The sequence below is a fragment of the Paramormyrops kingsleyae genome, chromosome 2 (genome assembly GCF_048594095.1).
Source record: "Paramormyrops kingsleyae isolate MSU_618 chromosome 2, PKINGS_0.4, whole genome shotgun sequence".
In the NCBI taxonomy this organism is placed as follows: Eukaryota; Metazoa; Chordata; class Actinopteri; order Osteoglossiformes; family Mormyridae; genus Paramormyrops; species Paramormyrops kingsleyae.
The window spans coordinates 11106220-11250021 of record NC_132798.1 but is presented as its reverse complement, the minus strand read 5'-3'; the positions used below and the strand labels follow the sequence as shown (position 1 = coordinate 11250021).

The 143802-nt window shown below is 42.1% G+C and overlaps 9 protein-coding genes and 1 long non-coding RNA gene across 28 annotated transcripts in view; 5 read left to right on the top strand and 5 right to left on the bottom strand.

The window, feature by feature from the left end:
- LOC111839374 (N-acylethanolamine-hydrolyzing acid amidase-like) overlaps nt 1-4962 on the top strand; it is a 10720-nt gene extending 5758 nt beyond the window's left edge. Inside the window, exons 6-11 of the mRNA XM_023803222.2 lie at nt 2312-2484; nt 3647-3709; nt 3787-3853; nt 3993-4021; nt 4200-4266; nt 4628-4962. Of these exons, the coding sequence (XP_023658990.1) occupies nt 2312-2484; nt 3647-3709; nt 3787-3853; nt 3993-4021; nt 4200-4266; nt 4628-4645 (417 nt within the window). The 3' untranslated portion in view covers nt 4646-4962. The remainder of the gene's footprint in view (nt 1-2311; nt 2485-3646; nt 3710-3786; nt 3854-3992; nt 4022-4199; nt 4267-4627) is intronic.
- A 10006-nt stretch (nt 4963-14968) lies between these two features.
- gsdf (gonadal somatic cell derived factor) lies at nt 14969-23408 on the bottom strand. 2 transcript variants are annotated; one of them, XM_023803181.2, is made up of 6 exons: nt 23090-23408; nt 21742-21902; nt 21497-21598; nt 20980-21116; nt 18015-19951; nt 14969-16377 (listed from the first exon to the last, which is right to left on the bottom strand). In XM_023803181.2, exons 1-5 carry the CDS (start codon nt 23221-23223, stop codon nt 19832-19834), a joined length of 654 nt encoding a protein of 217 aa, XP_023658949.1. In that variant the 5' UTR covers nt 23224-23408; the 3' UTR covers nt 14969-16377; nt 18015-19831. The 2 variants fall into 2 exon arrangements, with proteins under 2 accessions (XP_023658949.1, XP_023658948.1); XM_023803180.2 differs by having other exon boundaries at nt 18040-19951.
- Nucleotides 23409-27920: 4512 nt separating this feature from the next.
- ppef2a (protein phosphatase with EF-hand domain 2a) lies at nt 27921-43444 on the bottom strand. The gene is given in 14 exon segments (XM_072709219.1): nt 27921-28435; nt 28749-28836; nt 29173-29336; nt 29810-29916; nt 30565-30707; nt 30941-31126; nt 31363-31695; nt 31830-31979; nt 33219-33255; nt 33350-33516; nt 34852-35058; nt 42683-42863; nt 42946-43130; nt 43310-43444. Coding segments are annotated over 14 exon segments (2598 nt in total).
- A 940-nt stretch (nt 43445-44384) lies between these two features.
- LOC111839351 (N-acylethanolamine-hydrolyzing acid amidase-like) lies at nt 44385-53021 on the top strand. Its single transcript, XM_023803182.2, has 11 exons — nt 44385-44642; nt 44974-45141; nt 45327-45453; nt 45622-45712; nt 45794-45870; nt 49547-49719; nt 50752-50814; nt 50891-50957; nt 51098-51126; nt 52112-52178; nt 52549-53021. The coding sequence occupies exons 1-11, from the start codon at nt 44470-44472 to the stop codon at nt 52720-52722; spliced, it is 1209 nt and encodes a 402-aa protein (XP_023658950.1). The 5' UTR covers nt 44385-44469; the 3' UTR covers nt 52723-53021.
- Nucleotides 46328-56263, bottom strand: LOC111839352 (uncharacterized). The gene is made up of 2 exons (XR_002837079.2): nt 55961-56263; nt 46328-46610 (listed from the first exon to the last, which is right to left on the bottom strand). It is a non-coding gene; the product is annotated as an uncharacterized lncRNA (long non-coding RNA).
- A 2381-nt stretch (nt 56264-58644) lies between these two features.
- scarb2a (scavenger receptor class B, member 2a) lies at nt 58645-79206 on the bottom strand. Of its 2 annotated transcripts, XM_023803264.2 has the most exons (13): nt 78134-79202; nt 70382-70539; nt 69440-69587; nt 69098-69292; nt 67923-68014; nt 67198-67317; nt 65943-66121; nt 65233-65351; nt 64623-64696; nt 64453-64504; nt 63922-64074; nt 61890-61937; nt 58645-61558 (listed from the first exon to the last, which is right to left on the bottom strand). In XM_023803264.2, the coding sequence occupies exons 1-13, from the start codon at nt 78254-78256 to the stop codon at nt 61418-61420; spliced, it is 1602 nt and encodes a 533-aa protein (XP_023659032.1). In that variant the 5' UTR covers nt 78257-79202; the 3' UTR covers nt 58645-61417. The 2 variants fall into 2 exon arrangements, with proteins under 2 accessions (XP_023659032.1, XP_023659033.1); XM_023803265.2 differs by lacking the exon at nt 61890-61937 and having other exon boundaries at nt 78134-79206.
- An 18513-nt stretch (nt 79207-97719) lies between these two features.
- Nucleotides 97720-108234, top strand: LOC111839427 (uncharacterized). 3 transcript variants are annotated; one of them, XM_023803343.1, is made up of 8 exons: nt 97720-97864; nt 99049-99424; nt 99638-99780; nt 101363-101552; nt 102770-102964; nt 106698-106775; nt 107005-107082; nt 107472-108234. In XM_023803343.1, the coding sequence occupies exons 1-8, from the start codon at nt 97818-97820 to the stop codon at nt 107550-107552; spliced, it is 1188 nt and encodes a 395-aa protein (XP_023659111.1). In that variant the 5' UTR covers nt 97720-97817; the 3' UTR covers nt 107553-108234. The 3 variants fall into 3 exon arrangements, with proteins under 3 accessions (XP_023659111.1, XP_023659113.1, XP_023659112.1); XM_023803345.1 differs by lacking the exons at nt 107005-107082; nt 107472-108234 and adding an exon at nt 106870-106971; XM_023803344.1 differs by lacking the exons at nt 107005-107082; nt 107472-108234 and adding an exon at nt 106855-106971.
- LOC111839426 (uncharacterized) lies at nt 107585-111903 on the top strand. Its single transcript, XM_023803342.2, has 3 exons — nt 107585-107649; nt 108669-109031; nt 110018-111903. The coding sequence occupies exons 2-3, from the start codon at nt 108794-108796 to the stop codon at nt 111145-111147; spliced, it is 1368 nt and encodes a 455-aa protein (XP_023659110.1). The 5' UTR covers nt 107585-107649; nt 108669-108793; the 3' UTR covers nt 111148-111903.
- An 80-nt stretch (nt 111904-111983) lies between these two features.
- LOC111839424 (coiled-coil domain-containing protein 158) lies at nt 111984-124446 on the bottom strand. 14 transcript variants are annotated; one of them, XM_072705556.1, is made up of 20 exons: nt 124355-124441; nt 122562-122609; nt 122143-122185; nt 121710-121840; nt 120832-120944; nt 120333-120442; nt 119485-119722; nt 118724-118800; nt 117646-117745; nt 117268-117387; nt 116768-117175; nt 116162-116339; nt 115866-116018; nt 114677-114789; nt 114409-114552; nt 113886-113978; nt 113606-113719; nt 113360-113496; nt 113155-113216; nt 111984-112993 (listed from the first exon to the last, which is right to left on the bottom strand). In XM_072705556.1, exons 1-20 carry the CDS (start codon nt 124374-124376, stop codon nt 112830-112832), a joined length of 2568 nt encoding a protein of 855 aa, XP_072561657.1. In that variant the 5' UTR covers nt 124377-124441; the 3' UTR covers nt 111984-112829. The 14 variants fall into 14 exon arrangements, with proteins under 14 accessions (XP_072561657.1, XP_072561642.1, XP_072561647.1 ...); XM_072705541.1 differs by lacking the exon at nt 124355-124441 and adding an exon at nt 123433-123606 and having other exon boundaries at nt 116162-116333; XM_072705546.1 differs by lacking the exon at nt 124355-124441 and adding an exon at nt 123433-123606 and having other exon boundaries at nt 116162-116330.
- Nucleotides 124447-128558: 4112 nt separating this feature from the next.
- Nucleotides 128559-133356, top strand: ccng2 (cyclin G2). 2 transcript variants are annotated; one of them, XM_023803350.2, is made up of 8 exons: nt 128559-128809; nt 130036-130171; nt 130369-130506; nt 130846-131096; nt 131441-131519; nt 131612-131710; nt 131836-132038; nt 132370-133356. In XM_023803350.2, exons 2-8 carry the CDS (start codon nt 130037-130039, stop codon nt 132473-132475), a joined length of 1011 nt encoding a protein of 336 aa, XP_023659118.1. In that variant the 5' UTR covers nt 128559-128809; nt 130036; the 3' UTR covers nt 132476-133356. The 2 variants fall into 2 exon arrangements, with proteins under 2 accessions (XP_023659118.1, XP_072561629.1); XM_072705528.1 differs by lacking the exon at nt 128559-128809 and adding an exon at nt 129182-129507.
- Nucleotides 133357-143802: the final 10446 nt, after the last annotated feature.

Genomic DNA, 143802 nt, shown 5'->3' with positions numbered 1-143802 from the left:
CTGGGGCATGATCACACATTTCATCACACTTAATTCATGGCAAATAAATTATTTCTTATATATTTGTTTTGCCATTACACTCATCTTTATTTTAATATATATTGTAAATATGTCAGATTTTTGTTAAGTTTGAAATTTGACATCAAAGTATAGACATTGCAAAATGCAGTTTGGAACACTTGCAGAAACATTATAAAAGTACATAGTAAGCAATGCTGGCAGTTTGTTTTGATCCCAGATATCTGATCACCAAAGTCTTGGCTACATGAAGATGACTAAATGGTGTAGATGCAACATTAATTTGGATAAATAAATAAGAAAAACCTAACTCATGTAACTATTTCTGGCTCCTTTCATTGAATATGTAGCAACTTTCATGTGTATGAATGAGCCATTGTCACCTGGCCACGTCCCCAACCCCCTTTTATGGCGCTGAAGGGGATGTATCTGGATCGCGTTTCACCGTTGCGCTGTTAATCAAATTACCATGCGAATGCGATTTGAATACGCGCTAGTGCGGCTATTTAGAATGTGAATAGCGATCTTCGGGTGAGAGCGGTACTACACGCCCCCGATGCAGGTAAAACAAAGTAAGATGACATGGTTTACTTTTTTGCCGATTTAACCTAATTAAAAAAACTTTAATACTTCCGACAATGGACGTTTTGAAAAGAAGACAGATTACGGATTTAGCCAGCGTTTTTTTCATGATTATACATTAAGATTTCAGCGAGATATTTATAAACTGAAATAGACGCGAAAAGTACGCGATGTCGTCGACGACATACTCGACCCCAAAGAGTTAAAAGCATATAACTAAGATCGGTGGATCTCATGGGAATATGGTCGATTTCTGATCCCCTCAAATTAACGTGATCGAGGCCGATCGATCGGTGCGCCGATCGATCGGTGCACCCCTAGTCCAAACACTGATCCGAATTTGACCACTGACACTGAGTACTGTTATTCGTCCCTTGAACATGATACTGATTAGTTAATTAAGACTTAAACATATCAACACCATTCCACACAAGCCAATATCATATTCATGTTGCAATGTTGCTGCACGCCCGCCTTGAGCACCTGTAATTCCAGAGACTTCCGTTTCCACTCCGTCCTGTTCATGAGAATGTGTGTAATCATTAAATCATGCAGAATGTCTGGTGGGTTTAACTACTTTATTTTTCAAAGTAGCTGTGTCATCCAGATATCAACTAACTACTGTGTTAAAGTTGCTTTTGATTTTAACATTTGTACTAGAAATTAAGTTTGTATTACTTATCACATTAATAAGTGTTACCAAATTATTCCAATTTAGGTGCAGTATCGCAATAATCTTTTTCATCAGTCATAGATGGAGGCTCACTTGCAAAGGTGATTAGAAAATGGTCAGAGAAGGACAGATACATAATGAATATCAACTCTGTGGGTGATAATCAAGTCCATCGTATGACTTATTGTCTGTGTGGAGTTTGCACGCTCTCCCTGTGTTAGCGTGGGTTTTCACCGGGGGCTACAGGTTCCTCCCACAGTCCAAAAGTGTGCAGGATAGGTTGATTGGTAAGTCTAAACTGGCCCTGTTTTAGTGTGAGTGTGTGTGTGAGTGTGTGTGTGTGAGTGTGTGTACCCTGTGGTGTATTGGCGGCTGCCCAGGGTTGGTTCCGGCCTGCGCCCATTGTTCCTGGGTTAGGCTCCAGGCCCCCCCGCGACCCCATTTGGGATTAAGCGGTTACAGAAAATGGATGGATGGATGACTGTGCACATGAATGGGTGCTGTTACATGCTGGTACTAACCAACAGATTCAAGCAGAGATAACAGAGTTTTGCCCTACAGTATATCCATATATATGTTAAAAACACTAAGTGTCCAACTCCGGTCCTGGAGAGTTACTATCCAGTAAGTTTTCTATCCTACCTGGCTTCTGATAAGCCACACCTGCTCCTGGTAATTATAGAATTATTGTGGCTCAACAGAAGCCAGGTAGGATAGAAAACCTACTGGTTAGTAGCTCTCCAGGACTGGAGTTGGAGACCCCTGCCTTATAGTTTCTAGTTCAATTTTAATTCACAGGTCTGATTCAGTGTCTAGCACCATATCCATATTAAGAAGTGATTCGATTCTAAGAGAGTGAACATTCAACAATGAGCTTTTTATGTTTGGTTTCTCTTGAATCTGATTTAACCTTAACAGTGGACGGAGATACCTTAATGAAAGCCCCATTTGCATGAATTGAAGTGACCGTTCACCTGTCATTGCTCTGAGGTAGAGGGTGACCAGTTATGATAAGGGCCTTCTCTGTGTCCCTGTCAGACCCTGGAAGAGGCAGCAAGCTACCAGGATGCCTTGGAGCGCTTGTCCAAGGTGCCCATCATCAGCACCGTCTACTACATCGTGGGCGGTGTGCAGCCAGGGGAGGGCGCAGTGGTGACCAGGGACCGCTCAGGAGCAGCAGACGTGTGGGTGCTTGATCCTCTCCATGGACAGTGAGTGCCCCCCCCCCCCCCTAAACACATAGCAGGCAGTCAAATGTGCCCATCCCTCACCCCCTGAATGACCGTTTCTGTAATAGTGACAATAAAGATCTATCTATCTTATAGCAGTTAAGGTTTCCTACCAGCATTTTGGATGTATCCGAAATTAACTTTGTTTTGGCTGGATCCTATTCCACATGGGTACAAATATACCTTCAAACTAAAAAATTATATAAACCAAATTATATACTGTACAAAATTCATAGGCAGTGGAAGAAAATGTTTAAGGCTATTTATCTTGGTAGTTAGCATGTGTTTGCGCAGGAAAAACACAGTTTAACATTAGAACATATGCAAATTGACACTAACACAATAAAATGAATCTCTTATGTTCTCCGAAAACCTACTGCATAGCTGGAAACTTGATGGATAGATAGATGAACACTCCTTTGGTTTCCAGACATCTTTTCAGTGGCACCTCAGCCATTCCATGTATTCCTTAAATTTCACCACCAGCTCAATTAATTAACTTAATTAGTAAAGTCAAGTCAAAAAACCCATGGGTGTATTGGACAGCTGCAAATGCTGGGGAGTTAGGATAGGTTTACATGGTGGAGCTGGCACACTGACAGACATGATGTCATACTTTTACACCAATCAGAAGGTAATTTAAACACTATTTTCATTGACTGCCTGAGACATTTATAGGAATATTCCCACATATTGGATCTCTCTCTTATTGGTTCCCTGTGCCTTTCAGTTTATGTTCTTTAGCACTGTATTCATTCTTTCTACATATGCTCCTTGGGTTACGTTCTGATAAATCGTAAGGCAAAAATATTGTAAAGCCAAAATGTATTTTAATACAGTATACCTAACCTAACAAACATCATAGCCTAGCCTACCTTAAACATGCTTAGAACATTTACATTTGCCTACAGTTAGGCAGAATCATTAACACAATACTTATTTTATAATTTAGTGTTGAACATCTCATGTAATGTATGGAATAATATACTGAAAGTGAAAAACAGAATGGAATTGGAATCATAAAGTCAGTAACAACGTAACACAGGCCATTGTAACCTGGGGAGCATCTGTATAGCCTCGGGAAATATACTTATTGCACTGCGTAGTCTCACTAAAAGAGTGACGTGATTTTTTTCTACTTCAGGTGGTTCAGGGTAGAGACCAACTATGATCACTGGAATCCTCCACCACATGGAGATGACCGTAGGTGAGGCCAAGTCTCAAAACACTCAGTCATGCTGTTATTTAAAACAGTCATCACTATTTTACCCTTTTTTCCCTCAGAACACCAACCATCAAGGCCTTAAATGCTACTGGTCAAGAGAACATTAATTTGGATTCACTTTTTAAGGTAGGTAGACTAATCCTTGTAAACACAAGCTGTACTGAGGATGCACGAGTCATGTCAAAACCAAAAAAATGTTAAACCTGTTTCACTTGATTGGGAAAAAATGCTTCAGTGCAGCAGCTAAGACTTAATGTTTTGACAGGTTTTGTCAGCAAGTCCAACATGCAATAGGTGAGCAGAAATATTTTTTCTCCTCTCTGTAAAATATCCCTGTATGTTACTATGGAGAGCAGCGCAGTCTGTCATATGCTGCGACAGTGCAGCTTTGAAACGTTGCCTGAAAGTCACAGAGAATAGTGCAGCGTGTCGCTCTGTATTGTTTGTGACTGTGAACAAGTTTTTTTTCTAGGATAACGATTTACACAACAGTGATGAGCGCTGGCACTCCAGAGAAATATCGTACCGTAATGAGAGAGGTAAGGAAGGCTGGATATGCGGCTTTTTTCAGAATGAACTCCAAAGTGCCTCGGATATATTCTGTCTTCTTAAGTCCAGGCTTTTGGCTTTCAGCTTTAGTAGTTAATTTAGATAAAGCAACAATACTTAAAACAACGTTCTTTGTGTATTTTGGGAGGTAACTGACAAACGGGGTAGGATTAGTCTAGGTATTGTTTACTTTAATATTAGGATCAACAACAAATATAAATAATACTTCCATCAATTTTTGCAATGGGACATTAAACTAAGTACACTTTTTAATTTCACAAATCAAAAATTCACACTGTAAAACAATTATAATATTATATGATCAACTAATGTTTCCTTTTCCATTTTTAGAAATGCAACTTGGAGTGAATAGCTGGCCCAGAAGCATAAATACTCAGGAGAACGTTAGTGTTTGAATAGGAATTATGTGCTTGTAAGCAATGAACCCTAAGCAATGAACAATTAACCCTCAGTTGACCAATCAGTATGCCTTTTTGTCTTCTTTCATTTTATTCATGCACATTTTGTTATAGGTTAAGGTTTGTTATAGGTTTAAATCTAGATAAAATCTTAGATCTACATATATGATATCAGTTTTTTAAAGCTTGCAATTAACTCATGGTTTACAACACTCCAAATGCCTATAAAAATAATGTTTTATACTAATAAAATTGATATCGCATGTCCTCCTGTGTGTAATCTGCTTTTTTGCCTTCGTAGTAGCCTGGCACTTGCTCACTATCCATGGTTGGGCAAGAGCTTTGAATAGACAATAGTTCTGACGTCAGTTAAAGGCCGTGCCTTGTGATTGTTTTTCTTTTGTACTGACTCAGACACGCTTCTCTATTCACCACATCTGGTGGTAGAAACAGCGGCTCACCAAAAAAATCTTCCAACTAGGACTTTATTCTGACTATAAAACCAATAAAGAGAATGTAAAAACTCACTGAACTTTAAGCTCTCATCTGGGTTGTTGCACCAAATGTAGTCCTGATGTAGAATCTAAATGACCTTTTGGAAAGCAGTTGTTTCCTGTAGTTTGTAACTCAATGCATGTACGGAATGGTAGCAGGAGTAGGGGTAATACGGTAACTGTATGGCCACGCTTGCGCCGTACCTGTAAAAGGAGAAGAGACTTAGCCTTGTAATTATTACACTATTACAGTAGGGATGGGAAGTCCGACTCAACTGATTCAATTCTTTCGAACTGTCCGTTGTAATGAATCGATTCTAACATCGATTCTATGATTCACTATTTTTTTTGCGCCTGACTGACTCAACGAATCATGGTATCGGATAATAAATCGAACGGTGTCTCAAGGTTACGTTATTTGACTGAAAGATGGCGCTGGTGTTCAACAAAAATGTTCAGCTTAAGTATTCACAATAAATATTATATATATATATATATATATATATATATATATATATATATATAAAGCAGAAAGGGTGTCGATGCTGATGAAAGACATATAGTTCTATTATACAGAAATGCAATAATTTACCGTTGTGATAAATGATGAACAGCTGCGTTTATTTTATTTTATTCCTTTTAACAGCGTAACTGCATTTCCGCAGAAAACGCCGCGAGGGCTCTTGGGATCGATTCACCAAGTCACCTAGTGTCTGAAAACCGTAAGTTCGATTCGTTCATCGAACAGGTTCTCGGGGAGTTGGTGAGACCGTATATCAATAGACTAATACAGCAACCGAGGGGCTGTTCCAAGAAGCGAGCTAACCTCAAAAGCCAGGCTTATTTCGACAATCCCGGCTTAATTTTTCTAAATTCGGTTCCACAAACGAGGCTAACCTGAAGTTCCGCTTATAGTTCCCATATCAACATATGCTCTTGGACAAGCCTGCCGCCCTGCTCCGTGGCAGGTTAGCTGTGAAGCTTAGCTAATTAGCTTGATGAATATGATTGGACAAGCCATGTGATGTCACACAGCACGACATTCTGCGGGGCTGGGATTATTCTGCTGCTGTTCTCTCCCTCTCTCAATCTCTTTCTCCCTCTCTCACACACATTGACCCACCAATATAAAATTATTACAGATTACATGCAGGCGATTCCAATTACTCAGAAAGTATAAAATGACAAGGAGTGCATTGAAGGCTTTTACATAAATAACCATGGCGTGCCCGTTAATTCATAATCCAGTTGATGAAGGAGTGCGGGTCATTCATAGAGCTTTAAGGCAACAGGTTCCACAAGTACTTCGGCCCAGGATAGATCCGTTGAATTTTCCGGATGATTATTTATACGAGCGCTATAGATTTAGTAGACGCAGTATTACATATTTGTGTCAGTTATTGGAACCTTACATTTCTAAGAATACACGTCGCTCTAAAGCACTTACGTGTGTGCTTTACGTTACTTTGCCAGTCGTTCATTTCTGTACAGTGTGGGGGATGCTGAACATTTATTCAACGCTACAGTGTGCCGAGAAATCAGAATGGTTTACGTTGCATTAAAGTCCTTTTTAAATACATTCATTACCTTTCCTGGCCACCGAGGCGTTCTTGGCATTAAGGAAACTTTCTTTGGAATTAATGGTGCTGAATCTTTAAACATCTAGTAATTTACAACACATAAATCATTACCTGTACACAGCAAATACTTCATGGGTTTATAAGGAAGAGACAAATGTTATTCGCTGCAAAATAGTTTCAAGTTCATACGGCTAGCATTTCTGAGCAAATAGAAATCGTTTCCTCATCCTCCTGTGCAGAGTGCGAATTGCCCCTCCGTAATTGGGGGGTACTGCCTTCATAACACTGCTATGACCATTATGGTCCGTCACCGCGTCAATACGAATAGCCACCAGGACCAATGTTAAGGGGTGTTTACTAACATGTATGTAACACACGGTCATGGTCTGGACATGCGACACAATGAGAATCAATACAGAAGATCTCATTATCCTTATCCCTATCCAAAAGAACTTGGTTTTGATAACTCCCAGGAATTATCCTAGGAGAAGTATACTAGTAAAAGTAATAAGCCTATACATTTACAAACAGCCTGGTCTGGTCCAGCAGTCTGGTGTTATTCCTGCCCTCTCAGTCCTCCAGCTCCGACAGCCTTCAGAAATACATATTTACCTATTAGGCTAATATCTGTCTTGATGATGCAGTAGATCTTAAAGTACAGCCTCATTTCTAACTCACCTCTTGGTTCTGCGTGCTGTCCTCATCCTGCCATCTCCCTGCTCACTGTCCTCATCCTGCCATCTTCCTGCTGTCTGCTCACTGTCCTGCACACTGTCCTCATCCTGCCATCTTCCTGCTGTCTGCTCACTGTCCTCATCCTGCCATCTTCCTGCTGTCTGCTCACTGTCCTCATCCTGCCATCTTCCTGCTGCCTGCACACTGTCCTCATCCTGCCATGTTCCTGCTCACTGTCCTCATCCTGCCATCTCCCTGCACACTGTCCTCATCCTGCCATCTTCCTGCTGTCTGCTCACTGTCCTGCACACTGTCCTCATCCTGCCATCTTCCTGCTGCCTGCACACTGTCCTCATCCTGCCATCTTCCTGCTGTCTGCTCACTGTCCTCATCCTGCCATCTTCCTGCTGTCTGCTCACTGTCCTCATCCTGCCATCTTCCTGCTGCCTGCACACTGTCCTCATCCTGCCATGTTCCTGCTCACTGTCCTCATCCTGCCATCTTCCTGCTGTCTGCTCACTGTCCTCATCCTGCCATCTTCCTGCTGCCTGCACACTGTCCTCATCCTGCCATCTTCCTGCTCACTGTCCTCATCCTGCCATCTCCCTGCTGTCTGCTCACTGTCCTCATCCTGCCATCTCCCTGCTGCCTGCTCACTGTCCTGCACACTGTCCTCATCCTGCCATCTTCCTGCTGCCTGCACACTGTCCTCATCCTGCCATCTTCCTGCTCACTGTCCTCATCCTGCCATCTCCCTGCTGTCTGCTCACTGTCCTCATCCTGCCATCTCCCTGCTGCCTGCTCACTGTCCTGCACACTGTCCTCATCCTGCCATCTTCCTGCTGCCTGCACACTGTCCTCATCCTGCCATCTTCCTGCTGTCTACTCACTGTCCTCATCCTGCCATCTCATCCTGCCATCTCCCTGCTCAGTCCTCATCCTGCCATCTCCCTGCTGCCTGCACACTGTCCTGCACACTGTCCTCATCCTGCCATCTCCCTGCTCACTGTCCTCATCCTGCCATCTCCCTGCTGCCTGCTCACTGTCCTCATCCTGCCATCTCCCTGCTGCCTGCTCACTGTCCTGCACACTGTCCTCATCCTGCCATCTCCCTGCTGCCTGCTCACTGTCCTCATCCTGCCATCTTCCTGCTGCCTGCACACTGTCCTCATCCTGCCATCTCCCTGCTGCCTGCTCACTGTCCTCATCCTGCCATCTCCCTGCTGCCTGCTCACTGTCCTGCACACTGTCCTCATCCTGCCATCTCCCTGCTGCCTGCTCACTGTCCTGCTCACTGTCCTCATCCTGCCATCTTCCTGCTGCCTGCTCACTGTCCTCATCCTGCCATCTCCCTGCTCACTGTCCTCATCCTGCCATCTTCCTGCTGCCTGCTCACTATCCTCATCCTGCCATCTCCCTGCTGCCTGCTCACTGTCCTCATCCTGCCATCTCCCTGCTGCCTGCTCACTGTCCTCATCCTGCCATCTCCCTGCTCACTGTCCTCATCCTGCCATCTTCCTGCTGCCTGCTCACTATCCTCATCCTGCCATCTCCCTGCTGCCTGCTCACTGTCCTCATCCTGCCATCTCCCTGCTGCCTGCTCACTGTCCTGCTCACTGTCCTCATCCTGCCATCTTCCTGCTGCCTGCTCACTGTCCTCATCCTGCCATCTCCCTGCTGCCTGCACTGTCCTGCACACTGTCCTCATCCTGCCATCTCCCTGCTGCCTGCTCACTGTCCTGCACACTGTCCTCATCCTGCCATCTCCCTGCTGCCTGCTCACTGTCCTCATCCTGCCATCTCCCTGCTGCCTGCTCACTGTCCTGCACACTGTCCTCGTCCTGCCATCTCCCTGCTGCCTGCTCACTGTCCTCATCCTGCCATCTTCCTGCTGCCTGCTCACTGTCCTCATCCTGCCATCTCCCTGCTGCCTGCACACTGTCCTCATCCTGCCATCTTCCTGCTCCTGTGCCTCTCCTGCCTTCTGCTGACCACCACTTTCCTTCATACACATTAAGTTTGCAAAACTGCACCTATACTTTTAGTGTAACGTTCTGTAGCTCTTGACACTAATATTTCCTACTTTTTTTTTTTTACCACCAATAAAGTCTGATGTCCCCATCTTTCCTTTTCCTCATATTGTGTCTGTGAATAAAATCTAATCTATATTTAACAAAACAGTATCTGGGCTATCAGATGAAACTTCTAAAAATGTCTATAAATATGAAATTATGGAATGCAGAATCAATACCACTAAAATTCAAATAATAGGGCTTATTATTTGATAGCAAGTTTTTTTTTTACGTTGCCCTTTTAGGTTTCACTTATAGTAATGTTTTTTTCAGAGCATAACGTTAGACCTTCTTATGCATTAACATTAGACTAATAACAAACCACACAGTGACAGGCTAAGTGGCGAATTAATTTCAGAAAGGCACAATTTATTCGTGATAAAATGAGAATGGAAACACAGGGAGTTCATCTCCTTGGAAAATTACCATGATCGATTTTACCTCACCAAATAAGCCTGGTTTAAATACTTTGTACTTAGCTTATCTTGCTAGTTAACGTAACTATCGTTGACTGTTACTGTACCGGTGTTCTGTCGAGTTGAGCTACTTTGTCGAGGTAAGCTATGGTTAGAGCTATCGATTAGCACTACGGTAGTTTACCTCGGCAAAGTAGCTCAACTCGACAGAACACCGGCCGTGGAGATCCCTGACGAGGCCACAGAGGGGTATCTTATGTATGGTCTTAAAGTTAGACATCGCGGCCTTGTATGGAGTTCAAAAAAGAGGGCATTCATGGCCTGATGTTTAGAGTCAGGGCGTTTAAGGTTACGTTCTATGAAACCATAAAAAAAAAAAAACATTTAAGTTGATGTTTACCTTAGTCCACACTGTTGCATTCGTCGATGTACCGTCCAGCGACTAACTCCATACAAGGCCGCGATGTCTTTAACTTTAAGACCATACATAAGATACCCCTCTATGGCCTCGTCAGGGATCTCCACGGCCGGTCGTCCCACTCCCCGTGACAGAGACGAAGATAATCGATCTTCCACCACTCTCAAGGGTTCAGCAGCCAAACGAGTGTCGAGGCCTGTTAAGGCCGACAATTCTGCAAGATGCTCCAATATTGATCTTGTCCTGTCACCTACATACGCCTAAAAATCTCCTGAAACATTATTTCTCTGTTCATGCTCCACTTCATCTGCCAATGAATTCAACGATCTTATCAGATCTCCAGCCGCCATGTTTCAAACGATCTAAACATAACACGCTTCCTCCAATCCCCGCCTTGACGCAGTGATTGCCGTAGGGTGGGCGTGGTCAGCTCGGAATGCATTTTCAAAGCCGCATTGAATTTTGCTACAAATTTCCCACGGCGTCATGATGAAAATGCAATCGTAAGTGTCCTAACTGTTAGTCTAAATGCATTTAGGACAAATAACATTTAAATGATAATTTTGCTACTGTTTCTGCTTGGACACGTTACACATATCAAATCAGTTTGGGTTATACATTTTCATTTTAATTTTGCCACTAATAAAGCATTAAAATAGTATGCACTTTACAACTTATGACTACTGTTGGAAATGGCAAATGTAAATAATATAATTTAATTTTCAATTTCATTCTGCACCAAATTTTGCACCCGTGGAGGTGATGGAAAATGTAAATTTAAATACAGAATTACATTGCCATTTTGAATATTGCGTTGCCATTTTTTATATTGCATTGTCATTTTGCATATTGTATTGCCATTTTGCATATTGCATTGCAAATTGAATTTTGCTACACATATGCTTCCATAGATTCACTGCAGTAGCTGCTGAAGGTATTGTGCTGATAGAAGAAGAAAACTTGTGAATGCATTTGGTTTAACGGAAACACAGTGGTAAAGGCAATGACAGGATAAGTCCCTGAATTGGACAGTAGGAAAGAAGATTTTGATTGGTATTTGGAACAGTTTGAAAGATGGCTGCAAATGATATTGCCGATGGGAAGAAAGCAGATGTTTTCCTGAGTGTGTTTGGTCCCACAGAATATGGACTGTTGAAGAATTTAGTTGCACCAAGGAAGATTGTGGAAGTGTCATATAATGATGTCACACGTGCCCTGTCTGCATTTCAAGCCAAAGCCCATTCTGATTGCTGACCGCTGAAAATGATTTAACATTCAGTAAGGCCTGTTGTATTGCACTTGCTCTCAAGCTGGCATACAAAGACAGAAAAGAGTGGAGAGAACATGTTGATACTCCAAATGGGGGAGTTCACAAGATCTCCAGTACTTCAGGTGACAGACTGCATCACAAGAAAGGTGGTGGTTCCCGTTACAACCATCAGGATGATTCAAAAACTAAACAACAATGCTCCTTTACGGGGCCGAAGCAGAAGTCCTATCAATGTGGCAAAGACAATCATCAGTCGAATGAATGTTACTGTCACACTGTAACATGCCATGGATGTGGTAAAGTTAGCCATCTGAAAAGGGTCTGCAAGAGAACAAAGCCTAGAGAAAAAAACTCAAATGACGACAGTAGCAGCTGATGAAACAAATGCCTTGGATTATTGTGATGATGAGGCACACTGCTCAAGAAAACAAAGATGGGATTTTTGTCATACTGGAGTTGTCTGGGAGACCTGTGAGCATGCAGGTGGATACAGGGGCATCAGTGTCTTTGGTCCCTCAGACTATTTATTTATACACTCACCTAAAGGATTATTAGGAACACCTGTTCAATTTCTCATTAATGCAATTACCTAATCAACCAATCACATGGGAGTTGCTTCAATGCATTTAGGGGTGTGGTCCTGGTCAAGACAATCTCCTGAACTCCAAATTGAATGTCAGAATGGGAAAGAAAGGTGATTTAAGCAATTTTGAGCGTGGCATGGTTGTTGGTGCCAGAAGGGCCGGTCTGACTATTTCACAATCTGCTCAGTTACTGGGATTTTCACGCACAACCATTTCTAGGGTTTACAAAGAATGGTGTGCAAAGGGAAAAACATCCAGTATGTGGCAGTCCTGTGGGCGAAAATGCATTGTTGATGCTAGAGGTCAGAGGAGAATGGGCCGACTGATTCAAGCTGATAGAAGAGCAACTTTGACTGAAATAACCACTCGTTACAACCGAGGTATGCAGCAAAGCATTTGTGAAGCCACAACATGCACAACCTTGAGGCGGATGGGCTACAACAGCAGAAGACCCCACCAGGTACCACTCATCTCCACTACAAATAGGAAAAAGAGGCTACAATTTGCACGAGCTCACCAAAATTGGACAGTTGAAGACTGGAAAAATGTTGCCTGATCTGATGAGTCTCGATTTCTGTTGAGACATTCAAATGGTAGAGTCAGAATTTGGCGTAAACAGAATGAGAACATGGATCCATCATGCCTTGTTACCGCTGTGCAGGCTGGTGGTGGTGGTGTAATGGTGTGGGGGATGTTTTCTTGGCACACTTTAGGCCCCTTAGTGCCAATTGAGCATCGTTTAAATGCCACGGCCTACCTGAGCATTGTTTCTGACCATGTCCATCCCTTTATGACCACCATGTACCCATCCTCTGATGGCTACTTCCAGCAGGATAATGCACCATGTCACAAAGCTCGAATCATTTCAAATTGGTTTCTTGAACATGACAATGAGTTCACTGTACTAAAATGGCCCCCACAGTCACCAGATCTCAACCCAATAGAGCATCTTTGGGATGTGGTGGAACGGGAGCTTCGTGCCCTGGATGTGCATCCCACAAATCTCCATCAACTGCAAGATGCTATCCTATCAATATGGGCCAACATTTCTAAAGAATGCTTTCAGCACTTGTTGAATCAATGCCACGTAGAATTAAGGCAGTTCTGAAGGCGAAAGGGGGTCAAACACCGTATTAGTATGATGTTCCTAATAATCCTTTAGGTGAGTGTATATCAATATATATCAAGAGCACCTGAAGAACTGCCCTCTGCAGCCGGCAGTCATTCATCTATCTTCATATACAGGTGATTCCATCCCTGTACTTGGAGATGTCCAAGTGCCAGTGAAGTATTAAGGAAATGAGTGGAAACTGCCACTTCTGTTCATGAAAGGCAACAAACCACCATTACTGGGAAGTCTCTGAAATTGCCCATATGGACCACAAACCACTTCTGACCATTTTAGACCCCCATCTGCAATACCAACTCTTGGTGCTTATTGCATGCAATGCTAGGCTTTAATCCTGTTGTCATATGATTATGACATACAGTATAGATGATCCAGTGACCATGCCAACACGGATGCATTGTCACATCTCCCATGCAAGTGCCACACTGGAAATGAAGATGAGTACTTCAGGTGTCACTTGTTGATCAGCTGGCTGTCCAGAAGATTCAAGATATGACTCGATCCTTATAAAGGTCCTTGATCTTACGTTGTCAAGATGGTCAAAGTTTGGGTCAAACCCTGATCCATTCTGGATTAGGAAAGACCAGTTGTTCACACACCAAGGATGTGTTCCATGGCGGTCAAGCGTCATCATACCACAGAAGTTCAGACAGAGACTGCTATCAGATTTACACAAGGGACATCCTGGAATAAAGCAGATGAAGGCTGACGTTTCCTGTGGTGGCCTGGACTAGATCAGAAGATTCATGACTTTGTACAGTAGGTCAGTGTACAGCATGTGAAATTACACCAAACATGGGCTACGGCACCATAGGAAAGAATACATGTGGATTTCGCTGAACTGAATAAGCAGCACTCTCTGATGGTAGTAGATGTTTATTCAAAGTGGCTTGAAGTCCTGCCTACTAAACAGGTGATGGCTGAGAAGACGGCACACCTTCTCAGGAACCTCTGCGTCATATAGCCTGCCCAAGGTTCTGGTATCACACAATAGCCCTCCATTTACTTCAACAGAGAGGTTGCATTCCATGTACCTAAAGCCAGTTTTGGTAACTGACGATCGGTCCACCAAGGCTCCTGCCTTCAACTGCCACCCAATCTACATTGCACCCACCCCCCACGGCTCCCCCTGCAGGTGGTGGGCCCACAAGGAGGGCAGACCCATGTTATTTGTCCATGCTATGCCTGGTCGGGACCCATGGGTGGAGGCTTGACCACCAGGCGCTCATCCTCGAGTTCCCGCTCCAGGACAAGTCTCCGGGCTCCCCAATCCGGGAGGGGTAACATAGTCCTTTATATTGACCCTCATGGGAGTCTGTTTGAACCACACTTAGTCAGGCCGCTCACCTATAATGAATTTGCCTTGGGAGACCCTATCAGGTGCGGCTGCCCCCAACATCATAGCTCCTAGAATCATGGAGGCATGCAAACCCCTCCTCCACGATAAGGTGGCGATTCATGGAGGGGTATATACCATTTGTGTTGTTTCATATTAATGAAGATGGTAAAACTTATGTTAAGTGAGAGTGTTGGTTATTTCACAATTCTGCTGAATCTAAAATTGAGTTTGATGTTATGCTGCTGTCAAAATCATAACCGCTGAGGCCAAATCTATAATAATGAACCATAAAACAATTTGTTGTTGAAGAGACTCTTTAATTGTGAAATACAAATAGTTTTTACATAATATTTTAGTATATTATTTAAAAAGGTGAACAAGGCACATAAAATGGACAGTGAGAGACTTTGCAAGGTATAGTTATTGCTTTCCTATAAGTAGACTGGACTGGAAAAGGTTACGCTCTATCACCTCTGCTCAGGTACATTCTCATTCTATACATTCAATAGCACCTACATGTGGCAAGCATAGAACAGTAATTTATCATTTAAGCCAAATTTACCAAAGATTCTGCCATAAGAGAAAGTATATTATTATATCTGTATACTATATATATGCTATATCATAGTCTGTAAATGGAATGATCTGACTGGACAATTTTAAAATTTAATGTTCAGTCACCCGACTAAATGGCTATTTGACTCAATTAGCTCTGCTCCTTAAGTCATCACAGAATCTTATCATGTTAGGTCTCTGTAACTATAAAATTTTCAACATTTTTCTAATTCCTCACAGTGTTCATGAGTCTTCCTAATGTTTCTGTGAGCATGAAAAGCTTTTGGTGTGTTTTCTGTGGCTCTGAAGTAAATTGAAGGTGGTCATATACTATAGATATTTAGTACACTTTTTAATGTAATATATACTGTAGATACATTTCTCACAGAATACTATATACATAATATTTGAATGCCATATTCTTACTTTTGTTTTTTCCTTCAATATATTCTTAATGCATGTTGACAAATAACTATGTCCAGTGTCGGGTAAGTTAGTCACAACAGTAATCCATTCCAGGCAGTTCAGGTCCAGGAAGTACAAATCCAAACCAAGGTTTTGTTTCAACCAATCAGTTGAATATAAAGAGTCACAGTCACAGAGTACTCAACTGGTTGATTGAAACAAAACCTTGGTCTGGATTTTCACTTTCTGGAGCTGAACTGTCTGTATTGCATTACTTTTGTGACTAACTTCCCCAACACTAAGTCATGATAAAAGGTTTCATTGCAGTCACTGTCGAGTGAACCTCTTGCTTAACCTCTACATGAGTAAGTCAGGTAATGTGAGCAGCCCGCTGGCTAAGTGGGTGGCGGTCGCTGTCGTAGCCAAGTCGTCACCATGAAAGGCAGGCACCTCAAGTCCCTTCCCAGAATGCTTAGCGGCGGATCCGTCTCCACGCAGAAGGCGGACCGACTCCCACGTAGGGCGGCGAAGGGGCCGGTGACGTCGAAGCGCAGCCCGCACGCATCGCTGACTGCCGAGGGGGCGTCGTGGGGGCTCAGGGTCTCCCGTGTCGCGGGGTTAGTGGGCCGCAGCCCCGGCAGCCCCCGCCTCACGTGCCAGAGGGGCAGCACCACATAGGCCTGCTGCAGCTGCTCCCCCAGGCCGTGCGGCACCTGCGCAGACCAGCAGTGCTGGCCAGGCTCACCTGTGGAGCAGAGACACAGCCTGCTTCTGCCATAGGCTGATCTACGTTTACATTTCCAAAACCAAGTTGAATGAGTAAAAATAAATTCTAACTCCTTAAACAGAAAACCTTAGGTTTCTAATTTTGGGGCAGCAGGTGCTATAAAGACTAAGACACACTTATTATGAGATGCATCCTTTGCTGAACTTGCCTATTCAGTTCTGGGGGGAGGGGGGGCTGTTGTCTCGCACCTGGAGGTTTGAATATTTCCTCCAGGTATTGTAGATGGTTTAGAATATACAGCGAGGCAAACTGGTCTGCCGCGGATTAGGGATGCGCCCCAGTGTGCCCAGTGACGGACTGGCAATCCCACTAGCGAGTTTGTTTGGGCTCTGTGCTTCCTTGGATAGGGTCCAGGTTCACTGTGCCCTTGGACTGGATAAGTAGCTGGAAGATGAATTTATATTTTCTAAAAAAAAATTTGTGTGATTAGGACACCATATGTAACAAAGAAACAAACAAAAAAAAGATGCATAGCTTTTCCCTCTAATGATATCGACGATCCAGCTGTCCATGCCCCGCCATAAGAGATTTACCGATTGATGACTGATCGCTAGGAACTAACAAACGGAATGGCCAGCGAGACCTTCTGGCCAAACGGCGAGAAGACACACGGGATGGGGTCTGACGGGCATCGAGCCTGACAGCTCCCTATAATAGAAATTGCCTAATAAGGTATTAAGACTTACTTAATATTAGTAATATGCCATTACTCGAGAGATAAAATATCGTACGTAGTATCGTTTACTAACCTACACGTGATACATTTATAATTACACACATTAGAAGTCACACACAAAACTAACTATAAATGCAGTACTGTGCAAAAGTCTTAGGCAGTCAAAGGAAATGTTTAAAGCTATTTATCTACGTAGTACATTTGCTCAGAACGAAAAACACGATTTAACATTAGAACACATGCAAATTAAGTGTAACTATAAAAATTAATAGGGATTTCTTCTGGTCTCCAAAAGTCACTAATACGTTTTCGGATAGCAAGAAGGACGCCGTTTGAATTACAAGACCTCTCCTCAGGGGCATCTCAGCCATTCCGTGTATTCGTTACATTTAATCACAAATTTGCTTAATTAATTTTATTAGTTTAAAAAGTCAGTGGGGTATTGATTAGCCATACAAGATATGCAAGTGGCCAAGTCAAAAATACATGGGTGTATTGGATGGTTGCTACAAATACTTGGATGACTTTAGGAGAGTCTTTGAAATCGTTGACACGTATACAGACATCATATGCGTAAAATGAAGATGATTGAAACATCGTTTTTTTGACAGCTTAAGACTTTTGCACAATTCTGTATGAATATATATAAACTCATCTTGCAACCTATATTGTGACACATGAAGACTGATATTATAGCGTACTTTAAAAAGCAATTTAATTTGTGAATTTACTTTTCGAGTGAGATTAAATCTTTAACATACAAAAATACTATAAATGTTTAAAATAATGATAATCTGAGGCAGGTCTATACAAAACGATAATCAAATCAGAATGGAATCAATTTTTTACATAGAACAAACACAGAAACATCACTATAGAACTACTTCCCTTCAGAGAATACGAAATGTACATGGTTTACCAACACGTTCGTCCTCCTCTCTAACCTGCGCTTGTGGGTCTGAAGCGAACCGTCCGCCTGTCTCCGCTCTCCGCCATCCGGCTGTATGTCTGCGAAGTACAGCTCAGGATACAGTCGGATGGTGCTTTGGCATCTCCGATCAAGAGCCGCTCCTTCCCGCTGTCATCCCTGCCATCACGCAGGGCGGAGGCCAGTGCTAAAAGGACCGGCAGGATCCAGGAAAGGGGCATGCTGACCCGGCACAATGCCTGGACTGGACTTCAACCAGCAGTTTCCTAGCGCGGGTAGGGGAGGGAGGGGTACTACAGTACGTGCACACTAAAAGGGGCGTGTTTCATTCAGTTTGCCAAACACAGCTTAATTAAAAACCCAAAAGTCAATAATACTCAGTTCAAAGTATTGGACTATAAATATAACAGGGCCCTTAATACTTGCATGTGACTTTAGGAAGTTAATACGTCGGGCTTGTGATATTCGGTGTGTATATTAACTAACCCTGTCCAGCCGTAAGTGACCACATACAGACGCCAATAATAGTTTGTAACAAAGCTTTTATTTAGTTCGAATGAAGCACCAAACGCATTAAGTGGAGCATTATATATATATATATATATAGCATTTAAGATAATTAACGAATATAGTGTGTACTTTATTGCTCTCTTTAAAGATGACTGTTTATTTGGATACATTTTAGCAAAAGAACATGCATTTGTATATCTATAAACTCCACGGCTGGGGTGCCGCAGACAGTAGCTATAGGCATCTGCTGATGACACTCACGATCAGCTTGTTTCTGTGATTTGAAGAATTTTCTAACAAATCTGGACCACTTTCTAACTAATTTAAAATCTAAACAGGCTAGCTTAAGCAACCTGCTACTTTTTAATACGCTACTTGAATTGCTAAAGAGATACTGTAACTATATCTAATACAATAATAGACACTGACCATTTTAAGCGTGAGTGTGAACTGGCAGCGAAGACGTAATTACACCGTTTAGGTTTGCAATTCTCTTAAATTAGGAGAATGCTATCGATAAATTATATTTAATATTACGAAAAACAAAGTTTCAGTTTCACACCAGGAAAAATGTGTAAGCTTTATCATTTAAGCCCTTGAATTATAGTTAAATTAATTGAAATAGTAAACCTTGGATAATAATAGAAAACGATTCGTTCAGCAGCGAACAATGCCAGTAAATTCATGGAAAATCACTGGGCAGCTGCAGCCTGGGGAATAAGGTTAAACAATATCAACTCGATATTTTCTGAAAAATGTAGTACTTGGAATGAAATGATCTACGTTCAGGCTGCAGCTTTGAGGTATGTGATAGTACAACAACAAATGCCTAAGTCTTTTTTTAAGATTTGGCAAGAAAAAAGCTTACATTCTTGTTGGGAACATTGGGAACCACTTTTTTATGTCTTTTGACAAGAGCCTCCAGAACCCCCGTTATTCTGCATGAAAATGTTTTCCATTTACGGACAAAATGTCATGCACATAAAGTAGGTTCAGAAGTTTAGATGATTTGTTTGTTGCAGGTTTTCTTTTCCAGTGGAATAGAAACTCATATCAAGCTACTGAGTTACTAAGAATGTTTTTAATGGTAAAAATCTGCAGTGGTTTGGTAAAAGTTTGAATCAACAGATCAGTTAAGGTCTCAAGCCAAATTGATGGGTTACGGTTCAGTGCGACATGTGGATCCCTTAGAGAGCTGAGACTCAGCCAGCAGGCAGCAGTTATGGCAGGTCGTGGCTGTGAGCTCTAGACAAAGCCGCTCTAAGCTGTGCGTGTGCCTGTGGAGTTTGGAGTCCGTCTTAGACTGACGGGCAGCGACACTCTTGGACCAGACGCACCGAGGAGATGACCAGTGTGTCGAACTCATCCAGGTAGAGAAATGGAAGCGGACGCTGGGAGGACGGCTGGCAGGACGGCGCCTGGGGAGAGAGGCGGGGCAGGACCTGGTCAGCAGGCACAGCTTCTGGAGCTCTGTACCCCAGGCTGGCCGGCTCTGCGCTAACAGCCTACGCTGCTGTAGCAAAGATGATGTTTTCAGCACCATCAGTCATGTGGGTCCTTCACCAGATCCAGTGGACTATGATCTCTTTTTACTGAGAATGCAGCACATAGCCTGCAGTGTTCCCACTATTTTGGGTTGACATTATTTAGCCTGTGAAACGGAACATTTCCCCGGAAATAAAGGTGCCATATCTGTACTTATGAGTGAAACATATCTAACAAGCCACTTATCTGTACCTGTCGTAATAGATTGTGCTTCCGTCTCTCACAGCTGTGTGGCGTATATGAAGCGAAGCTGCTATTTGTGTTTAGTCTGCCCCCCTGACTGGGTGACTCTGTCCGTCTGATACACCCCAAATGCACACATGCTACACCCTGCCCAAGGCAGCTCCGGCTCATGCTGCGGGACAGACTCAGCTGCGTTGCGCCCTGCAGACAAAGCACTGCCGGCTGCTTGTCTGAGAGCAGGATGACTGTATGTGGTGGTTTTGTCTAACACAGACAGGAAGCCAACACAGAGTCCTCAGAAGGTCCACATACAGGATCTCATGTCTGGAATACTTCATGCAGCTGTGTTTTCAAGTTAAAAACTATACATGCACTACACATGGAAGAGGAGTTAGTGTATCTGTCATGGAAATGGTCTTATTCCCCATGGGATCTGCTGTTATACCCTCAGTTAAGATGAATTGTTTCAATAAAATGCACAACTGTCTGGCCAATGAATGGGAATCACTTAAGTTGCACCGATTAATGCTGTAAATAAACAATGCTGTATAGAGAAAAACCTGGAAGCAATTATAATCTATAACTTAAAGGTTCCTGGTTTACTGGAATTCATTTGCTTAAACATCTATGAAGTGAAACCCTTTGTTTTCCTATGTTCAGCCAAATACTAGTTGACTATAAGGACACTTGTGGCTACTAATGTACACTGATGACGTACCTGTGAAGGTGCATGTGGTAGAGAAGAGTCCTGTATGGGACAGGATGGGGACATGGACTCTACGTTTGCAGTGCACATTCTGCACTGGATGTACGTGAAGCTCTCAGGGTATACAATCCAGTTATCCCAGCCCAGATCTGCACAAAGATCACAAAGACAAAACAGGGAAATTCTGTTGTAGCATTTATATTAAAAAGTCACACATTTAACATAAGCACAAAATATGTAATATGCTATATCCATATTTATAAGCCTGTTAATATAAGCAAACCACCTTATATATAGGAAAACTAATGTATAATTATATTTTAAATTATTAGAAATATTCAATATAAATATGCAGTTAATGTTTAGTGGAGTAGTCTGACCTTGAGTTTTTTTTTATGTTTAGTTGCGTCATTTCAGCAGTGAATGAGTTCAAATAAAAATCGATTTGTTCTGGTGAACTGAACATTAGAGGAAAAGTGTAACTAGGATCTTTTCATGTGTTTACACTTAATGACACTTGAAAAGAAACCTTTTATAAAGATCTCGGAAGCCAGCTCGCAGCAGTGTTGTTCTGCATTGTTGGTGAGGTCATCGCTTCCAAGGGATTGTGGGATGGAGGTGGTGCTGGTCCCTGCAAAATAGAATGGTGAATGTTTCAGAAAACTGTAGAAAGGGTCAGTAAAAAGACAGTCTAACTCCCTTACTATAACAGCCAAGGGCATATTTAGTGTTTTTCATCAGAGATGTAGCGTAAGGTTGACTAGGGGGTCCTACCTGGGCCTTCAGCAGGCGTGCTGCGGCGGGGGGCTCTGAAAGTGACCTTCCAGTGCTCTCTCAGCTGCTTCATCACGGAGAGAGACACTTGTGGCACTCGCTCCAGGTTTAACTCCTCCATCAGCATCTGGCCAGCATCCGACAGCGGTGCTATCTGGCACCTGCACAAGTGAACCGTAAGGCTGGCATGAATTGAACGCACCCAAAGAGGAGCTTCACAGTGGCAGGGATTCTAGAACGGACCTTTAGGTAAAATAGAGAGAGACGCTCAGCCTTGTGTCCCAGCAGGTGTCACAAACAATAACAATAATTCCTGCTGCAAATATTTAGTTGTAGTAAAGAGGAATATAGCATCCATCCATTAACGTAACCACTTAATCCCCACTGGGGTCACAGAGCCCATCCCGGGAACAATGGACTCACGTAGGAACCAACCCGGGATGGGCGCCAACACTCACCCAACTACAGGGCCAATTTAGACACACCAACTAGCCTATCCTGCATGCTTTTGGACTGTGGGAGGAAACCAGAGCCCCCAGCCAAAACCCACACAAACACGGGGAGCGTGCAAGCTCCACACAGAAAGGACTCAGGATCAAACCCGGGATCTTCTTGCTGTGAGGCAGCAGTGCTAACCACTGCACCACCATGCTGCCTGGGAATGTAGCATTTCATTATAAAAGTAACCAATCATGAACAAAAATATATATGGTAGATTCCTTACTAAAGATATGATGGAGCTGAAATTACTGGGCAATGCATTTTTTACCAAGCACCAGTAATTTTGCATACCCGATTCTTTTGAATAAATCCTTACTGATCAAAAAACACACTTAAATCCAGCTACTAGCCAACGATTTTAACTACGTTGAAAATAAACCCTGAACTGAAGATAATGAAAAGCGAGTGGTTTTCAGAATTTAACAAATTTCCATTTTTCTGTGATAAGGAACACATCATTAATTTTTAGATCCACCTTATGAAACGAAACTCAAGTTACCTAAAGATATCAAAATACATTTAGATTTCAATGTCAGAAATAAGCTCTAACTTTTTTAATCTTCTGGGTGCTTATCACCAATCAAGGTGCCACTGCACGCTGACAGTCGGCAATGAACAAACCGGAGTATGTGCAGCAGAAAAAGATACAGCAAAAAAACAGAAATATGGAGCCCTTATATTCTTTTTTTTTGTGAAACGTTTAGAAAAAGTACCCAGCTGTAGGGCATTTCGGATGTTCCAGGATTATGCTAATTCATTTCTTTTGGCATTGTGGTCAAATAATTGGTTTTATTAAACTGAAAAGAGATTCAACTGATATTATGTGTCAAGAATAGCAGCATCTCACCTGTTCATCTTGATCACCAGTGCAGAAGAGTTACAGGAGACTGTTTTGTTGTCGGAAGGCTGAAGATGGAGGGGCTTTCCTCTAACAAAGCCCAGAAGCACGGCTGTCACACAGAGAACCAACATCATCTTCATCAGTAGGATAAACTGCAGTCAAGCGTCTTCAAAAACAGGCCTGACTGGAAAGGATGATGGACTCAGTGGGGCTTTGCTGTGTGGGAATCTGGGTTGATGGTTGCTGGAGCTCAGCACCAGAGACACAGAGGATGAAGCAGCTGGGATGAAACGGAGCAGGTTACTGTCTTTTGGCGGGGCCTGGGAACCAGAGTTTTATCTTCTCAGTTTCCACCCTGTCCTTGGAATACATTACATTGTTTTCCTGTCCCACTAGAGTGAGATGGTGAGGGAGAGTTTTTCCCCCTGTGCCTGATCTCCTGGCTCATGCTGCAGTCAGTCAGGTGTAATCTTACAGCCTTTTGATTTCAAGCTGCTCTATCCTCAACAAATATCACATACATTCCTTATGCACAAGATGTACCTGAGATGTGCATAAGTCTACCAGTCATTTGGGAAGCATTGGGATATTAAAGATATCATTCCAGTTATATACTAATTCAGACACCAACTATGAAAGAAATCTCATTAATTCTCAACAATTAACAGGTTAATGATATGCATGAAAATGATATATTGAAGACAATTTTAATTAAAAAGTGAATGCATGTGATTAATTTTTCACTATTATTAAAATTACACTGTTTCACATATATAAAACAATAGGAGAAAATGTGTGAATGTCCCAGACATGCAGTTCTATAGCCTATGCTGAGTTATGGTCACATAATTTGCCCACACAGCTTATATTACAATCACAGATATAGTAACTTGGGGCAGTAGCATGGTGGTTCAATGTTACCTCACAATCACAGATATAGTAACATGGAGCAGTAGCATAGTGACTAAATGTTACCTCACAATCACAGATATAGTAACATGGGACAGTAGCATGGTGGTTCAATTTTACCTCACAATCACAGATATAGTAACATGGAGCAGTAGCATGGTGATAGTAACAAGATAGTAGCAGCTATCTTTTTCAGGTCATTGAAAAGATGTCAATGTTGATGCAACAGAGCTACCATGCAGGATGCATGACCTTAACGTGACCATATTATCATTATCGTTACTCATAGGAGTTGGTCACTGTTGGGTGCGGGAGATGCCAAAAGAGGACAGAAGGACATACAACAGCGGGACAGACAAGGGCTGGAAAAACGGACTGTCCAAAATCCAGACATAGGTCACCTTAATGCATTGCACGTTTACAGCAAAGTATTCCCCACTTGCTACAATGTGATCTTATTTTCATGGCTGTGTTAGTTCTATTTTCATTTTTGTATTACATGTGGTCTGAAGCACACATCCATCTTGGGCTAAATTTGGCCCAAATCAGAATGACTAAACAGCCCAGTTTTCAATAGCTCTTTTCGGTCTAAAGAAAGGTCATGATGGGGTGACTAGATTTAGTCCAAAAAATAACGTCCCATGCACGTCTGGTGCTGGGTGGGATATAGCAACTGTACAGCAGCCAGCTCTGTTTTTCTGTATGGTTATATAGACGTGTGTAACCCTCTGCATTTCCAGACTGAGTAGTGCTGCCTTTGAGATGCAGTGCCTGAGCATTCTGGGAGTTTATTGGTCCTCAGCACCTCTTAGCTGTGATGTCTGCAGGGAGGCAGATGTTACCTGAAGTGACCCACAGGGATAAGGACAAAATGCTGGGGAGAGAGACGCTGCTTCCATGGGCTCATGGGGGGGGGGGGTTGGCTTAAATAGCAACATAAATATCCCTCCCAGATAAGAAAAATATAAACATTTTTGTTGGGAATCCGTGCTTCAAGGATATATTTCTGGCATTTTTCTCTGGAGATTGTTGACTGCATCTTCTTAGTGACTAAATATGGCCTGGGTTTAACATTCTGATGGTTTAATAATCCAGTGTGACTGACTGGCTTAAAGTAGCACATATATCCATAAAGGTATTGGTTATTTATCCCAGAAATGTGCAGATCAGTACAATCCAACCAATAAACATGCACATTTCCTTTCAAGCACTGCTATAATTGGTGGATTAGACTACAACTCTCATGATTAGTGTCAAACTGCAATATGAATGTGTGTATCAAATCAATACACATGTAAGGAGAGTCATACTTTATGGATGAGCAGGGATGGTTCTTTACAAATTTCATATCACCTTTGATTTTCAGTCGTTTTACATACGGCTTCAGCTGGACTCGGAATTCCTTCCTGTTGACATTCAAACCTCATATGGAGATAAGCTGAAGTAAAATCCCTTTTAACATTTTAGCAAGGTTTAAGGAAATCTGAATATAATCCTCAGAAAACCCTAAATGCTCAACTGGAAAATCCGGAACATTCAGCTGTTGTTCGACACTTTACATTGACAGGTCCTCAGAATAATGCGCAGGGTGTCTCAGATTGGATACATGGCAACAGAGAAGCTACTGGTCAGCCATTGTATTGCCTTTCCTGTTAGCTACTCAGTTTTGTTATTTCACACTGTAGCGTATCAGCAAAGCAAACAAAGACACCAGACGGAGAAAAATCCATCACTGGACAGGCAGACCACTACCGGTACTTTTTTCAAGAAACAATAACTTAATTTAGATGGATTCCATAATTAAAAGCAGTAGCAGTCTGGTGACAATGGTGGCCTAATGGTTAGGGAAGTGCACTTATAGCTGAAAGGTTGCTGGTTTGCATCCCTGACCTCATCCTGTGCTGTCCTCACACACTGCTCCCTGGGTGCTGAATCAGCTGCCCCAGCTATGTCATGATGTCACATACGGGTCAAATGCAGAGCACCCATTTCTTTGTGGTGTGTGTGATCACTGATCATTAAATTCTACATAGTCCTGTTTTTTGTGGATTGTTCTCTTTGTAGATATAATTAAGGCTGGACATTTCAGGTGCAGAAAGTAAGAATCCAGACCAAGATTTTGTTTCAACCAACCAGTTGAGTACTCTGTGACTGTGACTCTTTATACTTAACTGGATGGTTGAAACAAAATCTTGGTCTGGATTCTTACTTTCTGCACCTGAAATGTCCACCTCTGGATATAATAGCCCTCAAATCCTGATAAATTCTCACCATGTTGCTTCCTTTCCTTTGTTAGCATTCAGTGACCCACTGCAAAAATAAAAAAAAAGCTAAACATAATGCAACAGATGCCTTTTGTTTGAAATAATAATAAGCATAAACTATAAAACATGCCATTTATAAGAATGCAGTCAAACTCCAGTGCAGTGGAGAAAATTCCCTTTGAATTATTTCCATCTGACTTCATATAATTCATCAGAAAGCACAAAGGTTGGGTAAAGTAGCTTCTAGTGCCAATGTAATGCCATGTTGTTGGCACTTGAAGTGGGTCATAGTACAAGAATGCTGGTTTAAGAAGCTGGGTTTGTATCTCGGTGAAATCACTCAAGGGACAATGCATCTGTAGGAGGGGGCTGCATCCCTGCTCTGCGACTAAATCTGTTGACATTTTATACAAAAGTTACTAATTAAAACATAACAGTGGGGGACAGAAAGCACTGAGTCCACAGAGCTCTCATTGACATACATTGTTCATTAATAAAGAATTATGGTAATTTATCAATCTATCGTCTGACCCCTTAGCCTGGTCAGGATTGTGGGGGGGCTGGAGCGGATCCCAAGCAGCAGAGTGTAGAAGGCTGGGGTACACCCCCGGACAGGATGCCAGCTCATCACAGAACATATTATACATATGTTTGCTTCATGTTTAAAAATGACAAAAAGTTTGGGGTTATTTGGGGTATTTGAGAAATACTCATTGGGCTCATTCATGATTACAGACACAGCCACTGTTGGTTTGCTGTATATGTACAACTCTAGATTTTATTCTGCATGGTTTTTATGAATGAAAACCCAAAATGCACATCAAGGCATCACAGATGCCAATGGGATTTTTACAAGCGGTCAAATTTGAAAGTCACATTCACACTCAGCATGATCATATTAATGTTTGGAATTCTTTACACTTAACTCAGTCATAAATAATATGTTGTAATCATTTGCAAGATTCTGCTTTTGTAAATGTGATAATTTTGGACATTAACAGTTCTCCATTTTTCTTGTTGTAGTATTTTAGAATTTTGTTAGATTTAGGCTGCATGAGAAAAGAATTAAACCATTCCTGTAATAAAACTGGATATATAATATATTTTAGTGTCAAGCTATTTGAACTTAATAATAATATTTCTCCAATAGTGTTATGACTGATATTGCTTGAATCAGCAAAATTGTGAACCTCCAGCTGCTAAGGCTGAGCTCACAGTGTATTTTCTAATTATTATACATTATTTAAACCACTGAGGAATATCACTTATAAAAACAACTGGTTCATATGCAAATCTTGATGTCTAGAACTAAACTGAACAATTATGGCTAAAACGAGTGATATTGCCATTGAAAACTGACATACCAGCAGGTGATCTGGGATTTGCTAATTGGATTTAACTCACACATTTAAATACCAGGCAATCAGGGGCTTAATTACCAAAATCAATATTTTCAAAATCTCAGTATCACACAAACTAGAAAAAGAATGTCAGGTTATGACTAAAAGCTTGACTAAAAGTGACTTCTTTACATGTCCTTGATTGCTTGGATAGGAAACAGAATAGTCCAATGGCTTATCAGAGCATATCTTGTCAGATGACTTCTCATTAAATACTGGCTAGTCAGACAGTTGTTGGTTGGATACTGTATTGTCAGATACTGGTTACTCAGGCACCAGGTCGGCAGATATCTGCTGGTCCGACATTGACCGGACATACTGTAGATGGGTGGATAATGATTGGTCAGACATTAGTTGGACAGAGTCTGGGTGGGTAGATACTGCCTGGACAGACTCAGGCTGGGTGGACATAGACAGGTCAGACATTGGTTGGACAGACCCCAATTGGGTAGATACTGGCTCATCAAATATTAATCGGGCAGACACTGTTTGGGAAGTTAACGGTTGGTTTGACATTTCTTGTTTAGACATTGGATTGGCAGATGTTTGTTGTTCAGGCAGCTTCTCAGTGGTTCTTCTCTGGAGGCCTTGCTCGTTCTCCAAACGGCTCTTGTCCACTAGTCGGAAAGCCTCCATGAACTCATTGATGTCAATGCTCCCATCCCCATTGTCATCGATGGTGATAGCCAATTTAGAAATCGCCTCGTCACTGATCTCCATATTCAAGTAGGCACTGAGAAGTTTCCATATCTGATGAAAATCCTCTAGGGAGATGAGGCCTTTCAGAGAGAAAAGGATCAGCTGGTCTAGTTCTAACTTATGTAACTGTGTGTAATGGCTAAGTAGGGCCTAAAGAACATTTTGGAAGTGAAGTGAAACAGTCTGTGTTGTCAGGTTACAGGGTGTCATGGAGAAAAAAGGCAGTATGGACAGAAAAATATGACAACATGAACTCATCAATAGATCGTTGGTGAGCCCTTCATAAAATTACATAGCTAGAGGTCTTGCAGAAGTCTTGGCATGTGCTTTGACAAAGCAATGTTTTTGGGGATTGTATTTTTGAATAGTGACACATGGTTTTTAACAGCTTACCAGAGTGATCAGTGTCCACTATCCTGAAAATGGTCTCAAGTGTAGAGCGATGCCTGTACACCATATCCAGCAGGGTCTGGTGGATGTGCTGCTTTAAGAATGAGACAAGTTCAGTCAGATTTACAGCAAGCCAATGTCTCCTGCTCTTTTCATTGCAGCTTCGACTTCCTCAAGTGGGATAGAGTGGGATGCTGAGCACAGACTCAAGTCTGCTAACTTCAGTTTCTGTCAATGACAGCTATCTAATGTGAATTTAAAAAACAAATATTAATGGTTATTTCAAGTCTGCCATTTGACTGAATGCTGTTAATGATGTGAAAGACAAGTCAAGAGATGATTTTAAGGTTAATTTTACAGTAACGGTAATTCTCTGGTTGTCTGAAAGATGCAGGGTACATTTTTCAGCCTCCACATATGCTCTTACTTCAGTGTCAGGTTCTTTGACTGCAAGCTCACGGAACCAGGCCTGATAGTCAATCTTGCCATCAGAAGTGTTGGGCACCAGTTGTGAGCGCAGGACTCTCCATGGGACGCCTAATTGCAGAACTGCCTCCACTGCGCAGGCCCAGTCATTTACGCTGATCCAACCTGTTTTGTTGAACAGTGCCTCAGTTCTAACAGCCACACACTGGCAGTTACAGAGTTAAAAAAATCCATCATCAGCTGACCCCATGCTACTCAGAGTGGGTGGCACAGAACATTAGCAGCAGATTGCTCGTAATTTTTTCCTTTGGTAATAGCAATCAAGGTATTAATGTATCAAAAATAATTATGTTGGAGAGAATAGCTTTTAGCAGGTAGCATGATCTCCAGAGCTGGAGTGGATGCAGCTTCTCCCTGTTTTGCATGGGATACTGCAGTCATCTCCCACAGTCCGTAAAGGAACATGGAGGAAACACCTTTAATTTTAATGAGCACATTTTTAATGAGAATTCCTTCCGAAAGCTTGATTGCTGAGAATGTCAGCATTGAGAATGCGCCCCCTGGAGGGCTATGCTGCAGTGAGACACATGTCATAATTGCCCATCCAGGGGTTACTCTATAGGTTGGGTATGCTCTACCTGTGTTCTCCTTGTCAAACTCCTGGAAGGCACGGATGAGGTCAGGGCGGTGAGAAAACAGCTGCTCCCTGAGGACCTTGAGAGCAGAGTGTTCAGTCCAGCCCACTCTGGGGACAAGCCAATGGGATGCTTGATATACTATGTGAATACGGATATAGCCCTAGCACATGAAATATCTAATATGCAGCACCAGTCAAAAGTTTAGACACACTAAGCTGCCGACAAAGGAGAGTCATAGTGTGTCGCATCACTTGAGCTTGGCACCTGACCTAAACACAGATGATTTTGCAGGACTTTGAACAGAGAGTGAAGGAAAAGCAGCCAATGAGTGTTCAGCATATGCTGGAACTCCTTCAGGACAGCTCATGAAAGTGGCATTGAGGGGACAGTAGGGTCAACCAGTCCCTGGAGCAATTGGGGTTAAGGGTCTTGCTCAAGAACCCAATGATGGGATCACTTTGCTGATCACAGAATTTGAGCCGGCAACCCACAGATCCTTTATTCAAAAATGTAGAGAATTGTACTTTTCTAAGGGTAGGTGTGCTCAAACTTTTGACTGGTACTGGTAAAATTGAAGCAGCCTGTGCTACTGTACTATACAAAAAGCTCAACTCATTTGAGCTTCTGGATTGGATATGCATTCTGAACAGCTACAGTTCTCCAGAGATGCTGATCCATAAACATATTGATACTACAGAAAAATAACTAATGCGAATCTAGAGACCTAATTAATGACCTAGAAGTTCCTCTTTAACCTTTGCTTCAAGGTAAGCTCTCGTGTCGTGTTGCTGGCCTGGTACTGAACTAAATGGGGCGCTAGGTCTGAGCCCAGTGTGACGTAAGCTCCTCTGTTGCTTCCCACTTCGTAGTAGTTGGATGCAGAAAAAAGCGTCAAAACCTATTCACAGGAAACAGGAAAAACTGAAACTTTTTCACAGATAAAAGCAAGAGTCTTAAACACTTGACATATTGTGCCCCCTGACTAGGATATATTACAATGACCACATGCTTGTCACATGCTTTTGAAAGCTGCACCATCTCATACTCACCGAGTAGCTAACCAGAGATTTCCCACTACAGGAATTCACTACAGCCCAGTAGTTCTGCACAAAGAGGTTCTCTGCCTCTTACCTTGCGGTTATGGCAGAATTCATAGCCCTCCTGCTTGCACTCATGAGAGCGGATGAGTAGCTGCAAGTGGTGTTTACTCAGAACCTGTTCTGTCACATCTGGGCCCCAGTAGCAGCCGCCACCCCGTCCCTCATTGGGGATGCAGCCCTCCTGGGACATGGGGTCGCTCCATAGCAGATCCACGACCTACCGGAAATGGATAGACTGCCATCACCAGTATAGGCTGCATTCAGAAGAGGGTGGAGTCAGAATGCATACAACATCCTCAGGCTCGACTAAGAATCCCTGGTAATTGGGTCATTCCTGGTGGGCCATTACGGAGCTTACAGAAAATTTCCAGAATCTGGGAACCAAGTAAGCAAAAGGGAGAGAGATGTGGGATACGCTGCTGGTCCCAGCCTCACAATCACTGTGACAGCTACCTGTTTCCATTCCTCATCGCTGACATCACTGGGATGGCAAGCACCTAGACTGGAGTCTTCGGAAGTAGGATGGAACAGGTCGTGGATGGACACACTGCACCTGGCCTTCCGGCGACACTCCTCCAACTCATCCTCCACAGGACGCGCCACGCAGCTGGAGAAGTCTTCAAGGGAGCGGCGGTGTAAGTCATTCCTCGAGCCAAGGGGATTAGCATCGGCCATGGAGGCTTGTCTCTGGCTGCATTTGCTGACCTTGGAGACCCAATCAGAATGCATGAAGAGCCATCTCTCTGACATCGGTTTCTTCTTTGGTGGACGTAAGGCTGAGACATACTGGGAGACGGCATCAGCAGACATAAGTTGTGAGACACCAAAACTTCCAAAATCTGTGCCATTTTGTTTCTGCACCCCATGACTAACACAGCGTTTTGCCGGCTGACACTGTGAGGCTCCTCTGAACCACTTACTCTGTGCCTGTCCATTTTGGCAATCAGGCTGAGATCAGTGGTGTCGGAAATTCCACCATGCAAAATCAGCACCTTGTGGTCAATCACTGTTGCCAGGGGCAACCAGCGGAAGATCATTTGCAGAAGCTTCAGAATCCTTCTCCCATGCACCTGCATAAAGAGCACCAGGTCGTCCAGAGGAAACGTTTTTATTCACTTTATGCCTGTACATCTTGATCAAAAAATTATGTGCAGTATTCCTGCCTGGAATGTTGAGGATTTCATCCTGGGCCTAGCAGAGTTATCATAGCACCATTGGTCCCTTGAGTAAGGTCCTTAACCAGAGCTGGATGGCCCTATTCTCCAACTACAAGCTTTTACTCTGTTGTCCTCACAAAAATAGTCTGTTATATAAATGTATAAAATTCATAGAAAACTGCATTAACTGCGATCTACGGCAAAAACTTCGAACACCATGCTCTACTAACTCCGATGATAAATACCGTTGGTTCATAGGCACATTAAAATAATGGAGATGGGGTGCTAACTCAGGTGGTTTGTATTTTATTAGAGCCTCATCGTGTGTTACACAGAAACTTTTCAGCATTATACCTTCATCAGTGTGCAATTTCAGAAGATCATTGGGTAGTATATAAAGACAATACAATCATACTTCCATAGCTAGCTAATATTTTCCAGATGGGTCATCGAGATACTCAATCAGTATCATCTGTTCATTCATGGCCACACCCCACAGGTGTTACCCATACTGGTCTTTAGGACCCCAGAGAAAATAACAAGGCAACTGCGAGAGCTCTTAAAAAAAACATTTACTCAAAACATTAAAAATAAAATACAGTACAGTCATCATCTAACTAGGCTGACTCTGGGGTATGTGTATTACTGTCATTAATGAACCAGAACGTATGTTAAAAGTGGGTCTTTCACAATAGAGGACTGAACGTCGTATAGCATCATAAGAATAACTCACAAACAATTATAGTGGAACGGGCAGGGAGTTGACTACCCAAGACGACTGCGCTACTGTGTACTAGGAACTTTATAATCCTACGGATTTACCAGGAAGTGACACACATTATATCGCCCTTAACATTAATCCTACTGCACTCAGACAGCCCTTGGTATTTGAAATCCTCCACCATTCTTGGTAAAGGGATTGAGCTAAGGTTTCCCAGTCATGTACTGGGTTTTGAATGTTTTGTAACCGTGAAGTAACTTCGTACTGAAAGAGGAATCTTGCGCTCATGTACAGGTAGCGTGAAGAACTGCACTGATGTGTCAGCGGGAAGAGCTAGGATCCCTCAGCATAAGTTATTTATAGAACAACAAAAGAAAGTGAACCATTTCTAAACATCTTAAAGACCTAAAAAAAACAGGTGATGGACTTACTCTATATTTCCCCAGAACTTCTTTGGTAAAGCCATATCTGGAAAGGAACATACCAAATTCACGAATACATAAAAGTTTCTAATTTACACTCTAAAGAAGCTTGAAAATGCGCTCCAGACTATTTTTAGTACCTCAAATTGACAATGTGGTCTTCATGATTTCCCCTGTTAAGGTGGACATCACTGGGATAAACCAGGAGGAATGCAAACAGGATGAGGAGTATCTCAACTGAGTCTTTTCCTCGATCCACAAAGTCCCCATTAAAAACATACGGCTTCTCCATCGACGGCATGCCATTCTGAGAACATAAGAACATAAGAACATAAGAAATATACAAACGAGAGGAGGCCATTCGGCCCATCGAGCTCGCTTGGGGAGAACTTAACTAATAGCTCAGAGTTGTTAAAATCTTATCTAGCTCTGATTTAAAGGAACCCAAGGATTCAGCTTGCACTACGTTATCAGGAAGACTATTCCATACTCTGACTACACGCTGTGTAAAGAAGTGCTTCCTTAAATCCAGTTTGAAATGTTCTCCCGTTAAATTCTGTTAAAGGTTAGATTAGATCAACTTTATTGGTCCCAGAAGGAAATTCTAATGCACACGGCAGCAAGTACGTAGCACACAGAAGGCACGTATATAGGAGACAAGTGAGGGGAAAAGATGTACCTAATCTGGCCAGAATGTGTATGTTCTTTGTGAAGGTCGGAAAATTAAGAGAAAGGGTTTACTGGTTTCATAGGCCTATTTGTTTTGTGCAGTTTTAATTAATTATGGCGTTTTGAAAGATATATCAGGAAGACATGGAATGTATGTATAAACACGTTGTTACGTTGGTTTACTATTGTATCATGAGGCAGGTTAACATGCTGTAGGACAGTTTCAAAGTAACAAAACTGCTTGTGTTACAGAAATAAAGCAACTTAGATGTGGCAACAACTTAGACCGGCTTTTATTTTCTGATATACGTCAGAGGAGTAAATGTTATACCGCTTTTATTTTCTGATATACGTCAGAGGAGTAAATGTTATACCGCTTTTATTTTCTGATATACGTCAGTATATGTAGTAAATGTTATAGACACTTTAGAAGAAACATTAAATATTAAACACCAGATCAGTATTATAAAGCAAATAAAAACACAAAACAGACTGTGTAAAATGGAATACAGCAAGTTCTGAGTACGTTACACCTCAGTGTAGCTACTACAGGCAAATCAGCTATAAACATGCGGCTTCTCGTAGTGCGTCGTATTTGGAGTCGGCAAATGGCTGCTTGATTCAACTCTCATTTAAATTCACCCAAACCACCGAAACGACGATTTTCTTAAATGTATAGTGTAGATGCTGTATGGTTTAGTCACCAAAAGTCATGAGCACTGTGATGACACAACATAAGATAGCCTGACTGTTACCCCCACACAGGGATATAGACAGGCATGCACAACTTTCCCAGAAGTAATGTGTAAAAAAAAAAAAATTGAGTCTAGGAGAATAGGGGAGTGGAGTCCTTGCACATCGCTGAATGTTTTCTTATTTGTTTGATGTTTTAAGGTGGTCTTAAGGCAATCAAGCCTATGGCTGACTGAGAAGCAGGCTGTGTCTCTGCTCCACAGGTGAGCCTGGCCAGCACTGCTGGTCTGCGCAGGTGCCGCACGGCTTGGGGGAGCAGCTGCAGCAGGCCTATGTGGTGCTGCCCCTCTGGCACGTGAGGCGGGGGCTGCCTGGGCTGCGGCCCACTAACCCCGCGACACGGGAGACCCTGAGCCCCCACGACGCCCCCTCGGCAGTCAGCGATGCGTGCGGGCTGCGCTTCGACGTCACCGGCCCCTTCGCCGGCCTACGTGGGAGTCGGTCCGCCTTCTGCGTGGAGACGGATCCGCCGCTAAGCATTCTGGGAAGGGACTTGAGGTGCCCGCCTTTCATGGTGACAACTTGGCTACGACAGCGACCGCCACCCGCTTAGCCAGCGGGCTGCTCACATTACCTGACTTGCTCATGTAGAGGTTAACCAAGAGGTTCACTCTACAGTGACTGCAATGAAACCTTTTATCATGACTTAGTGTTGGGGAAGTTAGTCACAAAAGTAATGCAATACAGACAGTTCAGCTCCCGAAAGTGAAAATCCAGACCAAGGTTTTGTTTCAATCAACCAGTTGAGTACTCTGTGACTGTGACTCTTTATATTCAACTGATTGGTTGAAACAAAACCTTGGTTTGGATTTGTACTTCCTGGACCTGAACTGTCTGTAATGGATTACTTTTGTGATTAACTTACCTAACACTGGACATAGTTATTTGTCAACATACATCAACAATGTATTGAAGGATATAGCAAAAGTAAGAATATGGCATTCAAATATTATGTATATAGTATTCTGCAAGAAATGTATCTCTATATTACATTAATAAATATATATGAAATATGTATAGTGTATGAGCCACAGAAAACACACCATAAGCTTTTCATGCTCACAGAAACATTAGGAAGACTCATGAACACTGTGAGGAATTAGAAAAATGTTGAAAATACTACATTTAAAGAGACTATTATAATATTCTGTGATGACTTAAGGAGCAGAGCTAATTGAATCAAATTACCATTTAGTCGGGTGACTGAACATTCAATTTTAAAATTGTCCAATCGGATCATTCCATTTACAAACTATGATATAGCATATATATATATAGTATACAGATATAATAATATACTTTCTCTTATGGCAGAATCTTTGGTAAATTTGGCTTAAATGATAAATTACTGTTCTATACTTGCCACATGTAGGTGCTATTGAATGTATAGAATGAGAATGTACCTGAGCAGAGGTGACAGAGCGTAAGCTTTTCCAGTCCAGTCTACTTATAGGAAAGCAATAACTATACCTTGCAAAGTCTCTCACTGTCCATTTTATGTGCCTTGTTCACCTATTTAAATAATATACTGATATATTGTGTAAAAACTATTTGCATTTCAGAATTAAAGAGTTTCTTCAACAACAAATAGTTTTATGGTTCATTTATCATAGATTTGGCCTTAATGGATTTGATTTTCACAGCAGCATAACATCAAAATTAGTTTTAGATTCAGCAGAATTGTGAAATGAGGGAAACGCCCACTTAGTATTGCACTTAATAAGTTTTACTATCTTCATTAATATTAAACAACAAATGGTATAATACCCAAATGGCTCTGCTCATGTTATATTGCTGTCAGACCCGCTGTGAGCAAGGAGTTAAAATACAGCTCTGGAAAAAATTAAGAGACCAGAGCACAATTTTTTTGTTTCACTCATTTCTTGATTGGTTGGTGTTTGTCTGTGAATAATCTAGTCTAATAAATTCTGTTGCAAACTGCAGCCTGGTTCTTCTCAGTTTCTCATTAATGAAGAGCTTATTCTTTGCTTTATGGGTCTTCAGTCCTGCTTCTAGCTCTGATACAAACTGTCCTAGCAGTGCACCTCACACCTGCACTTAATGTTCCTCGTTGCTTTTTAAGGTCACTTTATGTCACCCTCTGATTCATGAGAAACTGTCGGTTAAGTTAACGGTCGCCTCTGGCATTAGAAAGTCACTTATGCCCTCTACTGGTTTTGGTTATTCCCAGTGTCTCCTGCTTCACCTTATTCTTGTGTACTGCTGTCTCAGAAATGTTGAGCATGGAAGCAACCTGACTTGCAGCCTTCTGCCAGCAGAACCAGGATTAAACCAGGATTTAAAAATGCAGATAAAAAAAAAAAGTATAAGGAGTGGTCTCTTAATTGTTTTCAAAACTGTATATATAAATAAAGTTAATTCTCCAAAACTTCTATATATTTTACTTTGTCCAGATAAAAGGACTGTTCACCGGATCTAATCAGGCAACTTAAACTTTAAGCCCCTGACTATAACTGAGAAATGGCTTCTTTCTAAAAGGTGATTTAGTTTCTGCATCAGGACTACATTTGATGTAACAACCCAGATGAGAGCAAAAAGTTCTGTGAGTTTTTACATTCTCTTTAATGGTTTTATAATCAGAATAAAGCAAGTTGCGGTTGGAGGATTTTTTGGTGAGCCGCTCTGCTTGTGCCACCTACTGTGATGAGAAGAGAGGCGTGTCTGCGTCAGTGCAAAAAGAACAATCACAAGGCACGGCCTTTATCTAGCTTCTGAACTGTCCTCTATTCAGAGCTCTTGCTCAACAATGGATAGTGAACCAGTGCCAGGGCATTGAAGGGATCCTGCCAAGGCCACTACAAAGGAAGCCATGAGGGAATGAAAGGTGATTACACACAGGAAACAATGTAACCACATGTGATTACCAATTTTATTTTAATAATATAAAACAATATTTTTATAGGCATTTTTAGTGTCGTAGTACATGACTTACATTTTCAAGCTTTAAAAAGCTGTTTTTTTTATCATTTAAGTAGATCTAAGATTTTATCTAGATCTACTTAATCTATAACATAATGTGCACAAATAAATGAAAGTAAAAGATTAGGCATATTGATTAGTAAATTGAAGTTTTAATTCATGGCATACAAGCACATCATTCCTATCCAAACACTGACAATTGTTGTGGTTTTTCCTTCCCAGCTAATCAGGAGTCAGGAGCCACTCGTGTAGATCTTCAGGTTCAGTCTTAATTGCATCCATGCTGCATTTCCAAAAACGAAAAAGGAAACATTAGTTGATCAAGCATATTCTTTTATTATGTCTTTTATTATTAATATATGTTTTTATTATGATTGTTTTCCATTGAAAATTTTTGATTAGTGAAATTAAAGTGTATTTAGGGTAATGGTCAACTGCAGGAAATGACAGGAGCATTATTTTATATTTGTTGTCTATACTGATATTAAAGTAAATAAAACCTAGACGAATCCCATCCCTTTTGTCAGTTACCTCCCAAAATACACAAAGAACATTGTTTTAAATATTATTGCTTTTTCTAGCAATATAGCACTGATAATCATGCTTAGAAACAAAAACCCATCCATATTGATTAGGACTGATTGATCAACTGTGTCAGTATTGCACAGTGAAGCACTCCAAAGCATATATGAATTATATTTAGCTTTCCAGAAACATAAGTGTACAGAAAGACAATCAAGAAAAATAAGCCTTTTACAAAATGCTTAAGTCATGACTTCCCATTCCCAATCCTTTTGCTTACGCTTCTTTTCAAAAACCCCAATCTCATAAACAGGGAGAGAATCAAATTTTCCTCTATGTTGCCTTTTTGCATTAACACTTCCGTAAAGTCTACGTATTTAAGATATTTTTTGCGTAAATCCGGATTTACTTATGTCAGTTTTATGTCGAGAGTGGCCTGTATAGTCAAGCGGGCTTCAGAGAATTAAATATATATTCATAAACAATGCTGAGTTATTACACTTTATTAGAAAGCAAAGTTTCAAAGGTTGTTTTATGGTAGTGATTAACACTTTTAAGTTGCCTTAATGACCCCTATCACACTGCGGTAGTTCAGCCAGTGCTCAGTGTTCCGCATGAGCCGTTGGTGAGTGAGCCTGAAGAACAATAATCTGGGTTCTATTTTACAGAATCTGAAATAGTTTTCAACACAACTGCGTCTCATGCACGCAATGAGGTCTATTACACATTTCGAAGTCCCTCACAAAATCCCTGACAGTCTGTAGGTTCTTATGAGATCCTGCAGTCTTCAATACAGCCTGGGGGTTCTGTAGCTCATTTCAGGCTCTTTTATAGACTAAGGTTCATTGCAGTGGGTCAGTTATTTGATTTTATGTGACTGATTCCCATCCACCAGAACCTCTTTATGGCTGTTACTTGTTGCACTCTCCTTAGGACGAGGGATTTAGGTTAGCACATATAGGCCAGAAAGTGCCAGAGCTATGTTTTGCCCCCCCCATTCATGTTTGCCTCCCCCACTGCAGTATCAGTCTCTCTGGGTACCTTATGTACTTACTCACATAAAGGCTTCCCCCGCCTACACTTATTGGTCTAGTCCCTCCCCTAGCACTGAATAAGTTGAATTTGACATGACAGCACCCCCCCTCCTTGTTTTTTTTTACAAAACAGAGATGTCGGCACCACCATGTAGTCTGAAAACAGACAAGCTACCCCCCTGAATTCAAATGAAAATGAAACCTTAGGTGTTTACAGCTTTGGGCTACCCTCATTTTTGTGCCCGTTCCCGTGATTTTGGTGGGTGTGACTGCTATTTCTAACACAGTACCCTGCCTTCACTGGATTACAGTGCAGCTATAGAGGTCTGACTGAAATGCTGAAATGCCCACTGAAATCTTTCACGGAATCAATCAGCCGTGAGTGTGCTGTGAATTGATTATGTATGGTACACACAGTATGCTATAAATCCACAAAAGCCTAGGCCACAGACCTGGATAAGATGCTAGCTCAGCACTGGGCACACACTGAGGAAAATTTAAGTAGACCAGTGCACCTAAACTGCTCATTTTTGGACTGCACAAGTGAACAAAGGGGAATGTGTACATTCCAAACACACACATTGAACCCACATCTGTAAATGCATGAAGGTGATACCCACAGAGCCGCTACATAATCCTTGCAGATGATTGGTCAGAATAGTACTCAGACTGACCAATCACACAAAATGAAAATTTTGACCAGCTTTCCACTCAAGTAAAGGTTGGATTCTCAAGCCACTCCTTGTTACATCTGGTATAAAAGCAGACCAAACTCAATGATAAGTAACGAAGGACGCAACTTTTTGGCTGCCCTGTAATGTGTCTTTTTTATTAACTAGAGCTTATGCTGTACTCCCAATATGATTCATCTAATGTGTCCTTTGTAAGTCTTCAAATGTAATTACCGCCATAGAACTCAGATCACTGCCGTGTGTTGTGAGTTGGAGACCCCTAGTGGCAATGAAGTTATTTACATGCATCACAGACAAACGCAAATACAGTCGGCCCACCATAACCGGGGGACTGGTTCCAAGACCCTCCGCGGAAAACAATAATTTCAAAGTCCCTTATATAAAACAGCATAGTATTTACATGTAACATACACACATCCTTCCGCATACTTTAAATCATCCCTAGAATATTTATCATGCCTAATACATACTAAATGCTATGTAAATAGTTGTTATATTGTACTGTTTAGGGAATAACGACAAGGAAAAGAGTGTGGCCAGTAAAACCATCATTGTACACAAAGAAAATATAATTATAAACAGGGAAAATATAAATTCAGTCTCTCTCTCTTTCTCTCTCTGTCACACACAAATACACACACACACAGGTTTGTAAATATGTATTTCTGGGGACATTCTATTCATTTCTATGTGGGAAAACTCTAATCCCAACATGGCAACCTTAACCCCTACCCAGCCCTATCCTTAACCATAAGTAACCAAACTAAATACGAGACTTTTGGAATTTTTGAAAAATGTTCCCCACCATGTCAAAATAATAGGTGTTTATTACATTGTGGCGGACATTTGGGCTGCACAATGTCATATAAACATAATCCACACAAACAAACACACAAAGTGTTAAAACTCACCAACACCGAAAACTACACATCACTTCATTTGCATGGATTCAGAGTAGTGCTCGGCAGGTGGCAAATTCCAGATTTCTGGATCATTTTTGATCTCAGGTTGTTGCATCCGCGTATGTGGAACCCGCAGATAGAGGGCTGACAATACATACTGAATAAGGGACAGGGTATGCAATTTTAGAAGATTAATTATGGGCTCCCTGAGAAATGTGGTAATTGATGTATGTTATAGCAGATGGTATAGTAGCTAAAGGCTTGAGGCTTTGAATCCCAGTCACCCTGCTATGTGTGTGGAGTTTGCTTATTCTTCCTGTATCATACAGGTTTCTTCTGGGTACTCCAGTCTCCTCATATAATACAATGACATGCAGCTATGCTAAGTAGCATCTTTATATTGCCATGGCATGTGACTGTGTGCAGAGGTGGAGATTTCAGGTCCAGAGAGTACAAATCCAGGCCAAGATCTTTATACTCAACTGGTTGGTTGAAACTAAATCTTGGTCTGGATTTGAACTTCTCTGCACCTGACAATCTCCACCTCTGACTGTGTGTATGTATGTCTCCCGTGATGCCCAGGGTGTACTCCCTCCTTGTGTACAATGCTGCCTGCTCTAGCCACCATCCCCACCCCTAATATCCTGGCCAGGATGACTGTATGATATCTTATGATTGTTTTCAACCTTCCCAAGTTCTCCCACACCACTCCTTTGCTGCGCTCCCTACACTGGCTTCCTGTGGCTGCCCGCATCAGATTCAAAACACTGATGCTCGCATACAAAGCCAAAAATGATCTGGCTCCATCCTACCTAAAAGACCTCATCACACCCCGCACTGCACCACGATCTCGCCGATCCTCCAGCACAACTCGACTGGTCCCACCACCCCTCAAGGCACAAGGAAGACACACCTCTCGGCTCTTCTCTGCTCTGGCACCAAGTTGGTGGAATGAACTCCCCCTAGACGTCCGAACAGCTGAGTCACTGAATGTCTTCAAAAGACGACTTAAAACACACCTTTTCCAGAAATACCTGAATTAACACTTCTGGCATTATGCTCTGTTTTTTCCTTTTATAAACAGAGTATTAGATCGATGGTATTCATAGCCTTGGTTTTATTGAGCTAGTATCGGGAAAAATTCATTGTAGAGTCTTAAAGCACTTATGTAAGTCGCTCTGGCTAAGGGCGTCTGCCAAATGCTGTAAATGTATAAATGTAAATGTATGATCCATTGAATTTTGTCCACAAGCAGTTTAAAATGCGGAAATCTGCCATTTGTGCTGTCCTACTATGGAATAATATTTAGCACTATATAACGTAGAATATAAGTATTATGCTATTATTAAAAAGTATGCCAAATATCCATGATGTAATCATTACAATGTAAACATTATAATGTAATCAACACAATGTAATCAATTGATTATGTATTTGCACCTTCTATTAGCCTAAGAGTTTTTGTTAGCTACTTTGTTAGCCCTGAATCTATGAATATCCACTTTTATTAGTGTATACTTTATCACTATGTTAAAGGAAAATATATTATCAACCCTCTAGTTAGTCAATGTGCAACAGGCTGAAGCTGCCAAGGTTTACTACTGAAGTTCACCAGAAGTTCACGGCTGAGCATTTTTTAAAAATCAAGTGGAGATGGTCACTCTACAATTATGTTCAGCCGAGGGACCAAACAGTAAAAGAGATGATTGATAAACTTATCATCTAGGGGTGTGGATCAAGGGAGGAAACAACGATGGTGATTGGTTGAGGGAATGATGATGCTTAAGTGACGAGATATTGTTACATGATAAGAAAATGTATAAAAATTAGTGTAAAACAGTATTGGACACACTCCTGCAGGGTGTCCAGTCTTGGCTGTAACCTCGCTGTTGCAATAAAGACTGAATCTGAAGATCTACACAAGCGGCTCCTGACTCCTGATTGGCGGGGGAAGATAAAACCACAACACTACTTGTGGCAGACTCATTCCGCAGCCCAGCGAGTCTGACCACGGTCCAGTTGATGTACTCCATCTTCAGATATTGCTCCATCTCATACATGTTCATCAAGACACTTCTAATTATGGGCAGCAGCAAGAAATGGATGAGGAAGGGTGACTCAGTGCCCGACTCCGCTTTTAAAGTAGAAGCAGACGTATCTGCACATTAACATGCCGTTCAAGTTAATGACTTTCAGGGAATTGTTGACAGGGTTTTCCCTTTGTTACCAGGAAGTCATAGAAATGGGCCGGTTCACCATGACCTCGTGCATTGCGCTGTCTACTGCCTTCATGGAGGTGGTGTAGCCGGTTACTCCGAACCACCAGGATGGTGACAAGCCCAGACAGGAAATAACAACTGTAAAATGAAACTTGAGATTGTTCTCTGAAAATATGTCACCCTATACCACCTGGTGATGTGTCAAAAAACTTTAAATGTACCATGTTTATCAAAGCAAACACTCAGTCCTCTTCTGGCTTCAGATTTGTCCAGTGATTCCACTTGACTGAGTATAAACAAACAGCAATACAAATCATTTAACTTCTCTACCTACCGTACATTTAGAATACCTTTACTGATAAAGATTACCTTGAGATTTTCGTGGATGGTTATCATTTTGCCAGGATATCTTACGATGGCAGTTATCACGTGATCATGCGGGAGCGCCTGGCTGACCAGTAAATGCCCAGTTTGTCATGTTGCTCCCAGCACCACAATCTTCATTTTGGACCACTGAGAAGAAGGACCCCCAAATTCCCCTAAACTCACTGTATACACCTCGGGATAGACACTACAACAATATAACATCTATTTAATATATTAATCATGCAAATCGTTGCAATTTGTTTCGAGGTAGCAGCCTAATTTAACTCCAAACAAATGGGTAAACAGAGGTTTGCCAGCTCACGCATCTGTCCTGACACTCGCGGTTTCAGACCGCTGTGAAGTTGGTTTTATGTTCGATATTCGCCACATTTACTGACATCTAAACTGCAATATCTTCGGGATCATGACGGCAATTCTTTTCAGATTAGGCTCCACATGTGAAGTTAAACGAGGGAAATATTTCACACTTTAAGTTAGCTCCACATTCTCCAGCAATATGAATTAAGAAACTGTGTATGAATATTAATTTACTCATTCAGTTTTACTTTCCTTGGAAATAAAGAATAAGCAATATTTTCTGTAGTTATTTAATACAAAACAACACCCATATTTCATAATGTCATAAACAGTTATATGGACACATACAAATGTTGTTCAGCAAAATAGTTGAGTGTGAAACTTTGCTGAAAGGGTGTGAAAGATGAGAGAGGCCCAGAGGAACATACTGAATTTGGTTTGATGTTGATTGGCTTAAAAATGAAAGAGTTATTGCAATTTATCCAACAGCAATATTGATACACGGTTATAGGCCACATAGAGCTGGTGTTCTGGAAAAAGTAAGTGAGTGAGCTGTTCAAAGCACGCCCCGTCTGTGGACTTGAGAGTTCAATTAGTAGTACAAGTAGAAATTTCTCAAATTAGATGGCAGAAAAGAGTTTTAGCAGGTAGATTTATCAGAACAGTTTGGCAAACGACATTCTTCTTGGGATGCAGGTTGCATTTCGGTATTGCGAAACACTCAAGTATGTGTCTGTGTCACGTGGCCTTAAGGGGCGGTACTGTTACTGACTTCTGTAAATAGGAACTAGTGCCGCGCTGCTGTCTGTACGAAGGTATCTGCGGACTTGTATTGTAATGAAACTATGAAGTGCTCTCTCGCTTTAATCCCCTTAACGCTGGCTGCGTGGTGTTATGCAGACTTTGCGCCACCGATCGTCAATATCAGTTTGGACGAGCCACCGAAAGAAAGATGGGCACCGTTGATGAAAGTGATTGACGTGAGCTACTTCAGAAATATTCTGCCTCAGATCATTGCGTAAGTACACAAACCACATCACAAAAATTTCCGCAATACTAAATTTGTTTGTACTGCCTGTGAAACAATGTTTTGATGTGACTGAAAAGTTCCATTTAAGAGGTCCCTGGTCTATTTGAGTTGTCAGAGGGGCCCCTACTATTTTATACGATGGTGTAACTGTGGAATGAGGATGGAGGATCACCGACGATAATAAACCCCCGTTTCCAAAAAAGTTGGGTCGCTGTGTAAAATGTAACATTAACTGAGGGAAGATAAGGAACTGCCTTCACTTTTACTTTCATTTATAGTGGGAAACCTTGATCCCAGTATATTTTTATTCCTGTTATAGCCAAGTTGGTAACCCAAAATGGGTACATCAAGCCATCAAACCTGTGGTAGAAACCTTGGAAGATTACATACCACAGCACTATGCAGGAGAAATCCAGGGACTGGCCTCCCTATCTGGAATTGACATCACTGACATCATCCTCGCGAACTTTGTCTATGAAATCACAGCGTATGTACTCAGTGCAGAACCACTGCATTTATTGCTCAACTCCAGACTATGTATTTAATGTTTTATGTTTTATGATGGAAGCTAATATTGCTCTTTAGCGGACAGGTGACAGTTTTCAAGGTGTATGGTCTAACCCACTCAACACAAAAACTGAACCTAAGATCGCAGCCTCTTCCATGCCTCAGGTTTTGCACGAGTATTGTCGCACAGGACACAAATGGCCGTATCTACCATGGGAGGAACATGGACTTCGCATTTGTGGAGATTTTGAGAAATCTCACAGTTGATATTATATTTATCAGAGATGGAAAGGTATGTGGTCCAGTGGCAGCTTCTAAGGGTGAATGTTTTTGCTTTTGTTGCTGTTATTCTATGTTTTACATTAGTGGTTTAGGTGTTGTTTAATGTTTTAGGGATTAGAAAATGTGAGCAACAGATATGCCTTACAAAACAAAATCACTTATAAATGTGTTTCTTTAGGTGGCCTATAGAGGGACCTCCTTTGCCGGCTATGTTGGCCTGTGGACAGGACAAAGTGCAAATAAATTCACCATCTCTGGAAATCAACGCGGTAGGCTACGTCTGGCCCTTGATGTAACATGGAGAGTCATGTGTTTATCAGTATAGTGGTTTGATGACTTTTTGTTCACAGATGATGGGTTTTCGTTGGAGAATGTCACCTTAGCCATCATACTGAAAAACACACCAGCCAGCTGGCTCATCAGAGAGGTGGGTATTCGTGCAGTTTATTTATTTATTTGGTCATTTCTTTAGCAAAGTGCTTTACAGCTGTTTCAAAAGAAAATAGAGCAACTGAAATTTTAGGAATTGAATAAAATAAGACCTCTGAGGGTTCAAAGTCGACTGGTTACCCAACCCCCAGGCATGCTAACATTATAGAATATAACCAAAATGAATCTGCTTTTCATAAATGCAGGGTGTGAACTATACTCATAGTCAGAATCACAGTGTGTTGTGTTTTAAGTTGTGGGTGAGCAAGACTAATGTAATAAATCCCATTCATGAACGGGCAAACCATTCCAGAATATAGGGGCCCTGTGGATAAAGACTGTATTACCATCTGTTTATATGTGCTGTACTTTATATGTGGGATAACAGACAGACTGTGGGGAATGGGGGTGTTCCACAGAGCAAGATTTCTCAGTGTCACGACAGAATTCTCGGGCAGGGTTCGAAAGCCTTTAATCAGGGTAAACGAAAGAGAAGTCCAAAGTACAATCAGGGTCAAAGCCGGGGTCCGTCCAGTCCGAAAAACCAAAGCCAAGGGGATATCCGTGTTCGTATTCTGGTCGGGTGTGGTGTGATCGGAGAACCGGGAAGTCCGTTCGAAGACGCTGACGGGAGACACCAGGAGAGGACACGAGGGAAGATCAAGGCTGGGTCGGAAGGGAGTGGGACGGATCGGGAAGAGCAGGAAGCGGGAGCAGGGAGAGTCGGGCGGATCGGAGCTGAAACAAAGACAAGGGAGATAATCGCTTGGACATTGCATTCTACAATACCTCGCATCGAATGACGGTCATGCGGGGTTTAAGTAATGAAGGTAGGCGTGGCGTAGCGAAGGGGGGCGTGGTCGCTCGTGGTCGCTGGTGTGACACTCAGCTGGGTTAACTTAAGCTAGAAGGGTTCATTTAAGCCAGGGCTGCCCAATCCTGCTCCTGGAGAGCTACCACCCTGCAGAGCTTAGGTACAGCCCAAATTTAACACACCTGATACAGATAATCAGGCAATATGTATCCCCTCAGGCAATATGGTCTTAAATTCCGCCTTTTGTCCGGGTGGTGCTGGTTGCGATAACATAGTAAAATAGGCGTCCTTGCACAATGCCTCTCTATCCCCCTGAAGGCAATATAAGGTGCTGTATACCGCCCCCCCTATCTCCTGAAACCAAGATAAGCATCCTGCATGCCAATCTAATGGTCCAGCATCCTGGCTTCTTCTTATGAGACACAAGTTATTTGTGAAGAAATAGGTTTTACAGGTGATCAGAAAAGAATAACATGTTTGTGCAGTTCAGTAACATTCGGGGTGAATCATGGATGATGAATCTGAATTTCAGGATGATTAGTCCATACACGATCAGAATTAATCCACAACCACAACTTCCCAGAATATTACAGTAGAAGGATTAATTCCATGCCACGTGGGCGACGTAATCATCCGCAAATTCATCCTAATACAGGCATTTGACTGTGGCTGATGCTGTTGCTGTTGTGGTTTTATCTTCCCCTGCCAATCAGGAGTCAGGAGCCGCTTGTGTAGATCTTCAGATTCAGTCTTTATTGCAACAGCGAGGTTACAGCCAAGGCTGGACACCCTACAGGAGTGTGTCCAATACTGTTTTACACTAATTTTTATACATTTTCTTATCATGTAACAATATCTCGTCACTTAAGCATCATCATTCCCTCAACTAATCACCATCGTTGTTTCCTCCCTTGATCCACACCCCTAGATGATAAGTTTGTCAATCATCTCTTTTACTGTTTGGTCCCTCGGCCGAACATAATGGTGGCGTGACCATCTCTAGTTGGTTTTTTTAATTCCCAACCGTGAACTTTTGGTGAACTCAGGCGAATCCCTTCCTTCAGGAGCAAACATTGGCAGCTTCAGCTTGTTGCACATGTAAGTTAACATCATGTGTTGTTATTATGCAATTACTAATGGAAATTTATAGAGAGAATAAAAGAGGTCCAAACACTAATCAAAATTTGACCACTGACACTGAGTACTGTTATTTGTCCCTTGAGCATGATACTGATTAGTTAATTAAGACTTAAACATATCAACACCATTCCACACAAGCCAACATCAAATTCATGTCTATGAAATGGAATAGAATGATCAACGATGTCAAAAGTCGCATTCAGGTCAAGGAGCATGAGCACAGTCACACTGCCAGTATCGTTTTCTCTTGTTTTATCATTTATGACTCTAGTTGACGCAGTTTCAGTGCTGTGTCTTTGACTGATGCCAGACTGGGATTTATCAAGTGTGTTTTGTGTATCCAAGTATAACTGGTTGGTATTGGTCAGCAATACAGGTTAATCCTTATTTGTTAGATAAGAAATTAGTTTAAATAGAGAGCGAGGGAGATTTCTATTGCGGTCAATAGGGCAGTATCACAATAATCTTTTTCATCAGTCATAGATGGAGGCTCACTTGCAAAGGTGATTAGAAAATGGTCAGAGAAGGACAGATACATAATGAATATCAACTCTGTGGGTGATAATCAAGTCCATTGTATGACCTATTGTCTGTGTGGAGTTTGCACGCTCTCCCTGTGTTAGCGTGGGTTTTCACCGGGGGCTACAGGTTCCTCCCACAGTCCAAAAGTGTGTAGGATAGGTTGATTGGTAAGTCTGAAATGGCCCTGTTTTAGTGTGAGTGTGTGTGTGAGTGTGTGTGTGAGTGTGTGTGTGAGTGTGTGTACCCTGTGGTGTATTGGCGGCTGCCCAGGGTTGGTTCCGGCCTGCGCCCATTGTTCCTGGGTTAGGCTCCAGGCCCCCCCGCGACCACATTTGGGATTAAGCGGTTACAGAAAATGGATGGATGACTGTGCACATGAATGGGTCCTGTTACATGCTGGTACTAACCAACAGAGTCAAGCAGAGATAACAGAGTTTTGCCAAAGGCATCAATCTCTACAGTATATCCATATATATGTTAAAAACACTAAGTGTCCAACTCCGGTCCTGGAGAGTTACTATCCAGTAGGTTTTCTATCCTACCTGGCTTCTGATGAGCCACACCTGCTCCTGGTATTTACCTAAGAATTATTGTGGCTCAACAGAAGTCAGGTAGGATAGAAAACCTACTGGTTAGTAGCTCTCCAGGACTGGAGTTGGAGACCCCTGCCTTATAGTTTCTAGTTCAATTTTTAATAGTCCTAAAAATGGTTAAAATTCACAGGTCTGATTCAGTGTCTAGCACTATATCCATATTAAGAAGTGATTCGATTCCAAGAGAGTGAACATTCAACAATGAGCTTTTTATGTTTGGTTTCTCTTGAGTCTGATTTAACCTTACCAGTGGAATTGATATTAAATTATCTGCACAGGAGCCCCTAGTGGAATGTTTAGGTTCAGATCTTGGTCTAGCAATAGCTACCATATTCTTTATTTGTTCACAGGGCTCTGTTTCTGAATAATTGTTTGATTTAGGAGATGCCAAGTTGTAGGGATAACAACGATCATTGTGCCATAACAGGAGTGCTGTAGAATTGCTACGTTTGGGAGACAGACTGGGAACAAAGGCACAGGGGACGGAGATACCTTAATGAAAGCCCCATTTGCATGAATTGAAGTGACCGTTCACCTGCAGCTGTGACTGGTCTGAGGTAGAGGGTGACCAGTTATGAAAAGGGCCTTCGCTGTGTGCCTGTCAGACCCTGGAAGAGGCAGCAAGCTACCAGGATGCCTTGGAGCGCTTGTCCAAGGTGCCCATCATCACCCCTGTCTACTACATCGTAGGCGGTGTGCAGCCAGGGGAGGGCGCAGTGGTGACCAGGAATAGCTCAGGAGCAGCAGACGTGTGGGAGCTTGATCCTCCCCATGGACAGTGAGTGCCCTCCCCCGCCTTCCTTAAACACATAGCAGTTAAGGTTTCCTTCTGTACAGATAACAGCATTTTGGCTTTGTCCAGTCCACATGGGTACAGATATACCTTCAGATTAAAAAATTATATAAACCAAATTATATACTGTACATTTATCTGGGTAGTTAGCATATATTTGCTCAGAAAAAACACAGTTTAACATTAGAACACATGCAAATTGACACTAACACAATAAAATGAATCTCTTATGTTCTCTGAAAACCTACTGCATAGCTGGAAACTTGATGGATAGATAGATGAACACTCCTTTGGTTTCCAGACCTCTTTTCAGTGGCACCTCAGCCATTCCATGTATTCCTTAAATTTCACCACCAGCTCAATTAATTAACTTAATTAGTAAAGTCAAGTCAAAAAACCCATGGGTGTATTGGACAGCTGCAAATGCTGGGGAGTTAGGATAGGTTTACATGGCGGAGCTGGCACACTGACAGACATGATGTCATTCTTTTACACCAATCAGAAGGTAATTTAAACACTATTTTCATTGACTGCCTGAGACATTTATAGGAATATTCCCACATATTGGATCTCTCTCTTATTGGTTCCCTGTGCCTTTCAGTTTATGTTCTTTAGCACAGTATTCATTCTTTCTACATATGCTCCCCGGGTTACGTTCTGATAAATATTAAGGCAAAAATATTGTAAAGCGAAAATGCATTTTAATACAGTATACCTAACATAACAAACATCATAGCCTAGCCTACCTTAAACATGCTTAGAACACTTACATTAGCCTACAGATGGGCAAAACCATTAACACAATGATTATTTTATAATTAAGTGTTGAATATCTCATGTAATTTATGGAATAATGTACTGAAAATGAAAAACAGAATGGAATTGGAATACCTGTAATAAAGTCAGTAACACAGGCCATCGTAACCTGGGGAGCATCTGTATAGCCTCGGTTAATATACTTATTGCACTGTATAGTCTCACAAACCATAAGAGTGATGTGATTTTTTTCTACTTCAGGTGGTTCAGGGTAGAGACCAACTATGATCACTGGAATCCTCCACCACATGGAGACGACCGTAGGTGAGGCCAAGTCTCAAAACACTCAGTCATGCTGTTATTTAAAACAGTCATCACTATTTTACCTTTTTTCCCTCAGAACACCAACCATCAAGGCATTAAATGATACTGGTCAAAAGAACATTAATTTGGATTCACTTTTTAAGGTAGGTAGACTAATCCTTGTAAACACAAGCTGTACTGAGGGTGCACGAGTCATGTCAAAACCAAAAAAATGTTAAACCTGTTTCACTTGATTGGGAAAAAAATGCTTCAGTTCAGCAGCTAAGACTTATCGTTTTGACAGGTTTTGTCAGCAAATGCAACATGCAATAGGTGAGCAGAATTTTTTTTTCTCCTCTCTGTAAAATATCCCTGTATGTTAATTACAGTGGTACCTCGGTTCTCGAACTTAATCCGTTCCGGACTCCGGATCGAATCCTAAAAAGTTCGAGTTCTGATCGAATTTTTCCCATAAGAAATAATGGAAAACCAATTAATTGGTTCCCGGTCCCCCAAAATTAAACCTAAATATGTTGGGGTTTTTTTAGCATTTAAACACAAAATGAACAGGGTAAAACAAGAAGAGCATTTTTTTCTTAATGGCTTCCAAAATGATAAAGATCTTATCCCAACATTACCCCTGTCCTGCCCCGATCGTCCTCTCCTTCCGTGTGCCACGCAATGCATTACGGTTAGATGCATTGCGACCTCTCATCCGGCTGCACAAACTGAAACCGCCTCCGTGACGACACACCTTTGCCCTTATTGGCTGAAGAGTTTAGTTACACGCTTGACGTTTGTATCCCAGGCAGTTCCGTTGCGTAATCTTCTATTTCTCCCGAATATCACGTAAAGCAGTGAGAACTGGTTTTCAGTTAATTTACCTGGTAAAATAAAGTTTAAATAAATGACATAAATGCTCTAATAGTACACGTACGTTAGTGGTTTATTTATTGTTAGTTACTGTAATGTTGCGCTGCTTTATTTGGTTAATCGTCCAGTCTGTGAAGAAGGCATTCAAGTAAGAATTGCATTGTAGTATGACTCATTTCCTGGCGCATACAATTTATATTAGGTCGGCGTTCACCGTTCGACTTCTGATATTCAGATCGAGTTCTAGGTCAAACTGGTTTGTTCGACTTTCAAGAAATTCGAGTTCTAGTGATTTCGAGAACCGAGGTACCACTGTACTATGGAGAGCAGCGCAGTCTGTCATTTGTTGCGACAGTGCAGCTTTGAAACGTTGCCTGAAAGTCACAGAGAATAGTGCAGCGTGTCGCTCTGTATTGTCTGTGGCTGTGAACAAATTGTTTTCTAGGGGAACGATTTACACAACAGTGATGAGCGCTGGCACTCCAGAGAAATATCGTACCGTAATGAGAGAGGTAAGGAAGGCTGGATGAGCGGCTTTTTTCAGAATGAACTCCAAATTGCCTCGAATATATTCTGTCTTCTTAAGTCCAGGCTTTTGGCTTTCAGCTTCAGTAGTTAATTTAGATGTTTGTTAGAAAAAGCAACAATACTTAAAACTACGTTCTTTGTGTATTTTGTGAGGTAACTGACAAACGGGGTACGATTCGTCTAGGTATTAATTACTTTAATATTACAATCAACAACAAATATAAATAATACTTCCATCATTTTTTGCAGTGGAACATTAAACTAAGTACACTTTAATGTAACAAATCAAAAATTCACATTGTAAAACAATCATAATAGTATATGATTAACTAATGTTTCCTTTTCCATTTTTAGAAATGCAATTGGATTGGAGTGCCCAGAAGCACAAATACTCCGCAGACCGTCTCTGTTTCGATAGGAATTATATTTATTTTTTGTGTTTGTTCAATAGGTTTATATTTTACGGAGCTCCTAAGGCGACAAAGGAGGAGAAAAAAAAACGGCAGTTATAACTCAAAACTGTTGTGACTTTGAACCGGAAATATGAGTAATCAGTCAGTAAGGAACACAATTGATAGGAAAACATGGAGCGTTTAATCAAATTTTACTTTGATCTTGGTCTGCAATATAAGCACATTTAGTTTGTTCTCGGATCTAGGCATGATTAAGAGGATTTTATGTGAAAAGGGATTATTCCGACGGAAAAACTACTCCGATTTGGGTGATGTCATTAACTTCATTCTTGAGCAGCTTTTGCACTTTGGGCAGCTTCATGGTTATCGATAGATGTACGCAAAATGCAGAATAAATGGACTAAATGTGAGAAAGGAGGATATGCGTTTGATTTTAAAAGAGCTTGATCCAGCAGGAGTTTAAACGAGACGATGCCCAAAGGAGACGCAACTACTTCTCCAAGGGGCCCAATTTCATCTGGCATGTAGATTCCTATGACAAACTTAAAAAATTTGGTGTGTGCATTAATGGATGCATTGACGGATTCTCCAGAAAGATGATCTGGCTTAATGCATACACAACCAGCCGTGATCCAAAATTGATTGGAGGTTATTATATTGAAGCGGTGCAGCGTTTAGGGGGATGTTAGTGAGGGGCGATCTTGGAATAGAAAATTCCAAAATGGGTTAGATGTTTACTAATCCTGTAAATACAACCCAGAAGAGTGTAATGAAATTAAAATTAGGCAGAAAGAGCCATTCAGAAAGAGAAATTAGTTACTAAAGAGAAATTAGTTACTAATTTACAACCTTCCTTACAAACGGGTGCATAGTTTATTATTATTATTATTATTATTATTAATTAGTTTAAGTTATCATAACCTTAATATTTTAAACTAACTTTAATCATTCAAATTCAAAATATTATTTGCTTTTACTTTGTAATTATGTCCTTTTTGACCAATCTTTTTATACAAATATTTGAGTAAAAATGAACACTGCTATAGAATAGTGTACGATTATTAACTATAAGTACTTTGTAATTGTAGGCTTGGATTATTTTATTATATAGCCTAGTGTTTGTTTACTGATCGACAAAGACAATGAAAGAACAAATTAATCAATAATTTATTTGTAACAGGATTATTTATTTATAAAATAACACACCACAGATCCTCAAGAAACAGTAACAAAATCATAGTGACAGAAATTGACAGACCTTTTTTATTTAGAAGAAAATGCGTTTTAGATATTTTTGATAATTTTATGATAATTTCTAAATATGATCCAACACACAACAAATGGAATTTTACGTTAGTATTTGACTGAGGTACTGAGCCGGTAAGTGGTCACGTGACAAAAGAACGAACGACTCGAAAGACTCGAGATATGAACTAATCAATTCTGTTTCCGGCTCAGACTGCATAGGTTAAGCTTATGGGGTTGTCACGTGATGAACGAACGACTCGAAAAACCCCGAAGACTGGAAACAGGTGAATCAATAATTCCAATACAGAAACTATAGGAAGTTACGCAAATGCGCATCCGCGACTGAACGAATCACTCCCACGAGACGACTCGTTCTTCCCGAGTCACATTAAAGATTTGTTCAAAATGAACGAATCGTTCAAGAACGACCCATCACTAATGCTTCACGTAACGACCATACATACATTGCGGAGTTTTACGCGGAGTTCATAGCTGCACCGAGTTAAATAGAGTTAATGCCCACCTACCAACCAATCAGAAAACAGAATTTGTTGCACGTGATCCCGCTGCAAGCACACTATTACATGGATGCGCACATATACCACATATTGGTATATAACTATTTAAAGAAGAAACTCATTGTAATTCATTAGCAGCCCATCACCATTAATTAACTGGTATACTTGAATTTTATCATTGTGTCATGTTTTATAGGACAGGGATCCATCCATCCATCCATTATCTATACCGCTTTATCCATCTGGGTCACAGGGAAGCTGAAGCCAATCCCAGCATCATCGGGCGAGAGGCAGGGTACACCCTAGGCAGGCCGCCAGTCCACCACAGGGACTGGGACAGGGATCTATTTTTGAATATAATATGGTAATTATTCCAAATTAAACATTTATGGGGTGAGATATTGGGTTGGACAGATACAACTTCGTTCAGATTAATACACTTTCAATTAAAAACGCACAACTCCTGGTGCTGGTTGCAAGTTTGTTCAGTCATGTCAAATAATGTCAATGTGTCAATAATCAATCTGTATGTGAGCAAAGTTCCCAGGTGTATTTGAACATGAAAGATACATTGAGCCAGGCAGGTAACAATTGATATGAGTTTCAGGCATCATAGTCTTTCATATTCAACTGTTTTCAGTGGCTCAGTGTCTAAGCCCTTCATGTGCTGACTGAAATTTGCTAAATCATGCCAAGTAATGTCTATCATTGTGTATGTGAGCTAGATTTCCAGGTGTATTTGAAGGTGAGGAATACATTGAGCCAGGCAGGTAACAACAGATATCACTTGTTGTTAAACTGTCATCATGGAGTAAGTTTTTACTGGCTCAAAGCATTTAACCCTTTAAACTCCTGTCTGGAAATTATCGAATGATGACAACCAATATATATGTGAGCTATGTTCCCAGCATGATTTGAAGGTGAAAATCCCTTTAGTTCCTGCCTGTAATTTGTCAAAAAATGTCACGCAATGTGCATAGGAGTAATGTTCCCTGTTAGATGAAAACAACTTTGAACCAGTCTATTTACAAAGGAAATTACTTTCCGAAATTACACTGAAGCGAATACTGAGTTCCCCAAACTCTTTAATTTCCGGGGCCCCTGTCTGGATAATCATCAGATGATGTTACTAGGAATCGAAAGCCAAATGAAATTCTGAAAGTCAGTCTCGGTAAATGACTCCCCCTACAGGCGCAATCGCGTCATTGCATCTGGCTACGAAGCATTTGAGATGAACTGGAAAAGGAGCTGCGAATAGGAGCCAACTTCAGCATCATCCCCCTTTCTCCTCTATGGCAAATTATTATCGTCAGTGACCCCCAAGTTGAGACCCCCCCACCCCCCGGTCCACAGTTACACCATCGGTACAAAATAGTAGGGGGCCCTCTGACAACTCAAATAGACCAGGGGCCTCTTAAATGTTATTGTGTCTTTGTTTATAACAGGTAAAACTGGATAAACATGAAGAATGTAAAGTAGTCATGTGAGCAGAATACACAAAAGCTAAAGTGACATCAAGTGACTTTTACACGCAGTATAATCAGATTTGGTTTCGCTAAGTTTTTCTGATGGACTTTGTGTACTTACTCAATAATCAGAGGCGCGATTTTTCTGTAGTATCTCACGTCAATCACTTTCATCAACGGTGCCCATCTTTCTTTCGGTGGCTCGTCCAAACTGATATTGACGATCGGTGGCGCAAAGTCCGCATAACACCACGCAGCCAGCGTTAAGGGGATTAAAGCGAGAGAGCACTTCATAGTTTCCTTACAAGTTAGTAATGAATACCAGAAATGGCAATTTCGGCACCCTAGATCGATTCAGTCCGACTCTTCCCGTTTTGATGCGAAGAACTACTGATGCCCAGCGACTCGAAGCTCGGAGTCCAGCCTGCTTTTATTATGCAATATCACATGACCGATGACATCCGACACAAGGGAGGATGGGTTTCCATCACCTTGTTATAAATCGTTTTGGATAAAAACATCTGATTAATCGATGCCATATCTAGACACAGAGGCGCGCATGGTGCTTTATGTTGCAAGAATTCCGTTCATCAAGGAAGAAGGCTGACAAGAAGAATCCGTAGTATACCGTGTGGCTGCACAAAGCTGAACTGAGTAGCATATTAGTTAGTTAGTTAGTGTGAGTTAGCCTGTGTGGGTTTTCTGTGGACAAGCCCAACTGTGGGGGACCCCAAAAGTGCTGTGGAATCGCACGTGGTATTAATCTGGGTTTGCCCTGCCCACAATGGCCCACAGTAAACCCATACCTGCTCATGCAGGGCCCAAATGAGCATGCTTACTGGGTCAACATTTTGGCGAATTAATGTTCTCTCTCTCCAGCACTTTGTTCTCATTCCTGTTGGTCACATCAGGTAACATCTGTGGCCTGCAGCCAAGCTACCGTGCAGTAATTGCTTTATAGGCTGCAGACATCACAGCTAAGAGGTGCTGAGGACCAATAAACTCCCAGAATGCTCAGGCACTGCGTCTCAAAGGCAGCACTACTCAGTCTGGAAATGCAGAGGGTTACACACGTCTATATAACCATATAGAAAAACAGAGCTGGCTGCTGTACAGTTGCTATATCCCACCCAGCACCAGACGTGCATGGGACGTTATTTTTTGGACTAAAACTAGTCACCCCATCATGACCTTTCTTTAGACCAAAAGGAGCCATTGAAAACTGGGCCGCTTAGTCTGTCTGATTTGGTCCTTATTTTGACCTAGTCATTTGTCAACATGCATCAAGAATGCATTGAAAAAAATAAAAGTTAAAACATGGCATTCAAATAGGTATATAGTAGATACACTGTGATAAATATAGTTATATAGTAAATATAATTAAATATATTGCATAACCAGAGTGAACTCTACAGAGTGTTTTGAATGAACAGCTATGAAGGCCATTTCAGAGTCCAGAGATGTTGTGTAATAATGCACCTTTAACTTACAACAGCCAAAGAAAACACACCATCAGCTTTTCACACACCTGGAAATGTTAGGAAGACTCAGAACCGCTGTGGTGGATTAGATAAATGGTGTCCTGTGTGGTTAGAGACCGCTAATGTGGGAACTTAAACTTAGATGACCAGAGAAGCAAAGCCAATTGAGTCAAACTCCCATTTCACAGGGTGACTGAATATTACTCCTTAATATCATCCAGTCAGGTTACCCATTTACAAGCTATAATGATCTGTTTGATAGAGCTTACACTCCGTAATGGTTGAAATTATTACAACTTATACTGAAATAGTACATTTCTGATTTATGTACTTGCTGGTTGTAAGGGTTTAATTACTGTCTTTATTATGCATTAGTAAAACAGTGGTTTTATATCCTTACCCTTGAAGACCTCTCAGCATGCTTATGTTCCAGATTACATAATACAGTGTTTATGTCAAATTACGATAAAGGACTTGCATGAGTAATAGAAGTCTATTACCTTCCTAAATCATTCACAATTGTACTTAACTGTATCTCACTCTGGATAACACAGCAGACTAAACTAATACATTTAATTGCTTTTGTAAATAAAGTGATTTACCAAGATCCATTTTAATCATCACGGTTTGGCAGTGCAATGTTTTTAAAGAGGAATAACAAGTTGAATATGTAAAACTTATATTCCAAAAACCATCTGCTTTGTTCTCAATGCTAAACATATTTTAGTATAAATCTGACTAAAGCTATACAAGTTGATTACATAAAATATCATAATCTAAACAATTCTCTAAACTAAAATGTGACTATGTATTTTATGATTGTCCCTGATTGGGGCTACTTGACATAATAAGGTAAGGTAAGGTAAGATATGCTGGAAATGGGATGTGAGCCCTTAACAGGGAAAAGCAAGAATTTGGATTTGCCATTCTTGTGAAGGTGGAATGATTTTTAAATGGACAGTTACAGCCCTCTGCTGATGAATCAATGGCAATGCAAAGGTAAATCAGGCTGGAGACAGGCAATGTGTATGCAGGTGTATGCGTGGTATAACCCTTTAGGTAACTAACACTAACACTATTCAAGATTTAAACTATTAAAGGAGACTTAAAATGACAGCTAAGTACCTGCACATACAGATTCCCCAAATATTCAAAATTGCAATAAAAGATTTACGCTATATTGCATTATACTGGCAGTCTTCTACATGTATATACTGATATAGGAATACAAGTCTGGCACATACACAAGGTATTATACGTCTTAAACACCTCGTATATGAACACCACCACATTGTAACAAACAAAATGAACCAAATCTCAGATGTTATCAACTTAAACATTTGCTTTTATTTCATGTAAATACACTAAAAATGCTTACAAAGGCATTATAGAAACATTTGTGCAGTGTAAATATCAAAAACAAAAAGGGAAAACGAGGATTTTGCACCCAATGACATGAAGAGATTGTCAATTCAGCAGCAGTAGACATTTCTCAAAGGAAACAAAATGCTATTGATGTTGACATTTCTTATCCGACCAGAAGGCTGACATGCAGTAAGACAAAGTGACATGTTAGTGGCCTACTGTAATATGCATACAGCCGACTGATGTACATGGGTGCTTGGTTTTGGCACTAAAGTTCCGCCCAAGAAAGAGCTTCATTCTCTGTTTGTTCCCAAACAACCTGGGTGCACCACCTGAATATTTTATTTACACTCAAACAGACCAATTCCAATGGCCAGGACTCCTCCTTTCCAGTTGGTTTTAATGGCTTCCCAAAGATGACACTCTCTGGCACCAAGAGCCCACAATCAGAGAACAGATAAGGGTCTTTTACAATTCGGGTTGTGTGACAAACAATACTTAAAATAGTTGTCTGCTCCCTTAAGTATCTGATGTAGATCACCATGGCATTACAAAAGAAGAAGCACTGTGCAGTGTCTGTCTGCACAGAAAGGTTACTCTGATTGTGGTGTACCCTGGCATGCTGAATCTGATTGGAGACCAGGTATTTCAGCCCTGTGCAAGTCCCAGGCACAGAATACATTTACACTGAGAAATAAAGAATTAAAAAAAAAAAAAAAAAAAAAAAAAACACAAATAAAAATAATAATCTGCTCAAATTACAAAACATCATTATAAAATGTTTTACATTTTGTATTGCTTAAATTGCTTCGTAATACTGAGTGTTTTAGTACATATTATGGCAATATATGCTTTAACCAGATATTTTGTGTAGTAAAAGCAATACAGACTTCATATGCCTTATACAAAAAAAAAACACTAACTAGTTCTTGACCTATAACCCATTCTTTTAGCAGTGGAAGCCATTTGTGATAAACTGATGTAAACACTAGAGGGCGCATCTGCACACCAAGCCTAAGGCGGATCCTTGGACTGTAGCGTAAACAAAAGCTAAGCCCCGCCTCTGAGTCCTCTTTGGTCAAGCCAAGGGAGAAGGCTGGGGGATCAGAAGCAAAAGCTCAGGGATCAGGGGAGAAGTCAGCCCAAAATGGGCTGGTGGCTCAGAACTGGCTCTCCGTTACCTTTGGGCCAGGGTGTTCTTCCACCCACTCCACCAATTCAAGTCACTGAGGATATAGTGCCAAATAACCAGTTATGTTACTAGGCAAGGCCACAGCTGGCTGGGCTCAGGGTTTAGTGACTTTACGTGAAGGCTGCTGGCCAATCAGGCTTCCCCACATCAGCTGAAACTCCTTAGAGTAAGGAAGAACGTCACAGCACCAGTTCTCTCCTACCCCAGAGCACCCTCACAACATAAAAAAAAACGGTGCTTTATCACAACTGGCTTCATTAATGGCCTCCATTTCCTAAACAGCAGCAAGCATCTTTCCCTGTTAGTTTTGTGCTTGTTTGTCCCCCCAAGCAAATTAATATCATGGATATAGGAGAGACCCAGACTATAGATCAAGAGTAAATCAAAGGGGGTTCCTGCTAAGCATACATACTGACTAGACTGCACCGAAAAGCAGTCTGTCCAGAGGGTGAAGAGACTAGCAGCAAAAGTAGGTATGAAAATTAGTGACGCAAAAACAAATCCAATGCATTTATCTACTTGGAATCGCATCCCTGAAATGTGGCGCCCAAATAAATGTAGAACCCAATAAATGCACTGACCCTTTTGTGCTCTGACAATGAGAACAACAGACAAGTTCAGTAACTTTTAAACAATGTTTGGGCACCAATTCCATTTACAGAAACAATAGATCTTAAGATTAAAATTTCACTTTTATCACCGTGGCAGAAGAACCAAGATCAAAAAAAGGAGTCTCTAGCTTCATGCCTGCTTCTATTCAGGTCAGAAATCACGTCTGATTCAGTCATGCAGCTGCGAGACTGGACTGTGCAGTACCCACGCTAGCCGCTAGAGGCCACCGGCGCGCCACACAACCACACAGCATGTGCATGGCAGCAACGATGCTACGTTTTAATCGCCGTCATCATCAGCCAAGAGTCGCAATTTGACATAGGTTTGCCATAAAGCTTTATACAAGCTTGTGAATTCAGGTGGGAAAAGCTCCCTCTTAACAGGCATAGTGCGAGAGACAATTTAAGGGATTTTAAGTAGCGAAAAGACGTCCACACAGCTTCATCAGAGGAGCTTCCGGTGAGATGGGAGCTTCTGTTCACTGGGCTGCCGCCATGTGGAGATGGTGCTTTAGCTCCAGGCCTCTGAAAATCCAGTCCGGTGCAGGTGTCGACGTCGCCGGCTGATGTGGGATCAGAGCGACTTGCCGCCGTCTGTGATGCGGGGAGGAGGTACGTGCGTGTGTGTGTGTGCGCGTGCGCGCGCACGTGTGTGTGTTTGTATGCGTGTGTGTAGAGGAGGGGAGGTGTCTCAGTCTAAGGCATCATCGATCACAGAGTGCTGTTAGCCAAACAGCAGGTAGTGGCCATGCACAGCCTGGCACAAGGGACCAACGGTCAGTGACGTCACACGACTGGGCAGCATCGCGACTGACAGCATTTATGGGAGCTTCCCCCACCGCCCCACCCTCATCCCCAAACCACACCCTCTTGAAATGATACAAAACCCACATCCCACCCCCCAGCCCCACCCCCAGACTCCATCTCCATCAGCACTCGGGTGTCTCCACTTGCGACATGGAAATGTAGGAGCCATTGCGCAGAGACTGGCTGGCGACGGTGACGTGGCCGTCCCGCTGCTCTTCGGGCTTTGAGCTGACTTGAGTGTAAGCCGTGTCCTCCTTCGCATTCTGCAGGAAGAGCACCTAGTTAGACGTGAACAGTCCGGAAGCATACCACAAAAATGATAACATCCCAAAACAAAAATTGTCCATAATAATTACTACAGTAATAACAATAATAATAATAATAATAATAATAATAATAATAATAATAATAGTAAATAATCATAATAACTCAACTTCAATAAATATATAGAATATAAGAGGATTAAGTTAAAATGGAAAAAAGCTGAAACCGATTAAACTTGGTGATTCAGTTAAATATGAAAATGGTCAATTAGAAATGAGGGCAAATGAATGACGAGTAAAAAAAGAAACTTTCAAAGAAATAAAGACTTACAGGAAAAGAACGAAAAGCCTCTGAAAACTCAATACGTTTCACTGCGTTCTGAACAAAAAGAGGGAACAAAAAAAAGGATTAATTGTAATGCACAGAAAATAAGGAGGTTAGTTGTGCATACTGGCTGAGAGAACAAGTCCATGGCCCTGACCAAAGCTTAAGCACCAACTTATTCTAACTGATAACACCCCTCTCCTGAAGACAGACGAATAGTTGCCACCTATATCAAGTCTGCATGAAGAACAAGGCTGTGAGGGAAGGCGAGAACAGGGACAATGCGAGAACAGGGAAAATTCATATTCTGGGCCATGGTTTCATTTTATGCTTATTTATGATCACCACCACTGGTAATATTTAAAAGTAATACTGTATTATGAAAGCTTGGTCGCAAATATTGTCATGAGATACATTTTAATAAAAAGGACAGAAGGAAGACAATCCTTTAATGTCAAACATGACTATTTCTATCATAAACCCCCAACACTATATTGCTGCTAACCTGATCAAATTTTCATGTGAGCCGCTCATCTGGGTGAAAGGTGTGTTAAAGATTTCTACTATAAATAAAAACTAGTGGGATTTCTACTAGCTATTTATTTGAAATGCACACACTGTAATTAGGGTGCCATGTGGTTTACATCCGTACACACCTTGTCCTTGCAGCAGATTTTTGCACGAATTGCTTAATGGCCTTAAATGTTTGAAAAAAAATTTAAACCTATTTCCACCAGGGTAAGGAACCTTTTGCTTCGTTTCAATTTTATAAGCCATTTCAAAACCAAATCAGGATAGGAAAAAAAATAATAATAATAATAATTTGTGGTATTTTTTCTACTAGTGAAACCAGACAAATGTAAAGCTGATAATGTTATGTGTAGGAGGTGGTGATGACGATACCTGCTTTTCAGGCCCATATACAGTGCAAAATCATTTTGTGAGTTTGGGCACATGACAACCCGTGAGATTTACGTTAATTTATTAATTGTATTATTGTTTTCAGCGTGCATCGTTATTTCAAGGAGTGGGAGAAAATAGAAACATAAACAAAACAATATTACTACTACAAGCCCGAACCATAGACGCTTTAGTCCAAGATGGATTCAAGACAGAGAATAGACGTTTTCAATTCCGAAAAAGACTGATTAAGTGGACAAAGTGGTCTTGGGACCAAGACTGAATTTGAATACAACACTATGAATGAAGGTTAAGTATGTTAGTTTAGAAAATAGTGGGTTTCAAAATCATGTCAGAAGGAACATTGAATGTCAATGAACTGAATATCAGTTAACATGTACATTATGAGTCATGTGCTGTTGTGCTGAGCTACCCAATATTTACAGTATGCTGCTGAAATAGCATTTCACTGTGCAATGTGTTCAGACTAGCTAGGCAGTCACCCAGGCAGGCTGCTGCACATAATTCCTGGGCTTGGGACAAAATACTTCAACCAGATCCCCATGACATTTGACCCCTCCTACAGTCTGGGATAATTTCCCCACTTGTGCCCCCGACACGGTGGGCCTCACAAATCACAATTTAAATAGACCATTTAAAAATTAGCTACCTGTCTAATACTTATCTAAATGGACTTTAAACCAATCTTATCTAGATCTTGGCATTCTGCTGGAGAAATTCAGGTTAAGTAATCAAGAGTACTACTGTAGGGCATCTCCTGGAACATGAAGCAGAAACCTTTGAGTCAAGTTCACACCCTTAACCCTGCAACACCCACTGCCCTGTTTTTAAGAAAGTGTCATTGCAGCTTGAGCCTGAAACCCCCAACACGACACATCGTGTGTGACGATCACCATGCTCTCCACAGCCCATACATGCCAGGAAACATGCATGGTGCCAATATCCTGGCCCCCTCAACTGCTCCTCTCAGCTCACTTTGCACTGCAGAGATGCCAAGCAGCCTGACCCAATTCAGAATCAATACACAACCCATATGCTCTTTTAGCCAACTTTCAGCCTGGTGTGTTGAGATCTAGTCCAGGTAGTCCTCAAAAACAATCTTAGATCTGGGGCTCACCCTCTTCTGACGGGACCTGCAGATGAGGATGACGAAGACTACCAGGAGGATAGCACCCAATCCCACGATAAAGAGCGGGAAGTTGGAGACGACGGTCACCACCGTCAGAAGGGTCCTCATCTGGCCTGCTGAGTTTGGGTCGATCACAAACGACTGGCAAACAAATCGAATGAAGATGACAGATTGTTAAATATGTGAGAACTCAAACTGAAAAACAAAACGCAAACACCTCACAACCAAAAAAAATATCCTATTCTTGGGTCTTATATTAAAAGATACGATAGGAAGACTGAAGTTTATGCAGACTTTCAGAACATGTTTTTGCATAAATTTTTCAACATTCATTGTTATTTCTGTGAAATGTGTCCATAAGACCGTATGTTGATGTAAAAAAAATCACGTTCAAATTAGGAAATTAAATTACAGGACTGACAGTTTTAGGCCTTAAGCCATTATGAGGTTTGCTGCTTGTATCACTAGACTACAAACACTTAACGAGATCCTGGGAAAATTTCATTTGTAGTTCCTTACCTCATTAACAAACATGATGGGGAAAATGGTCTGAGTCAGGTTTCTGGTTGTCCTGAAAGCCAAAGAAAGACCAATGCTATAGGCGCACAAGGAAGAACACTGGTACAGAAGCTTAAACAAGAGAGAGCAGTGCGACACTGATGTAGATCTGGAAAGAGCGAGGTACTTACGGAAAGCCACTGACTCTGTTCAGCAAGACATTTAGCTGTGCTCTCTTACAGGCACGAACAGGTATACCGGTGGTCTAGGAGAGAGAGGGAGTGCCTTCATTGCCCACGTTCCATGTTTCATATGGCAACACAAATAACTTGGCACAATTCAGAAAGAGCACAGAAATTTATGTAGGTAAGAAACATTTATCGCCATTTTGAGTGGGGCATTTTCTCCACAATGCAGAAAGGCTTTGTGATTGGGGGTGGCCAAGATCCTGATGTTCGACTCATTGAATAGAGTAGCAAAACAGCACTGAGCAGTTAGCGAGGCCGCTATGTTAGGCCTATGGGAAAACCACTAGCATCTTAATTGATAAATAAAACTACTTCAGGGGAAAAAAAAAGACAAATTCTAGAAAACCACACTAGGTGGCGCAAGATAGCGAGATTGTTTTAAAATTCCTATTTAGGTTTCTTTCCATGTGCTGCCCTGGAGTGAAGTAGCAAATACGCAGTCGGAAGGACATATCCAAAAGTAATGCAAATTACCGACACACCAAAGCCTCCATCATACGGCTCACGTTCTGCCTTAAAACAGAAACCATTTCTCTCCTGATTTAGCTCATACCGGGTTCAGGTCCAAGTAGGTCTCATGAGCCTCCTTTGAAGGCCTCATGCCTTCAATGGCGTCAATGTACTTCTGGTCAGCCTGGTAGAAGTGCGGGAACGAGACGACGATAGGAGCACCTAAAGATGGGGGGGGAGGGGGGTTAGACTCAAACCAAACCCAACAGGAAGTATTACATCATCCTGTTAATCCAGTCACAAGCCAGCGTGCTGAGGCTTGCAAGTAGCTGGGTCTTCATCACTCCTCACTAGGGGCTGCCCCAGAGCATCTGCTTCCACTGCCGATCAAACCAGCAGATGAAGTCCTACTTTCAAAAGCACCAAAGTCTAAGAGAAACATCTAAGAACGTATCCCATGTTCACAGTAAAAAAGGAAACTGGAACTGTGCCGTTTTGCTACAAGGAACCAAAGCAAATCATAGCACTAAACAAAATTCATAACCCCATCTGTGGTCAGATTACATGATTAATGATATGAGGGTAAGTGTTGACATTACAAGGATTTGATGGTGACCTAGGCCTTGCTGTACGCGATGCCTGGTTGCCGAACGCAGTGCCAGCAGATACACCAGCAAAGGTTTTGGCACCAGTAGGCTAGCTGAATACCAGTCCCCTCAGCCAGCTCAAACCTACAGGACAATAGGTTCCTGCTGTATACAGCACACACATGGCTGCTGGCTGAGGTCGGTGGTGGTGGGCGGTGGGGCCTACCTTCTCGGCACACGCTGACTTTCAGCACCCCCCTGCTCAGACAGTCGTTTGCAGGTACGCAGAAGCCAGCGTTGGCGGGGTTGTCCTGGGGACTGGCCAGCACGTCCATCGGAGGAGCGAAGCGGTAGGCCGAGATGCCCTCAACAACCACATCCTCCACATAGCCCAGGTGGATGGACCTAGACGCAAGATGCACCAGCATAGATCAGTCTCCAAGTACAACACATGCAAAGAGCTTTCATTTTCACCAGAGCAACTAAAGCCAAGGGTCTCATCCAAGATGTACAACGGCATGTCTCCTGGAAAACTGACATCTGCTGCTTAAGCCAGTTTCCTAGGTTTCCTCAAAACCATGGACCTCTTATTTTTACCCTGAGTATCACTTGGTGGGTCTCCAGGAGATTACTTAACAACATGGACGTGAGCTTGATCTGAACGCGATGAACATTCTGGTCTAATGAAGTGGAAACAAATATTGGCTGTGAAAGTTTATGAGAGCAAACTGCTGGTTAAACTCTCGGGGTGGGCGGTCTGCTGTAGTACCCTTAAATAGAGTGCTTCACTTGTTTACATAAGTTCAGGTTAAGCGTCTTACTTAAGAAAAATCAGTCAAGCAATTAGATACAGGGACACGCAAGGCTACATGCTGACCTACGGAAGCATGGATTGCCAATGGAAACCAGAGGAATTTCCTGGATTACACTATGAACTTGGGGCAGTGCGAGAAGGGAAGAGATCTCAAGTGTCAAAATCCTAAGAACAAGGACAGTGCATGGTTGTGTTTTGTTAGTGCATAACTAGGGAAACAAAGACTATTATTTGGATATTCCAGGACAATTTTTAAGTAACAGATATACGTCTCTAAAGAAATTCCTGCCATTGTGGAACCGTTCAGGAAACACCACAAGACCAAGTTGGACAACAGGACCGGAAAACTAAAAGTGCAGCCAAGAGACAAAACCGACCCTGTGCCACTGATCTATATTAGTTACAATAAAAAGTAATTGCTCCTTTTTCCTTCAATTTATGATTTGAGGTGGAAAGGAAATATGTGTGTACCAACCCTTCATGTTTACCCTTCTCAGCCTAATTATCATGGTAATTCACACACCCATCCATTGACGTAGACTGAGTTTAGAACATTGTGATTGTTTGTGTCGTAGCTGCTTAGAAAATCAGTACTAAACAGTTTCAAGTGACCTTTAAGTGGCATGGGGCAGGGGGGCTACCTGCAACAAGTAAATGGTTGACCTACCGACAGAGGTCAGCAGCAAAGATGTACAGCAGCTCGTTCTTGGAAAGGAGTGGGTGGAATGCACTACCATCGGTACCATTGATCATGTTACTCTGGTTAGATGACCACCATGTCATCTTTCTGCATGGAAAAAAACATCGAAGACAACATTTAAAGAACGACACGCAGTTTATTCAGAAGCATTGACACACGACACTAACAGTGAAAGACTGCCAATTGCCCAACAATTCATGGCATTTATATGAATTTAAATATATTACAATTTACTATTAACAGAAGGGGGGGAACTAGGTAAAAGGTTAGGGGCAACACTAACGACTGGAAAGAAAAACCTTTGAAACCTTTTCACAAATCGGTCAATTTCCCAATGTTTGACAAAAGGCATGGCAAGCTCAGAGTCCGAAAAACACGGCAGAGTCCCAAGACTGGACCCAATCCAAGGTCAGTCACACAAAGCATATGCCCGGTTACTTAAGGGAGATGACAAAACAACAACAAAAAAAACCCAGATGCTTGCAGTGAATCTGCCAGTTTGCCAGTCACATTTCCTCTGCTTCCCCTCAGACGCACAAAGGGGTGTAAAGTTTTTTGCACAAGGCCATGGTGGACAAAGTGAGCAGGGTCTACAAGAGCAATAAACTGCAGAAAAATGTCAGGTGAAGGTCAGATGCACCGGATCTCAAAACAACCACCATACACACACATACAATGTATCACCATCCTACCTGAGTCCATTCCATGTGTCGATTTTGCCGTAGTCCAAGTAGTTCTGCTCACCCGTCAGAAACACAAACTCTCCTTCATGGGTTCCATTTTTCTATGAAAAGAAAGGCACTGATCTGTCAAAGATTTCACTCATAAGTAGCTAACAGTCATTTAAGCCACTGAAGAAAAAAAAAAAAAAACACTAACAAAATTATTTTAACAAATGCAATGAGACGCCAAATTTCACAAACTGACCTACATCTCTTCTAAAGATTCCCTTGCACGTATATATTTGTGCTAAGAATCACTTGTCCCATCACATTAACATGATTTAACCACTCAATAGAGAAACCACCAGGTAGCCACCTGGACAGAGCCTGCATATCTGAGATAAGGAAGAGAGTTCGTTGACAGGAACGAAGAAGGTTCACAAGTGTCTTCTGCAGCCCTAGAGACTCCACTGAAACTTAGTGCCTTGTCACTGGCAGTGAGCAGTTCATGGGAAGCCCTGAGTAGTGTCCCTATATAAACCCAGGCCTGTGGTTTTGCATCACATGCATGTCACATGACAACTGCTGACAGGCTCAGATGGTTTCCCATCAATATCCTACAAAGCGTAGATGGCGTGACCAAGACTCACAGGAGGGTTACCTTCTTTACATAAAAAAAAAAAAATTATAAAATCAAAATTTACCAAGCAGTAGCATCTGGCAAAATGGGCACAGAATGTAGGATAAGAGATCTGCACGTCTGAAATGCAAGGCCACTAAAAAGGACAACTGGCCGTGACAACTTGACACTGTAGGGTAACCTTTTTGTCCTCAGATAGCGTTTGTTCCATCCACTCTATCCTGTTTATTTTGGCTGTCCTTTCACCCATTAATCTGTTCTCAGTGTTCTGCAATCAGGGACAACTAAATCGTACATTCAGGAAGCTGCTTACACAGTTTGGGTAGGGGGTGCCGCTGCAGGTTTTACTCGTTTTGACAATACTACTGCTACATCTGCTGGCTGAGCTTCTTCTCCATAAGCCTCACTGAGTAAATACAGAGAACCCCGCCAACCACTCACAGTTGACCTAATCTGCAGATGCTCGATCACCTGAAAATGCAAACGAACCAGGCACTGGTGCAAGGGCAATTATTAGCGGTCCCTGAACTCTGGGCATGGCTTCAGGGTCTCGAGCAGGGCTCACCTTGTACATGAGGCCAAAGTACTCATCCACTTCTGGCTTCAGGCTATGGAGTTTGGTCATCAGCGGGTCTTTGAAGCCCCACAACATCTCATGGACTGTGCGTGTGATGAAGAGTTCCACGCCCATGCTTTTAATCCAGATGGACATAATGGTGCGGACCATGAAGTTATAGTTCTTCATTTCGTTTACTGTCGCCTGATGGGGAGGGGGGGGGGGGGGGGGGGGGTGAGTCATTGTCATTTTCTATGTGCTTTGTGTGCCACTTTTCCATTAACTAAGCAGCCTATCCCATCCCACAGAGAGCTACTGATATCTCCCCAAAGAAGAACCCCCTCCACTCACCACAAACGGGATGTTGATGGTCCTCACAAGATCCACCTCTGGATCCCCAGAAGACATCTCCGGTACGAACACAAAACTTTTGGGGTTCAAAGCAAAGAGCTTGGTTCCATTCTCCAGGTACGTCACATTCTCTCGGGGGCGGTACTCCCTGGAGGATGGTGAGAGTCAGGACAAGACAGAATCCCAATTTTAAAAACAGGAGATACTTATTTATAAAAGAAGAACGTCAACACACTAGACACATGTTTTCTGGACTTGCCGGGGGCCATGGTCTGTCTCACTTCTGCACTGGGGACTTGGGCTATCATAGCATGACAGGGGACTGCTCTTACTTTAAGGCTGACTGGACTTAGTCACAGCCGCTCATTACACTCACCCACATTTCAAAGTATGAACCAGGGGTACTGAAATGGCAGACTCCTCAACAAGCAATGTCCCAGTTGGCAAAATTTACCCAGAAATTGTTATTGGGGCAGTGGTCCTTTGTGTTGTTGATGGAATTTGGATCTTGGGCAAAAAATTGAGAACCCCTGGGATAAAGAAGCGTGTCGATAAAATCCTGTTTATAAGCCTTATCAGATTTGTATGCTTTAGTTGGCATTTACGGAATTATGATGGGTCAACCCTGCTCCGTGGTATTGTTCACCTTCCACCAAGATACACTCTGCCACAAACAATCGCTACAGATAAACACTACAAATGGATTTTCCACACTTAAATTAAGATCCAATATGCAATCCTAGTGCCAAGAATTATCTAGAGCAGAGACAACCCTCAGTTTGACCATGTCCAGATTTTAATTTATCTTTTTTTTTTTTTTTAAACAAATCTTCACCAGCAGCTGCTGATAACAGCCATAACAGAGGATGATTGCACCCTTGCCACACGCACCACACCCTGCCGTAGGTACACATCTAAGAGGCCATGCTCTACCTGTCCTACCTGTAAGTGTATGGCCCGATCTGGGTCACCGCTGCTTTGCCCCCAGCCAGGAAGACTTCAGGGTTGGTCACGTTGAAGAAAAAATACTGCATGTAGACATCTGAGGGTGGGTTCTTCCAGGACTCTATCACACGACTCCCTTCTGCTAGTGTCAGTTCCTGGAAGAATGAGAAGATGAGACCTTGAAGTTAACGACCAGGGCGGCAGAGCGGAATTCACATCCTGTACTCAGGGGACTGGCACGGAAGTGCCAGACATGCATGAGAAAAATCCTTTGGTCACGGCAGTGGTAGATTAAACACATGCATTCACTTGCGTTATTTACACGCACAGGCGTGGACCTACAGTGGCCATTTATCAAAGTGACACGCCTTTATGATACAGCTGTTAGAAGTGAGCTGTGCGTGGCCAATGTCAGAAGGGTTATAATTACGATTCAAATGCTACATACTGATTTCATAGTTGAGGTTAAGTTTCATTTTAAAGATCACACACTGTTCAGTGGAGGAACCTTAAGTTAACCATTTATGACACAAGGAGAAAACATTAAAAGCAACAGATTGGATATCATCATGGGAAACATTCAAGATGAACTCTTAATACAGTGTTTTGGTCAAGTATTAATATGATAAATATCAGTAACAGGATATAACGTATACACTATTCATTTAGAGCTTAATACACTGTTTAACGGCTTCACATGAGAACATCTCCCTAACAGGACCCAAAGCACCCTTTAGGCTAAATGTTCTGATAGCTCTTAAAAAACCTGCATCCATAAAAATCCAGTTTATTCCAGTACTCTCTCCATGTCCCTCCAGTAGAGTTCCTGTACCCATAAAACAAGTTGTTCTACACACCAAACTTTCTAGATTGCACCCTTCTGAAGTGCATCCACTTAACCCACAAATTTCCACCCACCCATCACAGCCTGAATCTGGGAGGTTTCAGTTCAACAGCAGAGGAGATGAAGTGTGGAGATCGCAGCCCAGAGAGAACTGTTTATGCTCCAGGAGAGGAGAGAAAGGCAGGAGAGTATTCACACAGCCACCACAGTAAACGGCAGGGGGCTGGTGGATACGGCCCTGATTCTCCACAGAGATGAATGGCAACCCATCCATGTCCTCCTGGTCGACACAAGAAGCTCACCAAGAGGACGTGGAGCAAGCAGGGATTTAAACAGCAGAGAGATGATCATGCCTGTACGCACCTAAAAATGTACCAGACTAAGAATCCAAAAATGCACTTTAAATTTGCGGGGGGGCGGGGGGGTAGCAGCGTTTCAACAAACCAATGTTTGTTTTGAAAGAGGTCATTATGCAAGAGGACCTTGAACAGAGAGAGAGGAATTCCTCACTGTGGTCTGAAGAATCTGTCTCTTTCATGTTCTTGGGGGTGGGGGGGCTTCTCTGTGCCGTGCATAAAACGAGACACAGTCGAGAAAAAATAAATGCAGCCCATTTCCAGTGGTCCTTCACAGTCAGCCTAGTTCACAGAGGATCCAACAGGGCTACTTCAAAAGGCTCACCTTCAAAAGCGCCGTTCAAGCCTGCACAGATCTAGAACTCAATGAAAAAACATACAGGATACAACAAATCAAGTACAGTGAACTGGTACACGGACAAATCCAAGGAACAACTGAAGCTTTAGACATTTCTGTCCTACACACAAGTGGATTGGTGCGCTATATATTAGTGAAACATCTAGTTTCATTAATGCTTAAATACTGAGGCTAAGCATACAACATTATGCATCCTTTAAAGTTTTAAAAAAAATAAGCAAACAAACAAAAATAAAATGATAAATAAAAACTTCGCAGCTTCAGTAGGAGCAGAAGTCCTCCTGTTACCCTTCGGGGAGGGGGGGGGGATCATAGTGCAGTCAAGCAGGCTTATACTTTGTGTTTGCGCAAACAGCCGTTTTCACCGACAAGGAATCAGACAAAAGTGGGGAAAGAAGGGAACGTTTTAAAACATGGTGGACACACCCAGAGCTAATTTGTCATGTGACCAAATGACTGGTCAAATGACTGATGCCATAAGCACAGGGTCATATGGCAAACTACAGCTTACAAACGCCTGTACTATGAGGACAGGCCCCGTTCACCCCCCCCAGGGAGCATGCTCTGAAGACAAAGCCAGGGTTACGGGGTTTATTGTCCACAGGAATTTAGTCAGACTTTGCTTCAAACCATTTAAAACGTCACCGAACATGTGAAACGCACACCGTTTTATGTGGAACTTTATCACACTTCAAGCATGCCTTAACGTGACAGAACATGCAGACATAAAACACAAACAGGGTGAGAATTCTCTTAAATGGTTTTACAGAGAGGTCACTATAAAGGGGGTCATTATGCAAGAAGATAGACTACACAGCAGTGTGTGAAATCCGCTCATAAAAATAAAACAAATAAATATGAAACAAATAGGAGGCCAATTAGAGGGTTTCCTGGCATTGTGTTTAACATTTTGAAGTCAAAATACAACTATGTAAGGCAGCCCTTTTGAGAATATTTAATAGGAAGAGCACAGCATGTAGATTTAGCAGTTTCAGTTTAATTGTAATCAGGAGAGAATAACTTCAACTGCTGTGCATAAAAGTACTTCAGTAATTACAAGACATGCCCCCCCCCCCATAAGCTACAAACAGAGATCAGAGAACCTGAACTAGACGAGAGCACAGAAGCCCAGCTGTTCAAATGGAATTTGCACAATGTAAACAATGTTAACAATTGAGCGGAAAGAAATATATATATCACAATGGATGTAACTTTGAAGTGGTCCACACCCTTTCAGGAAAATCTGTACAACTTGACAAAATTACGTCTTTTTCAATAACTGATATATATTTAGCAGGAGCAAAAACAGAGGTTAAAATTAGTAATCAATCAGTTCTCAAAGTCACCATGATCCACAATGGAGTGAAATTCACAGTACCAAATTTACGTCTCAGAAGATATTAGATATACAGAAGACATCAAAAGACGTTCTACCAAAAAATGTAATTGATTTTAAGGACTGGGTAGGTCCAACTCGTTCAAGTGCTATGTAGATATTAAAAATAATAGGATTTATTTTCGTGATAGCAATGTGTGCAGTCATAAATGAATCTCAGGTTACAGACATACAAAACGTAGAATTTCAAGCAATGATGTGAGATAGAGCAAACTTCTAAACCAGATACAACAGTGATGTATTGTATTTAAGATCAGGAGTTGCACGTTTTATACAGGAGATGGGAAAACCCAATATGTACCATAACAGAAAATTTTGTTCTAGTGCAACCACTACAAAGCTGTCCCGCACAAGGCTAGGGCTCTTAGCCACGTACTTCAGTCCATCTAATTGTCTTTCACACAGAAATTTAGCTGAAGGACCAAGAGAAATAGCTAATGCTATTTGAGCTGCTATAGTTAAACAGTTTAGCTAACCGACATTTAGATTAGTGGATAAGCTAATGCTACCCATCTTGCTCGAAGGTAAAAATGTTTGGGAAGACACTTCCTCTAATTACGCAGTTTTTCACAGAATCGAGAAACACAAAATAGGCCCTAAAAGGGTTAGCTAACCAACCACTGGTGTTTTAGGAATACAGTGGCCTTCGCAGAAAACACCGGGAGCATTTCCATTCTGTCATGTGCGGTCATGCAGATAGAGGACAACGTGAGGTTATCTGAGAATGTCCTCAGCAAAGGAAAAACATACTGAAAACTTACGAGAAATCATTTAGAGAATTACTCAAATTAAGTACTTAGGTTGATAAAATGTCTAAAGTAGTTCTTTTTTGCATCCACACAAAAAACCAAAAGTGACTGGCAAAAAGGCACTTATAGGTGGCGGTGAGGCTGTTTTAAGCTGCAGAACAGTTCATGGTGAAGTAAACAGAAAGAATGTTGACCTGTCTCAGAACTGGAGAGAAATTACACGGTTTCGTGTTTACTAAACAGAGATATAGGCCTTCAGGAAGGTCAAACACAGGACCTTTTTTCCTTCAACTTTCCAAAGCTTATGACCTTGTTTTTGCTTGTTTACGTTCTCCACAGACACTTTTCTCCATTTGGCAATTTAAACCACTGAAGAAAAGCAAGTTCAGAGTTTTGAAGGCCCAAGATTTATCGGAGCAGTTCCCCTGCATTGGCCACTATCTGTGAGAATGAGCAGAGAATGGAGGGAGCTTACAGAAACCGATAAGAAGCAACGTTTTAGGGGACATGTGAAGCAAAAACATCACACTACACCAAGCTTTGATATACTATTTTTATTTAGTGAAATTCTCATTGAGCAAAAGCTAATATGGATAAAGAACCAGAGTTCAAACCCAGAGTAAATAAAGAAGGGAAGCAATAACGAAAAAAGAATTCCAGGAACAGACACAAAGTGACAAATAAGCAAAAGATGTAGGCCTGCATATCTATGCCCTTATGCTGGGAAGGTTTTTGCAAAACTGAAATAACAAAACAGAGCAGTTTCTCGGCCAATAAGGAGCTTTCCCATTCCGATCCTGACAACACACATGCTCCAGTAAGGTTGACGAGGCCGCAAATTCTCCACTTATGTATAACACCATCATTACCGATCAGCTGATGACCAGACTCTGCTTTCAATGACTTGCACTTTCATATCCTAGATCAGTGAAATGGTTTAAGGGTTCCCCATTTCTTAATGCTTGCGTCAGCCTGAAGGAATAATACTGAATACTGAACGAAATAACAAAGATTCTGCCCTAGACCCAATGTTAGTCATTAGCAGCTTTTTGCATATGTTGTGATATCACCTCAGACCTCAGCCGACTGAAAGCGAACCCTAATGAAAATGTCCGACTTCGCGGTCACTAGGTTCACATGAAGATGGGCTTTCGAGACAAAAATGACATGCATTATATATTTAGAGGAACAATATAGAATACAGAGGAACAGGCTGCATGCCAACAAAGAAAGACTATGCCCCAGGGCAGCTTTAGCTAAGCGAAGACCTTAACACTGCCACACCCAAGGTGGTAAGGTGCCAAAATAAACAGCGGAGGCAGGTTTGTCCAGAAGCATGGTATCAATTCAAGATTGCATCTTCTCACATCCAGAAACCTCTCAAACTTTCCTGTTAAGGAGATATAATCACTCACTTCCACTGATGCTATATACTAATGTGTCCAACTGTACCCTTTAACTAGAAGGTGTACAAAATGTTTAAATCAAGACATATTTAACCTAGAAAACAGAAAATTAAAATTAACACCATCTATCAAATGTAACTTTCTATAAAAGAATCACTGCATTCACCCCCAGCCTATCTCCCGCTCATATTCAGAACAGTGAACTTCAGGAAACTTGCTAGTGATCCAGTTTTCCTGGATTACTGGCAAAAAAATAAAAACTGCTAGATACTTGATTTTAGAAAAGGCTTCCAGTCAGTCAAGAGATCCATCTTTGAGATGCAACATATCAAATCTTGCATTCCTCCATGTGTAAGAGCAGATCCAGTTCTTAGAGACCTATGGAGCATCTGGTACGGACAATATTTACTATATGCAAATTAAACTTACCCTAACACTAGTCTGACCTCCAGTGTTAAAACAACTTTGGGTAAACATTTATGAACACTAACCTTACAGTGTTCATGAAAGGGATCCTGTTCCCTACATAAAAATGAAAGCGTTCAACTACTATTGAGTAATGGTAAAGTATTCAGCTCTGTTCTGTTTACTACATAAGTGTAATGTGGTGTGACCTTTTCTTTAATAAAATCTATTATGTATTTAAAAAAGAAAAAAAAAAGAAAAAAACTCCTGCCAATTCAGTTTTTTTAATTAAAGATTTTTTCATCCGACCTCCAGAGCAATTAACAAAATTACTACTGCATAACTGAAAAAAAATAGTTCTTACAAGTACACTTCGGCTAATTCCGAATTTCTTAAACATTTTCTCAAAGAAGTCTTTAAATTACAATGGCAGTGACAGAATATCAGGTCTTCATTCTTAGTAAAGGGTCTTACAGTCCTGTATCAGCAGACATGTGGCATGTATCCAGAGATATTTACAGTAGCAGAGCGACAATCAAAATCAGTTACTACCTTAGGGCACATGAAAATAAAATAAACATAAGATTAAAATGGGGAAACTGCAGCCCCATTTTACAACACAATACTGTAAAAAAAAACTGAGTTCAGTTACAACTCTATACCTGGAAATACTTCAGTGTAGCAATGACAGTTCTTTTTGAAACATGTTTTTTTGTGTCAAGCTAATCAGTATTTTTTTTTAGTATTGCTTACGCTTAAGATGCAACCTTTAAAGACAGGGTTGACACAAACTAGGAAAGCAAACATCAAGAGTCAAACATTATTTGTAAATAGACACTATTTGTTCAGTTACACAATGTAGGCAAAACCCAATAGACTTGCAGGTTAAAAAAAAAGATCACTGAACAAACAACTTAATGTTTCATTCAAAGTGAATGAGATTCACGCATATTAACCAGGTTACTAAACCTGTAGGGGGCATATGGAGGTATAAGGAGATCTAAGTTCTTGAACATCCATTTTCAGGAATAAACGCAAGCGCTAGAAACTCTCCACCAGAATTTTAATCATTAAATAGCCTCAATTCAACCTCACCCATTACAGTTACAAGGTCACGGGTTATCAATATCTAGAGTTATAGTAAACGAATGAGGGACATGCGTCCCCTACCAGTTCACACAGTTCAAAGAACATTCATTGTCTCCAAGAGACGGTGTAAAACAGTGTAAAGATCATAGTAAGGTATGAATCTCATACTCTGGTGCTTTTATACTGTGGAGGGAGGGGGAGGTGCTCACCGCAACCAAACGCTCCCATTGGTCAATTAGTTCATTCAATTCTCTGCTCGGAGATCGGGCTCCGCTAAACACCGGCAACAACGGCGCCAGAAAAACGTGGTACAGAGCAGACGGGGCATCCCCAAATACTGAAATGCGGGTATTTCTAGGAGGGAATCCCTAGCAATCCCCCCATTAAGATAATGCATAGTCAAACGCAGCATTGCAGTGTAATGCGTTCACACGGCTGGGATAAAGCAGAAACCTGGTCTCGATGTCAAAACCTCCATTGCATCATTATTGTGCGTTCCTGTGTGCAAGGTTATGATCCGTGATAGAGCTGAGGAGTTTTGCAGGGGTTAAAAAAACGAAGCATTAAACTACTAACCCCGAGACACCGTCGTGTACTCGGATACCGGCTGACCGTAAATCGGTCGCAAATATGTTTTGTTGTAAAGGGCTCACATGTAACGGAGAAGGATATACTGCCTCAAGATAACGGCGAACATAAAATGTTACAAATTCCGCTAAAGGTAACTGCCCCAAGGACAAGAAGCAGTCTTTAGCCCTTTTCTCAGGGCTCCGTGTGTAGAACAGGTACAAATATAGTGTATAAGAGTGTTATATGGACCAAAAAACTCCAGTGTTTTAAAGTATGGTTTTCGTCTTATCTGATGCTTGTTATAGGGAAGGAATCACTGACGTTTCGGATATAGAAAAACAACAGGAAGAGAAACTGAGTAAACTGTTTAGCCGGCCACTGCTGATATTGCCCTTCTGAGGATCACGGCAGTAAGATCAAGGCTGACAACGCCGAAATGTGCCCACTACATACCACCGCCGGTTATCAATAAAAACGTTAGTCACGGGCAGTTATGGGTTTTAAACCTCTGGTCGGTAGGATTCCACATCAACACCGCAGACAGATCAGGCGATGCCGTCGGTAGCTCCAACTCACCTTTTTCAGCCGGTTGTGTATCAGCGTCTGGAAGACTTGCCCGAGCACCAAGGCGATGCCGATGATCAGCAGATGAGCGCAAACTATCCCGGTGGCGTAAATCGTGCAGGATCTCCTAGTCATGATGCCCGGAGATGGCGTTACGGTGGTTGGGCAGCGTTTAAGACAAACTCCGACGTTACAGCAACCGTTAGTGTTCAGTCTTATTAACTAACACTTCTCCCTAATATATCGGACAGCACCCCGGGCTTGAAATTAGCTAGCTAGCCAGTCAGCTGAGAACAAAAATCTCTCCGGCGAAGAGAGCAGAGCTCCTTTTGTGAGATTCACCCCCAAAACTAAAGTTCCCGGTGCTTATCTTATCGGCAGGGGGTGGGGTGGTGGGGGGTCGTCCGCTAACTAACGAAATGGCTTTTAAACGCGTAATATTTCCGAAAAGCAGCAAACACCGACGAGCACCGATAAATACGAGCTGTGCCTGGCGGGGCAAACGGCAAGTCCCGAAGCTGCTGGCCGCCACAGACTGAATGGCCCCGGTGCGAAAAAAATGCGTGACTTATTACGTGATGAGGCGGTGGGTGTGTTAGGTTGAATTGTAACTGCTCAATTTGGACTAAGGCCATCAAATTACAACCAGTTATATTATATTGGATTAAGGGTGTTCTCTTAAGATGTATTAGTACGTAAAGTTGTATTATTATAACTACTAACATTAGTTGCCGTATCTCTTATTAAATCATGTAGAAAAACACTATGGGCCAGTTCTTACGACTGAGCCTTTTACTCTATTTTAACTAAACTAGTTTATTAGCTGGCTTTAGTTGGACTTTTGAACAATGACATTTTACACGGTAACGTTGCAGGTATATCACATACCTGCAACGTTTTTTTTTAAATCGTGCTTACTATATACCTTATAATCTAAACAATAGTAAGGCTTGAATGAGTGAATGGGTTTAATTAAAATTAAGGGAAGGCTCAACTAAAATAATCAAAGTATTCCGTATTTCTATAGGGAGAACTGTTTTTTTCCCACGGGATATACAAGACATAGGACATTGACACGAATTAACCGTTATTTACATTTTTTAGATTCCGTTATCCATGCATTTCACACTCAGTTCTTACTACCCATGTGCTGTTTTAGAGACCTAAAAATTCATTTGAGTATCTCGTCACCGGCACGGATGATACGATTGGTTGTCGTCTACACGGACCACCGTCTGAACTCCGCCCCCGAATGCCCACGATTGGCTACGTGTGATGCCGAATTTGATCGACTGATTTTAGGGCGTGTTTACGGAATAGCGAAGGAAACGCCGTCACTTGCTTTGTTCTGCAAGTGTTTTAAAGAGAAAGAGCAAACAGTTCAGCTAATTTTTTTTTCCATGCTAGCAGATTTGTAATGTGAAATGTTTGTCTTAAGCTAAACGAAGAGAATTTTAACATTTTGTGTCTTTTTCTTGCATACTACAATAAAACCTAATATTACAAATTGCTTTGCCGTTCGAATGCGCAAAAATCACAAAATAGTCAGTTCACCTTGAACCTGCCTGTACACTTGCCTTTGAGAAGTGAAAATGTATACCATGCCATAGTTCATTGCATCTTAATTACACCCTAACGGCATGAATTCCTTATAGCCATTGTCTCCATTAGGACAATAGCCAGTGAAATAAAGACTGAGCCAGGTCTTTTGTCTGTTGGTGCGATGGCTCTGTGCGTTAGTATTCGTGCCTGACTATACATAGCATTAATTTCTGTTCATAATAAGGCTTAGCTTATAACTGGTTTTGTCCCTTTTGGTATTGAACTGGGAAAGTCCCAATCACCGGTAATTTCTCCCGTTGTGCTCCAGGGATAGCACCAAATAAATATGCGGAACTCTGTTGTCGGTGCAGGGTCCTGTTACTACTGAACAAATAAGGTCTCGTACATTCCATACACTTTCTTTTTTTGTACCCTAAGGGCAATTAATAGTGGGTCTATCCAGAAGGCCAATGTAACTGTCCACCATGTTTGTTTGTTTTTTTAATCTAGAGTTTCTCATCCCAACACTGTTTAATAGATATGCCATATAAATCAGTAATGGTCTCGCCTTGTTGGAATATAACAAGTGAAAATGCTGGGTCACCTGGATTACACCTTAGAAGATTCCTAACCCTGAAACATGTGTTTGTGCCAATTATTTTAAAGAAAAACTTTAATAAGTCGCTTGGTTGTCATCTACAGTGTCTGTGCATATAGAAGCCAAGGCCTTGAGAGCATTTTTGAGTTGCTCAATTCTTTTCTGCATTGAATAATGTGTTTCCAGTTGTATCATACTCCATCGTGAAAGAGCACCAGTTGTCAAATGCCAGCCTTAATTCTAATGGCTTCGTGTGAAGTCTGCTTTTCTCCACGTCTCACCTAAAGCACCCTGTTGACCCCTAGGAGTCAGAGGCTTGTGGTACTGGGTTCCACAAACACACAGCAGGCGAGGACCAGCCCTGGGAGACGGTTTGTGTGCTTCCCGCCAGCAAATTCACTTTGAAGCTCCCTGTCCAGATCTCTGGGAACTTGGCCCACACACTTGCTGCTCCCTCTTTTTTTTGCAAGAAGCCACAGCCCATAATACAGCAGGAGGCTTTCTTTATAATAAAGCAGGAGGCTTTGTTTCGGGAATGTACGGCTCTGACTGAAAAGTCCTGATCTCAAGCCAGTTCTCAAGGAAACTTTTTTTTATGCTTGACTAGTGAAAAAGGCTAGCTTTCACAGCCTAACAGCTTATTTTCCTTAAGTTAATCCATATCAATTTATATACATTCATATACAGACCATACATTAATAAATGTATTTGGCAAATAGATCAATTAGCAACAAAAATCAGCTCTGTAAAGGCACCTCAAACCCACCTGGTTATATCTATAAATCCATATATTTACTTTTTCCTCTTTTCTGTCAAAACTATTATTTATTCCCAGAAATTGCTGAAGAAATCCTCGAATTACTCTGCTCAGTTGAAAACATAAAATTTCTGGTGAATTTTTCAGTTTCAATTCTTAAAACGTGGTAGACAGTCATGATGTTGGTATTTTGTCAAAATGGTTTCTTAATCCTTTTAAATAAATCCTGCTCATGTACATTAAAAGAGAATCAAATGATATATTTTAAATAATATTGTATATACATTTAATTATATTTAATATATATTTTACATATATTTTAAATATATTTTGTATACATTTATAATTTATTTATTTAGCAGATAGATAAAGAGTATGCAGGGTCAGACTGTCCCTGGAGAAACAAGTTAAGGGCCCAGCTTAAGGGCCCGATGGTAAAAATCCCTCTGCTGATCACAGTATTTGAACCGGTGACCTTCCAGTTTCAGCATGCTGACCTTCTGGGTTGGTTTAACATACCTCTGTATTCACTGTCTGTACAGGAAGGCGTCCATGTTCACTTTGGATGAACCAAAGTTTGAAAACACGATAGTAAAATGGGTTTAAATAAAACAGAATAAAAGTAAAAGTGATTTCCAGAAACCCTATATATCAGCCTCTTCGGATCATTAAAATGCGTGTATTAAAAAAAAGTGTGTATTAAATGGAAGTATAAATGACACTTTCCTGTCACATTCAATGAGCAGATCAGACCCATATGTTTCACTGTAATGATAGACTTTTGGGTTGTTGCTGTTAAAGCTTGTTGTGAAATCCCTTATTCATTGAAACCAGCACCACTTCAGCCCAAGGACATGCTATGGTATGTAGCGTGAGGGCAGGCTGATTGAGCACACTGAGGCACTGGGAAAACAGACTGGGCAGATGGAGTCCAGTGACCAGTTACTGTTTTGCGTTCTATACGCACAACAGGTTGCTGTGTGGTGGGTCAGTTTGGCATGAATGGACAGGCAACTAGGGTGAGACAGACACTTCATACCTCCCTATTTATGTTGCCCTGTTGTAAGAGCCTGGGCGTGTTCTCAGAAAATCAGCCTGAGTAGTTGAAACGGCCTGCATATGTAGTATGCTAACATTTCTCTTGAATTCTCCATCCACTGGCAAAATCAGAGTTTGGATTTAGAATGTGAAGCCAGTTCTATAATTACTGTGATATTTCCTATGCTTTATAGTGCCAGTCTGCAGCTGCTGGATCTTTTCAAGTCGCCTTGCTCCCCATGCAAGCCTGTGTCAGGCTTTTCAGGGAGGGGGGCTGGGGGGGGGGGGCGGCATGAGAGGTGAGGCTGCTGCAGGATTTCACTTCCTCACAGGGCACATATACGAGCACCTTTATACACACGCAGTCATACACTACAGGCAATTTAAGGATGCCAAATTAGCCTAAGTGCATGTCTTCTGAGCATGGGAGGAAACCTGCACGACACAGGTAGAACATACGAGCCGAGGCTGTGTATATTCAAACTCCCAATTCCAACAGTGTGAGGAACTGCACTATCCACTCAGCCAGCACAACGCCCTGCTCCTTTTGTGGGCGTGAATTGGAGGATGAAGCACAAATCCTGGATTAATCGCTACACATGTACCGCATCCCTCAGCTTTCTGGCTACAGCGACCATAGGCAGCTCCCCTTCTATAGTGCCTGCCCCTGGGTGGGGCTTTAACAATCTGTTGACTCCTTCTCAGGGTGAGACACTGTTTTCCCTTCTGGTTGAGATGTGGGCTGCTTTCTGACTCCACCTCTGGGAGGGGCAATGGACATCTGGTGATTTTGGGTCTACGAAAATGCCTTAATATTAATTGTTTACCCCCGGCACCCAGTAATTAGCTGTAATTTGAAAACTGTGGCATTCCATTTAGACAGGAAGAGTCAAACATTTGTGAAAATAAGCAGACTAAACAAATGTTTTATTCCTGTTTGGGGGGGGGGGGGGGGAATTGACATGTTAACATTGTAAGATATGCAGATTACTCCTGAATGCCAAGCATTGTGGTGTATATAAAACGGCATCTACTGTATGTTGCCCTGTTTGCAGTACATTCTAACGTAAATATCTGTTTTATTGGTGCAAGAAAAAAGAATTTTGAAAACTTGCCATCAATGCATCCAGTGTCAATGTCCATGAATAAGGCAATAGATGTTGTTTGCTAGACAAGGATGTCTTTATATAGCAGGTACAGAAAGTAGCAACTGCTACATTCCCTCACCCTGCAACTTGGTCAAGACCCTGGCTTCATTTAGTTCTGAGTGTGAAACCCGATCTTTGGTTAAAATATGAAGCTCTGACTTGTTTGTTTGTACATGCTTTCTGCTGCTTCACCTTTCGGATCCTCTTTTATAGCTGCTTGACTCTGAGAGCCTTCTCTCACTCTTTATCTACAACTGCAAAGCTCAGGGAACAGAAAAGGCCTGCATTATAGTGACCTGGTCTCAGTCTCTCGTCTGCCCGGGACCAGCGCGACACCTCCTACACTTCAGAAAGGGCTGTTACAATACAGGATGCAAGTTTCTGCCACGTACAGGCCTCTTTCAATGTTTTACCCGGCTCAATGTGAATGCAAATCAAGCCAGAATGAATTATCGAGGTGATGATATGAGTTTGCCTGAGGCTTAGTAGAGGGTGTATAAGAAGGGTTAGGGCGTGGATGTGTATGGGCCGCACTGAAGTCAGGTGACAGGTCTTTATTTCTCCAGTCATTTTACTAATGACATAAACATCTTCTGTTCTCAGCCAGTTACACCAATGGGCAGAATTGGTCATACTTTCCCAAAGTTTCCATCTGTTTGTCTCCCTGTGTTCTTTTGCCTTACTGAAGCCAAAATGACTTTTGTTCTTCTTTTATCACTTTGGTTGCAAAAATCAAAAGTTCCAGTAAAGTCTCTATTCCACCCTCCCATCCCTGTGCCCCATGGATCCTGACAACATCTAGACTGACAGGTCATTAACAAAGACTGACTGAAATCTGGCACAACGTCAAGTGCTATGTGGCCATGCGGGTTTGGACTCTGTATCTGTGATTGTAAGGTTGCCGGTTCATATCCTTTGGCTGAGTAATGTCACTGTTGGGCCTTTGAGCAAGGTCCTTAACCCCAGTTGCTCCAGGGTTGCTAGAAGCTGATGAGCCTGTGCTATGAACCACCCGCCCCCCCTGTAAGCTTGTTCTCACCTCTATGTGTCTCCCATGGAGAGCAGAATGGGATAGGCAAAAAAACAATGAAAAAAGTATCTCTGTTTTCTGTGCATCAATGTTCCAATGCTTTTGTATGCAAATAAAGTTTCCTCTAAGTTTAATAAAGTTTGTCTATGTTTTCTAACATAAGTTTATAATAAAACTAATCATATCTGTCATTGTAATAATGTAGAAAAAACAAGCGCAGTGGGGAAAGCAGGAGGTTTGTATCTATAGCTGTAGCTGAGGCAGAGTTAGAGGAGTCATATTAAGCAATGGCATGACCTCCATAGATGCAGCACGATGTGGGTGGTAAGACACTTCCCTTGAAAATGATCTTCTTCTTTGTGGTCCTAATGAAGAGGCAGTACTCTGTAAGAGGGATTCCCACACGCAGCACTGTTCGTTGCTGAATTCCTGAGAGTGAGATTTCTGTTCCAACTAGAATGTTGTGTTTGGTTGCTCACCAACGCATCTGCCTTAGTAGCTCAGCGGCGCTATGTTGTACTTTGCTGAGGTAGCCTGTGTGTTGGAGCAGGGCAGGGCAACTCCTCCTCCCAATAGATATCACACCCACGTCAAGGAACTTATCCTAGGGTTGAAGTATCTATTACATCATTCATTTTAGTGCTGCAGATATTTCAATAGTTGATTTTTTTAAATACAAATCTCCGATTATGCTATAGAATACTGTACATCGCACCCCATTTAATTTATACGTAGTTTTAGATATTCCTTTCTGCAGTCTTGTTTGCATTGTGTATTGTCTTCACCTTTTGTTGAATTTTCCACTTTGTGTGTGTATCTGTGCAACAATGTGTCCTTGCTGCTATATGTGAACAGATTTCCCTGTGGAATAAATGAAGTATGTCTGTCCATCTATCTATTCTGATTCTCATATTGAGAATATACTTAACAATCAGAGGAAAAAACAGTGATTAACTACAACCCCATTTCCAAAACATAAATAAAGACAGAATGTAATGGGAGACTCTTTTTATACCCAATCATCTTGCTGACCTGTTGCCACTTAACCTAATTAATTGTGAGATATTCAAGCAGATGCTTTGTTTTAGCATCACACAACTTCTCCAGTTCTTTGTTGCCCACCGCGGCTTTTTTGAAACGTGTTGCTGGCATCAAATTCAAATTGAGCATATATTTCTTTATTTTTACTCTGTAGCACTTTGAGATTGATAAATATAAAGTGCAATACAAATAAAATTTATTATTATTATTATTATTTGTCATAAAAGCATAACATTTCTCAGTTTCAGCATTCAATATGTTTACTTTGTTCTGTTTTAAATTAAATATGGGTTCACATTATTTGTAAATCATTCAGTATTTATTTTACAAAGCGTTCCAACGTTTTTGGAAATGGGGTTGTAATATTATTGAGCAGTATTTTGTCTTCAACAAAAATGTGTCTGTAAAACTGCAATTATATAGGGTATTGTTCGTTGACACCCCACTTGATCATCATCACTTCCTCTCTTAGTTTTATTCGAAGAGCAAATTTCCACTCTGTGTCAAGAACAGACAGAGGACAAAATAATAATTCAAAATCATAATTCTCTGATCTGTGGAAGTAATCATGGTAAATTATCGAAATGCATGCTTTTTTATTTTCAAATGTATTTATTTATTAATTTCGTTGCGGCCCTAATTCATTTGTAATTTATTACAGATTTACTCAGTCACTTTAGTGAATGTGTACAATTTTCAAAACCCTATATAAAACTTGTAGTAGGACTGGGGTATGAAGCAGGGGTATTTTGATTACAGATTTGTGCCTGGCACGGCATTACTATGGCAAAGTGTTCAAGCCGTTGTTTAATGAATCCTACGCCCTGTGATATGTTTGCAGCACGGCCCGGATTCCTAACAGGTTTAACATGACTTAAGGTTGAGGGTGAGGCCTGTTAAAATGACCATAAGGCTGGGAGGTACTGGCCATACAACTATAAGAAAGGGCGCTGGAAAGAAAAATCTCATAGCTGCGAGAGATGGATGTTTCAGGAAGATTGGTTTTAGCCACACTTTTGGCAATCTGTCACCAGTGCATTATTGATAAATCAGTCCTTTGTGGAATTCAAAAGTGTTAAGTAAATGATGTGGGACATTTTTCTGAGGTTGCTTCTATTACAGCTTTTCGGGAAGATAGTAAATCATCCATATGTAAAAAATTGTGCTTTTACAGATGGTCTCCTCATAGATGTCCGTGGCTTATCGTTGATGTACATTTAGCTTGGCCGAAGGAGGTCATAGTATTCTATTATTTTTGCCTAAGCAAAGGTTTTCACAGAACTGCTTATGGTGGAGAGAGAGAGCTGCGTCATCACGACAGAGCACACTAATGAGTTCCTGATGATGAAGTGTTTGGGGTTGGGAAGTGTGGAAGAAGAAGCCAGATTATAGCAGATATGGACCCTGGGTGTGAAAGACTCCTATGCTGACTGACACATTTCAGACAAACATGCAAATAGCTTGAAGTTCAATCAGGCCATTCACAACTGGGTGCAGAGCAATATACCCACAGCCCATTGTAACTTTCTGTGGGTCCCAACTTCTGTGGTCATATGCAAACTACAATACAGAGAAAAACATTGCAGGTCAATTGCAATTTGGTCAGTTAGAATTTATGCGGAAATATTGATAAATATGAGATCTACCACATTACTCAAAAATACATTTTTGAGTAATGTGAGTAATTTTGAGTAATTTTTAAGGTCACAATGAATTTGGGAGGAACAAATGTAAAGGTTTAACTTCTGCTTGGAGCACCATTCTAGGTTTTTTGATCTTAAGCTCTAGATTGGGCTTTTACTGCAAATTAGTAAAAAAGAAAGAGTAATGCTATACATAAACTGCACCTTCATAATGCTTTTATATTACATTCATAAAACGTTCAGTACACCTTCATAATGTATTCATTAGGTATTCATAAAACATTCATAAACATCATGTATGTATACCTTAACATCCCTTAACAGCTGTAATATACATTAATAACAAACATTATATAATATAATAGCAAACATTATAATTGTATAATGGTTTAATGTTTGTTATTAATGTATATTAAAGCTGTTAAGACTGCTTATGAATGTTCTATGAATGCATTATGAAGGCATTATGAAGGTGCACTGAATGTCCTTAATGAATGCGTTAGGAAGGTTCTACTTTCAGGTCTCTTTATTTAACATTTCCTTGGCTACTGCTCTGTTTGATTTCTGTATAAATACAGCCCCCTAGTGTGGCTACTGCAGCCTCTCATATTAGTTGACCTGGTAAATAATTCCACATTGAGATTTATTTCTGCAAATACAAGCATTAGAGTGTGACAATGGAATGAGTTTGGAATTGGAATTGTAAACATATTTACTTTTTTTCCAGCACACAAACTTACATATTATGCTTACTTATTTACTTATTAAGCATCACTCCTTCCAAATGGCAGCTTATGTAACATGTCTGACAATCCCCCTGCAGGACCGACACAGATGTTTGAGATAGATAAGAGCAATATAGCCTTACAAGGCCTCTGCAGGGTCAACAGAGGCCACAGAGTAAATGATCTTGAAGGAAAACCATACTTTTGTCCTTCTTTTTTTGCACTTATGGGAGGGGCAATGTGCAGCTCAGTGGGTTGGAACAAAGTACCTATAATCGGAAGCAGGGGTGCTGTAAAGGGGGAGGGGGGTAGCAGGGGGGTGTAAGGGCAATCCCAAGCTCAGGGGCCCCAAAAAATTTGGAACATAATTGGATTGGTCTGGGTTGGGGGACCAATATGAGATACTTCCATGAGTGATGAGAAGATCACCAGGCTGAGCAGAGTGATCTTACCATTAGGCCAATGGGCAAGGCGTTTAACCCCGAATCCTGGGATGGTCTGACCCCGCTTTCTCAAAATGCATGTCGCTTTCGATAAAAGCGTCTGCTAAATTAATAAAACGTAAGCGAGAGTAGGAAGTTAAGAAATGAGATATGCAGACAGAGTGGCAGAGAGGCTACGAGGAGGCTTCACCCTGGGGCCGAAACAGCAGCTGACGAGATGTTCTCACTCTATCGAAAGACCTGGTGATGGATAAGAGGTAGCAAGATGGATGTACTGATTTTCATCTGTATGTCCAAAAACATCTGCCATCTTAGCTCTTTCTGTCTATTCTGTCTAACTTTTGAACATCCATTTCTTTTACAGTTAGTGGTGTTGAAATAAGGTGTTCAGAACACTGCCAATAATTATTTCATGTGGACATAATCCCGTGGTCCATGTAGATATTACTCTCATACACACAAAAATGTGGACATTATGTGGATTCAGTTCTAAGATAATTGAGCATAACTTTTCTGCAAATTGTCCTCTAAGGTCCCGTTGTATCTCGCTACCACTGGCGCTCATGGCAGGTGATAAGAGCAATGCAGATAGCTATATTTGCATGTGTTTGCACAGTTCTTTCACCACTTATGTAAAGCAGGGTCCTTGATCATCAAATTCCTGGGGACCCCAAATATGCATACAAAGACCTTCACCAAAACTTTGGCCAATGAAGTGACCACTGATCCTCTACAACAGGGGTGGGCAATCCTACCCTCAAAGGGCTTATGTGTATGCAGGATTTTCAGATGACCTTTAGGTCAGCTGTTCAAACGCAGGTGTGAGAACTCTTTAGCCATACGCAATACGAATGCACAATCCGTACACAATGACCCTTTCTGGATAAGACTGCATACCCCAGGTCTACAACAGTGTTTTTCAAACCGGTCCTCGGGGACCTCCAGACAGTCCAGGTTTTTGCTCCCTCCCAGTGCACATATTTGCTCAAAAACAAGCAAAAACTTAGACTGTCTGGGGCTTCCTGAAGACTGAGCTGAGAAACAATCTACAAGGATAAGCTTCCACAACGTGACTACTATGCCTAGTATAGAAGTGTTTTTGTATTCAGCCAGCATTTCAATTAAGTCCATCTGCAGATGTCTAAATGGACCTGTGGGGGTATGTTGTGCTGATGGGGCAGGTTCCTCGGCCTTTTCCTCACATTGTATTGCAGGTATACGTGACATCGTTTACACATACCACCAGCATTTTTAGCAATCCCAGGTTATATGACTCTTTCAGGATACGTACACACGTGTCCTTTGGCCACATGGCAGACACCGTGCGCCACGTAGGCCAAGCGGGGCCCCCAAGAGGAGGGCGCCGATGCATGGCAGAGCTCTCAGAAACCCAGCCTTCCAGTAACCGAGCGCTTTTTCCTTTCAGCTGCGTCAGTGGCAGCCTGTAAATCAGCCGCGTCATTAAGAGAAGGAAAGTCAAGGGAGAAACCACAGCACTGTTTGGAAGTAGCCGCTTAGCTGACTGCTGCGTCAGCCCTGGCACCTGCCCTATGACAAGATGGGTGTGAGCTTCACGTTTAGCAACTGCAAGCTTAGCAGGTAGCAGAAGTGCGGAAGGTACAGTACCGTGCACAAGTCTTAGGCAGTCAGAGGAAATGTTCAAAGCTTTTAATCTGGGTAGTAAGTGCACATTTACTCAGAAGAAAAACTATTTAACATTAGAAGATATGCGAATTAAGAGTAATGCATTAACAACCAGCAAGATTTTTTTTATGTTCTCCAAAAATGTGATTGATGTGTTGTTGGGGGTGGCGCAGTGGGTAGCGCTGCTGCCTCGCAGCGAGAAGGTGCTGAGTCCGGTCCCCGGGTCGGCCGTCAGACATTTCTGTGTGGAGTTTGCATGGGTTCCCTCCCACAGTCAAGAAGTGTGCGCAGTAGTTTAATTGGCGATTCTAAGTTGGCCCTGTGAGTGTGTTGGTTCTTGCCTGTACCTGTTGTTCCCAGGATAGGCTCCAGTGACCCCAGTTGGGATTGAGTGGTTATGAGGATGGATGGATAGATATGTTGTTGGCTGCCTAGAAGAACGTTGATTTGGTTCCCAAATTCCTCCTCAGGGAAACCTTAGCCATTACATATATATGTCACATCTCACCACCAACTCACTTAATATCTCCATTGATATGGAGAAAACAAAATGGTTGTGGATTTTAGGAGGACCAAGACCGCTCACGCCCCCCTTCACACTGGAGGTGCAGCGGTGAAGATGGTGTCAGCTAGATGGTGTCAGCTTTAAATTCCAGTGAGTGCACATTTCTGACAGTCCACAAATACCTCGCATAGTGTGAAAAAAGCCCACCAATGCCTCTACTTCCTGAAGAAATTAAAACAGTCTGGACTAAGGACATCTGTCCTTAGCATTTATTACAGATGTGCAGTAGAGAGCATCCTGATGTCCTGCAGCTTGGCAGCTGTACTGCAGGGGACAGACCCTGCAGAGGGTGGTTAAAACTGCCCAGACGATTACTGGTACTAGTTTGTCATCCATTGGTGAGGTTTATACCAGCAAATGCAGGTTTCTAGTATCATCAAGGACTCTAGATGACATAGTCACTAATACTCCCTTCAGTGCTTGTGTATGACTTACTGCCTGTTTCTACATTTAATTGCTTCCTTTTATGTATTGTCCTATTACGTTTGGTTGAACCCTAACCCCCATCTGTACCAGGCTTCCAAAGAAACTACAGCCTCATTCTCAGTACCTTGTGTTTTGCAGAATGACAATAAATCTTATCTGAAACTAAAAAAAATCTAACCAAAATCATAATATAATGAGTTTAAAAGTTCAGTGATGCCTTGATTGGCCATACCGGGGCAGGGTAGTGATCAAATCAAAAACTATATTAGTGTTGCATGGTTGCTGCAAGCACTGGGGTGACTTTAGGGGAGGTCTTGGAACGGTTAAACTAACACACTTTGACAAGCATAATATCATAGTTTTACACCAACATGATTATTTAAACATTATTTTCATTGACAATACTGTAGGTTTTGAAGAAGAATGAGTAATAGGCTTACCAGAGGACACAAGAAATCCACGCTGCTTCCACAAAGTTCCATATAACCTCAAACCCTTACCTCAGAGTCTGTATATATGGTTAGATGTGCATTCAGAGAGACAGCAGACTCTATTAAGAACAAAGACTTCAGCCTGGTGAGCTGAGGTTGCATTGAGTGCTTTCCAGAATCTCTCTATCAGAACAATCTGCGTATCCTGTGCTTATTGTGCCATCTGCAGTGGGAGAAGAAGAACTATCAATATAAAAGATCTTCTCAGTGTTGGCAAATGGGACAGCTGATCAACATGTGTCTTAATAGGGTAGACACAGCTAGCTTGCAATCGTGTGGTTCCCAATCATCAAGGCAAGGAAAAAGTCTACCTGTATTCAAAGGAGAAACATCTCTGTATTGTGACATTAGACAAAATAAATTCTCTACCATATGCTCTCTAAGCTAACAGATGTAGTGTAACAGAATTCAGCTCATCTCAATTCAGGGGTTGTCCCAGTACCTCAGGAGCAGCACATGAAGCTGATATTGCTGCTGTAAGACATGGAAGGTGACCTGCAACAAAAGGGTTAAGTGTAGTACAAGACTAAGCAGAGGGTTCTGTTTAGACTCATGCTTTTCTGTTAAGGTCAGCTATGCAAATCCTCCAGTCTCATAGCACAATCAGGTAAAGGGTTGGTGCACAGCTAAGGGCTGTTTTCTAGGCCACAGAGGGAGAGGCCTCTACCTCAGTCCATTGCAGTGTCTCCAGGCTGGATGGTGAACTGATCTCCAATAAGGATCTCGCTAATATGGCATGATCTAAGATCTCTTGTCCTCATTAAGCTCACACACGTCAGAAAGTGTTCATCTATTTCATGGTAATGGGGTGAGGCAAAGAGGATACTGTCTGAACTCGCCCTGGTGAGATGAAGTGAGTACTGCCCTTCGAGGCGTGCCATGCAATTTTAACAGAAAGAGACTGGTGTTGGGATACAACCGAGAATGGCTGCTGCATTGGGGACTACTGGAAAAGCAGGAATGGCACATGCATGTTCTGCCCTAAGGACTTGCACATGTCACTGTGAATATTTTCCCAGTTTCTTGACAGGCAATATAGGAGTGTTACAAGGGCTGTGGGTGGCAATTGTTACCCTTTATTTCAGCAGAGCCGGAATTACTAATGCTATATCTCTTTCATCCTCTGGGCTAAATCGGTATTGCTGTTTCATTAGGTGGTTCTCAGATAATATGGACAGCGGTAGCTGAGCGAACACAACGACATCAACAGAATGTACTTCTGGCAGCTGGTGATGCATGTTTAAATACATTCAAAGTGCCCAGAGATGCTGGAAACGCAACACAATAGAATCCGTCTGCTACATCGATAAGCAATCCCCCTGTGCCTCTGTGGACACTCTACCCAAATCATTGGTTGATAAAGCCAAATCACAAAGGTCACATGATGTATGTTGGTGGGAACTTGATACAACTGAGTTTGGGCATCCAAAAGACAGACCTCGATATATAACCCTTGTGGGCTGCAGAGAAGTGGCGTTAAACAAATGGAGGCCATAGCTCTTTGAGACCCAGCCTTCTACAGGCCTCACTGCATTTCTCGCGACCTCCATAAAGTCTGGGCTCTCATAGTCTGTCCTTAGCATTTGCCAGTTACGGTGGAAAAAAAAAATGTAACTGATGAGATTAAATTCAGGAGTTTACCATACAAAAAAGTGGTCAGTACATTTCCACCAGTACACAGTATGCTGCAACACTATCATTGTAAAGCTAGAAGCCACTAAAGTTTCAATATCTGGTAACATCAAGTATCTCTAGAAATTCTCTAGCCGGGTCACGTTAGACTGTAGAGTTCTTGTTATATAATTTATATATGTTTCTCACTGCAGAGACCCATTTGTACAGGAAACAGATTAGAAGCGTTTCTCAACCTAGTCCAGAAAGTAAAACTCCAGACAAGAATCTTGCTTCAACCAACCAGTTGAGTATAAAAATTTATAGTAACAGTAATTAGTTGGTTGAAACCTCTGCAGGTTATAGCTAATGACTATGCTGGACTTTTCTACCACCCCCAAGTAACTCCTGCACAGCTTAACTCTCCCAGCCTAAGCAGTGTTTTCATGCCCTATCTTCCCCTATAGGCCACTTACAAATGCATGAGCTTGAGTACCCTTAGAAGTCTCCTGCTCCTCTGTCGGTTCTGAGTTTCCCTCAAAGCCCCCACCCCCACCCCCACCCCAAGTCTCTCCAAGTACTCTCCTGGGCCCTCTACAGACTTTCACTTACCAGCCTACGCATTAGACCAGACCACATTTGAGGGAGCTATGTCTTTAGCTACTGGCACAGGCCTCTCCCTTGCCTCGTGTAAAACATTTTCAGATATCTCACTATTGGGCTATTATCCTGACCCTTGATTTTTACAGTTCGTGCAAAACATTTGTATCTTCCCGAGTGGGATTTTGGCTGTGTATAGCTATGCCCAGATATTTCTGAAAGTATGCCAGGTCTGTTTTAAGATCGCAGACCCGTATGGCTACATCTCTTAATTCAGAAACTGTCCAGGGCCGACTTACCCAAACTTTACTTCCATACAGGCCAGAAACCCCTGCTGGGGTAACATTTTGGTAACTTTCTTGCGTTTATTCACAGTTTTCGAATGAGTGTCATATTCCTATTGTTAACCCCTACTGCTTTCAGTACTGCTATAACTCCCGCTGTTGCTATGACGATCTGACTTAAGATCACTACCAGATTTGCTATATGAGTGCTCTGCTTTGGATGTGTGTGTCATCCTCGTCTCCTTGAGGTATGCTGTGGGAGTGGAACCTGGAGGTTCTGTCTGTTTCCTCTCAGCGCACATGCCTTCCCCTGCCTCATTTGGGGTGGGGTACATGCTGCCTGTGACAGAGCTGCTGCTTGCACATTGAAAAGGGGGGGGTCTGTGAGTCAATATGGCCTCTGCAAAACAATCAGCTCACCCACTACACTTAGGCACTTCTTCCTCCTTAATTTCTAGGACTGGACGCAGTGTCATAGTATATCTTGCCTCTTTAGCCTGTTACCATTCTATCCCATGCTACTTTTTAGCCCTTATCATCTTTGACATTTCTTTATGGTGCTCTGCTTCCTAGCACCATATACTAAATGCTCTCCCCTCTTTTCGCTTCTGTCTTTTCTCTCACACCTCTCTTACACACTCCAATCTATCTCTGTTAAAGCTACCATTCTTCTGCCCCCCCCATTCCACATTTGATGGATTCTGATCCAAAATTCTATCTATTCACCCTTTATTCCATCCCATGCTGCTTCTGACTGCAAGTAGACAGTTTGATGTTGAATACAGTATATGTAAAGCTTCATGTGTACATACCTGTATATTCTCTTAAATTGTCTTGCATGTCGTATGTCATACTGGGGCCACACCCGCCAAGACAGATTCCTTGTATGTTTAACATACTTCGCCAATAACGATCTGATTGTGATTCTGTTTATGCAAAGAGTAACTGTAACTGATCTTTAGTCTGCTGTATTCTAACACTGACCCAATCCCTCTTCTAATGAAACATCCTGAATACCTCTTCTCAGTCCAAAACGTCAACAGTTCATCAAGTTTAGCCTAACCTGTCCAATCCAGTTCCGTGCCTTTGATCCTCTCAAAAAGAAAACACTTTCTGCATAAAGAATCTTGTGTCACAGCCAGAATCGGGCCCCCTCCCACGGATCAGCCCACAGGCAAATCGCCTGACTGGAAAACTTATATTAAAAAGGTGGTTCCCTTGCCATTTTTTTTAAGGAATATCCATCGAATTTTAGTCCCCTGAACTGCCTGGTCTTGCAGTGTTGTTTGTGAAGCCAATTAACTGCTGAGAAATTCACTCCCTAGTCTAAAGGTTCCATGGACTTACATACCCTTGATACATCATGCCCAGGCATGATCGGAAACTCTCCACCAATCACAGTAGCACATATGAAGTTAAAAATTTATATAATTACATGAAGCAGAAATCCACAGCAAAAAAAATGCCAGGTTTCATGAAAGCCAACAACTCACATGACCCTTGGGGACTGTTATTACCGAACTCTACTGAAATGACCATCACCATACTCAGTAGTGTATGATGTATTTAATTGACAGTTAATAGTTGTCTTTTACCATGGTGCACAATGTACACATGTAACATTTCTGATTCATATGTGAATGAATGTTACATTTATATAGCGCCTCACAGAGCCAATGGGCGCTGTGTCACTGTGTAACACCCACCTGCATGATGCAATGGCAGCCATTCTGTACCAGTACCTTCACCACACAGTAGCTAAGGTGGTGAAGGGGCAGGAGAGGATTCACCAGTTTGATATAGGGGATGATTAGGAGGCCAGATCTGAAAGGGCCAAAAGGGCAATTTTAGCCAGGACATCGGGGTAGCACCTCTACTCTTTCAAAGGAGGCACAGGGATCTGTTATGACCTGAAAGGGTCAGGACTTTGGTTTCACATCTCATCCAAAAGGCTGCACTGGAGCAAAGGGATCCATACAGACCACAGGATGTACTAACATATTGGCCACTAAAACATCTCTTCCAGTAGTAACCCAGTATCTTTCCCAGTTGCATACAAGTACTAGCCAGGCCCAAACCTGCTTCGCTTCACATGGATTACCCAACCGGAAGTGCAGGTGGCCTGGTTGGTGACAAATGCTGCCAAAGACAGATTAAAGAAAAACATCCTCACTGTGGTCCTCCACATTGTTCTTTGATAAACTCCTTCCTTTATAAACTGATATTTCTTACACTTACCATATATTGAGAGTGTTATTTCTGGGTTCAGCAATCCAGGTTTTATGGGACATTCGGCGCGATCCTGTATGTGTGTCCCAGTCCCAGCTAACTCATGTCCCAGAGGGAAAGGCTCTGACCCTGCCTTAGCAAACCACTCAGTCCACCTTCTGGTCCTGGAATACATTAATGTCTGTCAGATCCAGCTGCCAGCAAAACACTGAATGTGGAACAAATTACTGCAAGTGAGTGCTGTATAAACACCATACATTGAGCAGTCAGTCACCAGCCCTGGACCCGGAGGCCGATAGTACACACTGGTTCTTTACCTCTAAATGGATGAACTCTGTGCTGATATAGAATATTAAAGATTGCAAATATTTAGTCCCTGTGACCCTGTCCAGGACAAGCAGCTAGTTGTTAGACGGATGTAAATAATACTCAGAGTTTCTGTCTCTTAAAGACCACAACTAGCAGCCGAAATGACAGAAATGTGGAGGTGTTTGTTGTGTTTACTTATTTTCCAGTATTGTTGTCTACAAGCTGCGATGGGCTGGCCCCCTGTCCAGGGTTGCTCCTTGCCTCGTGCCCGTTGCTTCCGGGATAGGCTCCGGACCCCCCGCGGCCCAGTAGGATAAGCGGGTTGGACAATGGATGGATGGATGGATGGTTGTCTACAAGAATGTGTGTGGGTGTGTTTCCTGAGGACTGGCAATTCCATAACTAGTTATGGAAGATCCATCCCAGCTTCCAGCCAATCCAGAACACCAAATACCTGATTACAGGTGCACTGGGAGTTGGGAGAGAGCAAGAATGTGCACTGTGGAGGGGTGACACAAGGACTAGATTGCGAAACACTGCACTAAACCACGTTATATAATTGTCCCAGAGCCCAGGTTCAAAAGAACATTCAATGCCTCAAAGATCATTTTAAACCATTATACATACTTGAAATGCAACCTGGACCAAGACAAGATGGATGGATGGATGGATGGATGGATATAACCATAACTGCTCCATGAGTTTCCTTATTTTTTCCATATCAGTTATTGTCTGAAGCGCTTAAAGCAGAATTAAGTTGTTGAAATGATCCTACATTGGTGGTTTTTTCCCCCCACAAATTGTCTGCATTTCCAAGTCCTGCAGTGAACTGGCACTGTGACACTACACTAGGTGTACCCCTCGCTCCCTATGCTGCCGGGGATAAGATCCAAGCCCCATCCCATTCATTCCATTCAATTACATAACCCAGATGCAATCACCCTGTATCTGATTGTCAGGGGTCTGGCAACTGAAATCTTGGGCATCTAACTGGATGCTACATGCCCCTTTACACATCAGCTTAAGGGGACAGCAGAACATGATGCTTAAAGCTTCAAGTTGAAGTTTTATACACTGCAAGTTGCCAAGCTTGTTGTTAATACCCATTGTAGATTTATTTTATTTTACAGAACTGAAATGGCAAATCTCTTTTTTACGGTAACAATGTAAATGCATTCCCTCCAGGGTGTCTCTTACTTTATGTCCCGTGCTTCTTGGGATATACTGCAGATTCACCACGACACTAAAAATCTTCTTCACTGTAGTGGGAAAAAAAACATTGTAGCCTTTTCACACATGATAACTTTCCTAAACTGTTTGGCTGTGAAACTAGCGAAGAATTTAATGTAAACCAATCAATTTAAAGATAGTAATGTTACACAAATATCGTTTCTTTCTAAATGTTTCCCAAACTACAAATCGCGTTTGTAAATTATCCCAGTGTTGTCGGTATCTTAGCAACCAATACGCGTTTAAACTTTGGGGGTGAACTTTAAGGGGCTGTTTTAATGGTCTAATTCTGGTAAATATTATTAGATAGCGCATTTCCTTTGCTATTTTTACCTGAACTGAATGGCAAACAAATCCCTTTTAACTGACCGCGGTCCGTTGCATCCATGGTAAGAAAACGGCTTTGGGTCCAGGGAAGTTCGGTAGCCAGACAAAATGTAAAATTACTTGCTTCACCAGAAGATGGTACAACTGAAATAAATATAAAGCCATTTACACAGAAACTGATAGAATACTTGTAAATTGTATCAAGCAACCTAGAGCGTTTATATTTCGAAGTAATATGTTTTTAAAATAAATGCATTTTGGGAAATTAGCATAACTGAAAATTAAACTTTTAACTTTTCTAATTAGTTAACTTTTTACAAATTTTACATTTCCATCGGTCTAATGTTCAGTTTGCCTTCTTTATTCTGAGTCAGTCAGCTACATTCACAATCTTGGGGAAGTTAGGACGAAGTGTGATTTTCGTTCATACGTTAACCATTTAATTTGCATATAGAAAGCTCACTTCTTTTGAACTATGACTCGAAAGTACAGTCCAGAATTGTCATTCGTTTTATAGCTAATGTCAGTAGTACTGTACGTGTTAGTATAAAGCTGTATCAAGTATATATTATCCCCACTTTTTGTGCTATGCTACCTGGAATAGTTTCAGGGTGTGCCCTCTCCCTGGCCCTGCCAGGATAAGTGGTTGGATGGATGGATGGATGGATGGATGGATATATTCTGCCATATTCATGTATTACTGCAAATTTATAAATCCTTTCCTAATTTCACAGTCTGTAAGGTAATGCAAACTCTGCTTTCAGAGTGCATAGCACTTACACAGGAGCTTCCTTAAGCCAGACAGCAGCCAATACCTTGCCTGAGCAATTTATCGACTGCATCTTGCAAATATAACCAAATTGCACTCAAGCCATCTGAAGTTGTCTTCCATAATAAGACAGATCCAGTTCATAGGGCATAACATGGTTCTGGAATAGCATGGAAAATGCTTTTCTCCTTCCGCAGCTCTCTGAGTCAACAGTTTTCACTCCCGCAAAGCATCTGGAATCATCCAGACGGCTGTCTCCCTGCGTCAAACTAGCTATGAACAGCATTTTTTGTGTGATAGACTAAATATTAAGATTTGAAAGTTTTAAGTGTTTCCATTTTCCTTTTCCACCCGTCTGTTTGAATGACAGTGTTATGGTGGCCCATGACTCCCAAAATGCTCTGCTCTCAACGCACAACCATTTTACAGGACCATTTACCAAGAACCCTACTTTGGCATTCATTTCTTCACCTTAAGGTACAAGGAAAGGCTGCCCAGCAGATACATGAGAGAGAATAAGGAAAAACAGCAACCCTCTGGTGTCCTTGACACTAGCCGCTGGCGTTTTCTGCAGCCAGGGCTGGATGGGTTGATGGCTGCAAGGCCATCAAGCTCCGTGCAGACGCAGAGGGAGGTGTGCCCCAGTCTACACAGCAACACCGGCTCAGCCTGTGCCTCCAACCACAGGAAGAAATCCAGTCCTCAGAAACGCTTCACTAAGGAGCAAGCGTACCTGTCTAAACAGAACCCGCAGCAACTAGCGCGGCAGGAACGTCTGGCCCAGGTGGAGCAGAGATTATCCCAGCACCCGCATGCCCTCTACCAAAACCTGAAGGAGAGTATGCCCCCTGAGGTGAGACACACCCATTCCATGTGCATGCCTGGACAAAAAAGATCCGCAGAGTAAAGGAGCCGTGTGTAGGTTGGCTGATGATGTTTGTGCTTGATGTGGCTGTTTGGTGACGTGGGTTTTGGTGACGCACATTGAATTGTTTGTGTATCCTGTTACCTTTTGGGAAAGGGGTACGTGTATGTATCTATTCACCAATTTGTGGTTGTGGTACAGCTTTTCATTGAGGTGTCATCGTTGTTGGACCCTGAGATGCCCGTGGACAGTGACGAAGTTGTGAAAGAGGAGCATTCTGCTGGTGACGCCAGTTCACAGTGTGAGACAGAGACACAGGAAGTCTCAGCCACAGGCAGCTCACAGTAGGTTAACTAATACACCGCTGAACACTGATCTATAATGGAGGGGGTTAGCCATGAAATACACAGCCTGCTGTTCTGGGTGTGTGATTGGATTTTGCAATAAGTATGCAATGCCTCAAAAAAGTCAACACACCCCTGTTAAAACTGGAGGTTTTTTGGATTAAACCAGGATAAGTCATGTCAGATCTTTTCCAACTTTTATTGTGATCTTGCAACTGACACAAATTCCAGTAAAAAAAAAAAAACGGAAACTTTTTGGTAAAAATAACTTAAAATAACTTGGTTGCATATGTGTACACGCCCTTTTATGATGGGACATGTGGCCGTGTTCAGAATCCAATCACGTTCAAACTGATGTTCAAAAGCAATTATACTCCTGTCAGAGATGAAGTGATGATCCTGATTAACCTGAAATAAGTAAATAAAGATCAGCTGTTTCTGTCAGAATATGTTGACATCTTCTTGGTTGCATCCAGTGCTGTTGAACCCATTAAGTGACATAAGCAGCCGCCTTTGGGTGCATATGTCTGAGGGGAAGTTGACTTAGCACCCCAACCACCCCCCCCAACACCTCCAGTGTGAGTACCGCCCAAAACTAAGCTGGTTAAGCTTGCCTGGGTGGACCTAAGAAACATCCAAGTCTGCCTAAAATTTGTCAAAACACACACATGGGTCTCACTTTCTGTGAGCATGCAATAAGTAGGCAATGCCTCTAAAAATTCTACACACTGGAGTTTTTTGTGATGTAAATGATTAAACCACGATAAATCATGTCAGATCTTTTCCCACCTTTATTGTGATATCGCAACTGACAAAATTCCAGTAAAAAAATGGTTTGATGAGACCGAGACAGAACTTTTTGGTAATTTTTTCAACAAATATGTTTGATGCAAAGGTAAGTCAGCTTACCCAAAGAACCCCATATCCATGGTGAAGCATGGTGGTGGCAACATCATGCTATGGGATGGCTTCTCTTCAGCTGGGACTGGGGTTCTAGCCAAGATAGAAGGAATCATGGATAACTCTCCATACAAATCGATTTTGGCACAAAACCCCCAGGCATCTGTTAGAAAGCTGAAGAAGAATTTCACCTTGCAACATTATAATAAGTAAAAGCATATATTCAGCTCAAGAAAGGAATGGCTTCAGGAGAAGAGTATCAGCGTTCTACTAAAGTCCTACTAAGAACCAGTGGTGCTTCAACAAAGTATCATATAAGGGGTGTGCACATTTACGCAACCAGGTTATTGTAAGGTTTTTTCCCCCAAATAGTTTCTGTTTATTTTTCATTGGTATTCTGTAGCATTAAATATGACATAATTTTTCTTGGTTTTATTTTTACAAAACTACACCCTGCAATTTTAATATGGGTGTGTACAACATTTAAATCCACTGTAATTTCAAGTTTTATTGTCATGTCTTCTGCACAAAACAGTGAAATTCTTATAATTACAGTATACTGTGCATCTAAAAGATATGAACAGATATTTCGCAAGTGGTGACTTGCAGAATGGCATGTGTGAGATTAAAAGAATTAAATATATATCGCTCTAGTACTAGCATGTTCTGGGGACTGACACAGGACTCTATTCAGCTCTAAGCCTGATGGATCTAGAGCAGGAAACCCACACCTCTGGAAAGTGAAAGGCAGCAGGAACCCCTGTGTGGTCCAGGGGCGGCTCTTGAAGCCCCTGAAGTCCCGGAGCACCATGTCCCAGGATGAGGATACCCAGAAAGCGATCAGTCAGTTATGCAGCTTCATAGCGTCACTGGTGAGTGAGGTCAAGCTCACCTGATATACTGTTAGCCGGTCACAAACGTACTCACCATATTCACCTGCAATACTTTTAGCCGGTCGCAAACTTACTCACCTCCCGAAATATTCACCTGCTATACTGTTAGCCGGTCGCAAACTTACTCACCTCCCGAAATATTCACCTGCTATACTGTTAGCCGGTCGCAAACTTACTCACCTCCCGAAATATTCACCTGCTATACTGTTAGCCGGTCGCAAACTTACTCACCTCCCGAAATATTCACCTGCTATACTGTTAGCCGGTCGCAAACTTGCTCACCTCCCGAAATATTCACCTGCTATACTGTTAGCCGGTCACAAACTTACTCACCATATTCACCTGCAATACTGTTAGCCGGTCGCAAATTTACTCACCTCCCGAAATATTCACCTGCAATACTGTTAGCTGGTCACAAACTTACTCACCATATTCACCTGCAATACTGTTAGCCAGTCGCAAACTTACTCACCTCCCGAAATATTTGCCTGGTATAAGATTGCGTATTTCTTTAAATAGTCCATTATGCAGCTCTGGAACACAGCAAAATTGTTATTTTGACTTCCTAAACCATTTCTCAATTCATGAGAAATGTAAAATATACATGATTCTCACTGATGAAGGGCTTCTTCCTTGCTTTATGGGTCTTCAATCCTGCTTCTAGGAGCCTGTTATGAATTATCCTAGCAGTGCACATCACACCTCTTAATATTTCCAATTCCCTTTGAAGGTCTCTTGAGGTCATTCTCCGATTCATGAGAAACTGCCAGATAAGTTAATTGTCATCTCTTAGAAAGTCGCTTCTGCCCTCTACCTGGCTGGTTTTTGGTCATTCCCAGCGTCTCCTACTTCACCTTGTTCTTGTGTGCTGCTGTCTTAGAAACTTTGAGCCTGGAAGCAACCTGCCTCCAGTGTAGCCTTCTGCCAGCAGAACCAAGATTAAACCAGGATTTTAAAATGCAGATGTATTTTTGTAAATATAGTGTGGTTCTTTATTTTTTCCAGAGCTGTGTATTTGGGAACACTTTACTTGAGTATCTAAGTGTTAATTATGTACTGATCCCATCGTTGTTCACACTTTACTGCATCAATTAACCAGTATCTAAGTGTTAATTATGTAATTATGAATTTAGAGAAAAGGGATGAATATCAGTAGTCCAGCTGCCTAGCTGTCATGCTGCTCTGTCCCCACCCAGCCTGGTGAAAGTGGCAGCCTGGACGAGGCCACCCTCCTGGACCTCTTTGACAGCAGTTACGAGAGGAAACAATCACAGACCTTCCCCGTCCAGGTGGTGTCGCCCTCTAGTGTGCCAGACAGGTTGTGCCGTTCCCTGGAAGACCCACACCGAGTGATGACCCAAGATATCCCGTCTAACCAAGAGGCACCCGAGGTAACCGGCATCACGCTCAGAACTGCACAACAGTCAGACTGTGCTGAATAACACACTCATACACAGGTGTGCCACAAATACTGGCTGCTGTACTATTTGATACCATTAATAATCCGTTTAGCAAATTGTCTGCCAAATTTGCACTGTGCCGTAAGATTGTCAAAGGATTAATAAACTGCCAACTGCCACCAGCTTTCTGAAAACCTGCGGGCATTGGACAGCTTGCGTAATGTATCAAAATTTAACGAAATAAAGTAAATGGCAGCTATCTCTAGTGGCTCACTGGGTATATTAGTGTATTTGCCTATATTAGTGGACACCGGCAGGGTTGTGGCTCTGTTTCCATCTGTATCCTTCTTTTGTTCAAATGGTTTTTACCTATGTACTCTGGTTTGATCCCACAGTCCAAAGATTTCGGTTATATAGCTTGGTGCTTCAGATGGGTCTTTGGCTTGTGTCTGTGCGCTCTCTTATTGCCTGGCATCCGTCCTGCGCTGGGATAGGCTAACAGTCACCTTCACTCACCTGCAATCAGTTACTATGTTCCTGTTCTCATATTTCCCCGGTTTGTTAGTCCCTTTGTTAGAATCAAAATGGTTGTTTCTGCTGCTTGTTCCGCTCCCCCAAACCTTTGAAGTAAATGTTAAGAAAAAAGTCTTTGACGTAATTCTGGTATTGTCAAAATAATAGGGCTACCTAGCTAGCACCACTGGTTTACCATGGTAAAAGCCCAGTTTCCCATATATTGTTCTGTGATCATATTTCAGTATCTGACAGATCACTTGCATAGTTTTTGCTATCTGTCCTCTATACCACACAATGCAGAACAGCGTAAGAGTGACACTCTCTTCTGAAAGACAGCATATAAGTAAATATATACAGTAGAATACATATAATACTGACCAATGACTACCTCTGACAGTAGTATTAGATTATCTGTATTCAATCAACATTACCTGCATTTTCCAATTCATTAATAACCAAATCAAGTACGTTTATTAGTCATTCAAGCCATATACACAGTATACAGTACAAATGTTGTTGTATTGGTTACTTCTTGATGATGCTATCTGTCACAAAGACAAAAAAAATGCAAGTTAGAATCCAGGTACAGAGTTTTATTGAAAAATCCAAATTGGATGCAGGACAAAGGCAGATCTGGTGCAAATAGTATCGGGAAAACCTAGAACGAGAAATCAAGCCAAGGAGCACGCACTAGGGAATCCAGAACCAAATCAACCACTTAGATCGGGACTCAAGTAAAACAGACGAGACTTCACACTAAGGTGAGAGTCTCAAGGGTTTAAGCATGCGATTGGAAATACCTGACAGGTGTATACAGTCAGGAACAGGAACAGTGTGCTTAGTGTTCAGGAGAGGGGGATCGCTAACAAGAATTGAAGGACTGGGGTGGTGTGACAGTAACATAGTAATATGATACTACCCATCCATGTAACTGCTTGTCCTATTTGGGAACACAGGGGGTCAGGAGCCTACAGTATGGCTGCAGGGCAGGGAACAACCCAGGATGGGGCACCAACCCATCACAAGGCACAAGGCAGGGAACAACCCAGGATGGGGCACCAACCCATCACAAGGCACAAGGCAGGGAACAACTCAGGATGGGGCATCAACCCATCACAAGGCACAAGGCAGGGAACAACCCAGGATGGGGCATCAACCCATCACAAGGCACATTCACACACTATCCACTCACACCTATAAGCAACTTGGTAACTCCAATCAGCCTCAGTATGTTTTTGGACTGGGGGGGGGGCACAGAGAAAACCCCACAAAGGCACAAGGAGAACATGCAAACTCCACACCCACAGAACCCTGGAGGAGACTTGAACGCTGATCCCAGAGGTGAAAGGTGACAGGGCTAACCACTGCACCACCATGCCAACCCATAAAATGCTGTTTTACAATGAATTCATTATTCTACTCTCATTCTACACCATGTTGTTTTGAAATAATCAGTTCATTACACTAAGTAATTGGATTTTAAGTTTGACTTCATCAGTGATGAGTAGCACAGTGATTCCCTGGGCATCACCATAGCCTCACACCCTCCGGGTTCTGGGTGTGAATCCCACCCCTGCTCTGTGGGCTTCTTCTTGCAGTCCAAAAACATGTTCAGGCAAACTGGTGTCTCTACATTTCCCATAGGGTGCATGTCCTTGTGCTGGGTGATTTTTACCTAGGCAAATTCCGTAAGCTTTCACTGGGCAAGCGGATACATAGATCGATTAATGACTGGGTCATGGGAGTTTTACTTACACAAAAATGTTCTGAGGACAGAAGGAAAAATGATTGGTTCTGAGAGATAACCAATCAGACTGTAGAGCAGGTGGGCCCAAGTTGTCACTACCGAAAATGTTACACCTACCGAAAATGTAACTTCCGCTACTACGCATGCGCACGCTAGCGACTTCTGGAAGGAGGCGTTCTATTTTTACGGCATCGCGTCACATTTCATCGTCTGTTGATTTTTGATAAGAATGTCGACAGCGAGAAGAAAGACAAGATTTAACCGGATAATGATGGAGTCCTTCGACTTTAAAAGATTTTATTCCGCATAGGCCTTTAATGCCCAACGTGCTTCAGAAGGAGCAACGTAAAATACAGGGTATGGCCATCAATTTTACAGTCAAAGGTGACATTACTTTAATGTTACCATTATGTACTACTCCCAGTTCGATGTGCTGTGAAGTTACTTAAACTAAGTCTGCTTTTTTTCTCCTTAGTCATTTCATTTCTTAATTGTATCAGTGTAATTACCACACACTCGTGTCAGTTATGGCAGTGTCTTGTGGTGCTAAATAAAGCTAATTATATTTGTTTCTGACAGACGACGGATTGTTTTTTCTTGGGCCAAACCGCACAACATAAACATTGTTTATGTTGTGCAAATAAAAGTTCTTAACTATTATTTTGGTGTGACTTTTTTTTTTTAGAAAATGCTGTACATATATCACAGCCCCTTGATAAGCAATATGGGTACACAAGATTGATATACACCCCAATTTTATTACGTTTTCTAAAGAAAAGGCATCTATTCAGCAATACCCTTGGGAAAAACCTTATGTAAGATTACTGTCAGGCACTACAAACAACGCGCACACAGATGCAAATATTACAATCGGCAAAGCAATATGGTTTAAATACCACACTAAAGTGACGGCTGAACTACAAATATAAACATCAATGACCCATTTCACAGTACGTGACCAATGAATGATGATACACGATGTCCAAGCCCTGAATCACGCAATCACGGTCTGCCGCAAAATGTGAATACATGCGCAGTATCGGGCCTGTGGAAGTGTACATTACGCATGCGTAATAAAGAAGTGCCAGAAAATGTGGTTTCGTGGACGCATGCGTGATGAATGTGCGCATGCGTAGTAGCGGAAGTTACATTTTCGGTAGGTGTAACATTTTCGGTAGTGACACAAGTACCTAGAGGTGGTGGAACCAACCAATCAGATATCTTGGTCCTGCCTAATCTAGTTGCTTGGACCCACCTCCTCTATTATCTGATTGGTTATCTATCTGAACCAATCATTTTCCCTTCTGCCTTCAGAACATTTTTGTGCAAGTAAAACTCCTATGAACTAATAAGCGACATCTGCTTATGCATAAAACTAGTGGTTTAAAGTTTTGTTCATCATACCACAGAGTCACCTAGAGAAGCACTGATTAAATATTGGGCCTGGTACTGTACTTCAAGCCACAGGTATCATGGAAGCAGACTGCATGTGAAGATGATGTTCCTGAGGACCAAGGGCTCATGCAGCCAAGCCTCAAGGTGGGTCTGCCTAAAAAGTAGAAGAGAGCTTAATATGGGGGGTGGGGGGCTGGGACAACTTAATAATTTAAATGAAAAGGTCTGTTTTTTGCAGGCATGAAGCAAAACTAAATACTGGGGGGGTTCCTCTCTGGTTCTTACATCCCTGGGGCCTCCTATCTGAGCTGCTAATATTTCAAAGTCAACAAGGAGAAAATGGCTACTGTTTGTAATGATGAGCCTTCTGCAGGACGAGGAGCTGAAGCAGCTTCCTGTGACCCTGGCCTTCAAAGAGTTCATACACCGCAAGGGGCTGAGGGAGCCCAGGGTAAGACAGCAGCCTGTACTCATCACTTTGAGACATGAACTCAGCAGACAAACACTTCACACCAGTCGTTCCCAATCCGGTCCTTGAGGAACTGCAGACAATTCACAGTTTTGCTACCTCCCAGATCAAAAATATGGACTGTCTGGTGGGAGCAAAAACGTGGACCGTCTGTATGTCCCTGAGGACCGGGTTGAGAAACACTACTTTACTGTGTTCTACCACAAACTATGATGTGCATCTTCACTATTTACTTAACCTTAAGACTTAACCTTTGGCAGGAAAGTCCTTCACCACTTTGACTTTCCTACAGTGTGTGTAGTTTCATGGAGTTTTTTTGTTCTATTAAAGTGTCAGATCTTAACTCCACTGGCTTACATGTGTCTTCACAGTTCCTCCGCACTCTTTTCTCAAATGAAGAGAAAAAGGGTGAGAGAACCAGAAGCTTCATGAACACTATGACCTCCACTTAACAGAGGAGCATGGCGATCTTATGGCAGCTGCTACTCATCATTACTCATCAGCTACATGGATTCAGTATCAAAGACACGGTTTTGATGCCACTCTGAGGTGTGAATGTCACCTACTCCATATACAATGTGTTTGCCTTGGGTCTGAATGACATCTTCCTGGTAAACTTAACCTCTGACCCTCTGCAGTGACTTCATTCAATGTTAGCCCCAAATCGAATGTGTACTGCTATACAAAACTGGTGCTCTAATATAACTTGCAATACTAATTTACCTGAGTCTCCTATTTTCTCCAGATGTATGTCTTGCTCACAAGGTGGAATTAGGCAGTTTAGCTTGTTACCCTGTTATATATTGAATAATTTCATTTAAGTTTGTCATGTTGATTTAAATATATTTTAAATAATGAAGAATTGCACAATAATATTATGGGCCAGTGACTCACAGTTCAAAAGTCTTTGTTGTCAAAAGAGGGACTGGGCGCATTCATAACGCAATTGATGCAACGGACAGTAGATGCTTTTGGATCCACTGTGTACAAAACATAATGGAAGTGAAATTATTTTTAAAGTAGTTTTTGCTTTAATAAAAGGCCTATAGAACCAGTCTTGCATTTCAAATGGCTACCAGATCATAATGGACGATGATATTTACTGAGCTGAGAGGCAAAACTGTATAAAATACACATAGTCCAACAGATGGCAACGTATATTTTAAGAAAAACATAGTTCCATGTTCAATTTTAATCGAAAAAGCTTCTGTAAATCATTACCTTCTGTCAAATCAGTCTATCGAAATAGGGCTTGAAACACAAGCGTCAATTTGCAAGGCCATGATTAGCCTACCCAACCAACTTCAAAAGTGGCATATCAAGATGTATGAAAAGCACCTAGATGCTATTAGCCCTGATATTCCGAAAATTTTGAATTACAAAATCATAAACAGTCTATGCCAGGCGTCCCCAACTATTCCCCGAGTGCCAAGGTCGAAAAAAAATACCCGCCGGCTGGTGACCACTGGTTGCTCTCAGTATTATATATTAATGTTTAATGTTGCACTTTCTATTTTTCCATCTATTTTGGGGGCTGCTGGTGGCCCTACGATTTTATCAACCAATAGGCAGCGGGTTCCACCTGTTTCGTACCGATTTGGTATCAGGCGCAGGAGCCGGGGGAGTGCTTTGGTACCGAGGGAGCTCCCTCCGGCGACATCAACTCAGCACTGGCTACTACATTTCTGCAGCAATGATTCACAGAAAAACCAAAGCGATCGCTGCGGGACGGCGCGATAACAATCGCTTTCTTTGTACGGTAGTAAGATACGGACCGGCGGTGGGAGTCGTGATTTTCTCCTTGCTGTCCCTCTGGGCTGTAATTGCTATATACAGGACTATGACCGGTGAGAAGAAGAACAAGAAATACGCGTCGGAGAGGAAAGAAATCTCAACTGAAAGACACGCCCCATGTGACAGTAAATTAACAGGTAATAAGTACGCTTCCCTGCAGCATAAAACGCAATATGAGTACAGACCATACACAGTTCTCTAATGCAATAGCAGTAGTGTGAGCTATGTAAACGCTCTGAAGGCTACATTTTGAATGAATATGAAATACCTGCTGTGTGAGGATTTAAAGAAAAAGAAAACTTTATTTTTGGATTAGCGTAGGTGATTTAGATATGATCTTTTTTCATTCTGCAGGTGTATGTCACGTTTTCTCTGGGGAAAAAAAAGCAAAAAAAAAATTGTTTGGTACTTTCTGCCAAACATGTAATAGAAGAAAATAATACTTTAACATACAATAATACGCCAAATGGAAAGCCAAAGAAATAATAACGATTTATAAAAGAAATTAAAGAGAAAGTATCAGCATAACTTAATTCATAGAAGGTCATGGACATGCCATTTGGTGCTACCCTATATATCTAACAGCCAGTTAGTATAACGTCCTTTCAGCTCATTGGAAGTTCAAATGCCAGTCGATGCGTAGATGCAATATGGGCGAGAGTGAAAGAGCAACAGCTCAGGTTTCAGTATGAAATCATTGCGTTAAACGTTTTCAGTATCTCCTGACCTATTCGGTTACTTAAACAACGACTAACTATTACGGCTGTAATTATTCTAAAACTAGAGAGCACATACGAAGGTCATTTAGTTTAGATCACAATGGTTCAAATACACGAAAGATATTTTAGCCGATAGTACGGCGCCTTACAGGAGCTGATTATATATTTCTTCCAAGCGCCATTATTTTATGTACTTGTGGCCAGAAGAGCGTCCATACTAAATTAGTAGGATTCCGATAATGGTGGTATTAAGCCCAGTCATTGAAAAATGAAACATAACATATGTCCTTGCTAAAACGAATGCTTTAGGCAGACGAAAGAGGGGCCTTTACAGATAAGTATAATGTAATGTAATGTTGTGTCTTAATTGTTTTCCTTTTTGAAAAAACATATTTTTATTTTAGAGAACTCCGTGGACTGCAGAGAAGACGTATGGCTGCCCGCTGAACTGCAGAACCTGTGTCCTTGTGCCACAACAATAGATGAGCTAAACCAATGTTTTGAGTCAGGCTTGGGAAAGGACCAGGGAGAAAATCCCGCTCAACTTCATGCAAGCAATCAAGCTGAAACTCCACCTGCACACAGTGACGTCAGCAGTTACATCATACCAAAATTCTGCATGGTTGGCCAACAAGAACTCAGCTGCAGCGGTAATGATAACTATCACAATGACCGGCCTGACCTCTCAGGACAGCTGACTGGTGGTTATCATGCTGATACGAAGACTGACAGTACCATTGAAGAGATTGGAATGGCTATAGGAACCTTGGTGTCTGGCTGCGATATACAGGTACAAGACAACCCCAGGCTGCCCAAGATGGACACTGAAGTTCACGGTCAATTTCCAAATAGTCATCACTATCACGAACATGAGTGTCTCAGCATCCATATAAATGATGATTCAGGGGCAGGAAATATGACCGAAAGTAAGACAGAAAGTAATGTGATGGGTCAGATTTGTAACAAGAACGTGGACGTGAATGTCACAGAAGGGTCCCTGGACAGTAGCCAACGATTTGCAGCGATCAGTACAGAGGTTGGTGACTCCAATCAGGTTGAGCGTGAGCATGAAGGACTTGTGGATATCTTGGACACAAACTGTACTTTCCCAGAGAAGTATGCAGAGGATCAAGGAGATGCAGACCCTGCTGAAAGTGTGTTAAAGGAGTCTAGGTGCCAGTACTCATTAGATGGCGACCCCATGGGTAAGAGGGTAGTGGTCGTACCACCTATGCCCCAGATGGTGGCGCTCCACTTTGGCGTGCACTACATTACCAGCTCACCCCCCCAGCAGCTGGCCGTTACAGGCAGCATCCCGGAACTGGGTGACTGGACCAGCTTTGTGCCACTTTGCCCGTCCCCCGATGGGTCGTGGGTCGACACTGTGGCACTGCCTGCAGACATACAGGCAGAGTGGAAGTTCGTTCTGGTGGAGGATGGCAAGATTCAGCGCTGGGAAGAGTGTGCAAACCGCCGCTTGGAGACTGGCAGTGACAGTGACATTCTGCTTCACAAAGCATGGGGCATCATCTGATAAACAGAGGAGGAGGGCATTAAGGCGGATAGCTTGTGTGCACCATTGCAGTAAATGAATTTACGAGAATATCAATAAAGGATAGCACACTTCAAGATATTACTAGTTCTGATATACAGTCAAGCCTTCCACATCATGCTGGAAAAATCACAAAAATTTTTGGTCCCCTTGGCAAGTGAAGTGAAAAGATATGAGAAACATGATACACAAAAATCACTGCGAGATATCACGCAAGAGGCTGCAGTAAACACGCCTGTCATTCTTTAAGCCAGTACTGTACATATGTTTTATATATTTGAGTTACTAAACATTTTGTGTCTTGTCTGCAGCTTTTTCAAAACTCCCAAAAAATTCCTATTTAATTTCTTATGCCGAACCTGCGATATATCAAAACTGCAATGAAAAGCTGCGATGCAGAAGGGTCGACTGTATATCGTGTAGATGTTGTTCTTTGCCAATTGCCCTAAAGTTTAAAGCTGTAGTGCTTCTAATCTATGCTCATGTAGCAATGTTGGCAAACCACAGATAATTTTTGTTGCTTGTTACAGAATTTGCTATTTAGAAAGTATTTAGAAATAATTTTGGACAGCATTGCATCACAGGAATATTAATGTCAAGTGTTGCCTGCCAATGACACCTCAATATGTATATATTTGACTAATTCCTATAAAATGTTTGACTTTTTGCATTTCACTGAGCCGAACTGGTTTCCCAGATTCTCATCTGAACAAGAGCTGAACGGTGAATTGGATTAACTAAACTTTAATTTTGATTATAATCAAATTTTGTTACAAAGCATCAGTACTTAAGTCTTTAACACATAATACAAAAGAGCCAAAGCCTAAAAATGTGAGCATTTATTTTGCTAAAAAAAGCATTCAGTCTTGAAATTTTCATAATCAAATATCCTTTGCCTTATGATTATGATTCATAGTTTTAAGAAAACATTATAAATGCCAAACTGAAACAGCATGTCAAGAGTCTGTCCTTGTACATCAATTCTCGTATCTTCTTTGCCTGGCATTAAAACATCTTGCGAATGCGTTTCCATATCAGGTTCAGTAAATCACAGAAGAAGAAAGGCAGCACATTTCCTTGGGTACAAGATAACACAAAACCAACCTTATCTGTCACTGGGACCCTGTACTGAATAAGCAGTCATGGATGGATGGATGGATGGATGCCATCTCAGTGCCCTTCATACTGCAGAATTGAGGATGAAACTAAACAGAAACTCATGACTCACAAATTCTTGCCTAACTTGTATATTGCTCTTGACACATGGGTCTACTAAAGAAATAAATGTAAACTTTTACAGTAAAGTTGAAACTACCACAACAGAAGACAAACATTGTTTTATAAATATTCTGAGGTTTCTGGTGCAAATTGATGGTGGCATAGAGGCCAGTCCTGAGTTGGAGACTCACACATAAACATGGAGTAGTATGTATGACATGGCTACTCCCAGTCGGCACAGGACACTCGTTCATCGCCGGAGAGCCAGCGGAGGACCGCACACTGGTTTTTGGTCCGCAGATTCTGGACACTGCCCAGGTTTCTCTGCAGGATTTCCCTCCAGTGTCAGTTCTAGTTGCTGGTCAACTACCAAGCTCAAGCATTTAAGTTGTTCATTAGGCACGATGTGCAATGGATTAAATTCATTTAGAGACATGACTTGGCCGTTAGGGTGGAGGCATGCCGGTGCCAACATTGGTGACCGAGAGTGAGATCTGGGGGCTGGAGGTCAGTAGTGCATAGACAGGGGATCGACGGCCCGGGTCCAACCCGAGCTCAGTCTCCTGCGGTAAGGGGGTGAGCCTTGAGGGCGTTTCTGGCAGACCACTTCCTGGTGAAGGAAGAACACAAGGTCAAAAAGACGACCAGCAAACCACAGGACATCAAGAGCAGAATGGCCACTGCTGCTCTTACTGCTACAAGTACAAGAATGCAATTAAGAGAGCGGGAAGACGTGCGGCAGGAGATAAGGGCTGATGTCGTGAGACTCACCCTCGCAGGAAAGGCCATTGTTCCTCACATCAAAATCAGCAGCACGCAGGGTGCAAACCTCCCTGCAAACACACAGAAATACAGACTGATGAATGCATATGACCAAGGCAGGACAGTCAAAAGTATATCCAAAATATAACTATTAAGACGCTCGAGTAAATGATGCCGCATAAATACACATACACAGGTTACAGTTTTTCCTTACAGGCCTGAGGGGCGTGGCCTTTCTGGAGTAGACCGCCTGCGGGGGCGGGACTTGTCGTCCCCTGTCAAACTGCGCAGCTCCTGCACCAATGAGTGAAGTTCGAAGGTGGGGTCCTCCGCTAGGACACTACAGTTAGCCTGTAGCAGTGTAGTTCAGAGGAGAGAGGGATAACAGGACACTGAGTCCGTACAAAGAGGTAATTCAATCTAGACATTAGAGCTGCAGGTGATGGACAAGGCCTCTGACCTCTGATTGTGAAGGGTTTTTCTGGATGGTTGGCAACTCTGAGGGATGTGAGAAAATCTTTGGATTTGTCTGTTGCAGGCGCCCAGTCTGTTGCAGGTTCTGTCCCTGGAGCTCCTAGGAGTGGAGACAGAGGTCACTGATATATGGCACTACTGCCACCTGTTGTACAGGAGTGGTGCAAAAGAATGAGAAAGACCCAGATTCTGCAATAGATCTACTAATAATTCCAAAATATAAACAGTAACGAGAAGGGTGACTCCTGCCCCCCCAGCCGCCCCACCCTGAGGTCCAGGGCATGCTGGAGCTTCAGTCGGGCCAGCTCCTGCTCCTGCTGCTGCACATGACCTTGGCACTCACCGAACCTCACAGATATCTGCAGAAGAAATTAAAGAAAGCGAGGGTCCAGCACAGGAAGTGATGTCAGAGTGAGAAGTGGGTACAGGAGGCCATGTCTCATTACTTTTGTTGTGTAAGAAAGAAAAGACAGGGATACAACAGAGGGAGTTTATGGCAGGAAACAGTGTGACGTTAATGGTCTTAAAGCAGGAAGGGGTGTCACAGCGGGAGTGTAAAATAGAAGGATGCAGAAGCGTCGTAAACTGGGTGGGGGTGGGGGGGGGGGGGGTGGAGTTAAGACGTTTCCAAAGGGCCACTAAGCAGCAGGCGGCCAAAAACTTTGGAACATAATTGGATTGGATTTGGGTTGGGGGCCCAAAAAGATATGCTGTCAGGCCCAAAATCTCTACAAGCATTCCTGGAAGGGTGAATATCATTCAGAAACAATTTTTGGAAGTCTGATATACCTTGCCCAGTGCAGTTTCCAGCCCTTCCACTCTGTCCCTGAGCTGCGTCTCTAGATCCCGGAGGGTCTCCACACACCTCCGCTGCCCGCTCACGCTGGCGAGGCGCTGGCTGCGTTCGTGCTCGTCTGCCACCCAGGCCTGCCTCTGCTAGGCAGCACAGCGGGCGACTCTCAGACTCACTGGCAGCTACACGCCCAAGGGAAAGCGGCACGCAGGCGAGACCCAGCGAGGAGAACCACGAGACCAGATGCGGAGAAGGGAACCTTGCCTGGGTCAGCCTCTCCACCGTCTCCTCCAGCAGCTGCACACGGCTCTGGAGGGCGTCGATTTGCTGGCGCTTGGCGGTGATCTGCCGCTGCAAGACGACAGACGCCTTCAGGCCTAAGAGGGCATGAGAAGGAAGGGTCTTACAGGTCCAGATTTTACAGCCCCTCATTACACTATCTATCAGAACACCCTGCTGGCTCCTGCCTGTCTTAGTACCCCTTTGGAAGCCTTGACTATAATTGCCATTAATAGCAAAACGGAAGGAACAGAACTGAATGAGTGAGCCAAAAAATTATGACACTTAATAAAAAAGAAAATGTCTGCGTGGATGGCATGTGCAGATGTCAAACATCGCTTGTCAATGGACTTTTGCTATGAAATCAATAAATTTATAATATTTTACTGAATTAAGCAACTGTCCCAAGACTTTGAGTGAAGTACGCCCAAATTGGAAATTAAATATTTTTAAAAATCTGTGAATTATTATAACATTATTACATCGTTGCACAGTACTGTAGGTACAAGAAACCATTTATGATGTCATCTGTTTAATCATTAATATTTCGAGCAGTGTTTCCCAATCTGGTCCATGGCTCCATGTTTTTGCTCCCTCCAAGCTCCCTGCCAGACAGTCCACATTTTTGCTGCAAAAACAGGAGCAAAAATATGAACTGTCTGTGGGTCCCTGAGAACCAGATTGGGAAACACTGATTTAGAACATGAATGAGCCACAGGCCTTTGGTCAGCTGTGGTCAGTGAGCCCTTTCAACCCGCCTTTGGTTTCAGTAACCCGACATAGTCACATGACTAGTCTTTGCTGATATACCAGCTAAAACTAGCACTGGTTAAAACCCAACACCTCCCTGAGTTGAGCTGCAATCACCAGCTCTCCCAGGAAGGGTGTTGGTATTTTTGGCTTCTGGGAGTTTTGTCCTATAAATAAACATTCCTCTGTCTCCTTCTAGCAGAGCACCAGGATTACCACTGACCTTTTGGACAGCTGGAATTTGGCAGGGGCTCTAAAAGGCCTGAGTCAGCATGGAAGATCCAGAGAAACTTGGTGTCCAGCTACAACCACATGGAACTATTCACTTCCTCTTTACCTGCCCAGCATACAGGTCCAGACGTCCCCATCGCCTACCTTCCTGCAGAGTACAGAGTACAGGCTAACTCAAGGCAGCAGAACCTACCATGTCTGTCCGCTCCATCCATGGCCTTCAAAGTCCTCTTGGTGTGGTACAGCTCGCTGCGTGCTGCCCGTAGCTGGGCCCTCAGATGGATATTGGCGTTCTCCAGTTCTGCTCGGTGGGCTCCGTGACTCTGCTTAAGAGCCACCTGCTCCTCTGAGAAAAGACCCAAAACGCGAGTGACTCAGCCTGCACCCTCAAACGGAAAAAGGAACATGACAGTAAACAGTAGGCCTCAGAAGAATCATCAGTGAGTGACATGACAGCGTGTCACAGTATGTTATGGTAAACAGGGTCACCCGTCAAGGCGTCCAATTGCAAGCTCTGCGCTTTCAGCTCGTTGGCCAGATGCTGCCTCTCCAGCAAGATTTTCTCCAGGCTGCAGCCCTTCTCTCTCAGGGTGGCCTGCACTTCACACAGCTCCCTCTCCAAGGCTGTGGCTCTGGATTCCTGCTGTTCCAAGCGGACCTGCTTGACCTCAGTCACAACAGAGGCAGCGTCTCAAAACAACACACATACAAGTGAATATTTGCTGAAATCACTCAAGTTGGAACATATGCTGCAATCTGTCTCCTTTCAGCTACCCTCTGTCAGGTCTGTAAGAACAATGCCACCTGTTGGATTAACTGCGCATTACACCGGGCAAGCACTACAGCAAGCATCCCCAAACACCAATGGACATGTCCACACAAACATACAAATTAAGAAGTCTGCAAACCAACCTATACACAAATCTGAAAGCACTTATGCAAAGTAACCCACACACACACACATACGACCTTCAAGGAAGGCAGTCAAGGTCAGTGAAACCCACAACCAGATGGTGGCACATGCAGGCACACATGCGCACAAGCGCGCGCACACACACACACACACACACACACACACACACACAGCACCCTAACCTTCAGCTGCTGCACCTCCAGCTTGTGTTGATTCAGCTGATCACTCATGTGGCTCCCGTCTGTCTGCAAGGCATCCAGGCTGCAATTCTGCCCCGCGGCTAACCGAGCGAGACCATCCAGCTGCAGCCGCAGTCGCTTTACTGTGCCCTCCCTGTCTTCCAGCTTTAACCGCAGGGCAGCGCTCTCTGCCTTTAGCTCCAAAACACGGGGCTCAGCCTCCAGCTCCTGCCGACGGCCCTGCTTAAGGGCGGCCAACTGCACCTCCAGCAGCTTGGCCTCCAGGTGGCGCCGGTCCAGCTCCTCTCGCAGCGCATCCAAGGCAGAGGTCCGTGGCATATCTCGCTCACAAAGCTGCTGGTTCTGCTCTTTCCACAGGGTCAGCTCCTCCTGGGTCTGATGTAGATCGGCCTGCACCCGTAAGAAAAGTGGACGGGGTTCTTGAGCATACCTTCCACCCCAAAAGCAGAACATCTGTGTGCTCTACAGCAGGAATGTGGTACCATGAGCTGGGACAGCTGAGAGCACTGTTCCTGGACCTGCTGGGCACTGCGTTCCCTGATCACCTGGGCCTCTTTCATCTGGGCTTGAGCTTCAAATAACCGTTGCTGTGGCACCCCCTTCTGGTGGGAGGATAGATTGATGTGCATGCAGATATACAACAAAAGGAACGGATTGATCTGCAAGACACTAAAAACTGTAGCTAAATGTTCAGGACTACAGAATGCTTGTGTTGCATTGTCGCATTTTTACTGGCCCATAGACCAACATACACTAAGAGCACTCTGGGTGCTTTGCTTTCAACACCAGTGGTCACCAATGACCGAAACGCAACCCCTGCCCTACCCCCTACTGCATGTTTGGTAGATGGGTATGCTCACCTGCTCCAAGGATGCCTTCTGGGCCTGTACAGCAGAAAGGGTGTTCTCAGCATCATTAATCTGCTTCTGGTACACAGAGATCTGAGCTTCAGCCTGTTTCCTGGAGGTCAGGGATATGGGCAGAGGTCAGACTCACTTGTGCAAGACAGATGCACCCAATGCGTCTAAGGGTGTACTCATATTAGGTGATCTGTACCGGGACCGAGCACACTTCAGCCCCAATGTCTAATTTGTTTGACTAGTGTGATCATTAACTGTGCCTAAACACAGAATATAGACATGACATCAATGAATGTCAAGAAGTGACAAACATTTAACAAACACGGTGAAAAGGGGATCACTTTGGTCTACAGAAGAAATGCAGTGTGTGCTGGAAATTCGGGTTGATGAGAGTATCAAGGAACAACTTGGATGCAGCACACGAAAAGTCCACGATGTCAGGTAAAATATGGAACCGTCTTTTTATGCCTGCAGCATGGTTAAATGAAAATCGCTGCATTGCATTCTCCATAAATCTGTAAGAGGGTTATGTGTCACTGTGCCCAAAACAACTCCAAATAAGCCACAGAATAACGACGTTAACACATGATGATGTTGAACACAGGCTTGGGCCTGCAACGTTAGGGGCAATGTGAGCGCAGACCAGTGGGGGACTGGGAAGGGGGGAAAACTGTGCTGGACACGGTACAAGGCAACTGGGTACTGAGTACACCCAAAGTGAATAATTGATCTTTGATCATCATCTATAGTACAATGTGCTATGGGTCCATTAACCAAAGTAACTGATGCACGGCTAAATACAAAAAGCAATTATGGGTCTTTAGAGATAAGACAGAGGGCTTTCTTTCTATAGGAAATCCTGGCCAATTCATTGAATGGCCATCCCAAAAACCCGCACCCACACTGGCCCTCCATGGATCAGGTTCCCCACCCCTGGCCTGGAGGGTGGGGGCACACTGTGTTCAGAGCCACTGAGCTTCTCCCTGATCAACACCACCTCCACACCATGGAGGACCCCCTTCACTGCCCCCCAGGATACAAACACACAAGCTGCGAGGTGTGCAGATGAACCTTTTACCTCTCCACCTGCTCATTCACCAGACGGTCTGCTTGTTCCTGACATTCAGATCTCAACACTTCCAGCTGCTCCTCCAGCTGAGGGGACAGGAGACACACACTTAACGCAAGCAGACATACTGCCACGCACCTCGGTACCAAAATTACAGTCTCTCTCAGTCACCTACCGCAGGCCGGGTCAGCAACTGCGGAAAAATTATTAGAAAGACCATGAAACGGGCCGTTTGAAATATTTAGATAACATTCAGGATGTGGTCTACTTTCATGATTGGAATTCTGACAATCAGCTCTCTCCGGGAGGAAGTTTGTAAATTGCAGTGTTCTGTAAGCATATGAGAATAATCTGCATCTCCCATTGTAGCCTGAAAATGTGTTTATTTTGGCAAGTAAATCAACAAGAATAAACATTTCAAGATGTGTTTACACACACAGCCAAATATTAGTTTATTCCTAACCTCATTAACAGCAATAACAGCCTAGTATGAAGTCAGCTGATGTAGAAAAAAATCTATGGGTTACTACCAAGTTAGTGAAAATTATCTTAGCCTGTTGACTAAGATGATTTTAGCTTACAGCAGTGTTCCCCAACCCAGTCCTCAGACACCCCCAGACAGTACACATTTTTGCTGTCTCCCAGCTCCCAGGACACCTGTACCAGGTATTCTGCGTTCTTGATTGGCTGGGAGTTGGTAGGGAGTGGAAATGTGGACCGTCTGAGGACTGGGTTGAGAAACACTGGCTTACAGGATGAGAGTGTCTTACGGGCTGGAGTCTAGCCTGCAGGCCGGCATTCTCGGCCTGCAGGTCCCGTTGCACCATCTCCACGGCGACACCCAGCTGTCTCCCGTCATCCGGTCCCAGCGCCGCGAACGGCACTCCGTCGCAGTAGTCTGTGCATGCCGACAGCGCGGCGCCCACCTCCCGAAGCGCCCGCTCCAGCGCCCCCTGCTTCCGGCAGAGGTCCTCCTGTGCGTCCGTCCGCCTGCGGGACTCCAAGGCACTGCATGGCACGCAGACAGGCTAGCAGCTCAGAACCACTACGCACGTTCAGGAAAACCGGAAGGGGGAGACACTGAGGACCAATTAAACACGACTTGTGACAAATAGCCACATTATTATTGTCTGCCTGTTTTATTATTATGAGTCATCCTCAATGGACAACGAAAACAGATGCTTTAATTAAAGGCCTTTTACACTTTTGTGAATTTATAAATTATAGTCCAGCCACCCTAGGTGAACTCACTCAGGAAGAACAATGCATCACTTTCTTATCTGCTCCCTTTTAGATTTCCACATACCTGTCACTTTCACTGTGACATGTTACGTCTATGCAAGTACCATAATTTTACACCAGTTTTGACTGTCCCTGACAGCATCTGGATTACCAGATGACTTATTCAGGTTAAACCACAGCAAGTGCTGACGGCCTCCAGCAGAGACGATACTCTATCTTTGCAGCCTCTGATCAAGGTTGTAAAACTGCAGAGATTATCCACCGTACTAAAAGTTTTAGGCACTTACAAATGCCCTACATCTCCAGGTATTTGGTACCTTCATAATAATTTAGGATTTAATTCCCATGACAGTGAAGGTGTAAAGTAAAGGCTGACCTCCAGTGTGCAAGGACCTCCCTCTCCGCCTGAGCCTCCTGAAGCTGGGTCTGCAGCCTGTCCACAGCCTGCTGCAGCAGAAGCTCCTGCTGCTCGTGGAGCCTGTGCTTCTGGAGCATACAGAACAATCACCACTCTGCCATCCTCAGAAGCAGAATTACTGTATCATTACTGCGATTTTATTATCAACAAGTAAAACACTTTTATCCAATGGCTCTACAAATGTTGTAATCTGCACTTAAGCTAAATATTAGTTTCAACAATTTGTTGCATGTATATAGTACTATGAAATTTGTACAATAATTAAAAACTAGGGCAGACAAATAACACTTCTGAACACAATTAATCACATACTAAGTCTATTAAAGTGTCAAATGTCTAACCATACATATAACTGAATCACTGAATATTATCTACTATTGGCCTGGGATTTGAACCAATACCTTCTAGTCGTGCGCGCACCCCATTAACAGAGAGCAAAAGCAACTTAGAGTCCTACCTCGCTGTGGTGTCTCTGACACACACAGTCCTGTGGCGAGGCCTGCTCTAAGCAGCCTTCCCTACCCTCCTGGGCGAAGTGGCCCTCTGGCACGGCAGGCCTCTCTGTACCAGCTGGGGAAAGAGGCACACAGTCACGTGATCCAAATAGGAGCTCAGCTTCTGCTAGCTGTGTGACAGTATGACACAACTCAAGGTCTATTTCCACAGAAGGTCTTCCTCATGGATGGACGGGTGAATGGATGGATGGAATGACTCCCAGAGGAATGGCGATCACGCTGGGCCAGTGTAAGCACCAGTTGGCACACAACTGGCATGCAGGCAAATTCTTCAGACTAATCTGAATTACAGATATCGTACCTACTCTTCCAGTTAAATCCTGTGCAAATCACATTTACACATGTATAGCCCGGTACCTAGCAGTGTGCTGTTATGCCCGATACCACGAGAGACAGTTTCTAAAATAACACCTAATCGCTCATGCCTTATAATCAGCATTTCTAATGAATGGGCCAGACAGCTGTGGCTTCACCTCCCCAGCGTTGTGAAATTCCACCGCAGCCCCAGTTCTGTGCTTATGGGAGTCTGCATATCTGCATAGCCGCCTTGCGTTTGTGTGCATTTCCTCTAGGGTTTCTGGTGCCCTCGCACAGTCCAGGCAGGCAGTGACCCTCTGACCCAGCTGCCCTCAGTGTTCGATCTGTGACCAAGTGTTCTGCACAGGGCGTATGCTACAGGAAGACTGCAACCATAACGGCTAAAGCGGTCATTAAAGACATTTTAGTTTAAATGCATGATGTGTTAATGGCCTGATTTTAACCCAAGCCACCCATTACACGGTGTGCCCAGTACATGATGTCTCCATGAACTGACAATCACCCTTTAAGGGCTGTGCCTGGAGTGGACCCAACGCTGTGGTCTGTCCAATCCCCTCCAAGGTGAGCTGGGTGACACGCTCCACCTCCCTCTGCAGGTCCTGGGTGTCCCTGGTACACCGGCGCAGCTCCTCACTAGTTATTTTCACCCACAGGGAAAAGGACAAAACCGCCAGGAGGTTGAGAACGATTGTCATACACAGGGTGAGATTCAGGTGCATATGACATACAGATCAAGACCATTTAAACAGAGCGAGTGCAGAGCAATACTACTCAAAAAGAGGACTCAGTACTATAGGTTTCCTGTTACCAATGCAAAGCCAGGGAATCATGCCACTGGTTTAACTCGCATACAGGAGCGGGGTTTAGTGAAGCTGAAGTGAAGCCCCCTTTTCCAAGATCCTATTTGTAAATTACTTTATCCTCGAAATTCATACCTCAGTCCCTCCAGATGGCGGTTTCTTTTCTGAAACATTATCCCTGTAAAAAATAACAATTGACGCATGTAAAGTGTTTTTCACCTCAATTCATTCATTCATTCATATATTTTATATACATATATATATACACACACACACACACATATATATATATACACACACTCAAATATATATATATATATATATATATATGTCTGCTTGCGTTGTATATACACACACATTCTAATTTGTAGTGATACTTAAACTACATATAGGAAAGTTAATAATTAACTATAATAAACTTTTAATACTTAAAATACTTAAAAACTATCAGATTATGAAATATAACCAAAACCCACAATTGCAGTGCGAGTGTGATGTAAATAAATTTTAACAGAGAACACAATGACACAAGTACATCGGCAGTGGGATATTACCGTCCTCCGGAGCCGAACACGAGCTCGCAACCATGCCATAATTATGAGCTGCAAAAACGGGTTTATCCACTTTATTGCTATTATGTTGTCCGTAGAACATTTTCCTCGCAAAACAGATAAAGTTAGAACAAGAATCTGAGTTTTTAGCGCAAAGCAGTGCAGACGGCTAGCTAACCCGGCTAAGCAGACAGAGGGCTACATCTCCAAGGCAACCGCTCAACTTACTGAAAACAACTGAAAAACTTTGATTTTTCAACTCAATACACGACTTTTAAGCGACACCTCATTTTGCCCATCCAAGTACCACTCTTCCATTTCTTCATCCTTTAAACTTTCATGCTATATCCATCATCTTAAAATTACAAGGACACCTGTGCGGTTTCTGCACCCCTCCTTCCAAGACTTATTGTCACAAAAAATGGGATTGTGGGCCCTGTAGTTTTCTATTGTTATTCATTGTTGATGATTAAAAGAAAAAAATACATCAAATTCGTTGGTACATGTACTATGGATGATACTATTTTAACCAGATGTTTAAGATATTTTACAAGTATTGTTATTCGGGTCCAAATAACTTCATTTCGTTGTACTTGAACTTACGTCAAGTGCCTCGACAATAAAGTTGAATCTTAATCTTAATAATGGGTACTTCGACTTAGCCACGTTATGATCCCGACATAGATTAACCACCTGAAAGTTGGCATCTATTTGCAATTTGTTAAATAAGTGGAAATGCCGCTGTAGGCTGAAATAATGTAGAATCAAACGGAAAGATTAACTTTAAATAGGTCTAATCGAAATACGCTCAAAATGGGAAATGGTAAGTCTGCTGTATGCCCGCGGGCTAATGAAATCTAAAATATGTTTTTACATTTTACGTGCTTGTCGATATAAACCGTTTTTCTGGTTACAAATCCGACATCAGTGTGGTTCTTAAGAAGCTTCATGGAAATTGTTATGGCGCCCTCTATGGATAACTTTCGCATCGCAGCTAAATCGCGTACTAAGCGCTGATATCTATTTAAAGTCGATTGTAGAGCCTGTTTAGGATGCCTTCAGCCGCCTTATTTTAGACCTCAAGAACTACAAAATAATACACAACTAATTAAAAAAATAATAATTATGAATTCAAAATCACTTATTTTGGGTACATCCAAAGACATTCGTAGTCGTTTAGTTTTCTCTATCTAATAATAGACCAGCAAAATCTACAGATAACGTATTGATTTAGAATGAATTTAACAGAGTACTCAAATGTAACATTTAAGTAGATCTAATTCGTTCAATTAATAGTACACTTGAGACCCGAGACTCGGTATTGAATAAACCATTGGAAGATAGATCGAAGGATTACTGCCGTACCCTAATATTTTGCGATCCTAATAATTTTTCTAATAATGTACGTATGATTCAGGCACGTAGCCAGGTAGCAAAATTATAGGGTTGCCCCTGGTCGGTAAAAGGTACCGAGGGAGAATCCCCGACTGGGAACCTGTACCGAGGGGTAATCCCCGGCTGGCAACCTATACCAAGGTGGGAGCGATAAGTAGGTTCGCCGGACATCACATGGAATTTATTTCTGGCTACAAGCCTGCTATGATCTGTCTTTTATTTATTGTAAATAAAGCTTTACATCAAAACGTTTGGCGATTAACAACAAAACATTTTCGAATTTTAACTGGTAAATTCAATTATTAAGAACATCATGCCAAGTGCCAAGGAATTAGTATATCTGCCAATTAATCACAAACGGGATAAAAAATGCACTTCATAAATTAAAGTTTACAACATACCAATAATGGCCTCACTAGCCATATACACGGTTCACACATAGGTTATTAGGCTACGAAAGATTACGTGTATTATCTACCAGAAAGACATGCAAGCTCTGCTGAACTGTGACCCCTATTCAGAAATATACGTACACATTCCTCTGAAGGGGTGGACCTTAATTCAGTCACACGTAAGCATGAAGGGCATCGTCCGATGGTCCGTAGTCCTCCGCTGTGGTTAGATCGCGCTGTTAGACAATTTTTGCTATTTAAATATTCAGATATTCGTATTATATTTGTTTCCATCCAGCTGGTGTTCTACAAAATATGGAGTATACAGCAGCATTTGTTTTACGTTGGGCGTAAAACATTTAGGCACATTCTCAGAAAAAAACGGCGTGTATATATGTTTACATGGCCACTAGGTGGCAAAATATACCAATTTATCCACCCATCCATCTTCCACCCGCTTGTCCTCAAACAGGGTCGCAAAAGGCCTGGAACCAATCCGAAACAAAAAGGAACAAGGCACGGATACATCGTGAATGGGATGCTAGCCCATCTCAGGGCACATGCATACACACACACACATTTGTACTCGTATGTTTGTGGGGACCATCCATTCATTTCTATTTGCAAAACCCAAATCCAACAATGTCAACCGTAACCTCTACCCATAAGTAACCAAACAAAATACAGATCTTTTGGCATTAGATTTTTATAAAACTGAGTTTCCCATTGCGACCGAAGAAGTGGTTCCCAAATCAAATTGCAGATTTTTATCACATTGGTCCCCACAATGTAATATAGACATGACCACACACACACACACACACACACGGCAAGCAGTTTAGACACACTAACCTCATGTGAAAAGGGAGCCAAGGTACCCAGACGATCCTGACATGCGGGACACATGCTGATTCCATACAGAGAGAGCAGGTGGTATTTAAGCCCAGAGGTGTGAGGTAACAGAGCTACATACAGGACCACTGTGCTGGACTGTGATAAAAATTCAGCTGTGGACTTCGGGCTCCCCCATGGTAAATTTTGCCAGCCAACAAACCTGGAATGCGAAGTCACCAGCCCCCCACCCCATTTTATACTTTATACAGCCTAAATACACAGATTTACACGCTTTGAGGTAACACACAGAGCACAGACGAAGGAGCAGGACGCCAGGAATCAGGAAAATACGGGGTTTAATTAACAGGAGGGCACACAAATACAGACTGACAATACAATGACCGGACTGGGGAAACAAACTGAAACGCAGACTAAATGCATTGAATTAATGACAGCAACCAGAAACAGCTGATCACACGGGGATCCCACATGAGGTTAACGAGTGGCGTGGCACACGGAAGGAGCGGACGATCAGGGCAGGACAAAAAGTACCAATTTCAACCCTTTGGGGGTTTAATTACTAGTCACTGGGGCTGTACCCTAGCTGTAGGTAAGTATACTTCTTAAGGTACACATATACGGACTCTGAGGAATATTTTTGTACCATTTATGGTACATTAATGTTGTTTGTACCTTGGGGAACTAAACTGTATCAGGGCTGTACCCTTTTTCTGTCAGTGCACACTCTAATAGTGTTTTGTGTATGGTGTCAATCTTTTATTTTTAAATCTTTCAAATGTAAAACCAAGCACCCATGCTAACTATGGTCTTTCCAATACAGTCTGCTTTTCCAAACAGCATTAGGCTACATCCAGTCAGTGGGTGGTATTATAAAAATATGGCATTTAAAGCAACAGACTTCTTTAGTATGTTTAGGGCATCCACACTAGACAGGACCAGAGATAAAGGGCAAATAGAAGATAAATAAAAGGCTATATATATAAATAAAATACAGTCATGTGAAAAAAATTAGGACACCCTATTAAATATTTAATACTTTATTAAGAAATATCAAAATACCAGTATTAAATCTTCTTTCAAATTATATTTGTAGATAAAGGTGATGTAATTGCATCACCTATGCAAAAACAAGACACAAATTCACTTATTTAACAAAGGAAATTAATTCCCACTGAGGAAAAAGTTAGGACACCCTGTGCCCTAATAGCTAGTATTTCCCCCTTTGGCTGAAATAACCTCGGTGAGACGCTTCCTACTGTATAACCATCTATAAATCTCTGAAATCGCTGGCAGAAAGTTTTCCCCACTCTCCAATGCAGAATTCCTTAAGCGGTGTGATGTTTGAAGGGTGTCTTGCATGCACTTCCTCTTCAAATCACCCAACAGCATCTCAATAGGATTCAGATCCGGGCTTTGATTTGACCATTCCAGAACTCGCCATTTCTTTCTTGTAAGCCATTCCTTGGTAGATTTACCGGAATGTTTTGGGTCATTGTCATTTGTATGGTCCACCCCCACTTCAACTTCTGGACAGATGTTTGCACATTGTCCTCATGCACCCTCTGATATGAAGAATTCATAGTGGATTCTATGATGGTGAGCTGGTCAGGTTCTGCTGCAGCAAAGCAGCCCCAAACCATGACATTTCCAGCCCCATGCTTCACAGTTATACCAAACATGTCCTCTGTTACTGCACCCAAGCAAATTCAATTTCAGATTCATCTGTCCAAAGCACGTTATTCAAAAAGTCCCAGTCTTTGTCTAGGTGGGTCTCTGGCAAATTTCAGTGTTGCCCGGATGTTTTTTTGACAGCAAGGTTTTCCTCCTTGCACATCTCCCATGTAAATCAAACCTGTGCATCTCTTTCTGATGGTAGATGCATGTACCTTGACATCAACTGTGGCACGAGCTTCCTGTATGACCCGTGATGACATTTTAGGATTTTTGGAGCCTTCTTTAAGCATCTTGGGGTCTGTTCTTGGGCTGAATTTGATAGGACACACTTCCCTGGCCATGCTGGCAGTTGTTTTAAATGTTCTCTACTTGTAAATTATTTTCCGCACAGTAGATTGGCTGATTCCAAACTCTCTTGAGATCTTTTTATATCCTTCCCAGACTCATAAGCATCTACAAACTTCTTTCTGGAGGCCTCAGAGAGCTCTTTGGATCTCACCATGATTATAGCACTCATTTCAACAATCAACCAAACTAAATGTCTGTGCTTTAAATAAGACAGGATCCATCAAAAAGCTCTGTAACGATGTTCTAATCATTTTCCCCTGATATGGTGCCACCTGAATCTAATTCTAGGAATTTTAAATAGTGATGATTTTGCGCAAGCTGACCAATTAAATCTCACTACAAAAACTCACATCCTCTGATGATGCATCCTACTGCTATGTCTGATGATGAATTGTATAGGGAGCCTGACTTATCAGTGCATTGCAAAACAGGAGCTGCTTTGTAGTTTCACCCACTATTACATAATATTTAGGCTTGACTGAGGAAGTCTGGGTTTCTCTATGTAACTACGTCAATTGCTAGTGACTCGATGTCGGTGTGACCTCACAGCCAATTCATCAGCAATCCAGTAATGTTTTTACATCATGTTCCTAGTAACTGAGATCGATACAGTAAAGGTTACGACCTAAAATTATTATTGTTCTTAGTTTTATTTGAAGCCTTGAACGTGGCCATCTTTATTCCACTATGATACCTACCCTCATTCGTATATTCTACGTCTTGCATTACGTTTTATTGTCTTCAATCAAACTAATCAAATATGCCGTCTACCGAAGAAGCAAAAAAAAACAATCTAAACTAAAACGAATATAGCGCTATAAAACGTTGATTTTACACGTAATTTTCTGGAATTGTAAAATCTGCTAAAAAATATTTGCATTTTCCTTGATCGCAGAAATTATATATAGTCACAACGGCTACATTTTACTCGCAATAAATTATACTGTAGGATAACAAAAACAGGAAGACATAGCTCCAGCAACAAAGTCCAATCAAGACGCAGGAAACATATCGACCAATAGAACCAAAGTATTTTCCATCGTGTGTCCAATAGCTGGAGAGAAATTTTGGGCGGACTTTTTGAACATACAAAACAAACTGGGTCATTTAAAAGTAGTGGTTCGCCTAATCAAAAAGGAGAAGTGCGATGTTTATAGGTCAAACAACTGGCTATGTATCTTATATAATACATAACATTTCAGAGAAAAATAATAACCACAGACTTAATTTATATTTAACAAAGTCTGCACAAAATATGTGAATTTTAAGCGTTTTGATGATCGCGTAGGAACTATACTTCTGATGCTATCAGCCTTTAAAATGCAGATCCTTCCGCCCAAGATGACGTAGTGCACTGGGCGTGGAAATCAGCGAACATCAACAAGAGAAAAAAGACAAGGAAACAAGAAAATTGGTCTGGCTTGGATTTGGATTATTTTAATACAATAATGTATTTTTAACTACAAATAACCGAAATGGGGTCTTAAGGGAACAGTGTATAGCTTTATACACTACGCTATTTTATTATTTTTCTTACTGTTTGACACCGTTTTTTTTCTCCGGAGAACAGATTTTTTTCCTGACGAGGTATCTGGCTGGCCGCCGTTAAATATCCATTTCGTTAGATTATTATAAAAATTACTCTTTTGTGTGTGGCGACATACGCATTGTTTTTGACATCGCTTCCAATAATCGGTCATTGATAGAGAAATTTGGAGGCTTTGACACTTCCTTTTATTTTGCGACTGGTTGCAAACGATGTTTTTGTTTTATGTGTTTGTTTGCCTGCTGGATCCCTTTCTGCCAGTGTCTTCGGTGTTTAGGTCAATGTAATGCATTAACGTCGTCATTGATGTAAAGGCATCTTTTAAGGTTTTCAGCGATTTCTTTTTAGATGCATATTTTTTACGAGCCTGGCAGCGTCAGTTGACGTTTTTCAGTGTTTACTTTGACTATGGTTGTTTCGCAGCGACCGAAAAGGAAAGCTACTATGACAACTGCTGTCGTGAAATAATATGTCATCTTTCCAGTTTTTAAGCCTTGCGTTTAACGTTTACTAACGGTAACGTTTGCTAGACGCTATAAGGCGACTAAGCGGTGTCTTTGTGACCGATCGGCAGACGCTGGTTAATGTAAAGCTGTAACGCCCGAAATACCGTCTCTGGGTGGGAAACGGGTTAACGGTCAACTGTCAAGTAATAGGTCACAAATAAACTTGCAAACGGATGCCTAAAATGCTAAAAAAAATTATGCAAACTATGGAAAATGTGATATTTTGTGTCTAGGTATGTTTGTATAAATAAACTCTCCGACTTGGACCGACTTTTCGTTACATGTCCAGTAGTCTGGAATTCCGGTACTTTCATCTTTAGTGTTTGCTTTCAAGATAGCTTGTAAATACGACCGATGAAGTTTCTTTTTTATATATATATTGCTGTTTAAATTGTCTTCTTCTGCGCTTTGTTTGCATGCATTTGAAAAATCGAGCTAGCATACTCCAGACTATGGCTAAGTTAGCTTGTCGCAGCTTGACCGCGGCATTAAATATTGTTCGGTATCGCCAGCTATCCTAACGGTTAGCCGTGTTAAATTTCTTATGTAAGAAGTTGTGCAGAAAAGGTCGAATAATCACACTTGTGGGACAAAAGATTTATGTTGAAGGCGTTGACCTGCTGGCTACGTGACACCTAGTCCGAACGATCCGACCGGGGAGGGGGGAGGGGGCTGGTTAACGCCTCCAAATGCTACAAGCAGCTACACTGTAGTTAATTTGGTATGTTTTTCACCACTTTTTCTTTATTGTGTCCGTGTAGAATGAAGGGCTTTCTGAACCAAGATCAGGAGAAGGAAGCTTACACACTCATGAAAGAACTGAGGTCGAACCTTGAGCAAGAAGCCATCTACTTGCCAAGGGAAGCCGGTCTGAAGCTGATCGAGTCCACTGTGGAGGTAAAGTGACCCTTAGCTGAGCCGTGTGTACGGATTTAGACAAGGCTGCTGGAGAAAAGAGTTCAGGTTCGGCCTGCAGGACAGTGTCGTATTACCCTACCTGTTCTCACATTTATTGTGGTTAATCAGTGATTTGATATGAATTGTCATTTTTGCCAGTGGATCTATATGAATGTGTATTTCTGTTTCATTTTCAGAAAAAGAATGGAATCTCTGCTAAATGCAGGGATACCATTGTGGAGGATCTGTGGAGTCTGACCAACTTTTTTGGGTACAGCACGCAGACCTTTGTTCTGGCTGTGAACCTCCTAGACAGGTTCCTAGCCATGATGAAGGTGAGAAACTTTGCATCACATCAGCCTGATACCTCTAAGATGCATGCGATTCTGCTGACTTGGTAGTAATTTATCACTGAAAGTACTGTTATTTGATATGGTTAGTGATATGGCTCTGTTGCCTTAATATATATGACGCTTCAATTTATTTAATTGGAAAAGTGAGTAGCATGGTCATATTTACTAAATATTCAGCTGTTTTGAAAAGAATTTAGTTGATGCTTGTAAATACTACCAGGATGCTTGTTCAGTTCTTCTTCTCTGTGTCAGTGAAGTTGGTGAGGAAACCTGCAGTGTTGATGGAATTTTACCTGTAACTTTCTTTGCTCTTTCTCCCAGGTCCAGCCCAAGCACCTGCCCTGCATCGGAGTGTGCTGCCTTCACATAGCAGCCCGCGAGCTGGAGGAGGAGTGCAACGTGGCACCTTCCCACGAGCTCATCCGCATCGGCCAGTGCAAGTTCACCGTGTCCGACCTCAGCCGCATGGAGAAGATAGTCTCGGAGAAGCTCGATTTCCGCTTTAAAGCTGTCACTGCCTTGACCTTTTTGCACTTGTACCATGCAGTGGTGCTCTCACATACCTCAGACAGGTGAGCTGACTTTTGCCTGACAGTGGCTCATAATGGTGGATTTGGGGACACGCCTTTCTCAGATATGGGCCTCATTAAACACGGAAGGCCGTTGTTAGTAAGCAGACAAAGGCTCACCCTGGTGTAATGCAAATCTAGTGAGCAGATGGTATGTAAAACATTTCAGGCCACAATGCAGGGCTCAAAAGTATGTCTGGAATGAAGATTCCAGAAAAGTTACAGTGTCTTATTCCCTTCCACCCTCATCTCTTTATATATGTGCTTTCAGTTTGACTTGTTCACACCCTTTGCAGAAACCTGAAAGGTATACACTGATGTTCCCCCCCCCCTTCGTTATTTTCTAGGAAGGAGATCCTGAACCTTGACAAACTGGAGGCGCAGCTGAAAGCCTGCCTTTGCAGACTAGTTTTTTCAAAAGCAAAAGTAAGCATTTCTTCTAACCAGTGGGGTTTTTTTTTTAGCTTCCCATTGGTTAAGAATGTTTGTTTTTTAACACTTGTTTTTTACTCTTCTAGCCATCTGTCCTCGCCCTCTCACTAATGACCCTGGAGATTGAAGCCCTCCAGTCCGTCGACCTGCTGGAGATTGTCCAGAGGGTTCAAAGGCACCTTAAGGTCTGTTTTTTTTTTTAACTCCCTGTTATAGCTATAATATAGATATCTGACTCCTCCAGCGTCATACTTTGCTTGCGAATGCGTAATTTTTACACCTAGCTTGTGGTTTTGTTTAATTGTCACAGATAGCCGACAGTGAGCTCCTCTACTGGAAAGAGCTGGTGGCCAAATGTATGGCAGAGTACCTGTCACCCGAATGTAGCAAACCTGACAACAAGAAGCTGGTGTGGATCGTGTCTCGACGGACAGCGCAGAATCTGCACGCCAGCTACTACAGCGTCCCGGAGCTGCCCACCATCCCAGAGGGCGTTTGGGACGAGAGTGAAAGGTAAGACAGCTGACGGCTGTCAGGCGACAAAACAATAAAACTGCGAAACGAAACACTTCACCTGGTTCAGTCCTTGGACAGAGCTCAGGGCGGGTGTTTTTTGAAAGGTCTGCTTTGTGCCAGGGAAACGTGAGTCGAGATCAGCTGTTTCCATTCACCCTTAGGGTGCTGACATACACTGCAGTGACGTTGGGTGGCTGTAGGCTTTCTTCCAGTTTTGCTTGTTCGGACAGCGCTGATCCTTTATCCAGTGATTACCACAAACTGTCTGATACTGGCAGTGGCATAATGCTTATTGTTTCTGTTTTCCTCTCTCTCTCCTTCACTACAGTGAGGATTCTTCTGAAGACATGAGTTGCGGGGAGGACACGCTTAGCAGCTCTGCCGGCAGCGATGGGGAGGGCACCTTCTTCCCCCGCCATTACTGCCACCCTTAGATCACACCTCCATGTGTCCATGGATACAGGCGACATGCCACGGTGCTATTATTAGTCGTTGCTTTCCTTATTTAAAAGAAGAGAAAAATCGAATAATTTATCATATCAGTAGGGCTTATAAAAGCTGCCTTTTTGCATTCTGGCAGTGTTATGTATTAGAGGCCTAACCAAGTGCCTGTTCAGCGGTATACTGTATGTCGGTTGGTTATATTGAAAATCTCCCAGGCTGATGCTGAATAATTCTGGCAGCTGATTTCTGATCAGATATTTCAACCAAATGGTTATTTTTTTCAGTATGTTTTTGAGGTTGATGCATGTTTAGACTTGCCACATTCCAGGTGATGTTAAAAGCACAAGGGTATTGTGCTGCTGCTCTTGTGATGTTGTAGACCTGTAAACCATAAAGGATCGGAGACTCTTCAGCTCACATACGGAGCCCCTGTTGCACAAGTTTTTTAATGAAAGGCTGGCTTTGGAGGCTAAAGTCACAACACTGCTAACAGACCAGCTAGTGAACTCAATCTTCCAAGTTTGTAAGTTGTTCAGGTTTAGAGTTAATGACGTATGCATGGTGTTGAAATATAGAGTATGCCTTGTTTGTGACAGTTTTGTTTAAAAACCACTTCTAATAGTCAGAATGTGATAGAAACCTATAAATGTCAGATTGACATTGTACGTGTGCTATAAATGCAGTAAAACTGTTCAAATGTAAATAGATAAAACTGTAAAAAAAAAAAAGGTTGTAAAAATGAAAACTTTAAAAACAAAATATTGTAGCCCTGTGAATAGTGTGCATTAGAAATTAACTTATTTCCTATTGTGATAAATGTTTTTGTCATTGTTTGTAAAACATCAAAATACAAATACTATTTTGAAACATGTATTTGTATTTATTTTTGTCTTGATGATCGTCTCCCTCCTTTATACATATATTTACAGTCGATTCATAATTTATCCGGACATAAGACGCTTTACTGTTTAGTTGTGAAACTGTATTTCCTGTCACGGAAGCAGTCTGAGTAGTCAAAACTAAACCAGTTGAATCTAACCTCAGCAAAGACCCAAAAGCAAAGAGGGCGTGTCTGTGTGCTAGCAGCTGGTTCACTGGAACAGGAAGTGGCCATATTCTTATTAAATGCTAGATCCAGCCTGTATGCCACTTAACAGGCAGTTGGCAGTATTACTTAGTTAAACATGCTATGTTGCCTGACTGCTTTGCTTACCTTCAGTCCCCAGACACATTCCAGAATGATGCCAGTGATGACAATCGGCTATTTACACTCCCCGTTCACATTATGGGGGAGTTAACCGCATGGTGCAATGATTCTACTATTGAGCAATATTATTGTAGTGTAAATGCTGGAAGATGGGTGTTTTCCAGCCATACTGTTATGTGAGAGGTGTTTTCCAAAAATCACAAGGCAGTCCCTTTCCAGCAGAAGTGTGGAAGCCTATAATCTCTGTACATGTTGTTATGGTATTTTGCCTCAGTATCGCTGCTGCCTTACTCCTCTAGGCCTGTCAGTTGGAATCACACCCATGGTGTTTACATGTTCTTCCTGTTTTGGGTGGGATTCCATCAGGTGTTCCACTTTCCTCCGACGGCCGTTGGGAGCTCTGGCAGTTCTAAGTTGTGTTTGTGAGTGTTTTACCCGTGTCTGACATCTCAGGCTGTCCCATGCCTTGCGTCCTATGCTCTGTGGGATGGACACCTGGCCCCCACCCCACGAATTTGTTCTGGGTAAGTAGTTGGAAGATCCTTTAACATCGCACAATGTACACAATTGTTTTACAGAAATCCACCTATTCTCTTCGTAAGTGAAAATGAAACCAGTGGGAAAGTCCTTGCATTTCCCACTGGCTGCTTATCAGGTGTGGTGTCATGGTTAGAGTAGGGACAAGAAGTACATGACATAAGGGGTTTCCCTGCATGGGATGAAATGAGAAAACGTGTCGAGTTTGAGCTGTAACTCATCGCCTTCCTGCGGTATGGGAATAGTTTACTTTCATATAAAGGTAGGTAACTATACCAGACAATCCGCAATGATAGTAGCCCCAGCAGGGAACTTAACATTGACCTGTTGCAAAATAACAAGCTAGAATCACCCTAATAACTGAATCTGACTGGTACACTTGAAGCAGAATGTCCTGCGGCATTGTTTATCAAAGCCCTCCTCAAATACACAACACATACTACACTAATCCCTGTATCTATTACCAGTGTAAATAGTTGAATGGATGGATGGACGGATGGATGGATAATACATTAACATGCCTTTCATGCAACATAATTCCCCAGCATTTCACATTGTATTTAAAACATAAACAGCAGCCCTGTTTTCATTTTCCCGGATTACCACTTTCTTGGAGAAATGAATGGTAATGTGCTTTGACTTGGATCGACCATATAGGCAGTCAAGGTGACCATATTAGCCTTAGTCTTAAGAGTAGTGGCTGTTATTGTTGGCATTTTCAGTCAAAATGTTTTCAAAAGAAGTCCATTTCAGTGACTTTTCTGACATCCATTCATTTTCTGTAACTGCTTGTCCTATTCAGGGTCGAAGGGGGTTCGGAGCCTATCCTGGAGGCTACGGGCACAAGTTAGGGAACAACCCAGGACGGGGTGCACACTGACACCATTTTGGTGGATCAGAATCTATCACTGCAGCTGAAGTTTGCTATGGTGATCAGAGAGAGGCAGGGCCGGTCAATCCTGTAGTTTGACATAGGCAGTCGCCTAGGGTGGCAACATTTGAATGGGCACCTACTTGCCAGCCAGTTTAACTTTGCTTCAGACTGGGGGGGTGCCAGTGGTGATGCTCGTCTAGGCCACTACATCGGCTAGAAGTGGTGCTGGTCAGCGGTGTCCATTGTGGAAAGGAAAATGGGATAGACAAAGCCTGGATGTTTTCAAATGTTGTTGGGGTGACATTGGCATGCCCCTTCAACGTTGATTAGAATGTAAGTCAAGTGCATTTTGCTTAGCAAACAAGGGTGGTTCCTGTTTTTAAAAAGGAAAGGATTAGGTGGTGTGTTACAACTAAAACAGTAGCAGATTTTTCAGGCTTCCTAGGATAGACTATGCCAGGCTACTGGAGAGAAGACTTCACTCAAAAGTTGAACCTAGCATTCAGGAGGAACAATATGGATTTTGGCCTTGCTGTGGAACAGTCGACCATCTCTTCTCCCCCATACAGATCAATGAGCATTTGTGGAAATATGTTAACATAGTCTACATGTGCTTTGTGCATGTGGAGAAAGTATATTCCCTTGTGTTATGGAATACACTGTGATTGGTGTTGCATTGATATGGGGTACAGAGGCCCATATGAATGCAATATGAGTTGTGCCTACATCCTTGGCTCAAAATCAAAGCTGTTTAGAGTGGTTGTAGGCCTGCAGCAAGGGTGCATGTTGTCTCCACTCGGGTTTGTGATTTACATGGAGATGCCATCAGTCGTAACTGGAAGGGTATCCGGTATACGCTGCTAGGAGTGACATCCACGCATTTTTTAGATGATGTCATGCGTTTGACCTCATTCGACCCAACTTCCAGGTATTAGAGAGGTGTGGGGTGGTGAAGTAGGAGTTTAGATGACATTCGCTGTTTACTGTTAAATCAATGTCCCTATGAACTGTGGGTAATGACCGAGAGAACAAGGTCCTGAGTACAAGCAGCACAAATGAGGTTTAACTACAGGGCTGGTGACCTCCTAATCCATGTCAGAGGGACACTATGAGCCACTTCAGGTTTTACAAACTACTTTAAAACTGAAAGGCTCCTGTGCTTGGCTAATTAGTTCAAATCTTGTTCTTTGGCTGGTTTGTTTCCTTGATTGAAAGACTGATCCAGCTGTTTCACATTAACATTAGTGACACATGCATGATTATAAAGGACTGACCAATCAGCGCACAGCACAAACTCAGCACTAAAGTGAAATTTGGGTCATTTTAATTGAAATGGTAGTTTGCAAACCCTGTCCTATCTCATAGTGTCCCCCTGACAGGGATCAGGTGGTTACCCTATTCACCCGTCTCGCAGGCACGTACCCTCTCAGCAGAGCCCCCCGGGGGCCGACCAAAGCATGCTAGCATGGGAATATCTCTGCATCCCCCCAAAATGAGCTGGAATCCACAACTTTGCAAAGACAGGTTAGACGTAACCTGCATGTCATGCGGCCAGCACGACCCTCACAAGAGAAAGCAGTATGATGATGATGATGACCATCATCATTTGCGGATTCAAGCACCAATTTGAATGAACATTTAATCTGAATCGGAATCCCCATAACCAAGGCTATTTAAAATTTTTGTTGGTACATGTCTCTTGGAGACGCCATGACAATAGATGACTAACAGTTAAGGGCAGAAGGTGGACAGAGAATAAATACAAGACACAAAAAACACAACAGGGAGCAGTAAATGCAAGGCATCTGATTTATACACTAGTGCATATTCAATTAGTGAAAAGCAGACATTTAAACAGGCACAATATAGACAACAGTGCATGCAGTGCATAAATACATAATGCTGCAGTTCCTGAGTTTTTTTACGTGATTTTTCAGTTAAATAAAATGTCCAATAATGGATAATTCATTTATATCTCATAGGGAAAAAAATAAACACGCACTTAGTGCAAGCAGGACAAGTGTTGAGTACCACTTGCCTGGGTCACCTCTTTCAACCTAGAATGATCTATTTATACCTCAGGGACAGGATGAGGACTCATGTAATGGATGATCCCATTCTGTGACACTTGACGGATTGAGGTTATGTTTTCTGTGTGTGTTTGTGTGTGTGGGGGGGGGGGGGAGTGTTGGGGGTACAGTCATGTGCTTGTGATGTTTGTGATGTTGTGCAGTAGAGCATTGTGGGAGGTTCTTCTGTAGTGGAAATTGTGGTACAAATCTTACAGTTAAGAAAGCTTACTTGTACTTGGTCTGGTTAAAAACCGACAGGTAAATTCATATTAGTGCTGTACTTCAAATTTAACGGCGTGCACAATTTGAGTGGCAGAAAAGCATTTTATAAGAATTAAATGTGGTAATAACTCTTTTGGAAGCTGCCCCTTGTTTAATCTCTGCTGATGTTTTGCACATAACAAAACAAATCTATTTTATCTATTTCATGTATATATGGCAGATTACCACCTAATCAACATTTTTTCATATCCTGAGAAATAACGTGGAATCGCTTCACATTGGCTGAGGATTGTCTATATCAAATAGGCTTATGATTAAGTCAAATTATGGTCCAGTGAATTCTTCACCCGTATTTTTTAACCATAATTATGTATAATGTTGGGGTTTTACATCTGATACAGTTAAACTAGCAATAGAACATTATAAAACAAATGCACTTCGAGGACATGTTTAAATCAAATAAATAAACATCTGGACTAGGTTCAGCCACTAGGTGGAGACAGAATCTGTGGAGTGTGAATTCCATTACGTAATGGTGATGAACGATCGAATGTCAAAGAAGAAGGGAAAACAAACCACTGCAGAGTTTTTACATTCAAGCTCTTTCGTAACTTTTGAAACGTTTTAAATTGGTATGTAATTCATGCCATACAGACCGGATAAGTATTTGCTGGTGCCCTTTGTGGATAACCGATCCGAGAACGAAATGCCTCATGCGATTAAAAAAAGTCGTTTTCAGCTATTCTGGATTATCCCAGAGTCATTGATAACCAATGACTGTCAGTGAAATTAACTCTAAATCTTGGAGCACTTTATTTGCAGGAAATGAATGTCATAATTAGAGCCAAAACAGAGATTCCGAAGTCCATCTACTCTTATACATTTGTAACATTAAGAATTCGAATAAAGAAATAATACTGTATGAGTAAAAAATAGTAATTTTTACATAATATATACGCACTAATAGAATTTCTGCTTTACTAAATATCCATTAGAAAGGCTATTTATTTTCCTTGAAAACACCAGCACACTCTTGGAGTCACTTCGAGATTGTACCAGGGGGGAGTTTTACACAGGGGTGCACGGGTGTGCTCTCTGAATGCCGCACAGAAACTGCATCTAAGATTACTTAGAATGGCAAACTGACTATGGACTTGTACACTGGGATACAGGCACAATCAGTCCGAATAGGATATACGCACTGGGGGGGGAGACACACTAAGGCTGAATAGGATATACGCACTGAGGGGAGACAAACTAAGGCTGAATAGGATATACGCACTGGGGGGAGACAAACTAAGGCTGAATAGGATATACGCACTGGGGGGAGACACACTCAGGCTGAACTGGATATACGCACTGGGGGTAGACAGAGTCCGAATTGGATATACAAGTTGGGACATGTACACCGGGACATATTGATTTGTTTTCTAAATCAGATTCTGACTATAATTTTACTGGTAAATTTTACAAGAAAAAATTAGTTTTAACAGTTCAACATTTGGTATAACTTTATGTCCATCCAGCTAATTTTTAGTGGCCATTTAACCAATGGCTATCCATGTTGAATGAAAGTATGTACAATACATGAGGTTCCCAGCAGGTGGACAATGTGTTAATAGTATGGAGATCCTGGAACGCAGATAGCTTTGATGGGACACAGAAATCGGAACACAGATGCAAGAGCACCAAAACTAAACAAATGGAAAAAGAAAACTCATTTAAATGCAAAAACAAATTATCTTTGCAATCAAATGAATGACTAGGGACATTTTCTAACTGCAATATATCCTCATGATTTTGTCATCAGCTCTCCTTGTCTTGAGAAGTGAGGTTTCTCTTGCCTCGCTGGGGAAGATCTCTAGGGCAGCTGTGGATTAATCTTACTCCAGGAATTCTCAGATAGGCCATCTACCAGTCCCAATGAGGCAAGATGGCTTCCAGCCAATCATATATCATCACTAACAATATAATGGTCTAATTTAATCTCAAATGGAATTAATTTGTATGAAGCATAAATGACATCTTCAGTGGTTGTTATTGACTGGGATGCTGTGTGTATGGATTATGATAATGGCTGAGAGGGCGAGGTCAATGCATTCTGCAGGTGTAGCAATTGAACTCCAGTTGCTGCTCTTTTCTAAAGTGCTAAAGGCTTCAGAAATATCCAAAATACTACCCCAAGCTTGCTTTGTTTTGAAAATACTTTAACGCCATAGCAAGAGCCACGGGAGAAGGTGTTGCCTTATTTTCATTAAACGTGACTAAATATTTTTGCATAATACACAAACATTGCAAAAGGTCTAAATGTACCTTGATGTTGAATTTAAAAAGAGAGGTGATTTGTTTACAATTATGACGGCAAGCAAACTTTTGCTATGTGACGATTTTCTTATTTGTAGCAAATTGTAAGGAAGCAAGCTATTGCATTAAGCAGTTAAGATGGCAGATTAAAATATACTCTTAAATAGACAGCCAGTCCGATAATTAGATATTATACAGTAAATTTCCAGTGTGAGCCAAACCAGGACTTTTATGTAAACATCAACCAGTTGCACAAATTACATACATTTAAAAGACCAGATTCCACATAAACAGGTTAGTTGTACTATAACACAAATCTATGATTTGTCAGAACTACAGTTTAGTGTTTTGCACACAAGACGTGAAGATGTTTTAGTATTTAAATACAGTACATTTATTTCTGACCTAAAGCTCATTATCATATGAAATCTGGTAGGAAAGCCTGTTTGTTTCATGTCTGACATGTGCAGTAATGCAAAGGCATAGTGTATAGAAGAAGAGAAGTTGTTTGTTATTAATTTGTTATAAATCCTTTATAAGGTTTGGTCCAGAATTCATCACTAGGGGGCATCAAGCCTACAGCCATCCCTGTGGCCCACAGGATTACTAGTGTGTCATTAACTGCCCATGTGTACCTCTTGGAGAACATGGTAATGCACTGGGTGTGAGCCAGGGGCTGTGAATATGTAATGTTTTACCCTACTGTTAAACTGGAAGATGGCTTACAGACAGAGGATGTATGGTTCTCTGGTTTCCAGGCAAACTGTAAGACAGTTTAGTGTTGTCACTACAGAATGAGTCTTTTCAGCTATAGTAAGTCTAAGCTTGTGTGGTGATATAGGCGTCTTAATGGGATAGAGAGAAGCCCGCAGGGCACTCTGGTCTTATTGGGGAGGGAGGAGACCTGTGTCCTTGGATTTCATTATTGGGATAAAAGGCCTGAATGGCAAAATGTAGCCACTCACATTTTAAGCAACGCAGTCATCCAGACATAAAGCAGGAAGTGAAGCTTTGGCATAGAAAGAGGGGAGGTCTGTCTGTCCAGGTGAGCGGATGGTCTTCATGGAAGCTAATCTTATGCCGGAATCGCCACTGATTTGCGATTCATTCCTGCGGCGGGAGTTGTGTGCTATCAGTCATGGTGGACCCTCGTGCTTCCTACCTTGGGGAATTGCTACCATGGCAATGGCTGCTGGTCAGTGTTGCGTTACCATGGCAATGAGGCGGGGGCAGGCAGCCTGACCCTTGTAAGGGTGTCAGATAGAGGGTCAAGGGTCACTTCATGTGATCTGTGGTTTCTTCAGACCTACTCAGGACTGGTTTACCAAACATGCACACACATACAGTACTTAAACTTAAACCTCATTTTCTCCAACTGCCTAAAACTTTTGCTCGGTGATGTACATACTCACACAAACACAAATACATGCACTGACCCATTCCTTGACTGGAAATGACCTTTTCTTGTCCTTTCAATAGTACCTGACTCAATTTTAGGATCTCTGATCTAACAGAGGATCTTCTGGCATCAAATGCTGTGCACGAAAGTTCTTTGTGGTGATCTGGCCATTACTCTGTATAAAACGTGAACTTGCGGAGCATTTTTCACTCAAAGCCCGCTGGCAGGGTCTTCTGGGAGCATGCAGATACATTGTGTTGTAGTTCATTCTGGACACTAGAGTAAGAACTGAAGTTCACACTTCTCCAGGAACCACCACACTTGCACACATCTTGATTTGAGATCAGTAACGGTTACAAATTGTGTCATGCAGCTAAAAGGTGACAGACATCAGGTAGGAAAAAGATCAGTGCAAGCAAATGACAGACTAACTACTCCCTGCCCAAAATAAAAACATTCTAAATCCTAAAATGACAGAGGTTGCAAAGGATCAGTTTTAAAATTAGAGTTTAGGAAGCCGACACACAAATGTCAAACACAAATATGTGTATAAGCTCTAGCGCTGTGGGTGCATTTTTTCACACACAAAATGAATACCTAGCAAGCATGTAAAATATGTGAAACATCTATCCAGAAGGGGGGGGGGGGGCGCTGTGGAGCATATACTGACTGTGGCTCAGAATAGTGTCTGCATGCCTGTGTTTTGGCATAGAGCTGGGCATAGAGCTGGGCATAGAGCTGGGCATAGAGCTGTGGTTGGGACTGGCAGCCTAGAAGATATGGGTTGCAGTGCATAAGGGGAGCAGTAGTTATGGGATCTGTTAGCTGTTCAGATGGTGTCCAACATTTAAGTCAGTTGTACAGGAGAAAATGAACAAAGGTAATTCATAAAAATCTGACACTTTTCTCTGTGTTACTAATATCAGATCATTTTGGCTTTTCCTGAAATACATGTTTATAGGGCATTGGGGAAAAAACACAAATGTTTCAAACAAATATGAAATATCTGTGTAATGTTAAACAAGCTTTAAATTTACAAAAGCCCCTTTGTGCATTATTAAGTCCATTATAAACCCATGACTGTTAAAAATCTCTAAATTTGATAGTACTGGTTTCGCTAGGCTAACTAGGGTCTTTGAAAACAACATAAAAATGACCTGGGTGAAGCTGCTCGGACCGAGCTTCACCTTCCTCCACCTTCCTGCCCTCGCCTCTCATTTTTTATCTTTCTGAAGCTGGAGAAAGTGAGCCGTGGAGTGTGAAGGGCATGCTGGTCTTGGATCAGCAACCCTGGTATTAGAGAAATTAATGGGCAGCAAGGGCTTTGTGCATGACACCAAGAGTTTGTGTGTGTGTGTGTGTGTGTGTGTGTGTTTGTGTGTATGGATTACATCTATATTACATTGTGGGGACCAAATGTCACCCACAATGTGATAAAAACCTGTTATTTTGACGTTGTGGTTCAGGTTCCCAAAAAGGTCTGTGAATGCAATCAAAAAAATAAAAATGAGACCAAATACGAGACTTTTTACCAAATACGAGACCAAAAGTCTCGTATTTAGTTTGGTTACTTATGGTTAGGGTTTATGGTTGGATAGGGGTTAAGGTCCCCATAGAAATTATTGGAGAGTCCCCACAAAGATATAATTACAAACCTCTCTCTGTGTGTGCATGTGTGTGTGTGTACGTGCATCTGAAACAGATAGATGGGGATGCAGCTACATAAACATTTGAGGCCAAACAAACATTCATTATATCATATATAATTAAAATATAAATGTAACCAAATGTAACGTTATACTTTCTAGGGCAGAAATTCTGAATACATTGTTGTCTGGTTCAAATCAACGTTACAACTGTTACAAAAACAATTAATTAATGAAATCCATTCGAGTTTGAAATCATAGACATAAAATTAAGAGTAGGGAAAAAATAAACATTATTTGATGTGCAGTATACATCCGCCACAGCAAATTTCTGCAACACAACGATTAAAATTTCCCAGAATGCCAAACTGAAATATGCTTTTGCCTGTGTGGGATAAATGTACTTACCTGTGGTATCTAAGCATTTCCCAAAACATACTGCAAACTCGCCAAGCATTGGGTCTAATAGATGGGAATGAACCATAAAACCTGCAATTGCAGGATACCCCTATCAACAGAGAAACTACCCCCAACATACAGATAGGCTCCCTTAATAGCGACTCAGCCTCATTTATAATGACCTACCTTTGACTCACAGTCTAAACCTCCCTAATATAAGCCTTCCTTCATCACATAAACCACATCTCCTGAACACAGACATATCTCGTGTCTTAAAGACACGAGACTCCCCTCGAAAAGACCCTACTCTCATCATATGGAGATACGTCTCTTGAAGACCTGCCGTCACCTGCTCGCAGACCTTCACCACAGAGACTACACATTTTTACTTTACAGAACCTCTGTCACAGACACGTTACCTCTATCATATAGACTTACATCTCTTGCAGCTCCCTCTCTCAACTAGAATGACCCCCATCACCAACACTTTGCCTCACTTACACAACAGAGAATCTACCTCTACAATAGAGAAATCCCTCTGTCAAAGATACACTATCTTGCTCATTCAGAACGATCTTAATCACGAAGACCCTACATTCATCAAGCATAACAAGCTCCATCACAGAAATCCTACTGCCCTCATATAGACTATAGCCA

Bases quoted from the DNA above. Each gene is read 5' to 3' on its own strand.
- ccng2 (XM_023803350.2), top strand. From the start codon at position 130,037: ATGAAGGGCTTTCTGAACCAAGATCAGGAGAAGGAAGCTTACACACTC. The intron at 130,172-130,368 runs GTAAAGTGACCC...TTTCATTTTCAG, and splicing joins TGATCGAGTCCACTGTGGAG to AAAAAGAATGGAATCTCTGC. The intron at 131,520-131,611 runs GTAAGCATTTCT...TTACTCTTCTAG, and splicing joins TAGTTTTTTCAAAAGCAAAA to CCATCTGTCCTCGCCCTCTC.
- scarb2a (XM_023803264.2), bottom strand. From the start codon at position 78,256: ATGACTAGGAGATCCTGCACGATTTACGCCACCGGGATAGTTTGCGCT. The intron at 66,122-67,197 runs GTAGGTCAACCA...TCTTGCGTCTAG, and splicing joins TTTGCTGCTGACCTCTGTCG to GTCCATCCACCTGGGCTATG. The intron at 64,075-64,452 runs GTAAGGAACTAC...TTTGTTTGCCAG, and splicing joins CCATCATGTTTGTTAATGAG to TCGTTTGTGATCGACCCAAA.
- LOC111839351 (XM_023803182.2), top strand. From the start codon at position 44,470: ATGAAGTGCTCTCTCGCTTTAATCCCCTTAACGCTGGCTGCGTGGTGT. The intron at 45,142-45,326 runs GTATGTACTCAG...TCCATGCCTCAG, and splicing joins TTTGTCTATGAAATCACAGC to GTTTTGCACGAGTATTGTCG. The intron at 50,815-50,890 runs GTGAGGCCAAGT...TTTTTCCCTCAG, and splicing joins CCACATGGAGACGACCGTAG to AACACCAACCATCAAGGCAT.
- LOC111839424 (XM_023803326.2), bottom strand. From the start codon at position 123,547: ATGCGAAAGTTATCCATAGAGGGCGCCATAACAATTTCCATGAAGCTT. The intron at 120,443-120,831 runs GTAGGACTCTAA...TGTATGCTCCAG, and splicing joins GTCAGAGACACCACAGCGAG to AAGCACAGGCTCCACGAGCA. The intron at 119,723-120,332 runs GTCAGCCTTTAC...CGTGCCATGCAG, and splicing joins GAGGTCCTTGCACACTGGAG to TGCCTTGGAGTCCCGCAGGC.
- gsdf (XM_023803181.2), bottom strand. From the start codon at position 23,223: ATGAAGATGATGTTGGTTCTCTGTGTGACAGCCGTGCTTCTGGGCTTT. The intron at 21,903-23,089 runs GTGAGATGCTGC...TCACTTGTGCAG, and splicing joins CTGGTGATCAAGATGAACAG to GTGCCAGATAGCACCGCTGT. The intron at 21,117-21,496 runs GTTTCTTTTCAA...ATCTTTGTGCAG, and splicing joins TTCCGAGATCTTTATAAAAG to ATCTGGGCTGGGATAACTGG.
- LOC111839427 (XM_023803343.1), top strand. From the start codon at position 97,818: ATGGCAAACAAATCCCTTTTAACTGACCGCGGTCCGTTGCATCCATG. The intron at 97,865-99,048 runs GTAAGAAAACGG...CTTCACCTTAAG, and splicing joins CGCGGTCCGTTGCATCCATG to GTACAAGGAAAGGCTGCCCA. The intron at 106,776-107,004 runs GTGGGTCTGCCT...AGCCTTCTGCAG, and splicing joins TCATGCAGCCAAGCCTCAAG to GACGAGGAGCTGAAGCAGCT.
- LOC111839426 (XM_023803342.2), top strand. From the start codon at position 108,794: ATGATTCACAGAAAAACCAAAGCGATCGCTGCGGGACGGCGCGATAAC. The intron at 109,032-110,017 runs GTAATAAGTACG...TTTTTATTTTAG, and splicing joins ATGTGACAGTAAATTAACAG to AGAACTCCGTGGACTGCAGA.